Source organism: Phodopus roborovskii, unplaced genomic scaffold (assembly GCF_943737965.1).
Source record: "Phodopus roborovskii unplaced genomic scaffold, PHOROB, whole genome shotgun sequence".
Lineage (NCBI taxonomy): Eukaryota > Metazoa > Chordata > Mammalia > Rodentia > Cricetidae > Phodopus > Phodopus roborovskii.
Window position 1 is genome coordinate 3,183,844 of NW_026125562.1, and position 129,990 is coordinate 3,313,833.

The window sequence follows — 129,990 nt, forward strand, 5'->3', positions numbered from 1 at the left end:
ATGCTAGTTTTTAATTTGCTAATTTTTTTCCTGTACTGAGGATTGAACATGCATTGTACATGCTACACAATTATTCTATCAATGAGCTATATCCCAAGCCCTTTTTTATTTATCTTGAGACAAGATCTCAGTACATTCCCCAGGCTAGTCTGAAGTCATTCTATAACCTAGGAAAGCCTTGAAACTATAATTCTTCTGCCTCGGCCACCTGGGATTACAGGCTTGCACTTTGATATTTATCCTGAAACTATATTGAGCTTACTAGGTCTAATAGATTTTTGTGAAAATTTTAGGTCTTTCTTCCTGTAAGATCTTGCCATCTACACACAATGGCCATTGGATTTCCACCCAACCCCCTCTGTAGTGGGATATTCACTTTGTCTCTTTCTGTGGCACTGACCACGCCCATTGTGGGGTTGAGCCAGGGGCAGAAGTGTCCTGTGGAAGGTGGTCTGAGGAGGAGCCAGGTCGCTGGCAGGACTCGGAGAGGAACTTACTGGTGTTCACCTGTCTAGGTTGTAAGTTATTTCTCCCTGAATAAACATCTATTCGGCCTATTTGTTTATCCTGATCCTTATTAAACCGCAATACCCCTCCGGTTTGGATCTTCTTCATTCTGCCTGGCTTTCTCTGGCTTACAGCAGATCCACAAGTTAGAGGCAGAGAGGGAGAGAGATGAGACTGGTCCTGAGGGTGAGCTTTTGAAACTGCAAAGTCCACCCGCCAGGGGCACATCTCCTTCAACAAGGCCAAAACTCCTAGTCCTTTCACAGCAATCCATCAACTGGGAAACAAACATTCAAATATATGAGCCTAGCCGGGAGAGGTGGTGCACACCTTTAATCAGCCCATTCTTATTCAAACCACCGTAAAATTCACTACAAATAGAAACCTTTAATTCTTCCTTTTTAAAAATGTCTGTAAATGAGTGTGTGTGTGTGTGTGTGTGTGTGTGTGTGTGTGTGTGTGATATTGTTGAAATGTGTGTGTGTGTTTGAGTGTGTTTGTGTGAATATATTAAGTGTCTGGTTTTAGTGTCAGGCTAATGCTGACCTGAAAAATAAAATTGTAAGAATTTCTTTTTTTTTTTTTTTTCAAATTATCAGAATGTGAAGATTTTATTTTACTTTATTTGAGACAGCATGTAATATTGGAGATATCTCAGGCTGGCCTTGAACTCACTATATAGCCAAGGCTGACCATGAATATTGCCATATGGTAGCAGAGACTATCTGAGGAGACTGGAAGGGAATATGGCAATTCCTGGAAGAACTCCCCTTTGTATTTGAGTTATAAATGAAGCAATATTGTCATACTTAATTAGAAATGGAACATAGTACACTATTGTTCTGTATCTTTAAAACATTTTTGATACAGTGTCTATATAGCCCAGTTTGGACTAGCAATTCCTCTGCCTCCACCTGCTGAGTGCTGGGGTTATAGGTGCAAACCATTGCACATACCGTATAGTGCAATATTCAAAAGGTCATCAGGCCATTCTGAAGTGTGATCCTAATTGATCTTATCAATAAAAACCTGGCGTCAGATATTGGGGTAAAAGCTGAAAGACCAGAGAAGGAGCAGCTGCAGTCACTTCTTACCTCTCCAAAACCTCAGACTGAAAGGGCTGAGACCCTGTCTACACCCCTTCTTATCATTTCCTGTCTTTAGCCCATGTTGTCACTTCCTGTCTCCTCTCTGAACAGACCTTCAGACCTCCATGGTTAACTAGTGGCTAGCTCTATCCTCTGATCTCCAGACAAGCTTTATTTGTCAGAACATAAACAAAATATCATAACCATTTTACCCCATTCTTTCTGTGATAACAAGTTCTTTATGATGATGATGATGTGTGTGTAGATTCACATCCCTCTGTGTGCATCCGTGAGAGCAGAGGTTGAAGTTGGGTGTCTTCCTTTCTCTCTCTCCCTCTCTGCCTTACTGTTTGTTTATTTGAGACAGGGTCTCTGATATAAGCTGGTCGGACTGGCTGACCAGCAGCAAGCCCTTAGGATCTGCCTCCCCCTACCCCATAGCTCCTATAGCACCGCAGTTACAGATGTGTGCTGGGGATCCAAACCTCAGGTCCTCATACTTTCACATAAAACACTTCATCCACTGAGCCACTGCCCCGCCCCATGACTTGTAAGATTAGAAACCATGGTAATGCATCAACATTTTAGGGACCTTGAAGTTTTTGAACAATTCTTAGGAGATTTGGTGCTACATGCCACAGGCAAAATTAACATAGAAAGGAGAGTTGACTTCCAGGCAGAAGAGAGTCAGAGACTGGGGGATGGCAAAAAGTGGAACCAGAGAAAAGCAAATGAGTAAACCTAAGAATCTGAAGTCTGTTAGTGGGACTTTAGCAGTTAGCTACATGGTGCGTTTAGTATCATAGTGATACCTTGCCCATTAAGACAATTGTTCCTGTGCCCCTGAATGTGGCTCTGTGTAGCTGTGACTTTACCATCTTGTAAATACCTGTGTCCCTTCCAAACCAGTGTTGGTCTGTCCTAAATCCTCCTGGCAAAATGACTTTCCAAGTTCCAACAGGGTTTTAGTATTGGGGTGTTTTCTTCATTTTAAGAGTGATCAAACGTGCCATGGGCGGCAGACACTTTAGGCTTCGTCTTGAACAAACCTATTTAATGAAGAAGGACGGCTGGATGTTCTACCATAGTGAAATTAGCCTAGTTGTCACCACTAGGTGGAGAAGAAGCCACCATCATTTTTTCGGGAGTAACCTCCATTGGTGGCTGCAGTGTGAGGAGACACTGTGGAGAAAAGAGAACGGGGTGAGCAGGGATTCCAGACCCTATGCACCCATCCCTTCTTTTAATCCTTCAATCAAAGAATGCATTGGTACCATGAGAAGAGTCTTGTAAATATGCGAAATTGGCATATGATGGACTAATGGACGTTAACTAAGGTCTTCATTCCCAAACTCATGTTCTGTGCCTGCCCTGCTCGAATTGTCACCTAGACCTCATCTAAAAAACTGAATTCTCTAGTTCTATTGTCATCATGACCCTTAGTATTAGTTTAGTAGGTGGCAACTTAATCACTAATTCCCATCCTCTGTAGTCTCCCAGCTTCCTGCCAGCCAGTAACTCTGAGCCCCCGAGAATGCAATGCTACCCTGCTACCGCCACGCCCCGCCCGCTGCCACCCCGCCCCGCCCCGCTGCCACCCCGCCCCGCCCCGCCCCGCTGCCGCCCCGCCCCGCCCCGCCCCGCCCCGCTGCCACCCCATCTTCTGACCCTCACCTATGGATCCCTGGATGCTGTGGATGGATTCTTTCTTAGGGTTGATCCAGTGTCTGATGTTAGCCCGGGAAGTGATGGGGGCCGGAGGAGAGTGTAAAAATTCTCCAGGAAACTGGATCTTGCTTCTAGAAAATGGTGGGAAGAGAAGAGAGGCGAGTGGTGTCAACCAGAAAGAAAACTATGAGAGGGAAAAACAGTTTTGTAAGATTTCAAGTCCAAGGCCTTATTTACCTTCTAGAATTATCAAAGCATTTGCTTATATATCCTGATGAACTTAACGGGATAGATGAACTATCTAGATGAGGGTTTCTGCTCATTTTAGAAAATGAAATACAGAAATGAGGCCTAAGGATGTAGCTTGGTGATACAGCACTTGCCTAGCAGGCATGATACCCTAGGTTTGATTCCCAGCACATTTAAGACAAAACAAAATATTCTACAGATTTAAAAAAACAAAACAAAACAAAACAACAACAACAAAAAACTATGCCAGGTAGTAGCGATGGTACATGCCTTTATTCTCAGCACTTGAGAGGCAGAAGCAGGCAGATCTCTGAGTTCAAGACCAGCCTGGTCTTCAAAGTTCCAAGACAGCCAAGACTACAGAGAGAAACCCTGTCTCAAAAAAACCAAAACAAACACATAAACCAACTATGTATTTGTTCCTATTGCCACATGTCAATTTTACCCTGTGTAATTGATGGTAGCATCCTTAGAGCGGAGAGGATCTACTTCTGTCACTTACCCACAGATATCCTGAATGGTTTCCTGATGTAGCAGAATCTCAGTCTTGTTCTTGAACGCCCCTGTGTGGTGGTCGTACAAGGCTGTTAAGCGGAAATCCAGATCATCCTTTGGTATCTACAGAGGAATCAGTCCTCTCACAGTTAACTTGGCTGTTGTGTGCCTTGATCCTAGTCAGATTGCATCTAGCTATTGTATTCAGATTGCATCCAGAAGAGCAGAGACCCACCAGCACCTAACACTACATTGTGCATGATAGTGACTTTGCAACTCTTGTCCATAGGAATGATCTCCTATGGCAGGCTAAGAGTGCTAAGTTCACAGGTGACATGGAAATAATGGTCTTTGGGTATGACAAACCTTATCTCATTTATTGTTAAATTCAGCCTTTGTTTGTTTTTGTTTTCACTTTTCAAAACAGGGTTTCTCTATGTAGCCCTGGCTGTCCTGGACCTCGCTCTGTAGACCAGGCTTACCTCTAACTTAGAGAGATCTTCCTGCCTCTGCCTCCCAAGTGCTGGGATTAAAGGCATTTGTGTGCGCCACTATTGCCTGGGTCAGTCTTTGATTTACTACAGCATGTGACAGAAATTTGATAAAAATGATTTGGAGTAAGCCTTGTGACTTAATAGGTTGGCTTTGGATTTGGTAAGATCTTGAATTGGGAGCAAAAGGAAAGATGCTGAGGTACTTCAGACTACCTAAGAAAACAATGTGAATGCCTGGTGTGCTGGCATATGCTCATGATGTCCGTATTCAGGAGGCTGAGGCAGGAGGATTGAGAGTTCTAGGCCAGTCTAGGCTGAATACTAAGTTTGAGGTCAACTTTAACTATGTAGCAGATCCTATCTAAAACAAATTAAGTAAAATAAAATAGAAGATGTTCATTGAGCCCTATGTGGAAAAAAGAAGTAGTATTTCAATGCTAAGTACATTGGGATCAAAAAAGTAGGCATCTCTCCTCATGGAGGTAATTGTGGGAGTTGAGCTGAGCCGATTCCAGGGTTCCTGCTGCTGAGCAAGGTGAGTTGGGTTCTTACATTGCAATTTCTGAAAAAGAGAAAGAACATGCAGGACTTGGTTACAGGAGGCCCTACTGATACAGCATGGGTCACATTCATCACTGTGTCCCATCCCATTTTACTTGAATCTCATAAGGACAGCTACAAAGAGATGAGTGATCACAGGGGCAGGACTCCCTAAGCCTTCCAAGTGAGAAATGATTGAAATGGGCCAGGAAAACAGAAGAAGCTGATAGATCAAGATGCTGGGAGTGGAGGAGGCTTGGTGAACAGATCAGAAAGATGGTATGTTTAGAAGTCTGAGTCTGGAGAAAAGATGAAACTAAGAGTAAACTGGAAGTGTATGGCTTGCTGGAGAGCTGAAATCAAAGAAGATAGATCAAGTTGTCCAAATAGATGCTAGTAGTTGAATTCTGTAGGAAAAGCCTGATCAAAAGGGTCAACTAGGACAGTGTTTTTACCGGGGCAAGGAAGGTCCCATAAGAGATCAGAAAGTTTATCCAAGAAAGGATAACTTGTCCAGTAGTGGTTGATGGTGCATGCCTTTAATCCCAGCACTCAGGAGGAAGAGGCAAGTGGATCTCTGAGAATTCCAGGCCAGCCTGGTCTACAAAGCTAGTTCTAGGACAGGCTCCAAAGCTACAGAGAAGCCCTGTCTTGAAAAACAAAACAAAACAAAACAAAAAAACAAACAAACAAAAAAACCAACCCCCCCAAAAAAAACAGGAAAAGAAAAGAAAAAGAAAGGATCAGTGATGGAAAGGAATGTCAGAAAAAGCTCAATGGACACTGTGTTCTATAAAGTGCAGACATGAGAGAAAAACACAAAGTTGGTTTGGCTTGTATATGACATTGGCCATTTTCACGACTGCATCCTCAGTACCAAGCATGCTGACCTAACACATAAAAACTATGCTCTGATCAAACCAAACCAATGACCAGTGACTGACTCTAGTAAATACTTCCATCTAGCTCCCTCTTCCTCCATGTAGCAAAGTACTGTGTGACTCAACTCAGTTAAACTTAGTTGGACAGTAGGATCAGGCAAATATGTAAACACAGGCTTAGCTACCCCCTCCATGGCCCTCAGCTGCTCTGCCGCTTTCTTCAAGGGTCATATAAGCTTGCCCTCTCCTCTATTGGCACCACCCAATTGCCTTTCACTAAGGTTGGATGGCAGAGGCAGGTAGATCTTTGTGAGTTCAAGGCCAACCTGGCCTACAGTATGAGTTCCAGGACAGCCAGGCCTACACAGAGAAACCTTGTCTTGAGAAAACCAACAACAGAAAATAAATAAATAAATAAATAAACAAATAAATAAATAAATAAAACCAACTGTCAATCAGCAGAGCCAGCCTGCAGACCTCCTTCCTTTGGTCACAGGGAGAAGTCCTGCCCTCAGAAGGAAGTTTCTTTGACCCAGCCCTTCCCTGTTCTTTGAACCTGTACTTTTTCCCACATCCTCATCTGGCCCCAACATCTCAACTATCCTTTCATCAAGATACATCTGCCACAGTGTCTCCTTCTCCACAGACCCACGCTTCTTCAAGGGCCAACAATTACTGTCTTCCCTTATTCACTCTTCATGTCTCCAACCCTTTGTAGTCTGGCCCTCTTCCAGTGCCCACTGAACCTTTCCTGGCTGTGGAGCTGTGATCTCTGTGTATACTAGAAGGATCTTTCCCAATCCTGTCCTTTGATTCCTGAGATTTCTGGCACTGTAACTCTGAATCTCCACAAATACTTCTTCATCTTACAAGGCCAACTCCTGGTGTAACTTTGGTCTCTGGCTTTTACACCTTCTTCTGAGATTAGCCTTCTGCTTCTGGGAGTGTTCCTTCTGGCTTTATTCTTATATTTCCAGGACACACTGCTTTTCAACACAATTTCAAACAGCATGCCAGCCCCAGACATACATCTTCAACCCAGACCTCTCAAGCCTCCCTACCCACAAAATCATTTAAAAATGTCACAGGCACCACAGAAACATCCGCATGATTGGTGTCAACACCTTTCTGCCCACACCTGCTTCCTTGGGATGCTCCATCTCAGTGATGGTATCAATTAAGCTCTCAGAACCCAGGAGTCTACTTTATATTTATCTATTTTCTTTGGTCCATATCAAGTTATCAAATCCCACTGCCCGGCCCTTTTCATCCCTCTCAAACATGTATCTTATGGCCATGTCACTGCTGTTGGTTCCCCTTCTTCAGGATTGCTAAACCTGTTTCCAAGCTGAGGTACCTGTGTCCACTTGGTGTGTGACTCCTTCCGTCCTTCCTTCCTTCCTTCCTTCCTTTCTCCCGTCCTTCCTTCCTTCCTTCCTTCTTTATTCCTCTCTGTCCCTCCCTCTTTCTCTCCTTCCTTCCTGTCTGTCATTCTTTTTTTTTGTTGTTGTTTTTTTAAGGGCAAGAAGAGATTGCATTCATTGACCACTAATTAATTCTGTGATAGGCATACATAAAAGCAGTCTCTGTACATTAGCCAATTTAATCTATTATCAGCACAAACTAACCATATAAAACAGGCTTCATTATGATATCTTTATACCTGCATAAAAATCTGACCATATTTATCCCCCATTATCCCCTTTTGTTTCTTTTACAAACAGTCCTCTCGCACTTGGGAAGCAGAGGCAGGTGGATCTCTGAGTCTGAGGCCAGCCTGGTCCACAGAGCGATTTCCAGGACAGGCTCCAAAGCAATACAGAGAAACCCTGTCTTGAAAAACAAACAAACAAACAGTCCCCTCTCTATTTTCATGTTCCCTTTCCCCCTTGTTGTGTTGGGATCAAGCTCATGCTGGGCAAGTGTTCTACCATGCAGCTGCTCCAATCTTACATCTTTAATTTAAAACTAGAACACACATCTGCCACATCTGCCTTTCTGAATCTGCCTCGTCTCCCTTATTCTTTATGAGTGGATAATGCTTGGTGGTGTATGTCTAGCACAGTTTGCCCATTCATGTGGCCGGGTATCTAGGCTGGTTCTTAACTTGGGTATTGTGACTCAGTGCCATAGTAAATGTTCATAGGCAACTTCCTGCTGACTCCAATCCTTTGGGTATCTGGGAGTACCACAGCAAGCTGTCTTGAGATTCTAATTTCACTTTCACTATGGCCACACTCTATTCACATAATAGTCAAGGATATAACCAAAGTACATTTTTATCAACAGTTCTAATTTACAACTAACTTATGGAGCTGAGTACATGATACTCTTAAGACCAGTCCCATAAATGTTAATGGCATCCCCCATCAATCAAGTTTATCCACATAAGCCACCAGTTTTTTTTTTTGTTTTTTTTTACCAGTTTTGTTTTTTAGGACAGTGACTCATATAACCTAGGCTGGTCTTGAACTTGCTATGTAGCTGAGGTTGTAGGCCCTCCATTTTGCTTATACTCATTTAACACACATTTACTGAAAGACATGCACATAGCTGTGTGTGATTTCTAACACACTCTAATCATAACACTCCAGTGCTTGAAATCTCATGACTCCCAACATGAGGCTTATTCCAGGCTTATTCCTAGCCCACCTAGCAATGCTCACAACACTCTGCCACCAAGGTCTGGTCCTTAGCATCCGTGGTCCCAACATTTAGCATCAACTTTAGCTCTTCTGGATTTGCAGTTCCCCAGGCCACTTTGTTTCTCCTTCCCATGTACCTACAGCTTCCTTTCCCATAAGTATCTGCTTTTTTCTTTCCTTACACACACACACACACACACACACACACACACACACCCCTCCCTTTCATCTCCACTGGCTAGCTCATCTAGATGTCACTCATCTTCTCTGAGAAACCCTCCTTCAAGTTTCTATTCCCAGGGCATTCTATCTTTGACTCCTTCACAATATATGTTTCACACATTTTTGTGTTATGTGTGTGGGCTTGTTTGTTTGTAAACAGGTTTTTATAGCTTGGGCAGGCTTAGAATTCCTGGTTCTCCTGCCTTCCAAATGCTAGGATTACAGGCATATGCTTAGCTTATCTAAGCTGGACAGTAACTATATCTAATTTTAGACTATATGCCCTCAGTGTTTAGCAGAGTGTCTGGCATATAAACAACTAATATTGACTAGAAGGACACTCTTTTGTGTTGTTATTGAGATCAAATTACCACTTAATTCACTTCATTGTATACCTCATCAAATATCGCAAATACTTATACTAGGAAAAACATGGTTTGTATTTCCAGAACACAATTAAATTAAATACACACATCTACAGATGTGTTCTTGCATTAGCCAGAAGACAGAGGTATTGCGAAGATTTGCTTGAAGTATGACCTGGTGTCTTTCAGAGGAGTATTTTCTAGTCCACATTTCATCTGTCTTTGGAGTACAGATTTTAATACAAGAAGAAGAAATGGTAGCTTGGTGGAACCCAGTTTCCCCCATCACTCATAACAGTTATTCCTTTGATGAGCCTTATTCTACAATAGAGTTCGCTTCCCTCTCTGCTCAAAACCACTTCTGAAACGTTAGCAGACCCGAATAACAGGCCAAGGAGACAGACAGTAAACAGATTTCTCTGGTACCCGGTGGTCTCACCAGAGTTAAGTTACTAGGAGTCTGCTGGAGACCCCACTGGGAATTTGCTGAGGAAACCTCAGTACCTTAGAAGCCCGCAAGTGTGTGTCTTCATCACTTAACGCAGGGTGCGGGTAAGATTCCTGAGAGTGAGGCATGCTTAAAGGCCCAAAGGCGCAGGTTTATCCCCAGAAGATTAGCGCAGCCGTAGCACGACCTGGCTCCTAGAGGATCCCGGGTCCCAATTGTTTGGAACGCCCCGTTTTTTGGTTGCCAGGCAACTACCCCTGCATTTATGACAGAGATGAATTCCCTTCGAGAGATGCGCCACCTGGCGGTTCAACTCAGAAGGCTCCTTGTGAGGAGGCTGTTGTGAATACCGAATACCGAGGAAAGGAGACCTGGATATGCACTCTGGAGCCTCAGCTGGAAAACGCTGGCCTCCCACAGCAAGGGAGTTCTGCAAAAGCTGACGAAAGAAGTCCTTTAGGATGACCTACAGGTTTCCTTCTCCCCCTCACCTAAAAGAAAGCTTCCCCATTTTCAAAGCAATTAGAGTACAAGAATGTCAAAAACCCGAAGATCTCACGTGTCCTGATTGGAAAATTGTTGGTTAGGTCACTTTCCTAGCTGTTTAACTATGCAGACGTCAGGGTTACTCATCAACCCGGCTGTAAAAACATGGATGGATTTGGCGGGGTGGAAGGATGGAAGTAGCTTTTGCAGTTAGTGCTGGGGCCACTCTAGGAGATGACCCCTTTAAGGTAGAGATGACGTCTGTCTTCCCTTTGTCATTTCACGTTTACAAAATAAGAGGTGCTTAGAAATAACCCCTGGCGGGGAAGAGCAATAGGGGTGAAGTGTACTGCTGCAGATGGTTTGAAGGGTTCTTCTACCTTGTGCTTTACGTAAACCTGTTGGGTTTGTTGCAAACCCTGGCGCGCGCACTCCCACGCCTCGCGCCAGCGGTGGCGGCTGCCATGGAGACCGGCAGGTGAGCGGCAGAGGCGCGCGTGGTCCCTGCCCCACCCGCGCTGAGCGAAGAGGATGCGGTTGTCAAGGCGACGTGGATAGGAGGAGAGGATCGAGGGAGGAGGAAGGATGGGCGGCCTTGGCGTAGCCGCAGGGAGGTGACTGAAGCGAGTCCAGCCCCTTGCATCCTCCCCCTGTGTACCTCCCTCCTCTTTTTTCCTCCTTCTGCCAGCATAAGCTGCCTCCGCAGCACCTGAGCCGCTACTGCCGCTGGCTCAGGACAGCGCTATGGCTGAGTCTGGTCTCAACCCTCACCCCTCCGCCAGAGGCGGAGGAAGAACTGAAAGGCTCACATCACCGCTTATGTGGCTGTTGCTTTGGGCTGGTACCACCTTCCAGGTGACCCTGGGAACCGGACCCGAGCTTCACGCCTGCAAAGAGGTACTGTTCACTCCACCCCCTTGACCTGATCTCACTTTGGTTAAAAAAAAGGGGGGGTCAGATGGAGACCTGGGGGACCCAGGCATAGTTTCAGGGGCCACAGAGTTCAAATTTTTCTAGGGATGAGTAGTAGAGGTTGGCCGGGGGGTGGGGGTTAGGGGCGAGAGCAGGCTGGCGTTGTCATGGGGGAGGCCAACCCATTGGGGGACTCCTAAAATAGATAACCCCCACAAGCTCTCAGCTCTGGCCCAGCGAGTAAGGTCCGAAGGAGTGAGTATCCCTAGAAAGAAAGAGAAAGAAGACAGGAGTTGCTTTCCATATGGGGTGAAATTTCCTAAAAAGTGATCGAAAACACTGAGGCCAAACAGGTAAGAGTTAAGTAGGGGAAAAGTAGGAGACTGGAGTCAGGATCCTTGGGGTTCGAGGGTGGGAAGTCCGCTCAGTAGCATGCCCTGCGTGTTAACACCCAGTTGCCCTGGGGATGCTAACAGTGGTTCTTGCAGGAGTGAAGCCTGTTCCCGTGCACATTTTGTTGAGTGTTTAGCATGTCCCACCTTTTCTCGATTTTGAGTTCTTTAACGTGTTTTCTGCCACCCTCTTTTCTGAACTTCTGCTGACATATGCCATAAGTCTTTCTCAAGGTGTCTTTAAAACGTTAGCAACATAATTCAGACATTAGGTAGTGAATGTCTTCTAAGTAAAAAAAATTTTTTTTTGAAAAACTTTTTGGGGGCATATGGCATTAAGAGTAGCAATATTAGATAGCTTCTGTATTAGTGAAATAATAGTTGCTTTGTGCTTAAGTGACTTTAAAACCATATGGTAGAGGCAACAAAATGTTTACAAGAACTATACTGGGGAAGGCAGAGTAAAATTTATCTATGCAAAATGCGAGAGATATGAAAACAGGCCAAAAAAACTAGCACTATAGGAGGAATGCTAAATGTCAAACCCAGCTAAAGTTTTGAGGGGTTAAAACAGTCCTTTTAAGTCACCGATGTTAGTTAACAGTGCTGGTTCAGTCCCATGAGAAGTATTAATATGTAGAGGTCCTAAGCACTAGCCTGTCTACAACATAACAAATCATGAAAGAAGCAAGGGGGAATTCTACACAAATGAAATTTGACTTAAAGGGTTCATTAATATTTAAAGTGACCCACTGGGGATGGAGAGATGGCTCAGTGGTTAAGAGAACTTGCTGCTTTTGTAGAGGATCTGGGTTCAGTTCCCAGTACCCATATGACCATCTGTAATTCCAGTTCCAGGAGATCTGACACCCTCCCTTGGCCTTTGAGGGCACTGCACGTGTGTGGCATACATACACACATGCTGGCAAGCACTCATACGCATAAAATATATTTTTTTTTTATGAAGTGACCCGTAGCTGGGATGTAGCTACAAGGATTATTTTAACCTTAGCTCAGTTTGACATTTAGCATTCCTTCTACAGTGCTAGACTTTTGGCATGTTTTCAAATCTCTCACATTTTGCATAGTTTATAGAATGCTTGCCTAGCATGCATGAAGCCCTAGGTTTGATTCCCCAAGACTGAATAAACAAGGCATGGAAGCATATGTCTGTTTCCTCAGCACATGAGAGGTAGGGGCAGTAGGATCAGAAATTCAAGTTCATCCTCAGCTCCATAGTGAGAGACAGGCTCCTCAGCTCCACAGAGTCATCCTTTGACCTTGATTTGGAATGTGGGTACGCATATTAACATACATACCATAGAGGGAGGGAGAGGGAACTGGGATCGATATGTAAAATAAGAAAAATAAATAAAAAAATAGACATACCATAAATATACATACTGGGAAAAAATCATCAAAAATTGGAAATGACCCCAGCCAATGGGCTTTTTAGAACTTTTACTAGTCCCAATTATACCCTGGCTCTGGCCATCACATTTATAACAAGCCACTTCATGATCTGTTTTAAAGATGACCAGAGAACATTGGTTCCCTGGCCTTGGTGGCCTGTGGTCAAATTCCCTTGCCTAAGAATTAAACATCTTCATTTCCTTTATGGATGATAAGAAGTCCACCATTCAACTGCTGGTTGCCAGATCTTGAACACTTACTCCTTCTTGGTTGAGAGGGAGGGAAGAATATTAACTTATGATCTCTACTTTGTATGCGATTTTTATCTTTAGACCTAGTTAAACAACCATTATTTGCTTAAGGTTGAGTGAGCTGAGGGCGGTGGTGCACAACTCCACAGCTTTGGGAGTCATGGAATGGACATCCTGAAAATGTCAACCTCAGAGAAGACTGTCTTGAAGACTGAAAGAAAACAATGCACCTCTAGTACAAAATGGAATCACTGCACCCTTCTTCTTGGCTCAGACTCTTTAATTAGATCCACACCTCTTGCCAGGTTGAAATGGCTTTGCAGGCATGCTCATTGGCCATGGGCATCAGCAAGCCCTCAGTGCCCATATTCTCCTTGAGCAAACAGCCTCTAAACACTCTTGACTCCAAAATAAGGAGGGAAAGAATGAGTCCATTATTGTGGAGTTCTTCATATTAGGCAATATGAACTGATCCAACTAGTGTGGGGGTTTGCAACCCTGAAAGGTGAGAATCTAGTTCAAGGGAGACTCCATCTTCTCAGGTCTTGATTCTCATATGAATTTCTTGAATCTATGTAGGGTATTAATGCCAGGGGCTCTTATCAAGCCAAGCCTGATCCTAGTGACAGTAATGTTGTCACAGGTTATCTACAAAAGCTGAGGCCTCCCTCCGGATTGAAGCAGGAAGAGGGGAGACTTGGCTCGAGGTTTTATTGAGGTGGCAGAGCACTGGGAGTGGAAACTGCTGGACACGTGCCAGGGTCTGGCACTCCTGTCACAGTTTTACAACAATCAGGGTCACCAGTGGAACTAAACATCCTGGATGATGTTTGTCCACATGAATCACTGTGTTGGCCCAGGCTAAGTGCTGACTGGGAGCCACACATGTTTTTTTTCATAGTGCAACAAATCCAAATCGAAGGAGAGGAGCAAAAAACTGCCTTTGACATGGTCTGCCCAGTCCTGAGGCTGCTGTGCTAATTGCCCCCCGAGGGACTTCCCCATCCATGCTGAAAGGCCCAGGGGGGTCCTAGGAATCTGGCAGACATGGATTGGAATAAAATTTGTTGAGTGAGTGACGACGTGCTACTTAGTAAGGAATCAAGATCATTAACTTCCAACAGCCTCAGCTTCCTGTCCTATTAAATGGAGGGGGTCATATTCATCTCACAGGGCTGTAGTGAGGACTGCATTGAATTAGACAGCACATGTCAAATACCTAGTACGCACTCCCAGGATACCATAGGCCCTTAAGAAACACTGGGAAGCAAGCAAGTCATGCACACAAATAGTAACATAGAAACATTGGCCTAAGGTTAATGTGTGAGCAGCAGGAGCGGTGAGGCAGAGGCAAGCAGGAAAAAAAAAAAAAAAAAAAAAAAAAAGAAAAACAAAAAAACCTCACCAGAACCATTGGTATCTGGCCTGAAGCCTGAAGTGATGTGGGGATGGATGGTAGGAGATTTGGTCAGAATGTTAGAAACCAAGTGGAGACTCCATGAAGGATTTCTGGCCAGGATAAGTGCCTGCTTAGTGTATAAACATGGATCTGGTCGAAGGTTAGGGCTTTCAGTTGCTAGAGTGTTTGCTTGGCTTTCAAAAAGCCCTGGGTTCAAACCCCAACATTATATAAACCAGGCACATGGCTCGTACACTGCCGTAATTCATTTTTTTTTTTTTAAAGATGTGTGTTCTCGTGTGTCTGTGCGTGGGTGTGTGCATGTAAGTGCAGGCTTCCATAGAGGCCAGGTGTGTCAGATCCCCCTGGAGCTGGAGTTACAGGGCACTCTCATGAGCTGAATTTGGGTCCTCTGCAGGAGCAGTGTGTGACCTTAACTGGTGAGCCATCTCTCCAGTGCCGCCTGCTCCTGCCAGTCCTAACGCTTTGGAGACTGAGAAGGGAGGAATTCAGGGTCATTCTGGGCTCCCCCAAAAAATTCAACACCTGGGCTACATGAGAAATGTAGGCTTAGAAAATGAAAGGGAGGAGAGAGGGGGGAGGAGAAAGAAGGAAAAGAAAGAGAAGGAGGAGGAGAAGAGGAGCAAGAAAAGATGAAGAAGTGAAAGAATGTGGTTGAGTTGGACCAAGGCTCAGTGTAGGAGGCAAAGCGAGGAAGCCAGTTCAGGTTTTACCTGTGTTATGGGAGGGACTGTGCTGGGTTAGAGTCAGTGTGATAAATGAAAAGGAAGGTGTAAAGAAGACAAACAGGCTGAAGGGAGAAACTGGAGGCTATAAATGATCACAGGTGTAGGCTACTGTTGAGGGGCAAGTTCAATTGTTTTTTTGGCCAAGATTTAAGAGTAAGGGAATGATAGTGGTTGCTAGCCTAAACATAGAAAGAAGGCACAGCTTTGGTGAACAGCATGATTGGTCCCTTTTCTCAGTGCCAGTTTCCTTATCGGAGTTCTTACCACACTACTTCGATCAAAGCTTCTGGGCTTTTATCTTTTCTCCGAGAGGCTAGAGCTCGGCCACATTGGGAGTTTCAGGGCACCTTGACTATAGAGTTAAATCCTATCTGAAAAGTAAAAAGCCTGTGGGAGGCTCACATTTCTATGGGACTTTGCTGGCCCGGAGATGGCAGGTCTTGTGTGCAGATTCAGGCCCCATTCTCCCACTGCAGGCACATAACCTCCGGCAAGACAGTCACCTCTCGCCTTCCTTCACCTTTTTTGTCCAGAAGGTGAGAGTACCTTGGTTCTTTCTTGCCTTTTCACAATTGCTGGGAGGATTAAGCAAGATAATTTGCAAAAATTATTTAGCAAAAGGTATTGCATGTCAGTAAATGTACTTGTTAGTCGTTAATGAGCTACTTTTAACGGACTTTACAGGATCATTAGATTGTCCTATGTGACATCACTGGAGGAACTTGCCTGGCCAGTCTCTCTCTGATGCCAAATCCTCACTGTGTCTGTCCCCTTTGCCTTTAGTCAGCTGTTCCCCCCCCCTACTCTGGAGTCATCCGTTTCTCTCCTTCACAGAATCTTTTATTTATTTATTTTTAGACAGTGTTGCTATGTGGCCTAGGCTATTTTCAGAACTCAAGATGCTCACGTTAGCTTCTCTAGTGCCGGAGCTAGGGCATGTATTACCACATCCAACCCAAATAGTTTTCACCAGCTTCCAAATGTACTATTCTATTATTTCTTTTATTTTAAAACAAAACAAAACAACACAAAAAACCCAAAAAACTATATGGTGAATGTACACTAATAGACATTTAGTCATGGGGACACAGAGATGGCTCAGAGGTTAAGAGCACTACTGACTGCTCTTCCAGAGGACCTGGGTTCAATTCCCATCATCCACATGGCAGCTCACAGCCTCCTGCAACTCCTGGAGGATCTGATACCCTCTTCTAACCTTCATGGGCACTGCATGCATGTGGTATAAAGACCTACACATAAAAATAAGTAATAGAAAATTAAAGGCCTGGCACAAACCTTTAATCCCAGCATTCTGGAGGCAGAGGCAGGAGGATCTCTGAGTTTGGGGCCAGCCTGATCTACCAAGTGAGTTCCAAAACAGGTAGAGCTACACAGAGAAACGCTGTCTAAAAAACCAAAACAAAAATTTAAAATAAAGACAGGCATGGTAGCTTAAGTCTGCAATCCCAGTACTGGGAAGGCTGAGGCAAGATGGTTGTCTTTCCACAAGTTTGAGGCCAGCCTGACTACACAGCTAGACCTTGTTAAAGAAAGAGAAGACTAAAGAAGGAAAAAGGAACTAGAAAGAGATAAGATAGAGAAGAAAGGAAAAAGATAGAGTGAGGGATGTAATTCATTGGTAGAGCACTGACCTAGACTAATTTTGATTCCCAGGAAAAACAGACTTCTCTTACTGCCGGTCTCCTTTCAGGCACCTCTCTAAGGAACTGCTTGTTTATGTAGCTGTTCCCCTTGGTAATTGCCCCTTTGATAATCCTGTTTAAAATCAGTGTCTCTAGACCCGTCTCCTTTATTGAACACATTCCACATTGATTTTTCACCCCCAGCGCTTTCGAGAAAACCACACTTGTTCAGTGTTTGGTAATCCCTCTGGTCGTCATCTACCAGCATTTGACAGAGCTCTGGTCACTTCATGGGTATTCCCATGGTTTCAGGACACCAGCCCTGCTGGAGGTTTTACTTTGTTTCTGCCTCCCTGGTGGCTCCTTCCCTTGTCTCTTTGATTTTAGCCCCCCTGTCTCCTTGAGCTGTAAATCTGTGAGTCCCCAGAAGTCAGCCATCAAACCTCTCTCTATCCCCCATCTCTCTCTACCCAACGTTTTCGACTTTTAACTCCCCAGGTGATCTCAAGCAGCATGGTGGCATAAAAGGCTGTATATGTATTGATGGTCCTTGAATTCATACTTGTAGTCTAGACCTTACCTCTGAACTATAGACTTTTTAAAAATAATTATTTAACTTTATTTTTTGTGTGCATTGATGTGAAGGTGTCAGATCCTCTGGAACTGGAGTTACAGGTAGTTGTGAGCTGTCATGTGGGTGCTGGGAATTGAACCTGTGTCCTTTGGAAGAATAGCTGGTGTTTTCAAGCTCTGAGCCATCTCCCCAGCCCCCTGAACTCTAGACTTGTAGAGCCAGCTGCATCTGTGATCTAAGTACTCATTTGATTGGCAGCTCATGTTCATCATGTCCAGCCCTCTGGTCCTCAGCATCATTAAAATACCTGTTCCTCAGAGAAGCCCTCTCACCTTAGCTCCCAGCAACCACTTCCTTCTAGCTGTTCAGGCTGCAAGTCTTGTACAAATAGTTCACAGTTTTAAAAGTTCATTTTCCTGTTGAGAGACATTTGGATCGCCAGCATTTTGCTATTTGAAATGATGCTGAGATGGCAGTCCTGCATCCAGCTCCTGATAGGAAAGGGCACATTTCTCAAAGCTGTAAGCCTACAGAAGTCAGGTGCTGGGTCATGGGCTATTTGCAGAGTCACCTTTGGAAGACATTAAAATATTTTCCCAAGGGAATGAACTGATCATGATTTCTTTTTCAATTATTCCAGAGATTAAGATTAGTAAATTGATTCCTAATACCCAAGACAAGAGTATAATCCCTACACTTAGGATGCAGAGGCAGGAAGATCACTAACAGTTTAAGGTCAAGCTTGGGCTACAATATTAAGTTCAAAGCCAGACTGAGATATATAGCAATATTGTGTCTTAACTAAATAAGGGCTGGGGTGTGGCTCAGTTGGTAGAGCACTTGCTTAGCATACACAAGACCCTGGGTTCAATTCCTAGTAGTGAAGGGGGAAAAATGGGTATGGGACTTAGTACTGTCTTAATACATTGGAGGGACTCCTGGAGAAAAAGTATTAACAAGCACTCTGTCTCTGTAGTCCTAAGGAATAGGGATAATGTTTACAAATATGGATCAATAAGGGACCCCCTCCTCCCATCCCCACCCCCCGTTATTTCCCTGTACTGTGGATGGAATGTAAGGCCTCAAGCACGCTATGCCTAAAAGTGTATCTCTAGCTGGAGCCTTACATTTTCAATTCAAATGTAGCTTTTGCTTTGATAACTTTTCAATAATAGAAGAGGAGGAGGAAAAAGATGTATGCCAGTTAGCTTTTGCCATGCCACAAGCTTCCCTAAGAGTTAGTGATTTAAAGGAGTAACCACTGCTTGGCTCAGACCTCTGAAGTTTCTCTGGGTGGATTGTGAGGACTGTGCAGGATGGCTGATTGCTGCAGGGCTCCCGTACATGACTGTGGTGAGCTGCGGTTGTAAACTTACTAATCTAGGCTACCTTGTCCAGATGTCAGACAGTTGGCAGGATGTTAGTGGTCCCTGTGTGCCTTTCCTTGGTTCTCATTTTTCTGCAGGTTAGCTCAGACCTGCTTATACTGTGAAAAAGTGTGCATGTGGCTTATATCCAAACACACACACATAAATAAAACAAATTTGAAAGTAATTTTTTAAATGACTAAAAGAAACTTAGGAGAAAAGGATTTATTTTAGCTTATAGGTTATAGCTCACCATCAAGGGAAACTGAGGCAGGAACTCAAGGCAGGAGGAACTCAAAAGAGCAGAAACCATGGTGTAACGTTCAGTTTTCCCTGGTCCCACAGCTGTGTCAGCACCAAATAACACACAGAGATGCTGTATTAGATATAAAGCTGTTGGCCTGCTACTAGCGTTTCTTACTCACTAGCTCTGTCTTAAATATTAACCCATTTCTATTAATCTAAGTGCTTCTGTGTGGCCTTGGCTTACCGGAGAGAGGGTCCAGCCATTCTTCTCTCAAGTCCCTACATCTTGTCTCTCCCCACTACATCTCCCAGAATCCTCCTTGTCTCCTGGTCCTGCCTATCTTAATTTCCTATTGGCCAACATGGCTTTAGTCATTAATCAATAAGAGAAACATATTTACAGAATGACATCTCCTATCACCATGGAGAAGGCTCCTTCCTCTCTATGGCTCATTCAATGATGGGAGATGTCATTCTGTAAATATGTTTCTCATACTGGTTAATGAATAAAGAACTGTTGGCCAATAGGAAAGGAAGATAGGGACTAGGAGACAAGGAGGAAAGAGGAAGTAGTAAGGAGGAGTCATGATGGAGAGACAGGAGAGAACAGAACTGCCAGCCCCCACCCTCCGGTAAGATAAGACCACGTGGAAATATATAGAAATGGGTTAATACTTAAGATAGAGCTAGCCAATAAGAAACTAGTACCTGGCCAACAGCATTATATCAAATACAGAGTCTCAGTGTGTTAATTGGGGCTGGCGCGGCGGCAGGACAAGACCAGCGGCGGGAGGAAAAAAACCTTACTCCTTACAATTCAACTTGCTTTCTTTTACAAACCAAGACCACCTGCCCAGAGCTAGCACCATCCACAGTGGGTTGAGCATTCCCACATCAATCATTAATGAAGAAAATGCTCTACAGACACCCCACAGGTCAATTTTATGGAGGCAGTTTCTCAGTGGGGGTTCCTAAGTGACTCTAGTTTGTGGCAAGTTGACAAAAACCAACCAACACTGTAGCCTGGGTTGACTCTGAACTCACCCATCTTTCACCCATCAAGTTGCGGTACTGAAATGAACACTGTACACACATATTTTAGATGCTGCTCCATCGCCATTCAGTTAACTTATCCCCTCCCCCATCCCCTCCGGTCCTCTACTCTCTTGTCTTCCTTACTTTTGTGAGGCCAGGGCTTACTAGGTAACCCAGTCTAGCCTCGAACTGCTCATCTTGTGCTGCAACCTCCAAGTGCTGGGATTACAGGTGTGTAATCCCAGTGTGTCATTTATTCAGCTCTTAAATTAAGTTCCTAGAAATGGGGATTCCCTAGTCAAAGGGTGGGTTATATAGTTTATATTGTTCGATAGCCCTCAATTTCTCTTTTGGAGAAATTACATAAATTTGATTTCCTGTTAACCTCGGAGAGCCTCATGGTTCCTCAAGTTGGCATTTATTAATGAAAAATGTGAGACTTTAATTTAAGGCGGGGTTATTGTCACTTCCTTCACTTTAAAAATAATCTACACCCAGAAGGTAGCATGGGATCCCCTGGAACTGGAGTTACAGATGGTTGTGAGCCACTGTGTGGGTGGCGGAGCTAAACCCAGCCCGGTCCTCTGTATATTTCTTTAAAATATTTTTATGTGCATGTAGGCATGCATATGTGTGTGTGCCCACGTGAATGTATGTGTACATGACATGGAACACTGTGGCAGTCAGAAGAGAGCTTGTGGAAGTCAGCCCTTTTCTTCCACCATGTGAGTGCCAGGAATTGAACTCATGTTGTCAGGTGTGGTGGCAAGTGCCTTTACTTGCTGAGCCATCTCAGGCTCAAGTTTAATTATCCTTCTCTTCTGACTATCTATGCAAACTATCAATGGGCTAATATCTTTGTATGCTTTAATCATTCTATACTTCCGATGCTTATCACATCTTTCCCCGAATTAACCCCCATTTTCCAGATGATGAAATTAAGGTACAAAGAGAGTAAGGGCGGGATCTCAGGCAGCTGGGTGCTTAGCCTTCATGCTATCTGCCTGTCCTCGTCCCCAATCCAGGCCATCTGCCTGACCTTGCAAAGAGCAAGTTTCCATTTTCCCCTTGGGTCTACAAGTTCCCAAAGACAAACCTCTGTCAACACTTCCACATGACATTCTTTTTGAAACACTTTGCTCCCAAAGAAAAACATGTGTCCTTAAAACAACAACAACAACAACAACAACAACAAAAACCCTTTTTATAAAAATTGTATCAGAACATCTGTCCTATTTATATTTTATTGTTTTCATTATGGTAGATCTTACTGTATATATATGATGCACGTGTGGCCTTCAGAGGATAACTTTGTGGAGTTGGTTCTTGCCTTCCACCTTTACAGAAGCTCTGGTTTGATCTCAGGTCATTAGGTTTGCATGGCAAGTGGTTTGACAGCTGAGCCATCTCACCAGGCCTGTACTTGTATGTATGTATGTATCATAGTATATTGAAGCTAGCTTCTCATGGCCCATTCCAGTCATGGATGGAGACTTGCCTATCTCTGGGACAAATTCTAAAAAATAAGACTACCATGTCAAGGAGTGCGCTTCACATTTCTATAGGAGTCTAGTGTCTAGTCAGCAGTTCTGACTTTCAAAGACGTTATTAGCCATCTCCGTGACAGGCTCAGGGGAGATGCTGGCTGTGAGAACAGCCTGGAGAACAGAGCTCACTGGCCCCAGGGAATTACTGACACATGAAGGGCAAGGCTGGAGGGCCAGTGGCTTTATCAGGCTACCAGATGCCTAAATCAAGGAAGTTAGGCAGTGACTAAATTTTCTTAACTAAAAAGAAAGAAGAGAGAGAGAGAGAGAGAGAGAGAGAGAGAGAGAGAGAGAGAGAGAAGAGTATGTCAAGCTCCCAGATTTTGCTTAGTCTGTATTTCTGTCTTAAGTGCTTCCTGTGTGTTGTACCAGATTAAAGAATGGAACAGATCATTATAGTCAGGACTTGACAGCTGCTGGAGACAAGTACATCTTCCTACTTCACTCTTTAAACTCCTTTAAGTCTGAGAAGTGAGAAGCCTGACGTACAGTTATAGTCTGTTCTTTACCTTCCACTTGGATCATTAAGTGCATTTTTTAAGACCTAGATAATTATGTATCATGAAAAGGAAATAGATTGAGACTCACAGCTTTCTACTTTGTGTGTGTGTGTGTGTGTGTGTGTGTGTGTGTGTGTGTGTGTACATGTGTATGTGTGCTTCTGCAAGTATGCATCCCATGCTATGGTACATATGTAGAGATCAAATGCTAACTTGTGAAAGTTGGCTCTTACAGCTGACCTGAGCTAGTGGGTGCTCGTGGACTCTGGACTGACAACTGGGGAGCCTGCAAGTGACCCAAATAGGCCCTTTGAATGTAGGGACAGTTGTGTGGCTTGGACTTTCTGTGGGGACCCTGGCAGTGGACTGGTGTTTTGGAGCCCATTCCTTATGGTGGGAAGCCTTGCTCAGCCTTGATGCAAGGGGGAGGGGCTTGGTCCCACCTCAGCTTGATATGCCAGGCTTTGTTGACTCCCCATGGGAGGCCTTACCTTCTCTGAGGAGTGGACTGGGGGATGATGTGGCGGGGATGGGAGGAGGGTGGAGATGAGGTAGAGGAAATGAATAAAACATTAAAAAATAAAAAGAAAGTTGGTTCATCCTACCATGCAGGTCTCAGGGATCAAACTCGGGTCTTCAGACTTGGCAGCAAGCTCCTTTACACGCTGAGCGTCCTATGTCAGCTCAGGTTAATGGTTTTCTAGTCCTGAATCTTAATAGTGATAGAAATAAAAGGTTAAAAACTAGACAATTGCTTAATGCTTTCTTGCTAACAAGGTGATGAGCGACTGAAGGATGTGGACACAAGTGTGAGAGGCAAAGGTAGAACCAGCTGGAATGTAAGTAAGAGCTCCCAGGAGTTTCTCTGTAAAGGGAGGCGTTCCTTCCCCTTAAGATAACCCCAAAATGTAGGACTTTTAAAAAGCCATCGATATACTCCAACTCACTATTACTATTTTGTGTGTGCACTTGCGTGTGTACATATACCACAGTGCACATGTGGAGGTCAGAGTCAGTTCTTTCCTTCCACCATGTAAGCCCTGGGGACTAAACTCAGATCCTCAGGCGTGACAGCAGATGTCTTTGTTGGTTGAGCCATCTCTCCACCCGAATTGCACATCTTAAGTTTTTACCTGCAAAACCTAAGGCCAAAGGAGATCACCAGGTCTGCTTGTTGTAGGGAGCATCATCTACCGGGTGCCTTCAGGATGCTGAGGATGTTGAGGATGCATGTTGTGGCGGGATCCTCTCTGTTCTCCTCTTAAAAAATAAGTTCAGCCAAGAGCTATAGACAGTTTGTGCAATGGAAGCAAAGTGGGCACTCTAAAGTGACTGGAGTAGGTGCCCCAAGATGGGGAGCAGCTTGGTAGGTTGTGTGTTGTGGATTTTAAATAAGACATAATGAATATTTATAGCACAATCATGATGTAAGGTGAGCCCTTTTCTGTCTCAAAACATGGTGGACTAGATCTTCCTTTTAAGTATTTCCTCTCACAATTGCTACAAAAGGGAGGGTGTCACGGCCACAGTACAAGTGCCATTCTAGTAAGTCAGGTCCGTTAAGGAGCTAGATTCTTCATTAGTGTGTACGTGTAGGCAGATGCCCTGGTGTGTTAATTTCTTTCTTTTTTATTAATTTCTTTTTTATATTCCAATCCCAGTTCCCCCTCCCTCCTCTCCTTCCGATTCCCCCACTTCCCCTCCACCTCCCTTCTGTTCCTCAGAGAGGGTAGGGCCTCCCCTAGGAAGTCTATTAAGTCTGTCCCATCATCTCTTTGAGGCAGGACCAAGGCAGCTCTCCACACCCCCTCACCCCTGTGTCTAGGCTGACCATAGAATGGGCTCCAATGAGTCAGTTTGTGCATTAGTGTTAGATCTTGGAGCCACTGCCAGCAGCATCATATATTGTCCTAGTCACAGCCTTGTCAGCTATAATAAGGGAGTCTAGCTTAGTCTTATGTAGTTTCCCTATTTGTCAGACCTGAGCCGGTGATCTGTCACTAGCTTGGGTCCGCTGATTCTGTGGGTTTTCCCCATCACGGTCTTGACTCCTTTTTTCATATTATTGCTCCTCCCTCACTTCTATAGTTGTTTTTGGTGACCTCATATCTAAATCCCAGCCTATGGCATGGTCTAGGGTAGTCTCTTTTTTTTTCTGGAACAGGTGGAGGCCCTCTTAGAAATTATCCTTACAATTTAATCTGGGCCAGGCATGGTGACTCATGCTTTTAATGCCGGTGTTCAGGAGGCAGAGGCAAGAAGATCTTTGTATTTGAGGCTTACTTAGAGAGTTCCAGGGCAGCCAAGGCTGCATAGTGAGGCCATGTCTCAAACCATCCAACCAACCAGCAAAGAAACAAACAACAAAACCAACTTAGCCTGTTGCAATTAGACGTAAGAATATGTGGAAGGATCTTGGTACCTGTGTGTGCTCCTAGGACAGCCTTCGTGGGAACCAGCTGCAACCTTCCAAGACTGCTTTGCTGCTTTCCCTGGAGCCCAGCTCTTCCTCTTACCTCATCCACTCAGATTATCTTATACTCATCTGCGAGCTCTTTCTCTAGCATCCTGATCATGTCGTTGTGTTTTTAGTTTTATTTCTAATTATGTGTATCTGTGTGGGCATGTATATGAGTGTGACAGCCTATGGAAGCTGGAAGCATCGGATCCCTCTGGAGCCGGAATTATGGGCAGTTGTCAGTCCTGGGAACCAGACTCAGGTCCTGTGGAAGAGCAGCAAGTGCCCTTAACCACTGAGCCATCTCTTTAGCACTGCACCCCATCATATTAACTTGACATTCATTTTGACTCATATCTGTTCTCATTGTAACACTGAAAGTCTGGATTTACGGTGGCTCTTAGTGGAGATCCAGTCACAAGTCATCCCTAACCTCAGGTGGTCCTGAGCCTTTTCTGCAATGAGGTACTTGATACCATCCTATTCTTTCCTGGGTGTGTGTGTGTGTGTGTGTGTGTGTGTGTGTGTGTGTGTGTGTGTAGTGTATAGTGTGTGGTGTGTATGGCTGGCCTAGGACTCACCATGTGGACCAGGCTGGCTTTGCCCCCACAGAGATCTACCTGCCTTTGCCTCTGAGCACTAGGATTAAAGCTGTGCCCCACTACACCAGCCCCTAAGTTACTTATCAAGCATGATCAATAGCAACAACAAAAGACACAAAGATCGATACACTATGCAGATGTACAGCTGCTAAAGGAACAGGCAGATGCAGAAAGTTATAGTGAAATGAAGTGTATGACAGAATGGGGTCAGACAGCAGCTAGCAGCAGCAAAGCAGCCACTGGGGACCAGCATCAGATCCCAGCCCAGCAGGCTTCCAGACTCAGACAAGCTACAGCATCTCAGCATCTCGGGGCTTTGTTTATCCAAGAAGCTGATCAGCATCCTTTCAGAGGTGTTTGCAAAAATGAGAGAGAGAGAGAGAGAGAGAGAGAGAGAGAGAGAGAGAGAGAGAGAGAGCATCATGTGATTGGCTTTGGTAGTCCCTGAGGTCACTGTGACAAAGTACTATAAATCGAGTGGTTTAAAATAACCAGGTGCATGCCATTGATCCCAGAACTCCCATAGGAAGAGGCAGGCAGGTCCGTGAGTTTGAGGCTAGCATTATCTATGTAGTGAGAACTTGCCTCAAAAACAAAGTTAGAATTTCTAGGCATGGTAGTACAGGGCTTTCATCCCAGCACTGGGGAGGTAGAGTTCCAGGCCAACCAGGGCCACATAGTGAGACTATGTCTGAAAACAAAACAAAACAAAAACAACAACAACAAAAACAAAAACAAAAAACAAAAAACTGGAATACTCCGAATTCTGGAAGCCAGAAACACAAGTCCAAGTCCACATGGTAGCAGGAGCCCTCCAGCCATGAGTGCCACAGGGAAGACTTCTTCCCTGCCTGGTCCCTGACTCAGATCCTGGTGTCCCTTGGTTTGCAGCCTCTATGAAGCCATGGTATTTTGCTTGTTTGTGTTGCTGTCTTCTCAAGAACTAGTGATTCCAGGCACTGAATTTAGGGCGCATCCTAATTTCCTTTCCCTTCCTTCCTTCCTTCCTTCCTTCCTTCCTTCCTTCCTTCCTTCCTTTCCTCCCTCTGTCCCTCCCACCCTCCCTCCCTCCCTCCTCCTCCTTCAAGACAGGTTTTTTCTGTGTAGCCCTAGCTGTACTGGAACTCAACTCTGTAGACTAAACTGGCCTCAAACTCAGAGATCCTCCTGCCTCTGCTGAGTACTAAGACTAAATTCATGGGCCACTAAAGATTTGGGCTCATCCTAATTTAAGATAATTTCAATTTAATTATATCTACATACTTTTTTGACTAAGATTACATTTTAAGTCCCAAGTGACTAAGAATTTAAGTGGAAATGCTGGTATACCAGTGGAAGGACTATCCAAGGGCAGAATGCAAATGAGAGCTGGGGATGCTTACCCATCAGTCACTAAACCCTGAGTTCAGCCCAGCACCAAGTAAATTGGGAGTTCAAAGGTCATTCTATAGTACATAGCAGGCTCCAGGACATACAAGACTCAAAATTAGAAAGCGAGACTAAGAAAAAAGCCTGAGCCAAGTCAATGTAGATTTCTTACTTAAAAAGTAATATTTGTTAGCCTGGTGTTGTTGGTGGCGCACGCCTAGGGAGACAGAGGCAGGCGGATCTTTGTGAGTTCGAGGCCAGCCTGGTCTATAGAGCGAGTTCCAGGACAGACTCCAAAGTAAAACAGAGAAACCCTGTCTAAAAACAAAACAAAACAAAACAAAACAAAAAAACAAAACAAAACAAAAAAACAACCAAACCAAAAAAACCCCCAACCCCCCCATATTTGTTTGTTTGTGTGTGTGTGTGTGTGTGTGTGAAGTGTTTGCATGTGCTTCCCATGTTATGTGTACCACATATGTGCAGGAGTCCTTGGAGGCTGAAGAGGGCTTCCAGTCCCCTGGAACTGGAGTTGCTGGAGGTTGTGAGCTGCATGTGAATGCTGGGAACCAAACTCTGAAAGAACAGAACCACCTCTTTACAGCCAGGCCACCTCTCCAGTCTCCATCAGTGTTGGTTTCTTAAGGGAAAGTGAACCCTGAGAATGAGGGTGGAGTATCTAAGGTATACCCCAAGGAACAAGAAACTAACAAACTAACAGGAGAGTCATTTCTGTAGGCTAGAGTGTTGAAGAAGGATGTCACAGAACATTCTCGTTAATGTAGGGGGATGGCTCAGCAGTTAAAAACACTTGCTGCTTTTGGAAAGAAGTCCCACGTTTGGTTCCTAGCACCCACCTGGTGGCTCCCAACCATCCATCCTCCAGATTTTGAGTTCCAGGGGAATCTGATACCCTATTCTGACCACTATAGGCACCAGACATACATAGGGTATAGCCGTGGCTGTCCCAGAACTTGGTTTGTAGACCAGGGTGGCATATCAGAGTTTTAACAATGAAATCACTGATTTCATTATGAGTTACGAGTGAGGCAGAGACTTATTTGTTCCAAACAGAATCCAAGAGTACAATACTCCTCTTAATGGAACTCTGGAAGTGGTAGAAATGGAGCATGGTTTTTAAACCATTATAATTTCTTTCGTCTCAAATTTAAATCGAAGGGACTATGGTGCTTAATTGCTATTAACTACTCTGAAAGCTGCCACTGGTCAGAGCGGCAGGGACGCCTAGGTGGGTGCCTTGTTTATGGGTGACTATAAACTAAAGGAGTAACAGTCTCTGTCCGTTTCCTCTGGGGACTGCTGAGCAGAGCAATCCTCTGAAGTCTTCCTGGAAATGAGGGGTGTTTGGCATCCTGCCTTACTTTTTCCCCACCAAACCTAAGCCAGTCCTGCTCCGGCACAGTCTGAGGTGCTAGTGTGCACTCAGTCCTGGGTGAGGAGCTGCTCTGGAGGGGTTAGGGTGGGAATGGGGTACTGCCTGCTCAGTCCTGGGTGAGGAGCTGCTCTGGAGGGGTTAGGGTGGGAATGGGGTACTGCCTGCTCAGTCCTGGGTGAGGAGCTGCTCTCAAGGGGTTAGGGTGGGAATGGGGTACTGCCTGCTCAGTCCTGGGTGAGGAGCTGCTCTCGAGGGGTTAGGGTGGGAATGGGGTACTGCCTGCTCAGTCCTGGGTGAGGAGCTGCTCTCGAGGGGTTAGGGTGGGAATGGGGTACTGCCTGCTCAGTCCTGGGTGAGGAGCTGCTCTCGAGGGGTTAGGGTGGGAATGGGGTACTGCCTGGCAGTGGGAAGGGAACATGGGAGCAGCAGGGGTGTGTGCTCACTGCCAAAGGGACGCGCCACCTGATAGCAGAAGCCACAAAGACCCTGAACTCTGGAGAAGGGTGTGGGTTGAGGATCTAATGTCTAGTGTCCTGTTTGAGTGAGGGTGGTGGTCCCCACTTGTAATTCCAGCAAGCAAGAGGGAGAGGCAGGAAGATAGCTGCAAGTTCAAGACCCGCTTGGTCTACACAGCGAGTTCCAGGCTATACCCTACCAGCCAGGGTAATACAGAAGCTGTTCTGTTCCTGTCTAAAAATCAAAACAACAAAACAAAAAGCAAACAAAAAAACAACTCCAGGGAAAAGTTGTGTAGAAGGCACCTGACATTCACCTATGACTTCCATACTCTTGCACGCGTGAACACACACACACACACACACACACACACACACACGTTCCGTTTCCACCGGAGGTACCACCCCTTTGCACAGTGGATAATATTCCAGTTTTCAAGGAAGACTGAGGGTGAAGAGGGTGAAGCAGTGGCAGGCTCCTGCCCACCCGGCCCACCCCACCCCCCTCCACAGGGTTTCTCTGTGTAACAGCCCTTGCTGTCTGTCTTGGAACTAACTCTGTAGACCAGGCTGAGCTCGAACTCGCAGAGAGCCACCTGCCTTGCCTCCCAAGTGCTGGGACTAAAGGAGTGCACCACCACCACTGCGGGGCTCCTCCTGTTACTTTAGCCTCAGGGCTGCCTTGCAAACCTCCTGCCCTTTTCCGTAGGAGCTCAGTGCAGAGGCCTGGCTCTAGGCCTTCAACCAGCCCTTCCAGACTTAAGGCCTCCTGCCTGGATGCTTCTGTCTTCCACCATCAAAACTCCCCCCCAAAAGAAAAGTGGCTTCTTTCAAAACTCAGGTTGTAGGTCAGGAATGGTGTGCATACGTATAATCTCAGCTCTCATGAGACTGGGGAAGGTCAGGAGTTGGCTGCATTGCTAGTACAAGGCCAGCCTGGGCTACAAGAGAGCCTGTCTTTTTTTTTTTTTTTTTTTTTTTTTAATATTTATTTACTTACTATATATACAGTGTTCCACCTACGTGCATCCCTGTAGGTCGGAAGAGTGCATCAGATCTCATTACAGATGGTTGTGAGCCACCATGTGGTTGCTGGGAATTGAACTTAGGACCTCTGGATGAGCAGCCAGTGCTCCTAACCACTGAGCCATCTCTCCAGCCCCAAGAGAGCCTGTCTTTAAAAAAAAAAAGAAAGAAAGAAAGGGGGGGGGGGAACCCAGGTGGGGTTACAGCTCAGTGATAGAGGTCTTTCCTGGTATATGACACGTTCCTGAGATCCTAAAATAAATGAAAAAGTTACCAGGTGGTTGTGGAGCACACCTTTAATTCCAGCACTCGGGAGGCAGAGGCAAGCAGATTTCTGTGAGTTCAAGACCAGCCTGGTCTATAGAGCGAGTTCCAGGTGAGCCTCCAAAGTCTTGAAAAACAAAACAGAAAGGAAGAAAGAAAGAAACAAAGGGAGGAAGGAAGGAAGGAAGGAAGAACAGAAGAAAGGAAGGAAGGAAGGAAGGACAGAAGAAAGGAAGGAAGAAAGTGAAAAAGCTTTTGGCAAGGCTCCCACAGCCCTCTGTATATCACAAAGCAAGCATCTGCCTAGTGAACAGATGGCAGGTATGGCTCGTCCTGTTGGCTCACAGATAAGAGAGGTGACTACCGGGCCTGCTCTGCATCTGCTGCTCTCATCATGTAGCTGATTGCTGTAGAGTCCATCCAGCCCTTCCGCCATCATCACAGGCTGAAGGTCTATGGCAGCTTTAAAAGGGCCCTCACCTACTTTTTATAAATATGCTCTTATGTGTATGGGTGTTTTGTCTGCTTGTATGTCCCTGAGGACTCCAGAAGAGGGGTTCAGACCCCCTGAAACTGGAGTTACAGATGGTTGTGAGCCACCGTATAGGGTACTGGGTATTGAACCTGGGTCCTCCCATCTCTCCAGCCCCATACCCTGGCAGTCTTATCCTAAAAGGGCAGGCCAGCCAGTTTTCTTCTCCCGGTTTAAAAGCAAAAGATGCAGCTGAATGGGGCATTCTTTTCAGGGCTGCCTCCCAGGAGGTCTCATCATTTGCAGCAGAAGAAATCTTCGGGAAATGCTGGTTTAAGGAACTGTCTCTGGGCACTCTTGTCTCCTTCCCTCTGGTTCAGAAAATGTGCATCTGAGTGTGTAGCTCAGAGGCAGAACTGCAGAGTTTACAAAGTGCTAATTGGGGGTGGGGGTGGAGTGGTGGGTAAGCCCAGCACAATGGCACCCGGTAAACCTAGCACTCGAAGGAGGAGCGGAGGAGCGAGAGAATCAGGAATTCGGGACAGCCTAAGCTATCAAATCTGAGACCTGCTGGGCTTTCGTGAGACTTTGAACATCTGAACATAGAGGAGTAATCTATTTCCTGCAAGAAAATGGCCGGGGGCGGTGGAGGGGGGGTGGGGGATGGAGGTAGAGGGAGGGGTGTTGGGCTCATGTTGTCGGTGGTAAAGTGCTTGCCCAGTGTACACAGAGCTCTGGGTTAGATCCCAGTATTGTATAAACTGTGTGTGTCTTGGCTCACACCTGTGAGATGGAGGGAAGATTAGAAATTCAAGGTCATGCCTAGCTGTGTGGAATGCCCACAACCCTATCTGTCTCAGAACATATATAATTGATATTTTAAAAAATATATACACAATGGGTGGGGGACGGAGGAAAGTTTCTGGAAATCTTGCAATTGCATACAATACTCAAGAGGGAAACAGGACCATGCCAGTCCTCCACGCCCACCGTCAATTCCAAGCAGGCGGCATTCCAGGTCCTCTTGCCTCTGTCTCTGGATGCTTGCATTACAAGCATTGTGGGACACTATGCTTGGCTCTGCTCTGATCTCTTCCTTCTTTTACTTTTTTTTCCATTTAAGAAGCCACATTATATTTCCCAGCACAGGACCAAGAACCATGCTTTTCTTTGTCTAGACAGAAAACGATGTGTGGACATTGTATTGAGGCCAACCATGACCCCAAATATTTCTATGTAAGGTAGAGAATCCATAGTGTACCCTGGTGTGACCTGATGTGGAGACAGGGGCCATTGCAGCTGAAATCCAGATAGGTCATTAATCTTACTTCTGTTCTTAGGAAGGGTTGGGGAAATTTGGACTTAGGGATACACACACACACACACACACACACACACACACACACACACACACACTCACACACACACAGTGAAAATACCATCTGAAGGTAAGGCAGTACCTGTCTGTAATCCAGCATTCAGGAAGCTGAGACAGAGGGGTCATCAATTCTAGGCCAGCCTGATTTCATAGCTAGACACTGATTCAAAAAAAAAAAAAAAAAATCAAAGCAAGCCGGGTGGTGGTGGCACACACTTTTAGACCCAGCACATGGGAGGCACAGGCAGGAGGATCTCCATGAGTTCTAGGCCAGCCTGGTCTACAGAGTGAGTTCCAGGAGAGCCAGGGCTGTTACACAGAGAAACCCTGTCTGGAAAAACCAAAACCAAAAAAACCAAAGTAGTACACTGTAACAAACCAGGTAACACCCCAGATTGCTGGTGGTCCCCACAAGCTAGGACAGGAGTATAGAACATATTCTTCCTGTCGGCAAGGGCTAGCTTCTGCTGAGTCCTTGATTTCAGATTTTTACCATCCTGCACTGTGAAACAGCAAAAACTTTCAGTTTAAGGCCAGCCAGATGGGGATGAGGTTACAGCCACTTCGGCTGACCATCATAGGCATGGGGGGCTGTAACAGTACACCATCAGTAGGGTGCACCTAGAAGAGATGACAAGGATGTGTGTGTGTGTGTGTTGTTGTTGTTGTTGTTGTTGTTGTCATTTTTAGTTTATTTGTTGCTGTTGTTTTTGAGACAGTATTGTTCCCTGGCCAGGAACTTGCCAAGCCGATTATGTCGTCTGGCCTTCAGCACTAGGATCCACCAGACTTTGTCTCCCCAGGGCTGGGATAATAGCATGGCTGCCACGCTCAGCTTTTCTGAGGTGAATCTAACTCCCGTCTTCGTGCTTGCAAGGCAAACCCTTTGCCTGCCAAGCCCTCCACACATCTTCTTATTGTTTGGCGTGGATTGATCAATTAGTTCTTGTGGTACTGAGGATCTAACTCAAGGCCTTCCAGAGACTAAGCAAGTGTTCTGTTTCTGATCCACACCCCCAGCCAGTCCTCTAAATATTATTACTCTCTTAGAACAGCTGGTTCCCAACCTTCCCAATGTTGGGATCCTTTAATACAGTTCCTCATGTTGTGGTAACCCCCCCATCCATAAAATTATTTCGTTACTACTTCATAACTATAATTTTGCTTGCGTTATGAATCATAAAGTAAATATCTGGTATATTGGCATAGAAGCATCAGTGTTAACCATCCGCTGGTGTAGCAGGGGCATCTGCATTGGGTCAGAGTGAATTAAAGACCCCAGCCAGCTCCAAAACCATAAGAAATGTTTAAAAATATCCATGGAGTGTCTGCTGCCGGCCAAGCACAGGGTTCAGAGGATGTCAGTCAGAAAATAGGAGTCATGTGTAGGGCTCAGTAGCAGCAACCCAATGTGGCAACTATTTATTGCTGTAGGAGTGTGTGGAGGAGAGAGCTCTCAACTTCTTGCAGTATCTGGGCCAGCATCAGGAAGGACTGGGAAAGGGGGCCAAGGTGGGCTGGCAGAATGTGAGGAGTGAATGATTAAGTGAGGTGTGCTGCAGGGTGGGGGTGGCATACACTGTTCCTTTGGATACTTTCCCCAAGACCACTTAGGCACCCAAGTCTCTGGGGGAGGGGGCGGATTGTAAGTGTTTGATTTTTATTTTTTTTAAAGCAGGGGATATTTCCATACAGCAATAGAGTCAAAGTACAAAGGCGACATGAGAAATACATCCATTCTTTTCTCCTTCACCAGTGTGTGGACTTGAATAGTTTCTTAGATGTTTCTAGAATTAAGATTACAGTGGCTGGAACACAGGAAGGCTAGATTCTCTGGTCTGGCCAGACACTGATGGATCTGTGGGTGCAGAAACTTTGGCAAACTGCAGGACTCACCTCTGACCCAGATGACCCACCCTTCTTTCTTACTGGATCTTGGCCCCTAGCAGTAGAGGCACCTGCTTAAGCAAAGGTAGGTAGGGCATCTGTCTACCTTCAGATCAGGTTGGCCAGAGAAAGTGTTCTACTTTCTTTTCTGTGGCTGTGATAAGACACCCTGACAAAAAGCAACTCAAGGGAGAAAGGGTTTATTTTGACTGACAGTTCCAGGTTCTAGTTCATCATTTCCTGGAAAGTCAAGCAGCAGGATCACACCCACAGTTGAGCAGGAAGCAGTGAACTTGCACATACTGACCACCCCACTGACTATCCCTACTCTTCTTCAGTCTAGGATCTAGATTCAGGTACCACCCATAGTAGACTAGTCTTCCACGGAGATCCCTCTAGGCCAACAGGATCTAGACAGTCATTTGCTGAGACCTCTTCTCAGGTGGTCCCAGATTGTGTCAAGCTGACAAAGCTATCACAGGAAGTCTCTCATCTCTGGAGGGTCAGCCACCTCGCTCTCTCGGTGACCCACAGGAGGCTGGGCCAGATCTCAGTTGACAACACTTGGCAATGACCAAGGATGAGATTGCTCACAGAACAGCCTCGGGTTTTTATCCTGAACTTTCACAAGCACAGTGGAGACCCACCATTCACCTGTGCAGTTTCCATCAAGTAGGACCCAGAGGTGCAGACGTCTCCTCAGCTCCTCTGCTTCGTAGTCTCATTTTTCACAGGTGTGAGATGCTCAGGTAAAAACCTCACACGTTAGATCGAGACCCTGTTTCTGTCACGCACACCCTGCAATCAGCTGGCTAGGACTTCTCCAGCTTTCATGTTCCCTCCAGAGTAATCTGAGAAAACAGGGCAGGCAGGGTGAGCTGCTGGCCCGACTAGTAAAAATACTGCTTCAGTAAAATGTTAGTCTTCCCATTTTCCCAGCTCTGAAAATCCTGCTAAAGAATCTTCTCTCTCCGGGAGACATTATGTGTTTTTAAACCTTGTATAAATGAATTTCTTCAGCATCTATATGAAGAAAAGTAATGTGGAGATAGGGTTGCATGTAGCCCAGACTGGCCTCAAACTCACTACGTAGTGGAACATGACTTTGACCTTGTGATTCCCCGGCCTCCACCTCCCAAGTGTTGAGATAGGTGTGTGCCACCAGTCTGGTTTATGTGGTGCTAGGGATCAAACCCCAATTAGTTCCTCAGAGTAACATCAAATGACAACAGAATATCATGTTATCTCAGGGTGACCTATCCAGCTGTAGAAAGATGGAGGGAACATGAGTGCACGTGGCGGAGTGGGGGAGCTGCTCTGAAAAGGCTACAGGGCGCCATCTCTGTGACCAGAAGAGGCAAAGCTATGAAGGCTGGGATGGACTGGTGGTTGTCAGGAAATGGGAGGAAGGGACAGGCGGAGTTAGCACAGTGACACGCTGTAAAATGCAGCATCGTATATATGATACTATACAATGGACAGGTACAAAGTCACAGAACGTATAAAGCCAACTGTGGACCTGAGTGGTAAGGGTACATCCATTGTGTCGTCTGCTTTGGTTGGGGCTGATGGTGGAGTTCTCGGAGCACCCAGAACGTCCATCTCCTTCTCTGTTTTGAGAACTTATAATTGTTGTTTGCTTAGTTTTGGTTGTTTTTATTGTTGTTTTATCTGGAGCTTTGTTTTGTTTGTTTATGAGACAAGGTTTCACTACTTAGCTTTGGCTGGTTTGGAAGTCACAGAGCTCCGCCTGCCTCAGCTTCTCTGAGTGCTGGGATTGAAGGTGTGCACCAGCACACACAGACAGGGTCTTCTGTAACCCAGGCTGGACTGCCAGCATGATACAGGGTGACCTTGAACTTCTGATCTTTCTGTCTTCCATTGCTGGGATTATAGGCACATGCCATCACACTGGTGATTGAACCTAGGTCCTTCTTCATTCCAGGCAAACAATCTGCCAAGCTACATCCTCAGCCCTGAGAGTCTATAATTGATTTAAATGATTTAAAAAAAATTTTTTTGAGGACTTAGGACTCTTGAAAGCAGGTATGGATGCCCTTAGGGATCTGGGAGACTGTGGGGTAGTAGCGGCTGGGAGGTGTTTGCTATATCTGTAGTGGAGTTAAAGCCCGGTCTGTTGACTCAGATCTGGAGATGTGTGTCCTCCATGTTGAGGTTTTCTATCTCAAATAGCAGACATGCAAACAGGCCATGTCCTCAGACAGGTTTGCACAGGCTAGGCCCTCACTGGCCTGTTTTTCTCATGTTCCGTTAAGAGCTCAGGTAAAAACAATATCATTAAAAAGCAAGAGGAACACATCTTTGAAATCCAGTCTCACAGAACCCTGCCAGATGTTCGCTGTCCTCCCACCTATCAGAAAACGATGGGCTTTTCTAAAGGGGCATTTTGTTTCTTGGTGACAAAGCCTTTTCAATCCCAGGGATATTTACAGCCAACCCCGAAAAGCCCTCTGCACCTGACACCTGGCCATAGTTACAGAGTGTCAGACCCGTCAGCAGCTAGCCTTTGTTTTCCAGAGATTGGCTTTGAGGAGCTGCTGGGGAGAAAATGCCTTGAAAAGGACAGATGTTATTCCATATGTATGAGTAGACTGAGATTAGAGAAGAGGGTGAGTTGGGCCAGGGAGATGGAGCTAGGCAGGTCATCGCTGACAGGCAGCAAAATCAAGGGCTCCTCATCTTGCCCCTGCTCTCTGGGGAATCCAGAAAGCTCGCTAGGGACCCCCGCAGGCAGGTCCTAGCAATAGGCAGCTTTTTGTTGTTTGTACTGGAAGGATGAACCTAAACCTTGTACCTCCTGGGTAGGCAAGGGCTCTGTGACTCTCTAGAACTTTTCTCCCTTTCACCTACTTTTAAAAAACTCAGCTTCCAAGAACTTTCCTTAACAGATTCTCACAATCACCCTGAGAAATGGGTGTTGCCGCCCAGATTGGGGGATGTGGGGCCCAATGTATAGACCAGGGAGATCTGATGACCACAACCCTGCAGGGTGGGTTGATAGCAGGGTCCAGACCTCTGGGTTCTAATCCCATCATCCTGCATAGCTCCAGAGATGTTTAGTCACTCAGCCATTCAACAAATCCTATGACCAGCTGCTATGTCTGGCACTATTTGGGACATCCGTGCTTTAACTGTGACTAAAACAAACGGCCATGTCCAATGGAGCTCACAGCTGATCTGGCTTGGAGATGAGGCAATGAACAACTAGGTTATACATAAAATGTGTTTGGAGGTAGTGAGTTCTATGGGGGAAAATATCACCGGATTTGAGGGAGCTGTAGTTCATGAGACCCAGGTGAAGGGACTATCACTGTCAACGGGGAAAGTCGGACAGCAGGAATAAAGTTAGTAAGACTTCAGGAGGGCCGTGGGGGCTAGAGATGCACAGGGTGCCAGTTCAGACAAGTGCCCGGTACATATACCCATCCATCAGTGCCTTATTATCATTCCAGTTCATTCTTCCTTACGAGACTGCTCAGTGTCCCCCAGGAGCCAAGGCTGTGCTCAAAACAGACAGATTGGATAGTGAGGCAGTGTCCAAGGCAGGGTGGAGCCTAATGCTTTGTGTGGTGTGTCCCCGGATGAGTGAGAATGGTCTCTTTTGGGTTTAGGTCAAAGGAAAAGCAGAAAGTAGAGGAGAAAAGAGCAATGCTAAGAAGTAGCAATCTAAGGTCTCTAACCCAGGATCCCCAGTACTCCTGGCACCATGTTGCTAGGCAACCTCACATGGTAGGGGACAGCTGGCTGGGACCAGGCAGCTTGAGGCCTGTTGCTTGCTGGCTGCTGGGCCTGGTGCCTGCTCTGAGGGGAGGAGGAAACACCTGGCCACTCGGGACACTCAGAGGGAAGCTCTAGGGTGTCCTTAACCCTACAACTCTCCTTTGGTGCCCAACATTCAAGTAAAGACTCTGGTATTCTGGGCTCAGTTGGTAGCATGCTTGCCTAGCATGCTTGAAACTAGCTTTGATCCAGCACCATATAAAACCAGGCGTGGGGCTGGTGACATGGCTTAGAGAATAAAGGTGCTTGCTTCCGATCTTGACAACCTGAATTTGATCCCTGAGACCTACAGTGTGGAAAGGAGAGAAGTGACTTCCTCAAGCTGTCTTCTGACCTCTGTACATGTCATGGCAGGTGTGCACCCCCCCACACACATATACATGCACACATATCCACAAACCAAAGTGTAAAATACAGGTATGTGCCTTTAACCCCAACACTTGGGAGGTGGAGTCTGGAGGGTCAGAACCGAGTCCATGGCCAGCCCAGGTAGTCACCTCATAGGTTCTGAAGTGTGACACTTTCAGTGTAAACGAAATTTCACCTAAGAAGTATAGAAACGTGTAACTCCAGTCAGAGGACAGCTTTCTTTCTCCCTTTGATGGGGCAGTCTTTCCAAACCTTTGGGCTCTGGAGTATAATATGAAAATCCCTTAGTTGAAGTATGATAGCCTTAGTTCAGTAAAATATTAAACGACCTCAAACTACTAACCCATCGTGACAGGTTTTCATATTTTTCTGGGTAAAGAGGAAGTGGTAATAAAGTTAATGAAAAGTATGGCCCAGAATTCTGCATTCTGTCCCACACAGATAAGCAAATGAGAAATTTGCTTATCAAATGGGATGAATAATTATTTTTCATTCGTTTATTTTATGTATACAAATAATTTGCCTGCATGTATTTCTGTGTACAATATTTGTAACTGTTACCCTCTGAGGCCAGACAGGCATCAGATTCCCTGGAACTGGAGTTATGGATGGTTTTAGCCACCATGTGGGTGCTGGGAATCAAACCCTCTGGAAGAGCAGCCAGTGCTCTTAACCTCTCTGAGCCACCTTCCCGGCTCCAATACTTCAGTTAACACTTAGAATGCTGAGCCCTGAAAGAGGGAAGGTGGTGTAGAGATCCAAACACACTGTCTATGATGATTTCGGTGGACAGAGTACCAGAAGGCTAGTACTGATGTGTCAGTGGTCCTAAAAGGGTGGGGATGGGGAGGCAGGTGGCAAAATAGAAGTGGCTGCCCTCCCCCATTTCCCGTTGGACAAGCTGGAGTGCAACAGGAAAGATTCTCCCATCACTGCCTTCGTAATGGACAAGGTTGTCACGCTCTGGAGTCTCAACCCATCCATGCACCACAACTCAAGCTGAGAAATCCCAGAACAAAAAGAATGGTTATTCACAAAAATGTCCAGCTGGGGCTGTGCCTGGACTGATGTTTCAAATTGTGACATTTCTCCGATTTCCCAAGTTTCTGAGCAGAGTGGAGCTTATTCCTACTTCTCAGTAGAAGGCAAGCCCTGCTGACTGGGGTGGGGATGAGGACTCAGAGGGAGCAGGCTTCCACCACCTGGCCTTAATCCATGGGCTCTGCTCCAGTCTCCAATGGCGGTGCTGAGCCAAGAAGCAACTACTACCCGTTGCCCTGTGTCCCCAGCTCAGTGGCACTTGACACTTGAAACAGCTTAATCTCCAAAGGAGAAATTATCTCCAGAGGAACTGTTTTTCAGGGACTCTGAGAGGAGAGCGGAGCAGGTGAGCCTGTGGGTGGGGGCAGGGTGGGAAGTGTCCTTCCCCAGAACCCAAGGACTTAGTCACAGTTGGGTGTAGCGAAAAGGCAGGTTTGCTTAAGAACCTGTTCTTGAGACTCCCAGCTGAGGCAAACCCTGGCACTGCTGGCCTGCTCCCTGGGGTGACTGGGGCTGCACAGCCATGGCTTTGGGATTCAGTGGCTCAGAAGGGGAATCCTGCCTGGTGAGGGGTTCTCCCTGGGGGCACGGGAGACAGGAGTTAGCCCTCATTCACCACCAACCTCTCGGTGGCTGTTAATAGCTCATTCAATAACATCCATTCACTGAAGTGATGTGGTTGAGATCTGTGCATCGCAACCCTATGTACATTTTACTGCAAATGAATGATAGGCTCTGTGTAAAGTAGGCTCCAAGGGGAGAGTGAATAGAAGTTAACAGGAAGTGGATGAAGCAAGAATGGCAGGAAGTGGGAGTATTAAAGCAGGGTAGTGGGCACACAGGGTACACCGTACTATTTTGATATTTGGAAACCTATATTTAAAAGCTCGGCGTGGTGGTATATACATCCATGCTTCTATCACTAGGAAGTAAACAGCAAGAGAGACACAGGAAACATCACTGGAGTTCAATATAAATCAAAGAAAACTTGGATGAAACTTGGCGTCCAACAGTAGAAGAACAGTTAAAGAAGCCGTGGCACAATCGTTAAGGACGTGAGAAAGCATTCTCAGGGACCTGAAAGCAAACCCAAGAGTCACAGCTCAGACTAGCATGGAACGAGACGTTTCCTTTGTACTTGTTTACGAATCTAGGGACAAACCCAGTGCTCTGAGCAGACTCAGCAATCTCCTCCACCATGGAGCCATGGCCCCAGCCCTGAAACTTCACACAGAAGACCGGAAATGCAGCTCAAGAGCAGAGCACATGAGAGACCCCTGAGTTCAAACCCCCACCCCCACCTCACCCCACACAGCATGTACATATACAGAAAAATAATCTGGGCAGAGATATAGCAAAGCACGGAAACGAATTCTCAGGCCATCTTTCACTCAGCAGGCAGTGCACAGTTGTGGGGAACTTGATACACTGATAGATGACCTACCCCTGAGTCTCCTTCAGGGTCAGCTCTCTTGCCGTGACCAACAAAGTCAGCCTTGGCATAAAGGTCTATAAACATAAAGGTCTATAAACAAAGGAGTGAAGTAAAATGGCATGGGCAGAATTATTTTTTCTTGGTGGGATTATAGCAGATTTCCCCCCTTTTTAAAAATTATTGCATTCTCTCTATCTACCTCGTGTGCACATGTGTGTACAGGTGCATATACACGTGTCTATGCATGCACAAGGCCTAAGACTGACACTGGCGTGTCTCCCTTGACTCGTCACCCCTTCATTTGTTTGACAGACGGGCCTCTCACTGAACCTGGAGCTAGCTCACTGACTCATCTCCATGAGGTAGTCGGGAAGCCCAGCGATACTTGTGCTCCATCTTCCCAGTTCCGGCACGATAGGCATACGCCAGCATGCCTGTCTTTTTAAAACAACATATACTACTTTTACTGATTCTTTGAGACTTTTGCAAGCACAAAATGCATTTGCCTGGACTTTATGTGAGTTCTTGGGAGCTAAACTCGGGGCCTCATGCTTGAGCTGCACACACTTCGCTGATTAAGTCATCTCACCAGACCCCCTGCCTGCCTTTGGACTCCGGTGCCAAACCAGGCCATCTGTAAACAGCACCCTTGGCAGTTTGACTGGAGGAAGGTCCTGGCCAGAAGAAAGCTGGGATAGGATGCCGCTCTGCCACTGGGTCACCTAGTCTTGTCCCTTCAGTGTTTCCGCCGGCCATCTGTCCTCTCTAGTCTGCTATTGCAGGGGATATTTCTAGCAGCAAAACCAAGTGTTTCTGGAGGCCTGCTTGCCCCAGCTTTCAAACCTCCCTCAGTCAGAAAAGAGCCAGTGTTGTTCAGTGGTTAGCGTCAACTTAGAACTGCGTCCCTGTCGTTGCCGGGGGTTCTTCCCTGTCGTGCCGGGGGATCTTCGGTGTTAAGAGCCTTTTGCTGGGGAAATGGGAGCAAACAGGAGTGTGCAGTCTCATTGCTTTACCCTCTGTATGTATTTTATGATCCGTCTCCGCCTCACCTCGTTCTCATCGGTACACATACAGTTTTCACATCTCTGTGCAAACGGGAACTCTCTCAGATCCGGGGCTCCAAGATGCCCAATGCTGAGAGTGTCTCCCTAGAATGAGAGAAGACTCGCTGTGTTCCATATCAGCAATGTTGCCGGAGTTTAAATATTTTAAAGAAACAGAACGCCTGAAAACAAAACATTTTTTTTTTTAGCACTTTGTTTGTTTGTTTTTCGAGACAGGGTTTCTCTGTATTGTTTTGGAGCCTGCCCTGGATGGAACTAGCTCTGTAGACCAGGTTAGCCTCGAACTCACAGAGATCTGCCTGCCTCTGCCTCCTGAGTGCTGGGATTAAAGGTGAGCGTCACCATCGCCCAGCAGCACTTAGTATTTTTGTTTTTTGTTTTTGTACAGTTGCAACAAAAACGCTTTAAGAATTTGCTAGCAGCAGCTATCGGGTAAGCCTCAGGGAATTGCTGCTAAATGCTAAAGGGGCTCAGCCAGTCAGACAATACGCAGTGTGCCTGATGTTGTCTTCCCCTTATCATTCTTGTCCTCTTTTAGGTCAGTCAACTGAATGAGAACTGAAAATACATTTAAAAAAAAAAACAAAAAACAATGGGAGCTATTTATGAATTGAGACTTGCAGGTAATCAGGGTTCCATGGGAAGGCCTATTTAATAGAATAACTCTGAGGCTGGGCATGTATGTTCTCCAGGATTGACAGCATAACCCTTTTGAAATTTAGTTCCTAAAACGTATAGCTTAGACTGTTCTTGAATTTGCAATCCTTCTGCCTCAGCTTCCTGAGGGTTGGGATTACAGATTTGTGCTACCACATCTAGTTAAAACATTTTTTCCCCTGCAATTATAGCACAGGACTCGTGAGTTGGCTCAGCTACCTTTAGCCAAACCTGAGGTCCTGAGTTTAATCCCTGGGACCCACATGGTGGTAGGAAAGAACTGACTTCTGAAAGTTGCCCTCTGACCTCTAACATGCATGCACACTGGGTTACACAAACAAATTAATTACGTAATGTAATTTTAAAAACTGTAATAATTTAGCTTTACTCATAACAAAACTTACCATCTTAGCCATTTGAATTTATTTATTTATGTGTATGGATGTTTACCTGCATGTATATCTGAGCACCACTACTATGTCCGATGCCTAGACAGACCAGAGCAAGGGATCTGATCCTCCATTACAGATGGTTGTAAGCAGCATGTGGGTACTGGGGATGAACCCCAGATCCTGTGGAAGAGCAGCCAATGATCTTAACCTCCCAGACATTTCTCCAGCCCCTATCTTAGCCATTTTTAAGTGGTCAGTTCACCAGTTTTAAGAACACCCAGACTGTCAACTGTAATTCCGCTGTCTCTCTGATTCCGGCTACTTGGGTTCGGAATACATGTGAACTCACATTCTTCGCTGTCTGACTGATTGTTTTACGTCTGTGCGTGGCCAGGCAGAACGGGGACAGAGGGCTTCCGACAGCAACGCCACTTCTCTCCATCCCCCCACTCAGCTCCAAGCCATTTCAGGGTTCTACTCAACGACCAAATGTTCCCATTCCCTTCATCACATCTCTCACTTGTCCTAAGAGAGTACCTGATGGCCTAGCTTGGGCCATGTGCTGTCCCATGGCAGGTGAGCCATCTCATTCAACAGTCCCACTCATGTGGCCCACCTAGTGCCACGTGCTCCTAAGTTTCCAGAGGAGGCGTTTTGCCTGCATGTATGAATAAGTACCACATGTGTGTGGTGCCCACCAAAGTCAAAAGAGGGCTTTCAGTCTGGACCTGAAGTTTACAGATGGTGGGGAGCTGCCATGTGGGTGCTGAGAATCAAATCCAGGTCCTGTGGAAGAGCAGCAAGTGTTCTTAACCACTGAGCCATCTCTCCAGCCCCGAATCAGATTGTTTGTTTAAGATTAAAAACGCTTGATTACCAGGCAGTGGTGGCACTAACCTTTAATCCAAGCACTGGGGAGACAGTTAGGCAGATCTCTGAATTGAGACTAGCCTGATTACCAAGGGCTTAGTCTACATCATCTTGACTAAATTCACCTAGTGCACATGAGAAAAAAAAAAAACCACTCTCTTAGTGGTTAGACGCCACACTAAGGCACACCACAACCTCAGCAACTGAGGCTTAGAGAAGCTGAGCATCCCAAAACCACAATGGGGTAGTAGGATTGCCTTTTAAGGCACCCCAAAGAGGCCAGACCTCTTACCAGACTCCCCCTACCTGCACTGTGGACTGTATCTTTCTGTCACCAGCTCTTCCGAGTATACCTTCCCTATCTCCCAACGTGTATGCCAACCAAATACCCCACAAAGATGCAATCTGTAGGTCACCAAAAATATCTGATCCCTCATGTGCTAACTTGATACTCAATCATTTTAAAGGGAGAGAGGAAAGAGTAAGACACATTATTTGAAAGCAAAAGAGGAAGGTGGAAGGGACAGGTTTCTGGTTATTTGTACCAGAGGCTCCTATAGCTCAGGCTGGCCTCAAACTCCCTGTGTACTGAACTGGAGCTTAGGATCCTTCTGCTTCTGCATCCCAAGTGCTGGACCAGGCTTGTACCACCCCACCCGTGTATGCGGTCCTGGGGATGGATCCCAGAGCAAAAACTGTTGGTAACTGAGTGACATCTCTATCTCAGGAAGGACAGGTTCCCATTCAAATACATCCTGACCTGCAGATATTTTCTTCCATCAGTGCATTTGATACCTGGACATCAAGGACTACAAATATTATGGGAGTGAATTCTAAACATGAAGATCAGTGCTACCAACAGATAGTTCAATATTAGGCAACATCAACTCCAGCTTGAAGACTCTCCTCTCTTCTTTCTTGAAGGCCCAGGAGAGGCACTTGGCTGGGTGGTAGGGGATGGGGCATGGATTAATTAAAGGTCCCCACCCTCATTATAAATCCTTTCATTATTTCTCCAGGAACAGGGAATAATCAATTCCTGTTGTACCTGAAACTGAAGTTTAGATTTGTGTCATCCCTGTGTGTGGTGGGAAGAAAAAATTGTGTGCTGGGCTGGTCATTGATTGTGAGAATGTATGTATGTATATCTTTTTTTTTTTTTCTTTTTTTTTTGGTTTTTTGAGACAGGGTTTCTCCGTGTTGCTGTGGAGGCTGTCCTGGAACTCGCTCTTATAGACCAGGCTGGTCTTGAACTCACAGAGATCCACCTGCCTCTGCCTCCAAAGTGCTGGGATTAAAGGGGTGCACCACCACCGCCCAACTGTGTGTGTGTGTCCTTTGTTAAGTGTAGTATGCAGATTGCATACTTCCAAAAGCAGATGGTTGGGTAACTGAGATATTGTTGGTTCATGTAGTGGATTATGTCAAATTGATGGGGTTGGAAGGATGGTTCATCGGGTAAGAGCTCTTGTTGCTCTTCCAGGGGGCCTGGGTTCGATTCCCGGCACCCACATGGACTGCAGTTCCAGGGGAACAGAAGCCCTTGCCTCACTTCTTCGGGCACAGGCATGCATGTGGTGCACATACGTACGAGAAGGCAAAGCATTTATACACATTAAAAACCATCTAAAAAGAAATGCCTAGGGCATTAGTGAGGCACAGTGCTGAGTGGTGCGTCTGTGAAGAAACATCCAGGAAGGGAATGCCCACACTGAATGTGGCTGGCATCAGTACATGGGCTGGGGTCCTTGAGTAAGCAGGGGAAAGGAGAAACCCAGATGAGGGATATGATAGTCCCTTTTCTCTGCTTTCTGGTCCACTGGAATATGAGCAAGCAGTCTCACATTCCCCCTGCCACGTCTTCCCCACCTGAGCAGACTACATAGTCAGAACACAAACCAAAGTCAACCAGGTACCCGCCAGGTACTCCCTGCTCTAACTGTCTAAGCCTGCCTTTCATGATGTGATCTTAAAGCACAGTCCCGTCTGCAAACAGCTGCAGCAGAGCTGGCAACGCTGCATGCTGTGATGCTCTCCAAGCATCAGGAAGAAATTAACACATATTAAAAGGGAAATCTTTGAAGGCTCGGAGCCGCCATTCTCCCAGAAAATCTTAGCCTCATAGCACTTGGAGACAACAAATAAAAACCAGTGCAAAGGAATGGATTGGGCCCATGTGCCTTCAGGAGGCCAAGTGCAATCAGAGCGAATTAAAACCATCTGCTTGAGTAGATTAGCTGTTTTAACACCCATTCTTGGGCCTTAGAAGCAAAGCCAGCCTCACGCTGGCAGATAACTGATAGCATCATATGTAACTTTTAGACTTGGCTGTGAAATTTGGCCCAGTGTTTGTGTTTTGTCAGACCTATAAAGGTGGGAGAGGATTCCTGATGGGATGGTCTGAGATCTAGCTCAGTGACTTACAGGTTGTGTGACCTTGGACAAGCTAGCCATTGTGTCCCGTGGACAGTCAACTTTACAATGAAGAAAACCCTGTTTGTCTGCTCCGTTTGCCCCCTAGGGAGCCGTGAAGCTCCAATGAGATGGGAGCTGGAAACTGTGAAAGTTATACTAATGGCCAGAGCAAGTGGGTTCACCGATAGAATCCCTTCTGCCTCATTATCAAATCTCTACTGAATATGCATACTGTGGATTTCACTTAACCCTTATTCTTGCAACCAGACCCTTTGAAAGTATGGTTTTTAGAACTGAAATTACAATATGTTTAGTTGGCCTACTCATCCCCCTATGACAGGATATTTATTTCTGAGGTAAGGAAACAAATAAAATAATAAAGAAAAGGACACACACACACACACACACAATTCCAAACCCAACCTGGGCTGTGTGAGCCCTGTCACAAACAAATAAACAAAAACAAACATCAAACATTAAGGCCACAATTTTTCTATCTTCTGTTCTATCTTCTTCTGGAAAGTGAAAGTGTCAAGTTCAAGTTGCTGCCCAAGTCACACTGGTCCAACTTGGGCTTGTATGTGCTGGGCTGACAAAATGTATTTAGCAAATATTTACAAGGGGTGAAAAGGAAGACATCGTCTAAATAGTTCTTTTTTCCTACTAAGTTTCTGGAGTCCCAGAATTGGAAACACTGTGTTCCCCACATTTCAGCCAACCCGAGATACTGCTGCTTCTGAGACAGTTAAAATATCACACAGTGCTGCTTTTGTAGATGTTATGTAGGAAAGTAGGATAGGAGACACAGTGGGCGTTTTACAAAAGTAAAGCTTTGATTGGCTAGATCAGCAGCCCTCCAACCTGTCTCGTGGTCAGCCACAGCTCCTTACAGTCATGCATGTTATAGGACCATGTTTCTGTGTGGCCCGAAGGGGGGACATTCATTCTGCTTTGCTTGCAGATACAGTGACATAAATTATAAGTGTGGACCACAAAATACTGGGCAAAACAAAAGCTGTCAGCTCCATGGTTTAATGGGAGGCCTGGAGGACTAGAAATACTGACAGTGCCTGCCACATCCTCTGCGTCTCCTTGCCTCTTGTTGTTATTACACTACATGCTTGATTTGCAGTCTGTGCTATTGTTATCGGGTTGTTCTACTTCAGGTAAAGCAGTTGGACAGCAAGTGCCCTCGTTGGGGGAAATGTGGACAGGTGTGTGTGATGACAACACATTAACTCCTGGGCTAGAGATGATGTTTATATGATGAAATGGGAATTTTCAGACTCCTTTTGAGCAGAAGGAGAGCTAGAAATAAAGCTATGTGTGGCAATCGATTTTTTTAGTGAAGGGGGGAGGCAGCCTTTCCATTTAGAATGTTCTTGTTCTTTCATTCTACTGTTTGGGCAAGAAAAACTCTTATTTTTAGTTGTTTGTTATTGTTGTCATTTGTTTTTGGTTTTTGGACAGTCTTACGTAGCCAAGGCTGACCTTGAACTTCTAATCCTCAAACTGAGAGCACTGAGGATGTTGTACAAGCACTCTGAATTACTCGGCCAGCCTTAGCTTGTTCTTTCCCCTGATAGAACGTTATGTATACACAACAGCAAAGAGAATCACATACATACACAAATGTACTTCTAAAGGACTAGCCCACAGCCATATAGGGGCCAAAAATGATCCAAGTTATTGTAATTCTCCTAGGTGCCTTGTAATCTTTGGGTACCATGATGCCTTGCTCCTTGCCTGGGTCCTTAGGCCATTACTATAATAATCGGTGTCAGTAGCCCTCATACTGGGCAGGAAACTCTCGATGTTTAACCACGGATGATGGACCTTCTGACTACCACTGTTTCCCTTGCAGTCAGAGTACCACTATGAGTACACAGCGTGTGACAGCACAGGTTCCAGGTGGAGGGTCGCCGTGCCGCACACCCCGGGCCTATGCACCAGCCTCCCTGATCCTGTCAAGGGCACCGAGTGCTGTAAGCAACCTTCCAGTCCCAGGGTCTCCCAGGGTCTCCCTGACACTTAGGCCTGACCTCTAACTCAAGCCCCTAGCTATCCAAGCCAGGCTCTTCCTAATGGGACAGATGCCAGATCTTTCCCCCAGTTAGTTCCACCTTCTGGAATGTGGTGCTGAAATCTCATTTAGCCAGGTGTGGTAGGTAGCAAAGCCCACACTTAGGAGGTAGAGGCAGGTGGATCTCTGTGAGATAGAGGTCAGCCTGCCTACATACTGAGCTCAAGGACAGCCAGGGCTACACAGACAGAAACCCTGTCTAGAAAAAACAAAAACAAAAACAAAAACAAAAAAAAATCAAAACAAAAACAAAAAAAAATTTTTTTTTAATTACACACACACACCCTTCATTTTTCTTCTCTGCCTGTCTGTGCATTTCTCTCTGATCTGCACCTATGAGCCTCAGCAGCCTTCAGGCAATATTGCAATTTGTTTTTGATTTTGAAAAGGAAGCTGAAGAAAATGAACTTGAGCAAATCCAGGCTGTTTAAATGCACTGGACATCACTTCCGGGAGCAAGAACCTTGCAGTGTGACCCGGCTGTGGCTTGCAGCTCCCATCCCACCTCTATGACTCCTTACAGCTTTCTCTCCCCTGTGCCCTGTTCTTTTAGGGATGCAGAGGGAATAACAATAAATGCCAGGGGCTAGAGACCAGGGCCCATTGAAAGAGTTGCAAAGGAGATTAAGGACATTCAAATTCCAACCTCAGCTTAGCACAGTATCTGTTTTTCTTTTCTTCTCTTTTCGTCCTTTCTTCTCTCCCTTCCTCCCTTTCTCCATCCCTCCCCTCTCTTTCTTTCTTTCTTCCTTTCTTCCTTCCTTCTTTCCTTCCTCTCTCTCTCTCTCTCTCTCTCTCTCTCTCTCTCTCTCTCTCTCTCTATCTCTCTCTCTTTCTCTTTCCACAGGTCTATAAATTATGAGGCTGGCCTTGAACTCCTATCTTTCCTTTACAAGTGGTAGGATTACTGGCTAGTGCCTCCTTGCCTGTCTTTCAAATATTTTTTTTTCTTTGTAAAAAATGTTGGCTTATTGAGACACAACTAGGTTGTTTCATTTTTATTAATTGAGAAAGGATCTCTGTATAGCCTGGGCTGGCCTAGAACTTGCCCTATGGAAAAGGCTGATCTTGAACTTAGAACAATTCTTCTGCCTCCAAAGATACCACTTCTTACAGATCATAAGTCCCATCCCTTATTAGGCAAATTTCAGGGCTGCTCAAATCTTTGCGACACTCTTTTTTTTTTTTTTTTTTTTTAAAGACATGATTTCTTTGGCTATCCTAGAACTCAGAGATCCACCTACCTCTGCCCCACGAGTGCTGGGATTAAAGATGTACACCCCAACCCCTGGTTCCTGGCAACTCTTAACTACTCACATTTTGGGGCATTTAGATTCTGAAAAAAAAGTTCTTAGTGACAGTCTCTCCACAGTCTCCATGGCAACCACAAATCTGCCTTATGTCTCTATGACTTTACTCTTGTGGTCATTCCATGTAAATATCACCATACAAGATGTTCCTTAGCCCTAAGTTATAGTGGTCCAGACCCCTAGATTCTGACCCTGAAGTCCCCAATTTAGTTGCCCCCAGCCCCATCATTCCTCCAGAGACCACGGTGACCTCAGCACCCTTCCCTCGTTCTTGCCTGCTTTCCAGCTTTCTCTTGCAATGCCGGAGAGTTTTTGGATATGAAGGACCAGTCCTGTAAGCCCTGCGCCGAGGGCCGATACTCGCTTGGCACTGGCATCCGGTTTGATGAGTGGGATGAGCTGCCTCATGGCTTTGCCAGCCTCTCAGCCAACTTGGAAGTCGATGACAGCATCTCTGAGTCCACGGAGAACTGCACTTCGTGAGTCTGGGAGCTGGCACACAAGCCACAAGTGATGTGGGTGGGGTAGGGGACTCCTGAAATGTGACTGCTCCCTTGACCCATGTTGTTTTGGGTTTGGAGGGGTCATGAATGAGATCTTTTAACCCCATGTCTTAGTTACTTTTCTATTGGTGTAAAGAGACACGATGGCCAAAGCAACTTATAAGAGCAAGCATTTAATTGGGAGCTTGGTTACAGTTTCAGAGGGAGAGTGTATGCAGCAGGCAAGGCAAGCTTAGCCCTGGAGCTGGAGCTGAGATCTTACATCTAGTCCACTAGCAGGTGACTGGGCCTTGTGTGGGCTTTTGAAACCTCTTCCAACAGGGCCACACCTCCTAGTCGTTCTCAAACAGTTCCACCAAGTAGGGACCAAGGACTCAGTCATATGAGTCTATGAGGGCCAGTCTCATTTGAACTATCACATCCCGGTAACTAAGAATTTCCAGCTCAGAAGAAGACCTTTGCCAGCCATTGAAAAGCTCAGTGTCCCTCCCCACTCAATATTTATTCCAGATGTGCATTTTAGGGACCCGGCCCTGTGCTGGATGTTCTACACAGAAGGCTTTTCTTAAACCCACACAGAAGCCCAGTGAAACTGGCATTGTGATTTCCATTGCAGAGTGGAAAACTGGAGGCCCAGTGAGCATTCCATTTCAGTTTTCTAGCTCAAAACTGGTGAGACTGGTACTCAGACATAGTCCCAAGCTTTCTACTGCTGCCCACTGCCACCTTCAAGTCACATTATTATGTGACTCCAGGGAGGAAAACATCAGGATAAAAAATTCTGAAAAGCAATTCTGACAATAAATTTAAGAGGAAAGCAAATGTTCTTTTACATCAATGCAAGCAAATGGACTAAAAGGACTAAAGAATTGTATTACACTTGGATTTCTCATTTCAAAGTTTGTTTTCATGGTGCTGGGGCTTGAACCTAGGGCCTCACCCATGCTTGCTCACATTCCTATGCTCGAGTCTCTCAGAAGGACCAGTGTTTGAACCACACAGCAGACATTCAATCATCCAATTATAGTTTGTTTGTTTGCTTTTGAGAAAGTGTTTCGCTAAAACCCTGGCTGACTCATTATGTAGACCAGGCTGGTCTGGAAATTTGCAGTGATCCACCTGCCTCTGCCTCCCTCCCAAGTGCTGGGATTAAAGGCGTGTGTCACCATGCCCAGCCAATCATCCAATTTTAATATTACTTTAGAGTGCAGGTTTACATATCATAGTCATTATCACAAAAACTTGGGTCAGGGACAGATATAGAGCTAGATTGGGTCAGGGACAGATATAGAGCTAGAGAAGATGCAAGTGCAACCAAGCTCCCATCCTGTGGGAACCCTAATATCAAATGTCATTTGACCTGGGACAAGATGCAGATCATCAATTTATCCACTCCATCACTTCCCAACCCAGGAAGAGGAAGAGTCCCACCTTTCTCTGGGGACTACAATGAGAGGGTTAGAAATCATTATCTCTCATTGAGAGATATGTGCGTAGATTAATAACAGTTTGTGCTTTCAAGACACAGATCATCATGGAACCTGGATCTTAAGGCACCCAGAAATGTCCCTAGGAGGGAGAGAGGGTTTCTCCTAGGTAGAAGTGGCCACCTGGAGAGGTTTTGAAAGTCAGCAATTGAGCTGATACTGTGAACCCAACTCTTTGGCTTTCCTGTATGTAGTCCCATTACCTCTCCTTTAGCTGGACCAGCATCCCTCTGTCCGATCCACCTTGCAACATCCCAGCTGCTCTTCTGCTTCTCCTCCCTGCCTCCTACAGACCATGCATGTGACTCCATCCAGCAGCTAGAATGATGACACACATCTAAACCAGTAGTTTCCTGCTCAGAACTCTGGGTTGAAGCAACCCACTGCTCTTGGGATAAGATCCAATACCTTCCCACAGCCCAAGGGTCTGCTGTTCTGCTTTGCTTTCTGCAGAGTAGAACATTTTGCCTGTATTTCTCATATTTGTTGGTGCCATGCTGCAGCCACACCAGCTGCCATGATGCTTTCCTCCTGGAACCTTTGAGTAGTTCTTCTGTGGGCCTGTCCCCAGTTGTCTTACTTGGCTCTTATGTCTCACTTCCTCAAAGAAACAATCCCTGAACTGGGAGACTCTGGTGTCACCTTGTCATTCTTGTTATCATGCTTAGCACAGCTAGTCCTATGTTATTAATTGTATTAGTTAAATTTCTGTTCCCTCAAGTAGGAACAAAACACAGTCCCTAAGCAGGAGAAGACAGAGTGTGTCTTGGTCTTTGCTGGGTCTCCAGCATCTAACATATCATTTGCCACAAAACTGACAAAGAACTAATCATGGGGAAGAGGACAGACAAACTGAACAGTCTCCATGTCTGTCAGGATGCCCAAGGTTTTAAGAGAAATAGTCTGTCCTCAGAGACCAAGGTCTTAAGAGGAACCAGAGTTAAGAGAATGTGTTTAATCTAGTTCAGTTTCTGTTTCTGTGATAAAATGTCTGGACAAAAAGAAACCTGTGGGAGGGTGTGGAGATGAGAGAGACACATGTTTGTTTGTACTCACAACTTCAGGTTACTGTCTATCACTGAGAAGCAAGGTGATAGAACTTGAAACATTCACAGTCAAGAGGAGAGAAAAACAAACACATACATGCTTGCTTGTTTATGCTTATGCTTAGCTAGCTTTCTTCACTCCTACACAGTGCAGGGCCCACAGCCTAGGGAACAGTGCTGTTCACAATGATCCGGTCCTTCTCCATCAATAAACAATCATTCCCTATAGACACGCCTGAGGATCAACCTGATCTAGACACACTTCCTCATTAGGACTCACTACCTGGGAGCTGGAGAGATAATCAGTGGTTAAGAGCTCTGGCTGTTCTTTCAGAAGACTGTGTTAAACTCTCAGTGCTCACGTGTGGCTCACAACCATCTGTAATGTTTGTTCTAGGGAATCTAGTGCCCTCCCTGATTTCTGCAGGCACCAGGCATGCATGTGCTACATAGACATACATGCAGGCAAAACACCCATACACATAAAATAAAAATAAATACATCTAAAAGACTTTTAAGAAGAAAACAAAGGCTTAGAATGTGTGGTTTAGTGGTTGTACACACGCCTGCACATTCAAGGCCTTGGATCCAATTCCAGATCCCTAGCACTGATCAAGGGGTCTAGGAGAAGAATCTAGAATGATGTCTCTGGCACTAGAAATCAAACAAACATGTTATTACTGAATATAAAGTGCCTTCACCAGGGACAACACTATCAACAGCGGAACTGTGATGCACTTTGCAAATATAACCCACTTATAGCCTTCTTTTAATTATTCATCAAACTTCAAGAGTTATTTATAGCTGACACCATGGAATACATCAGCATTAACTGTCTCTCTCAACAAGGGAATCGACACTGTTAACTGGGTCATTTTTGAAGAATTTGGTTTCTTTCCATTTTGATAATAATACTGACTGTTGCTGGGTAGTGGTGGTGCACACTTTAATCCCAGCACTCAGGAGGCAGAGGCAGGAGAATTTCTGTGAGTTCAAGGCCAGCCTGGTCTACAGAGTGGGTTCCAGGATAGTTAGGGATACACAGAGAAATCCTGTCTCAAAAAAACAAAACAAAACAAGATGACTGTTGAGCTTGTAAGGCTGTGTGGTTTGGGCAGACATGGGGGGGAGCTGTGTACAACTTAAGATTCTTTCAAAGGCCATTGTTAAGCAGCTGGGAGTCTTGGACTAGTCTCAGGCAAAGCAGAAACAGCAGAATTGTCTCAATTCACCCTTTTCTCACATTGTTTGATCCCCTGTGGTCCCTGAGTGTCAGGCCCAGAGCTGGAGACTGAGGAATGGATTATTATGCAAGACAAGATTGGCCTCTGTCCCTCAGAATCCACAGTGTAGCCAGGAAGACAAATAAATGAAGAATTAAAGTATGGCCAGAAGAAGACACCAGATTGTAAGAAAGCTTCAGAAAACACCAGTAATCAAGGAATTAAGATTTAGAGCCCAACTCGACGCTAAATTTCCCGCTACATCAGATGGCGGCGACACTCCCCACCACCTTGTTCGGCAATACTCTCCCACCACATCATCTGGCAGACATAAAGTCTTCAGTTCCAGATTTGTAGAGGATGTGGAGCAACAGCGACACTTACACCTCCAGCTGGTGTAACTGACACACGTTTTGGGGAACAGGGTGGCAGTAAAGCTGGGAGTTTGCATACCAAATGAACCAGCAACTGCCCCAAGTACCCCATCAGACGTGCCCGAGGACACCGAGACAAGAGTGTTCACAGCAGACTGTGAACACCAGTGAAACCTGGCAGCACTCTAAGTGTCCAGCAGTCTGAATAGATGTGGTAAACCAAGCTATAACCACATAAAGAGTATTAGACAGCAGTAAAGATCAAAGGAAGGGCTGGAGTGTGGCTCAATGAAAGAGCACATACATAGGGTAGATTAGACCCTGGGTTCTATCTCCACTACACACACACACACACACACACACACACACACACACACACACAGAGAGAGAGAGAGAGAGAGAGAGAGAGAGAGAGAGAGAGAGAGAGAGCTATATTTGTGAGTTTGGATGAATCCCACAGCATTATATACAAGCCTCCCTCCCAACTAAGTTTTAGAAAATTAAGTATGATACCATTTTCATGGCATTTAAAAACATGCCAAATGCATGTAGTAGTGTGTTGCCTAGAGATACATACAAAGAACTTGGTGAGGACATTAAGTACCGGTTTCAAGTACACCACCCCTCTTGGTAGTTGGAGAGAGAAATGCTGTAAGAAAGGGGAGGCGCTGGTGAAGGCACATGGTGCTTCTGCGGTGCTTGACTGCTTTGCTTTGCTTTTAATAATCTGTACTTAGTCTTGGACAATTTTATATATATATATAACGTATTTTGAACACATCCATCACCCGTGCCCTCTCCTTAAGCCCTTCCCACTCCCTTTGGAACATCTCTTATTCCCAACATGCTGTGAGATAAATATTTATCTACCTCTATCTCTATAAGACTCAGTTGTTTTTTGTTTGTTTGTTTGTTTGTTTTTGAGACATGGTTTCTCTGTGTTGCTTTGGAGCCTGTTCTGAAACTCACCCTGTAGACCAAGCTGGCTTCGAACTCACAGAGATACGCTGCCTGCCTCTGTCTCCCAACTGCTGGGATTGAAGATGTGTGCCTGACCTCTATGGCTGGTTAATGTGGCTAGCTTTGCACTCTGATCTTCAGGTAAACTTTATTTGTTATATCATAAACAAAATATTACCATAGGAGTATGCCTCTATTACCCAGCTTTTTTTTTTTTTTTTTTTTTTTTTTCCTTTTTTTGGACTTCTTAACATTAAGTAGCATTTATTTAATTATTTAACATGTAAATTTATTTATTTGTTTGTTTTTTTATTATAAGGCTGGAGGAAGAATTAACCAAAAAGGAGCAGGAAAAAAACTTGTTCAAGGAAGAAGGCAAGCCCAGGGGTAGAGAAAGTTTGGCCTGGGAATTGAGAGAAATTCCATAGGTTTGCAATATAAAGCGTGGGCCAGGATTGTGACCCCAATCCCAAGAGCAACAGGGAATCCTCACCGGGTTTGGAGCACTGAAGTGATTTGGTCATGTTTTCCTTCTAGACGTTTCCAACCATGGTGTGGAGAGGGATTAGAGGATGCAGGGCCAGACGTGAAGTAAAGGCTATTCAAGAGATAATGCTGTAGGGAGTGAGGAGGAGCCACTGAACTAGTAGATAGTGGGCTGGAAGAGATGCCACAAGACTGAGCATCTCTGGTTCTCCTGCCATCCCCTTCTGAGAAAAGTAGTATACATGTAGCATTGTAAAGTGGCTGCTTCTGGAAAAACAAGTGGGATTTTGTTTTTCCAGATGGATGTGGATGGACTTCTAGGTTCTCCAGGATATGTTTGTTTATGGATTTTGACAGCTTTGGGATTAAGCAGGTTTCAATTTGACTTGTCACTTGAAGACTTTGTGGTATTGGCCATGGTACTCTCCAAGTCTCAATCTTCTCATCTATTACATGGAAAAAAAATAGTTCTTCCTATTACCGATGAATATAAATTGTGAATATGAAGTATGCAGCTCATAGCTGGTTGATGTAAAGCTTCCCATGCCCAACTATACCTGCCATCCACCTCCAGCCCAGCTTTATGGAGCATGGAGGCACACCCAGCTAGCTTCACTGTCTTCCTCTTGTTGGCTGTGCCTTAGGCACCTTCGTCTACTTAGAGCATCTGTTGTTGCTACTCTTACCTGAGCATGTTCATGTCTTTATTAGTTACTGTTCTATCCTGTGAAGAGACACTATTGATGTTTAATAAGGACCAGGAGAAACAAATAGGCCGAATAGATGTTTATTCAGGGAGAAATAATTTACAACATAGACAGATGAACACCAGCAGGTTCCTGGTCCCAAGGATGCCTCAGGATGTACTCCTGTCCCCATGCTGCACGCAAGAGAGCTCTCCGAGACCCTTCCTCAGACTTAGTTCCCCCAGGTCACATCCAGCCCTGGCTCCACCCTTAATGGGCTTGGTCTATGCTACAGGTGCAGACAAGGTGAATATCTCATTACAATTCCCCTTTTAATCTAAAGAAAAGATTTGGCCTAGAAACAAAAACTATACAAAACAGTGAATAACAAGTGTGCTCTAAGAAAAGGAAAATCGAGAACATACAAACTTAAGACCTAACTATCTAGTCCTAGAGTGAAGTCGAAACGGGGTTTACAATAGAGTTGTCCTAAGCTGGAAAGCTTAAGTCTAGTACCTAATATATATAACTAGGAAGAGAAAATAATAGTTGTGATAATTTAATCTTCAACCTCATCAAACACCTGAAAAGGAAAATAACAATACTAGGGTAGGCAGGAAGTGTGGATGGGCAACTTCCAAAAGGTGCAGCAAGGACAGAAACAGCAGGCTACCTGGACAGTCACCCAAGGTCTCACAGCAACACTGGTACAACCAGTTTTGGCTAAGGCCTAGAGTACCTGACAGACAACAACAAAAGCAGGGAGGTAAAAAGGCTGTCTTACCTTGACTTGGCAGGGTTCAGATGTCTTCTATGTTGGTCTCCTGCAAGCACATAGGACCGCACGTCCAAATCAGTGGTTGAGGTGGGGGCAGTTCTTTGCCCAAGAGGCCGTAGCTGAAGCAAGGATGGACTCCGGAAGGAGCGACAACAGTGTCCAACACTTTTCAGGAAGGTGCATGGTGCTGTCAGGAGCAATAGTGTCTCATGTCAACAGAGTACTAGTATTAAAACATTTAAATGCCATGTTCTGCAGGTCTATGAAGTCTTTGAAGATTAAGTATCTATTTCTGACTAATCTCATAGGTATAGGAAACATGAGTGAAGGTAATCTGTAATACTCAGGAACCTAGCTATAACACTAATTGAAACTTCCCTGAGTAAAGCAGGGATAAATACCTAAGCAATATAACGATGTGCGTATATATACATGTAAATCCCTAAAGCAGAGGTGGAGTAGAAATGTCTACACCAGAGATAGAACTATAAAGTGCAGCATGATAAAAATATCCTAAATTGTATCAATATACAAAATTGTCTTGAACATAAGTAAAAGTATACATACATAGAATATGGTAAGGCTGTTGTGCAAAAACATCATAATTGGAAAGATTTTCACAATATGACAAAATATACAGTTTATATACTTAATTTTACATAGGTTACCACATATAAGAATCTATAACCATGTAAGCTGTATGATACTAATATCTCACTATTACTAAAATAATTCACAAGAAGATAGGCTAATCTACCCATATCCCATCTAAACCATATCTTTCCCAATCATACCCTATCCTTGTCTAAAAGAGATACCCGAGTCTAAGCATCACCTTCCATACCCAACCATAAGAAGATGAATATTATCCCTAAATGCCTAGAGTAGGGAAAGGGGGCATCATTATCTTACGATTACTTCCTGCTGAAATGGGATGATGATTGCTCCATGGGATCTTATAGGAAGAAAATTTTTAGCAACAAAATTTTGACAGGACTGACTGTAACATATGTAGCTAGTCACTGTGTGGCAGGAAATGCTTGACTGGAGTTCTATCTGAAATTCTGGCCAGGGTGTAATAAGTAAGTGCACCATTACAGCTAGCTAGTCAGGAGTTGTCTCAAGCAAAACAGTCTCAAACCAGTTTTAGGGTGATGTTTGTAGTCTAGATGCATCAGGTTGAGTCAAATGGAAACAATGACGTGGGGCCCCATCTTCTTTCCAGAGAGTTCAAAGATTGCGGTTAGGAATTGTTATTATTCCTCATGGAAAACTTAAACATCAATATCAAAGTAAAAATTTCAAGTTTTAAGGTATGCATATAGGTAAAGGCAACAATAGGCATTAAAATGTATCTGAGAAAATTAGGATTTCAGAGAGAAAATTGCATAATCAAATGAGTCCCCAGATTTTGTTTTCTTCTGCCTTACACCAATTGGCTTCTTGATATAAGGCAGAAACTGTGAATTTAATCTTAACAACATGCTTGGATTTAGAGAAGGAAAGCCAAATCCAACTTCAAAGCCAGCATTGGTTTACATGAATTGGGACTAGAAGAATACTAGATAGTAAACTTCTGACACCAAGATAAAAGAGAAAGATTTCTGTATAGAAATAGTTTATTAGAATTAAATATTTTTTTTTTTTTACCATAAATCAGATTCCTCTTCATTAAGTGATTCTTTCTGGAGAGCTATCTTCTGTTCTGTAGGTAGTACATGTTTAGTGTCTCTTGGCTGTTTGAAGATGGGCATTTTCTGTTTTTCTGTAAGGACAAGAAAAGAACACTTCCCATACCTTTGAGAGGTCGCCACACATTTCATGGGACCCAATTTGTTGGATGATTTGTCATTTCTCTTCATTAAGATTTTCCTCTTCTTCAACTCTGATCTTGATCAACTTAGATAATATGCATAGCTTTTCTTCCCCTGTAGATACAAATGCGAAATCCCTACCCCAACGTAACACATATCCTGGTTTCCATTCTGAGGTCAATACATCCTTGAAGTATACCGGCTGATTTAGTTTAGAAGCTTTTTCTATTGTCCAATGTCTTTCTGCAGCTGTTTTTCCTTTCTCATTAGCATTAAGAAAGTTTAATGTTAATAAAGTATTATGTAATCTGTGTTTGGGTGTCTTGGTTTCTCTTGCCTATTTATGGAGCATTTCCTTTAAAGTATGATTGGATCTTTCAACTACTGCTTGTCCTGTAGGATTGTGTGGTATACCAGTTATCTGTTTTATGTTATAATACTTAAAAAACTGTTTCAATTTGCTGAAACATGTGCCGGAGCATTGTCAGTTTTTATTTGTGCATGTATGCCCATAATGACCAATAACTCTAATAGGTGTGTGATTAACAGAATCAGCCTTTTCAGAGATCAGAGCAGTAGCCCATTGAAACCTTGAAAATGCATCTATAGTGTGGTGCACGTATTTTAATTTTCCAAATTTTGCAAATTGAAACACATCCATTTGCCATATTTCATTTCTATTTATACCTTTAGGGTTACTGCCTTTTGGTAAAGGAGTTTGGTTATAGAATGAGCAAGTAGGACATTTCCTTACTATTTCCTTAGCTTGTTGCCAAATGATAGAAAAACCCTTTTGTTTAAACATTTGCTGTTCATGTGGTGTTTCTTATGAAACTCTGAGGCTTCTAGAACACTTCCTATTAATAACCAATCAATTTCATCATTGCCTTGTACTAGGGGACCTGGCAGACCCATATGGGATCTGATGTGTGTTATGTATATAGGATGAGTCCTATTTCTGATAGTATCTTGTAACTGTATAAACAATGAAGTTAATTCTGTATCATTGGGAATAAATTCTGCAGTCTCAATGTGTAAGACTACTCTCTCTGCATATTGAGAGTCAGTAACTATATTGAAGGATTCTGTAAAATCCATACGTATCTTGAGAATGGCATACAATTCTGCCTTTTGTACAGAATTGTAAGGGCTTTGAACTACTTTACTTATTTTTCCTGATTTATATCTTGCCTTACCAGATTTGTTTGCATCAGTGTAGAATGTAGGAACTCCAGAGATAGGTTGGTGTCTTACAATGGTGGGAGGATCCAAATTTGATTCTTTCACTTTTGGGATAATTGTTGCTAATCATTCCCAAAGAATTACGGCATGCTCTCTGCCAATATGCATTTTCTTTCCATAAAGAGGAAATTTTCTCATTAGTTAAAGGTACTATAATTTCTGCTGGGTCCCTTCCTGTCAGTTGATGAAGTCTTAATTTACCTTTTATAATCAAGTCAGAGATCTTTTCTATATATATGTTTTCAGTTTTTTATTCTGTTTATGTGGTAGGAATATCCATTCTAATATGATATCTTCCCTGTACATCAAAATCCTTGAAGGATATTCTCTAGATGGTAATATAACCAGAATAGAGTCTAGTTTTGGATCCACATGGTCCACATGTGCTTCTGCTATCCTCTTCTCTACCCATTCTAATTCCTTTTCAGCTTCAGCTGATAGTATTCATGGACTATTCAAGTCCTTTTCCCCTTTCAGGGTCATTTTCAAGTTTTTCAAATCATGCCCTTCTACTCCAATAATGGTTTGTAGTTGAGAAATCTCTCCTAGTCATTTTTGAAGATCATTAAGAGTCTGGTAGTGATCTTTCCTGATCTGTACTTTTTGTGGTCTAATTTTCTGTAGACCTATTTTATATCCTAAGTAGTTGATAGACTCTCCTTTTTGTATTTTTTTTTTCAGGTGCAATTTGTAATCCCCAACGAGGTAAAACTTCCTTTATTTTCTCAAACATGTTTTCTAATATTTCTACTTTAGAACCAGCTAACACTCTATCACCCATGTAATGGTAGATTATGAATTGTGGAAACTGTTTATGAATTATTTCCAATGGTTTTTGTACAAAATATTGGCACAGGGTGGGGCTATTTAGCATTCCCTGTGGCAAAACCTTCCATTGATATCTCTTCACCGGTTGAGAATTATTGTAATTAGGTACCGTGAAGGTAATTTTCTCTTTATCTTGTTCTTATAAAGGTATAGTGAAGAAGCAGTCCTTTAAATCAATAACTATAATAGGCCATTCTTTAGGTATCAAAGAAAGTAAGGACATTCCAGGCTGTATAGAACCCATTGGCTGAATAACTTTATTGATGGCTCTCAGGTCTGTAAGCATTCTCCATTTACCAGATTTCTTTTTGATAACAAATACAGGAGAGTTCCAAGGGCTGGTAGATTCCTCGATATGTCCAGCATTTAGCTGTTCCTGAACCAGGTTTTCTAAAGCCTCTAACTTCTCAGAGGTCATTGGCCATTGTCCTACCCAGACAGGTTCATCTGTTAGCCATTTTAAGAGTAGGGCTTTTGGTTCCTCTGTTGGTTGGGCACTTGTATTATGTTTTTGTACAGCCTGGACATTTAGTGTCTATCTTGTATAGTATTTTATAATACTTTTTCCACAATCATAAGGTCATTTATGGTTCATATCTACTACTGGAGGAATGTTAATCTGTGCCTTCCATTGCTGTAATAGATCATGACCCCATATTGCTATATCAGCCACATATGGGCTCAACCTTCCTCTCTGTCCTTCTGGTCCTATACATTCAATCCATCTCATGCTCTGTTTTACCTGAGACAGGGTTCCAATCCCTAAGAATTGAACATTTACCTCTTACAGGGGCCATCTTGGAGGCCAAGATTTATGATGGTTACGTCAGCCCCTGTGTCAAGTATCCCCCCAAACAGTCTGTTATTCATCTTAACTATCAATCTAGGCCTATGACTGTTTATAGAGGTTTGCCAAAATATACTTTTTTTTTTGTTTCCTTCTTTCACATTTGATTCAACTTCCATCACTAGTGTGTCATCCAGAGCAGTATGAGTTTTTACAATAGACACTGGATTTTCTAATCGTCCTGTGGGAAATTGTCCTCCACTGTGACTGGGAATGTCCGGACCACCTTTGACATGGGAGCCTTTAAGAGGCCCCCCAAGGGGTTTCCCAATTGTAAAGGGTTTCCTTACTGGTCTCTGGTTGATCTACATTCATTGGTCCAGTGTCAGCCTACATAACCCAGAAGGCTGAGGGTTTCTGTTCGATTCATTCCTGGGAGTGTTATTTCTAGAAATGATTTGCCTACAGTTTCTTTTTAGATGATCTATCCTACCATAGTTAAAACATCTGACATTTTGATATCTTTTCAAACCTTCTGACACCAGATATTGATGTTTAATAAGGATCAGGAGAAACAAATAGGCCGAATAGATGTTTATTCAGGGAGAAATAACTTACAACATAGACAGATGAACATCAGCAGGTTCCTGGTCCCAAGGATGCCTCAGGATGTACTCCTGTCCCCGTGCTGCACGCAAAAGAGCTCTCTGAGCCCCCTCCTCAGACTTAGTTCCCCCCTGGTCACGTCCAGCCCTGTCTCCACCCCCCAATGGGTGTGGTCTATGCTATAGGTGTGGACAAGGTGAATATCTCACTACAAGACACCACGACCAAGGCAAATCTTAAAAGAAGACATTTAACTGGGGGCTTGTTTAGTCCATGGCCATCATAGTGGGAAGCAGACATGGCCTGGAGCTATTGCTGAGAGCTTTACATCCTGATCCATAGGCAGAGAGAGGGAGAGGGAGGGGGAAGAGGAGAGGGAGAAGAAGAGGAAAGGGAGAGGGAGAGGGGGAGAGGGGAAAAGAGAGAGGAGAAGAGAGACTGGCTTAGCATAGGAACCCACCCCATGACATACCTCCTCCAACAAAGCCACACCTCCTAATCCTTCCCAAACAGTTCCACTGAGGGCCACGCATTCAAACATATGAGCCTCTGGGGACCATGCTCATTCAAACCACTATAAGACACAAGTTTCCTAAGTCTGGAATTCCTCTGAACTCCTAACAGGAGAACACGGAACCTAACACATGGCACATAGCATGTGGGCTGTGCTGCTGCCATAACTCTTGGTCCCTGTTCTTTCACAGGTCCACGTGGGTTCCTCGGGGAGACTACATCGCTTCCAACACGGATGAATGCACAGCCACTCTGATGTACGCCGTCAACCTAAAGCAGTCTGGCACAGTTAACTTTGAGTACTACTACCCAGACTCCAGCATCATCTTTGAGTTTTTTGTAAGCTCCTAGCTGGGGGCATAGGGAGGAGAGGGTTTAGAAAGAGGTCAGGACTCCCTTGAGGCTCAGATTCATTTATAGGACTGAATCACAAGTGTGGCCGTGTTTGCTGTGAGCAAAATGAGCTGAGGCCTGGGGAGCTGAGGAGAAAAGGCACAAGGCAGAGGACACTGGAGGCCAGGACAGAGCCCGTGAATTTCCTAGGTGTTGCATCCTGATGAGATGTGTTATGACATGCAAGTCAAACTGCAAATTCTTTCTCTGGGGTCCATGTTCAGACATTGTTGAGTATAGCTTATGTGTTCTCAGTGTGGTCCTGGAGGGAACTGGCAGCTCCTATTGCATGAGGACAGTGTTGTAGAACATCATGAAGCATAGAGTGAGGTCCTCCTCTCCCCAGGAAGCTGAGCCTCTCATTCCAAACTCCTTCCACCTCAGGTCCAGAACGACCAGTGCCAGCCCAATGCCGATGACTCCAGGTGGATGAAAACTACGGAGAAAGGATGGGAATTCCACAGTGTGAGTATCACGCCAGTCATCCCCAAGATCCCATGGAGGGAGGAATCTAAGATGTGGAGGATTCAGGGATTCCTCTCCTCCTGGTTGATGGATTAGGCTGTGTGGTGACAAGTTTGCTCCTATGACTTCATCCCAGGAGCCAGAGCTTTCCAGCTTTGGGGGTGGGCTTTCTGTAAAACCAGAGAATGCTGGAATGCCAGTCTCCCTTACTGCCAGTCCCTCTGGTCCTGTTATGATTGCTATAAGAGATGCTTGTAGGTTATATGATGCAAGGATGATGTGTGGAGGACCAGAGAAGCGTGGGAGAGAGTGAGAAAGACAAAGCTTCAAGAGGCCAAGCTGAGGGAGAGGAAGGAAAGGCTCAGAACAAACTCTGCTTATTTGGCAAGGGACCCACGAGGCAAATCAGCAACGCCCATTTTGTGATGAATTAACACCCACCTTGTGTCTTTTTTAAGGTTGAGCTAAATAGAGGCAATAATGTCCTCTATTGGAGAACCACAGCTTTCTCAGTGTGGTCCAAAGTGTCCAAACCTGTGCTTGTGAGAAACATTGCCATAACAGGTACAGAGATCAGGCGTGGCTCTGGGGTCTGCTGCTGGCTTCCTGGACTCTTGGCTTCTAGGGGAGGGGGGAATTGGCCCCCAGGGCTTTGGTGTCTCGGCTCAATCTTTATTTTCTATGCCACTTTTTCTCCACAGGGGTGGCTTACACTTCAGAATGTTTCCCCTGCAAGCCTGGCACATACGCCGCCAAGCAGGGCTCTTCTTTCTGCAAGCTTTGTCCCGTCAACTCTTACTCAAATAAAGGAGAAACTTTTTGCCATCCATGTGATTCTGACAAATACTCAGGTGATGTCTGGGGGAGCAGAATGTGCAGGAGGAGTGGGGTACCCGTAAACACACAAAAGAAAGCAGGAGGCCCATCCTGTTGGCCTATTACTGGAGACTTGGGTTTTTATTGTTGTTTGCTTGCTTGCTTGCTTACTTTGGTAGAGGAAGGGATATTAAGATAGGACATCGGAGGCTGGCTTTGAATTCCCTCCTTTCTTTTTTATTTTATTTATTTATTTGCTTATTTATTTATTTATTGAGACAAGGTCATACTGTGTAGACCAGGCTGGCCTCAAACACACAGAGATCCACTTGCATCTGCTTCCTGAGTGAAGGGATTAAAGGTGTGTCTCCAGGCCCAGATTGGTATTGAATTTCTGCTCCCTCTGTTTTTAACTCTCAAGTACTAAGATTATAGGCAAATGTCACCATGCCTAATAGTTTAAAAAAGAAAAAAAGAGTCAACCTTTATTTTTGATGACAAGTAGCAATTATATATGTATTGATGAACCAGCCTGTCTCCATCTTGGGCTTGAAAGCCATGTTATAATAATGAACTAGGTTCATTCCTATTTGTGATTAAAGCTCTGTTTTTCAAAGATTGGGCTATGCCCCACCTGTAACCTTAACTACAAATGGTTCTGTACTACCCATTCCAGGAAATGGCAACCATGTCTTTATTTCAAAATGTTGTTAGGGCCACCTTGCAAGCCTGCCTTTGATTCAAAGGGCTGTTACGACCATCTTGCTATGTTCTGCCTCTGTAACCTTGCCTATTAGCCTGCCAAATCCCCCATCTGAAAACCCAACCCCTGAAAATGATTATCTTATCCATGTTCAATGCTGACTTCTTGAATCCCACCTTAGGGAGAGATAGACCATGTACACCTAAATTTTAATTAATTTGGTTATGACGGTTGAATCTTTGGGATTGATACTATGTGTAATGTGAGGTACAGTGTGCTACTTCAATACATAACTACCTTGTAGGGTGATCAAATCAGGCTTCCATCATAGCCATTTTGACAAGGAAGGCTGAAGAAGGAAGTTAGGATCTTTGACAAGTCTAAGCGGTATTCACTGGACTAAGGCAGGCTTTTTCACCTGATCCTTTTGTTTCATTGAGACAAGTCTCAGTGCTCTGCAGCACAGTGGGGAGACGCCTTGAAAAACATCCTGGTTTGAAAAACAGGACCTGGGGCCGGAGAGACAGCTCAGGGGTTCAAAGTGTGTCCTGCTCTTGCATATGACCTGAGTTAGGTTTCCCAGAGCCCATGGCACCTGTGTGGGACAGCTCATAAGTGCCTGTAATTCCAGCTCCAGGGAATCTGATACACTACTCTACTGGCTTTCCTGGGCAATGCAATCACATGCAGAATCCCAACCCATAAACACACACATAAAAAAAAAAAAAGTAATCTTATTTTTTAAGAGAAGAAAAAAAAAAAAAAAAAAAAAAACAAGACCTGGTCATTTAAGGATAGGTCAGAACACGGATAGGTCAGAACACGGGTGTAAGATAGGTAATGTCAACAAAGAGCACTCTGTTCACACACCCAATGATGGCTACCAGGAAGAGGGAGGGATCTGGTCTGTTCTTTCCCCTAGGAACCCTTATCACAACTCTTTCTTCCCCTTCACACACAGAAACACATACAAACCCAGAACAAGGCCCATTGGTGTAGACCCACACCCCTCCATAGACATTCCCATGTGTCACACAGGTGTTAAGATGTGTGGTTGTTAACCCAGGACCAGCCGTTGACCTGTGACTTGCTTGCAAATACATTCCTGATACAAAAGCCTGATTTTTCTGCACAGATCATGCCAAATGTGTGTAGTTTTCCAGCCAGACAAGAAAGTTTAGATCTGGGAGGACGTTTCCTGCCAAACGTCTAAATTCCTGTTTTTCCACTCTGATTCTTACTCCTCTTCCCTGCTTCACCTCTATCAATGGTGGCCTTTGTTGGTCTATCTTTGGCTCAGTTTCTAACTTAGCAAGTGTGCAACGGTTTGAATGACAAGGTAGTCTTAATAAAACTAAGTCAATGCTGTATAAACTGATTTCTATCCAAGAGCTGTCATAAAATTGCTAATCAAGGAGCTGAATTCTTAAAGCTAGTCTTCTATCACCACTTTCTCAATCTGCCCCTTTGTCTGCCTCACCAGCTTGAAGTACAAAGAAAGTCATGTTTATTGGGAAAGATGCAGAGAGAGTCTAATAAGAGCCCAGCAAGGAATGTGCATGAGGTTGTGAGAAATGTGAATGGTTGAAGACCAGGTCACACACATATTCCTTGAGTGCCCACAAGGACTGGCCTTGGTGTTGCAGCCAGAGCCGGTGCCTGTCCTCCAAGTTGAATCAAAAAACAAAAATCTGTCAATATGGACTCCCACATGTGGGCCCTCTCCATGGTGTAAAAGAGACCAATGAAGCATGCCATGGAGGCAGAAAGGAGAAGTGGTGGGAGGAGAGTCTCCGCTAGCTGACATCTTGCAAGATGAATCTGCAATTTCATGGGGACAAGATATTTGAAATGGAAACAGTATAAGCCGAACTAGAAGGTTCCTGGAGCAATTTAGCATGATAGCTTAGGTCACCTCCTTTGTGCCATGTTAAATACTAGCAGTCCATTTCCTAAAAGAAGTACATGAGGTTTAAGATCAGGGACTCCAGAACACACTCAGCAGGTTCAAATCTGAGCTTACCCACTTACTAGTTGTGACACCTAAGTGTAGTAGTACTTTCTGGTTAGGACTGCCAGCCCACAAATAAGGACCCAGAGACTTATTATTAATTATGGAAGTTTGGCCTTAGCTTAGGTTTGTTCCTAACTAGTTCTTATAACTTAAATTAACAGGTATTTTTTAGTCTACATTCTGCCACGTGCCTGTTACCTCATCTCCATACTGCACATCCTGCTCTCCCTGGGCCTTGCTGGCGAGTTCTGTGCATCCAGATTCCTCCTCCTCTTTCCCTCTCTCTCCAGAAATCCTGCTTATACTCTCCTGCCTAGCTCTTGGCCATTCATCTCTTTATTAAACCAATTAGAGCAATACATCTTCGTACAGTGCACAAGCACCCCACAGTGTACAAGCACCTCACAACACCTAGACACGACACTTGTGCATGCTGCAATTCCTACCCAGGACCTTAGTGGAAGAACGAGGAGCAAGTGTGCCTCCATTCCTTTATCTCAAACAGAAGTGACAATGATCCTGTCTCCTTCACAGTGTTAGTGTGGGGACTGGCTCATACAAGAATGGATCTAGAAATGGGCCCAGTATTTTGTAATTGCTATTTTCTTTTTGGCTTTTTGAGAAAGGGTCTCCCTGTATAGCCTTAGTTGTTATGGAATTCATTCTGCAGACCAGGCTGGCCTCAAACTCACAATGATCCACCGGCCCCTGCCTCCTGCCTGCTGTGTAATAGTTATTTTCAAACTTTTTTCTTATGATGTTGGGGATAAATCCCAGAACCTTGTACATGCTAGGCAAGCCTTCCTCTACAGGGCCCTAACCCTAAGCACTAATTTTTATTACATTTACTTATCTTGGGGGTGGTCATGTGCATGCCACTCACACATGTGAGGGTCAGAGAACAACTCTCAGGAAGGAGTCAGCCCTCTCCTACTACATGGATCCCATGGATCAGACTCAGGTTGTCAGTCTTGGTGGCAAGGACCTTCACCCACTGTGGTCTTCCGCTTGCCTTGGCCCCTGAGCATTAATGTTATTCATGAGGCTTTTTCCACGAAGGCCTGTCCAGATATCCCTCGTATAATATGAAAATGTTCTCAGTGTAGTTTACAATAATAGTTCACTTGTGAAGAAGTTTACACTCAATACAACAGTATGTCATTCATTGCCCAGAGCATGATGTGGGAGTGAGCTCCCCATTACAAATGAAAGGTGAGTTCAGAGAGGTTGAAGGGCTTGCCAAGAGTCTAAGCTGGCACAAGCTGTGCCTTTATGTACATCAGGTCCTATGTATGCTGAAGAAATGTGTTCCTTTGATAAAATGGATTCCAGAGAGAACACTGCTAGAAGTGGAGAGAAAGTATTGGCAGGAGAAGGGAGGTATAGAAAGAGGGTGAGACCCTGAGATAAATGGCTTCTTGCATTTTCCCCAGGAACAATTCCCCTCAAGCCTTGCTCACTCCCTCACCCTACCAAATGCCTAGGTGACTTTTTCACAGTGTAAAGCCCTTGTTTTAAACCTAAGCTAGGAAAGTGAGGTCTGTCTCAACATTCGGGTTAAACATTTATTAATTAACCATTTTCTCAGTGGTCTGTGTGTAAACACCTGGACCATTTCTGCTAAAACTTAGATCTGGGGTGTCAGGTTAAGCAAATGTTTAACCAGCAGAACAAAGGTCTTTGTGCCAAATACATTTTCTAAGTTGTGCTCTGCCAGGCCTGATACACAGGGCCCTGGGAACTGGCGTGTGTTCAGCACCTCCCCCCCAAATCTCTCCTGGCCAAGACAGTCAAAAGCAGGGGTGCCTGGATCCCTCTCTGTTTAACTGGGCCTCCTGCCTGTTTACCAAATAAATGAGCTGAGAGGATTCCAGCTGTTTCCCAGCCATTCCTTCCTTCTCACTCAGCCTAATAAGACAGGGACAGAAGAGATGGAGAGATTTTTCAGTCTTGGAAACTCCCAATGCAGACCAACAAGGCACCCTTAGCAGAGTCTCTGATGCAGGAAGTCATCTGGGAGAAGGAAGGGACCAGCTGAGAAGTAAGGGCTTCACTAGAAGGTGGGAAAGAGGCTCCTGATCTTTATTAAATCTGCTGGTGTAGTTGGAATTTTCTTTGGGCCGCCAAACAGCTCCCAAATAAAGACACAGAGACTTATTATTAATTATAAATGTTCCGCCTTGATTTAGGCTTGTCCCACTAGCTCTTTTAACTTAATTTAACCTGTTTCTGTTTATCTTCATTTTGCCTTGGGGCTTTTTAACCTTTCATTCTGTATGTCCGACTTTCCCACTTCCTCCATGTCTGTCTGGCTGGCCCCTGGCTTCTCTCTGCTATCTCTTTTTCTTTCTTCCCCCTTTTGAGCCTAAATCCCTCCTCTTACTTATTCCCCTTTCCTGGAAGTACTGCCTTTACCTTCTCCCTTGCTATTGGCTGTTCAGGCTTTTATTGGACCAACCAGGTGCCTTAGGCAGGCAAGGTAAAACAACAACACATCTTTATATAATTAAACAAAAGCAACACATCTTTACATAGTTAAACAAATGCAATACATCCTTGCATAGTTGAGCAAATATTCCGCAACACTTCTCCCTTTTTGTCTAAATAAAAACAAAGGCTTTAGCTTTAATATAGTAAGACTATACTGAATAAGAATACTTGCTGTGGTGTTGCACACCTTTAATCCAAGCACTCAGGAGGCAGAGATAAGCAGATCTCTGAGTTCGAGGCCAGCCTGGTCTACAAAGCAAGTTCCAGGACAGGCTCCAAAGCTACACAGAGAAACTGTCTCAGGAAAAAAAAAAAAAAGAATAATAATCAAGTAAAAATTACATTTACAATGTCCAGTTCATTTGCATTTGGCAAATTCAGAGAAAGTACTCCATTATCTATCCTATGGAGTCCAAAGTTGTATACCTAATTTACTTCCCATCCTAACTTGTATTACCAACCCCAAATTATCTTTTCAGACCTCAGAACATTTTCTTAAATAATTTAAGCCTTTGTGATTCTCAACCTTAGAAGCTTTATAACTCTTATTTTTTTTCTGAATTTGATAACAAGGAAAACTATAACTTAAACATCTCATATTCAACTCCATCTTAGAAGGATGCATTACCTGAGTAAACAGGAAGTGCAGAACAAGCAACTTCAAAAACTATAGAAATGACAGAGACATCTGATTGCCTGGACAGTCACCCAAGATTCCTCTGCAACATTGGAGTATCCATTTTCAGCCTATAGGCTTGGAATATCAGACATATTTTTCTGTGAAGCAGGAATTTTGAAGGACTGTCCCACCTTGTCTTTGCAAAGTGAGTCTTCAGCAGTCTTTTTCCTTTGTGTTCTGCTTGTCCAGTTTGGACAGGACTGTCAGTAGTCAAAGCAAGGGCAGTTTCTTGCCCAAATGGCTAGCTTTGCCGCAATGAAAGCAAACTCCATATGGAGGTTCTTTGATGCCTACCATTCTTTTATGAAGTGATTTGGTGCTACCAGGAGCAGAAGTGTCTCACTGTCATGAAAAAGCCTTAAGTTATTAGACATTTTAAGTGCAATATTCTGTAGGTCTCTGAAGCATTTGAAGATTACCTATCTATCTAAATTATATCTGTTTAACCTTGAAAACATACCTAACATGACTACAAGTTGGATTGTTATAGATGATTAACTATTAACCTGCATTTCCTAATTATCAGTTTATAATAATAGCTTTCAAGGACTAGAGCTTTATATTTTTAAATGAGCTACATAGGTACAATACCTTAAACAAGAGTAGAAACATATATATGGTGTAACAAAAATAGCCTTAAACTTGTATCAATTTACAAAATACCATACCAGTATAAAATATTTGAGATAAAGTGTTGCCTTTTTAATCCTATATTCTGATATCCCCACTAAAAGATGACAAATATCAATAACTCATTGAATGACAAAAAACCTCCCATCCCACCTCTTGAGAATGTGGGCATAGTGTTCTCTAGGCTGCTTCCTGTTTTCTGGGGGGCAATAGCATCCCTAGGGTGCCCTGATAAAATGGAGATAATGGTCAAGTCCTAAGAAAACTAGCTGTAATCTTTGTTGTCTAGTCTCTGTGTCATGGGAAAGTGCAATGCTTTCTGAAGTCCTGGGTAGAATAGTCTCAGCTAGCAGTCTTGAAGATGTTCTGAACTCAGACTTGGAGGAAACTGCAGCAGAGGCACTCTGAGAGGCCTGATCACCTGGGCCACCCATTTTCATTGGTGTCTGATTCTCTTGCTCTGAAAACACACACATTTTCAAAGGTAACACACATATCCACATTAGCTCAAGTATGGACTGTGTTGTCCTGAAGCCAGCCAAAGACGAATTTTTGTTTTTGTGTTTGAGCAGGTAAATTTCTATCAAAGTTATAAATTTGTTTGGACTGTATAACCAACCTCATTCCTATATCAAAGGATGGCATGTAATAATAGGTCATGAGAAGTCTGTAACCAATAAGATTTATCATTTCTCATCCAGTCTCAGAGCTGTTCTCATGTCAAGATCAGCATATACATCACTATCTTATAGTTTTCCTATGTTCATTTATGTCTGTAGCCAAGATTTTTCAGGAGGTCTTTCCCAAACAAATCTGCTCTGTATTAATTTTGAAGGAAACCACAGCCTTTCATTTCCTGTGGAAACAAAAGCATAACCTCTTCCCCAGTGCAATACATTTTCTGAGTGCCATTTTAAAGTTAAGACACCCCTAAAGTATCTAGGCTGGTTTAATTCAGCAATTCCTTTTACAATTTCATGTCTCTCAGTAGCTTCCATTCCCTCATCAGCATTCAAAAAATTGCAACTCAACCAAGCACCATGCAGGATCCAGATTCCCTGTGTTTTCCCCATCTTTACATGGCTTATTCTTTTTATATTTCTTTAGTCATTTTAAAAACCCTTTGCTTAATTATTTTAAAACTATTTATTTTTCCCTATGACTGTCTATACCTATTTTCCTTTCTTTCTCAAGCACCTATGCACACTGTAACCTGTTGAAAGATTTTTAAGCCTAGACTTGTTTTACTGTGCACCTGCAGTAGTCTCTGATGGTGTGAGCCAAACCTTAAACTGCTAAGAGGCAGTTAGGCTCTGTCACATGGCTCTGGCGATTGGCTCCGCCCCCTCCTCAGGTCCATTAGAGACAAGCCTTAAACCCTTGGACCTGTCCAAGAGTTGCATTTAACTGGGAGCTGCATTTAACCCAGCTCTAGGAAGTTGGCGTCCACACTGTGGCAGACATTTTTTTTTTTTTTTTACTTAGCTTGCTGTTTCTACTTAGTGTGTCAGCTGCCCAAGTGCTCTGCTGCACAGAGCCTCTTAAAGGGCCTGTATCTGCTTCCGTTTTCTCTCCTTCTCTCTGTTTTCTTTTTTTTTAGCTTTCTCAGGTCCTATGTGGCAATTAGAGCCCCATGCAGGGCACCATTCTGAGACAGTCCTTAAATAAAAATGTGCACGCTTGCAGGCCATAATAGTGACTGCCATTTCTTTTCTCTTTCATAAAAATACTTTTTTTATATGCAAGTATGTGTATCTTTGTGGATGTATGGACACCTACATGTAGGTTCCCAGGGGAAAAAGCAGCAGATCCCCTGTGGCTGGAGTTGAGGGCAGTCACACACTGCCTAAAGTGGGTAGAACTGAACTCTAGTCTCTGAAAGAATATCAGGCGCTCTAACTGCTGAGCCCTCTCTTCAGCCCCCCATAACCGCCATCCTGAGAGTAGCTGCACACGGATGGCCAGGCATGCGCTGGCTCTAGCAATGTAAACACTATTACTCCTGCTGCTCTTCCAGAGGAGCCAGGTTTGATTCCCAGTACCCACAAGGTGGCTCACTACCATCTGCAGCTCCAGTTCTAGGGGATCCATACAGACATACATGCATGCAGGCCAAACACCCTTACACAGATACATGAAAACAATTTTAAGGAAAAACTCTTGAGATGAAAGTATAAAAGGCCTAGCTGGACATGATGGCTCACACCTGTAATCCTAACCCTCCAAGATGCTGAAACAGTACTGCTTCAAGTCTGAGGCCAGCCTAGATTTCATGGTGAGTTTCAGGTCAGCCTGTCCAAAACAAACAAACAAACAAACAAACAAACCAAAAAACAACCAACCCAAACAAAAACAAAACAAACAAACAAACAAAAAACCAAAAAGGCAAACAAAAACAGAAAGCAAATACTTTCTGGAAGTTTGTGTGGTGGCACACCCATGGTTACTAGTCACTAACCAGTGGCTATGTGCCCTGCTCTCTTATATGACTAGAGACTTTTTTTTTTTTTTTTGAGACAGACTTTCACTGTGTATCTCTGGCTGTCCTGGAACTCACTCTGTAGACCAGGCTGGGCTCGAACTCGAAGAGGTCCACCTCCATCTGCCTCCCCAGTGCTGGGATTAAAGGTGTGTGCCACCACCGCCCAGTTACTTGGAACGTTTCTTTAACTTGACATACTTTTTCCTCTCTTTGGTCATTTAGAAAAAGGATCTTCCACCTGCAAAGTGCGCCCGGCCTGCACAGACAAGGATTATTTCTATACCCACACAGCCTGCGATGCCAATGGAGAGGTGGGTCGTACACTTGGAGCTCCTGTTCCCTGTTCCTTAGCCGTGACCACTGCCCAAGCTCCAGTGGCCAGTGAAACTGACACCGGAGAACCCCCCACAAACCTGCATGGTGAACCCAAGCTAGTGAGGGAACAAAGGACATGGCTTCGTTCACGGTCAGGCCAGCCACTCTTTTTGCCTGTGTGTGTCGCTCAGAATTGACGCATGCTCTTTTCCAAACGCACTCCATTTTCTTTTGCTTGGTCTCTACCATTTGCTCACACCTGGGCCCCGCCTGCCCATCCACAGAGACACTCAGTCTCGAGGGTCAGCTGCTTCAGGTGAGGGCAGAGGCCATCTCTTCCCACTTGCAGCCCCCTTGAGAATGGCCTAACTGGTTTAGTGCCCACTGTTCCTCCCCAGCCTCCACCCGCCCTAGACCTCCCGCCTCAGGAAAAGCCTTTCCCTTGTCGTCTGGGATGACAAGCAATGCTTGTGTGAACTGATGTGTCAAGCTGGGGATCAAGATGACTGAGAGGCAAACCCACTCTGACTGAGCTCACAAAGGCAGCCGGGAGGCAGCTGGTGACACACACCTTTAATCCCAGCACCAGGCAGAGGCCTGGTCTCCAGAGTGAGTTCCAGGGTAGCCTGGGCTACACAGAGAAACCCTGTCTTGGGAAACAAAACAAAAAGCAAACAAAAGGAGGAGAAAGTGTGACCCACCATCAGACAATGGAGGTGATGTGTAGGGCCTGGGAGAACTCTAAAGAATAGAACAGGCCCGAGGAGCCAGAGAAAGCCTTTCTGAAAATGCTATTCAATGGTCAACAAATATTCAGAGGGGTGAGTGGAAGTTTTTGCTTTGATTTTTTTTTTTTTTTTTTTTTTTTTTTTTTGAAGCATAGTCTCATTATGTAGACAATCCGCCTGCCTCTGCCTCCTGAGCACTGGGATTAAAGGGGTACATGACCATGCTCCACTACAGTTCTTTTTCTGAAGACTACTAGTCACCATCTCTATCACAAAACCCTCATTGGACACACCCTTCCCCCTGTGGCCAACATTATTTGGCAGTCACTGTGTACAGACGTGTGACCAGAACAGAATTCTTCCATTTCTGGAGTTCCGGAGTTCATCCCTGGCCCAAATCTCTGGTATCCTCCAATGCTCTTTTTTATGGTCTAAAAAGCAGGTTAAATCCCAGACATGCTGAATCTTGCTTAATCTATTTTTGCAGACGCAGCTCATGTACAAATGGGCCATGCCAAAAATCTGTGGTGAGGACCTCGAGGGGGCAGTGAAGCTGCCCGCCTCGGGCGTGAAGACCCGGTGCCCACCCTGCAACCCAGGCTTCTTCAAAACCAGCAACAGCACCTGCGAGCCCTGCCCCTATGGCTCATACTCCAATGGCTCCGGTAACAGCCGTAACAGCCCCGGTTCTCCGTTTCCCACATCCTCCCCACCCTACTACTGGCTGTTTGGCGGGCAGCCTGAATGCCCAGGGGAGCTAGTGAATAGGCTCTGCCCATCCTCTGAAGGCGGTGAGGGGTAGGCCAGTTCTGAGGACCAGGCTCAGGCGTCTGTAGGTCAGGGTCAGATTTAACAAATGCCCTGCCTTCTGCCTCACTGCATCTGCAAACGAGATGACCAGTGTGTGGCAAAGATTCTTACTGGAAAGTCCATGGAGCTAGAAGAACCAGCAGGACAGAATGGCAACCTATAAGCTGTGTGGTGCAAAGGAGTTTGGGGCGGGGTGTTATGTGCCTGCTGGGACAAATACACATGAGTAAGATTAAAAGGTGCATCCGAATGAATGTTTGATAAATAAGGGCAGGTGGAGTACTGGTCGGTGTGTCGGATTTGCACGTGTGGTTTTGAGTCCCTGTGACCTATCTCTGTGACATCCACTGTTTGGCTGCCACTTGAGTTTCAGGCACTGGGTGATGTATCTCGTGCTTCTCCTAGATTGCACCCACTGCCCAGCAGGGACTGAGCCTGCAGTGGGATTTGAATACAAATGGTGGAACACACTGCCTTCCAACATGGAGACTACAGTTCTCAGCGGGATCAACTTCGAGTACAAAGGCCTGACAGGTGACTGCCTGTCCCCACTTACCCGGTGCTGTCACTCTTTGCACTCCCCACGGGGAGTCATCCGTTCCCTGAACGTTCCAGTCCCTTCCAGCTGATACGCTACCATTGCTTAGCTGCAGAGACAGAACGGAGCTAGGGAAAGCGTGGGCAAGCCAGTCTTGGTGGTTCACGCCTGTAATCTCAGCACGTAGGAACAGTACTGCAAATATGAGGCAACAGCGAGTTCCAGGCTGGTCTCAATGTGAAATCCTTCTCGAAACAACAAAAATACTAAAAATAAAACAAAAGATGTTGAGGCAGAAATGTTGCCACACGTCCTCGACAGCCTGGGCTACAGAGTGAGCTCTTGTCTAAAGAGAAGAAAGAGGGGGTGGGAGAGAAAGAGGGAGGGAGGAAGGAGATGAGAAAGGAAGACAGTTAGTTGCTGGATAAGCACCAGGTCTGGGTACACTTATCTCTGGAGTGTCAGCCAGTCCACATTTGCCCCCTACCTGAGGGCATTGACCCTTCCCTCTCCTTTTCCAGGCTGGGAGGTGGCTGGTGACCACATTTATACAGCTGTTGGAGCCTCAGACAACGACTTCATGATTCTCACTCTAGTTGTGCCAGGATTTAGGTGAGGAGGAATACTAAGCCAGCGGAAGACCAAGCCCATATGGTCTCATCTACACCCCACGTCCTTGAGGGGGTTCCAGACTGAGTTTTGTTTCACTTAGGTATCAGCCCAGAGCAGAGGAGAACACACCATGGCCCTGTTAACTGCACACTAGCGCATGTTCTTAGTTCATTTTTTATTTTGTTTGTTTATGAGTGTTTGCCTACAAGTACACACACACACACACACACACACACACACACACACACACACACTTGCCCATGAGAGGCCAGAAGAGGACACTAGCTTCTCTAGAGCTAAAGTTACAGGCAAATGCAAGCCACCATGTAGGTACTCAGAATCAAACCCCAGTCCTCTGCAAGAGCATCCAGGGCCCCAAATCACTCAACAGTCTCTGCAGAGGCTCCCCCCTCCCCATACCCCATGCCCTTGATGGTTAACTTTGAATGTCAACCTGAGATTTGGAATCACCTAGGAGACATGTCTCCAAGTGTGTGAAGAAGGCCATTTCCAGAGAGGTCCGACTAAGGAGGAAGATCCGTCTGTGAGGGTCGGGGTCCTAGACTGAAGGAAAATGAGAAAGAGAGTGGAGTGTCTCGCTGCTTCCTGACTGTGGATGCACCTGGACTCCTCATGCTCCAGCTTCCATGTGTCCCCAGAATAAGCCCCTCCTCCCTTAAGCTGCTTCTTGTTGAGTGCCTTACCACAGCAGTGAGGAAAACTGCTATACTGCTCAGAATGTATTATTGACCTACCTAGCTTCCCTCACTCACCGCCCGCCATAATCCTTCCTTCTCACAGCAGCAGAGAGAATTTTAGAGACTTAACAATAACATCATAAGGGAGCTGGAGAGATGGCTCAGAGATTAAGAGCACTGAGATCTTGGGTTCAATTCACAGCAACCATCTGTAGTGAGACCTGAAATCCTCTTCTGGTGTGCAAGCATACACACAGAACACTTATATACACAGAACAAATACATCTTTTAAAAAATGCAGTGCATTTTAAGGCAATATTTATCAAATTTATTTTATATGCTTTGTGTGTATGCATGTGTGTGTGACAATTGATCCCCTGGAACTGGGGCTATGGACAGTTGTGAGGCACCATATGGGTTCTGGGGATTGAACCTGGGTCCTCTGCAAGAGCAGCATATGCTCTAAAGCACTGAGCCATCTGTCTAGTCCATATACAGTTCAGATTTACTTGAGGCAAGAAGATTGAGTAGGATTGTTCTTACCTCATTTTATAAAGTACATTCACACCCTGTATACTGTTGGATATATTATAATGAGAGATAAAGAATATAATTATTACTTCCATTTATTAGCTCTGCGTTGGCCAGGTCAAGGACATATAGCTTGGATGGCATAATTGGACTTATGTCATCCCAATCTTTCCAGCAAACTCCTAACCCAGGGCCCCTAAACCTTCAATGGTTCCTTTCTGCTGTCTAGACTCTTTGAATAGTACTGCTTGGCCTCTGGGATGACTTTTAGTTTATGTCCCACAGACCTCCACAGTCAGTGATGGCAGACACAGAGAACAAAGAGGTGGCCAGGATCACATTTGTCTTTGAGACCATCTGTTCAGTGAACTGTGAGCTCTACTTCATGGTGGTATGTTTCTTCTCTTAGCCAGCTGCGGTCTTCCACTGGAGGGTTGGCCCAGCTTGCCCTAGCAGTAATGCAATGTAATGGACAATTGTTATGGTAATTCCACAGAGCAAGAGCCCAGGGAGCCCAGGTGACTACCAGGGACCCCACAGTGATGGGAGATGTTATGCTGTATGTGTCTCTCTTATTGATTGATGAATAAAACATTGATTGGCCAGGCAGGAAGATACACAGGGGCTAGGAGAGGAGAAGGATTCTGGGAAAGGTAGGCAGAGTGAGCCCGCCAGACAGAGTCATGATGCTGCCGGAGGAGTAAGACCATGCTGGGCATTACCGGGTAAGCCACAGACTCGTAGCAGTACATGGATTGACAGAAATAGGTTAATAATTAAGACAGCTAGCCAATAAGAAGCCCTAGTCATCGGCCAACAGTTTCATAATTAATATGGCGTCTGTGTGTTCATTTTGGCTCGAGGGTGGGACCTGTCAGGCCCGAAAACTTATGCTTACACCATAGCACTTAGATCAGGTCAGACCAGTGTGACAGCCCACAGGACGGTGCTTGCTTCATGTGGCCATCATGCCTTCCTCACTTGTCTATCCTGGCTCAGGGCATGAACTCTAGGACCAATACACCAGTGGAGACGTGGAAAGGCACCAAAGGCAAACAGTCCTATACCTACACCATCGAGGAGAATGCTACTGTGAGCTTCACATGGGCCTTCCAGAGGACAACTCTTCATGAAACTGTGAGTCTCTCTCCATCACAGGCACAGACTGTGAGCACAGGAGGAATCCTGGCGAGAGCTCATGCATGCTTCTGAGTTCATGATGTTCAGGACCCAAGCAGAATGTTTAGTGTAGCCCTCTGAGGGCATCTAGCCTTTTCTAAATGGTTTCCAGGGAAGACGGCATTGCATGCATATCTTCAACCATCCATCTGCCTCTCCTTGTCTCCACCATGGGTGAAGCCAGATCCGTGGCTATTTTTAAGAATCATCACTCTGTCTTCTTTCATTTTTGAGACAGGGTCTTGGTATGTAACTCAGGCTGACCTAGAACTTGTTGATCCTCCAGCCTTAGCCTTCCCAGAGTTAGATTACAAACCTAACTTCATTTTCTTAACTCAAAACAATACAGATTTATTGCAGAAAACCCAGTGGACCTGTGCTACAAACTGGTCCTTGTTGAAAATAAACAAACAAACAAAATCACCTATTTATTACCCTCTTATCCAGAGATAGCCCAGTTACTATCTTGGAGTGTTCTTTCTCCATCTGTCTCTATCTCTCTTTCCCTCATGCATAAGTGTGCTCTTGCTCTCAATCCATGCCCCTTACTCTCTGCTGTTTATAGAGCCAGGGTCTTACAGTGTACATATGCCGGTTGTCTTCCACCTTGAGATCCTCCTGAGCATTGGGATTATAAGGTTGTGCCACCACACCCAGCCCCAGTGTTTCTTTCTCTTTAAGTACATGGATTTCTTTTTCCTTCTATGAAGAAAATCCCACCTCTGCCCCCACCTCATACATTACAATCCCCTGTAAATTTCCATGGTGTGCAGTGTGGTGGTGGCACATGCCTTTAATCCCAGCACTGGGGAGGCAGAGGCAGGTGGATCTCTGTGAGTTCCAGGCCAGCCTGGTCTATAGAGCAAGTTCCAGAACAGCTAGAGCTACAGAGAAATCCTGTCTCAAAAAAACAAAAACACATCTCCCATGCTAAATGGCATTCTTACATGGAAGTTGAGTGGTTTTCTTCTGTTAATTACACATTTAAAAAACCATTGTCTTTTTCAGGTTTAACCCACGATTTACTTTTAATATGATTAATTTTAATTAGCATACAAAGGATCACCACTAAGTAGAGTGAGAAGGATGCGTCTTTAGGCATCCTTCGGTCCTCTTTAGGCATCATAGGATAAGCTACATAAGGGGCTGTGTGTTTTATCTCTAGCGCCCATGTAAACACCAGGACATGGGACGGTTCAGTGAGAGACCCTGTCTCAAAAAGGAAGGTGGGGAGTGATAAAAGAATGTCTGATGTCAACCAAGCGTTGGTGGAGCACGCCTTTAATTCCAGCACTCGGGAGGCAGAGGCAGGTAAATCTCTGTGAGTTCGAGCCCAGCCTGAAGCCACAGAGAAACCCTGTCTCGAAAAACCAAAAAAAAAAAAAAAGAATGTCAAGAGTGTCTGGTGTCTACTTCTGGCTTCCACATTCACCCTCACGTATGTGCATGCGCGTTCACATTATATACACACATACACACGTACACAAGTAGATAAAGTAAAAATAAGAATGAATTTCTGCTATTTCTATTGTTGCTGCTGTCTCAGGCCTCTCCTTTCTCTGCTTTTCTTTCCTGGTCTCCAGGGCAGAAAGTACACTAATGATGTTGCCAAGATCTACTCCATCAATGTCACCAACGTCATGGGTGGCGTCGCCTCCTACTGCCGTCCCTGTGCCCTAGAAGCCTCTGACTTGGGCTCCTCTTGCACCTCTTGTCCTGCTGGCCATTACATTGATCGCGATTCTGGAACCTGCCACCTCTGTCCCCCTAACACCATCCTGAAAGCTCACCAGCCTTATGGCGCACAGGCCTGTGTGCCCTGTGGCCCAGGGACCAAGAACAACAAGGTGCCAGCAGTCTGCCACACATGGTGACCTCTGCTGTCTGCGTGGATAGGTGCTGGGTTCTGGAAGGGACTCTAGAAAGGCTGATACCCATACGCTGCCCCTAGCAACACCCACCCCATCCCACGCTCAGGTTGTTGTGAAAGACACCAACCCGGTGTGACTGTGGGTGGTGAGTTCTTAGCAGGAGGTCGTATGTGTCTTCCTTCTGTAGCACACAAGTCTCATCTTCCACTGGTGGAGATTGGTGGCCTTGGGGTCCAGAGGGTTATTTGGCATCAGTGCAGAGGCCTGAAGGGAAGAAATAGTGGGAGCTGTGGCTCAAATTCTGCCTAGTCCAATCCAGCCTTGGATCACAGGAATCTGCCCCCTCTCTTTTGTGAAGGGGAGTCCTCCTTTGCTGGGGTATATGTATTGGCATCGCTGGCCAGGGACCTCTCAGCTCCATGGACATAAAGATCTAGTGTGGTAAAACAGTGCCACCTCCCCATGAAGTTTCACATCCAAGAACATACACATACGAGCCAGACACGGTGGCACATCCCTGTAATCCCAGCACTTGGTGGGTAGAGGGGGAAACAGTCAGGAGCTCAAGGTTGCTCTTATCCACACAGCAAGTTTGAGGCCAGCATAGCGCTCATGAGACCCTGTCTCAAAAACCCCAAACCTAAAACAAGACAAAACCCCAAACAAGGCACAGAAGACTAAAGGATCTTAGATAGTCATTAACAGTAATAATCCATTTGTATTATACTGAGAGACTGTATTCATTTATTTAAATTTATTTACGTACTTGTAAGACCAGGTCCCATGTAGTCCAGATTGACTTCAAACACTGTATTCCTGAGGGCAACCTCAGATTCCAGAGCCTCCCACTCCGTTTATCTACAAATCGCTGCACAGACCCCAAACAATCTTTTGGGGTACCTGGGACATTCTCCATAGCCTTCTTCCCCTGGAGCTCCCTCTGCTGCTGTGGGGGGGGGGAATGACAATGTGCCAGGCTGCCTCTAACAGGGATCCCTAACACACAGCAAGAAACAGGAAGCAAAGCCCCTTTCACAACTCAGTTTCCTACAGAGAGCCCCAGGAAGAGGAGGCAGTGTGTTTTAAATGGCCTTGTGTGTGCAGCACATGAGGGCGAGTAGAAGTCTTTTTGTTGCCACTCTGGAACCTTTATTTCAGTTAGGGCCCTACAGTTTTCTGCTTTTCTTTCTTTCCTTCCTTTTTTTCTTTTTCTTTCTTTCTTTTCTTTTTTTTTTTTTTTTTTTCTTTCTTTTTTTTTTTTTTTTTTTTTTTGAGACAGTGTTTCTCTGTTGAACACCTCTGGTTGTCCTAGACTTTCTTCATAGACCAGGCTGGCCTCAAACTCACAGAGATCCACCTGCCTCTGCCTCCGTAGTTCTGGGATGAAAAGTGTTTGCCACCACCACCCAGCTCCTGTCTTCTGCTTAAAAGAAAGACTTGGTCAAAGAGCACTTGCCCAGCCTGCACAAGGCTCTAGGTTCAGTTCCTAGCACGATTGAAAACAAAACCAGACAGAGTTTCTCCAGTGAATGCTGGCATCTGGGAACCTCAGAGTTCTGTGCTAGAATATATGTGCCACAATAAACAGGTTTATTCAAAGCCTTTGAGACAGGGAGACATTTAATGGACATGAACGAACACTGCGTCAGACATATTGGAGCAGGATCCTTGGCCACAGTAGTGCAAGAGAGGAATAGTCCAAGGTTCATGCCTGCCTCAGTCCTTCTTTCCTCCTCTTTCACTCCACTTGGTCTGCAGAGAAGCCTGTCACACTCCACTGCAGCCCCGAAGGCCTCAGACTGCCTGCTAACCTGACGCTCACTTCTCCCCTCAGATCCACTCTCTCTGCTACAATGACTGCACCTTCTCCCTCTCCCAAAACACGCCCTCCAGGATTTTCAACTACAACTTCTCAGCTTTGGCGGGCACCGTCTCTCTGGCAGGAGCGCCGAGCTTCACTTCAAAAGGGCTGAAGTATTTCCATCACTTCACCCTGAATCTCTGTGGAAACCAGGTAAGCTGTGTGAGCCAGCAGTGTGAGGACTGAACGTGGGACTGGAGGCCAGAGATGGGCACGGGAGAAAAAACACAGCATCCTGAGGCAGCAGGGGAATGAGAGTTAAAGAGGTTTAAATAACTGCAACTCTTCCGGAGGATTATTTTTTCCTCCTAAGATTAAATGTACAATAAATACTTAGGGAATTTTCCCTAAATTTGCAGTTTTGGAATTTTAGATTAGGAATGCTTGACTAGTGAATATGAAAATACCACACAATCTGAAAATCTTTAAAACAGAAATACTTTCAGTCTCAACTATTTCTGATAACCGATTCTCATCCTCTTTACACAAGAATAAGTGGAGGTCTGGGGCTCAGTTGGTAAAGTACCTGCCATGCAAACGCAGGAACCCCAGTTCGGATTCCCAGCACAGATGTCAAAGCCAGGCAAGGCAGCTTGTGCCCTCAATCCCAGCACTTGGGAGGTGGAGACAGGCAACACATGGAGCTTTCTAGGCAGCTGATTGGTAGACTCCAGGTTCAGTGAGGCACTCAGAAAATAAGATAGGGACTGAAGAAGACACCTGACTTTAACCTCATATGCATGCCAATCTACACCAACATGTACTCACGGATACACAGCCATCTATCAACACCACCCCACATAGAAACAGGCAGAGCCAAGCAAAGGGGTATACATTTGTGGTCCCAGCTATTCAAGAGGCTGAGGCATTTGAGTTCAGGAAGTGAAAGTCAGCCTGGATAACACCAGGCTTGGTGTTATCTTGATGTCCCCTTCACCCATATAGTGGAAGGAGAGAACCTGTGAATTATCTGACCACCCATGCATGCACACATATTCACACTTGTATTTTCGTGCATGTGCACACACACAAATGAATGAGTGAATGCAATAATAATAAAAATAAATAAATAAAGAAGGCAGAAGGGAACAGGGCAGTGGTAGCGCACACCTTTAGTCCCAGCACTCGGGATGCAGAGGCAGGCGGATCTCTATGAGTTTGAGGCTGTCCTGGTCTAGAGTGAGTTTCAGGACAGCCAATGTTGTTACAGAGAGAAACCCTGCCTCAAAAAAAAAAAAAAAAAAAAAAAAAAAAACACGAGGAGGAGGAGGAAGTCTGAAGGGGTTAAAGTGAAGCTTCCAGAGTAACACGTGTGATAACTTGGGAAATGAAGGTACAAAAGCAAGCTGTACCATTCTCGCGCAGGGAGTTAGGGGAGGTGATATGGGAAATTATGGATGTTGTATCCTTTTATTCCTGCTTCAGCCTCCCAAGGGCAAGGTATACATCTCCATGACTGGAGAGCCCAGGTATGGTGGCACATTAATAGTTCCGGCCCTCAGGAAGATGGAGGAGAAGGATCTGGATCTGAAATTCAAGCTCAGACTACGTACTGCACTATCTCAAAACAAAAACAAAACAAACAAACAAGCCTGGAGGAGAAACAAACTTCCATCTCTCAATACATGTTTCCTCTTTTTGCTTTATCTTGCTCTTTCACAAAACAGAAGGGAGAGGTTGAGGGTACGGCTGAGTAGCTGAACAGCTTAGCAAGCATAAGGCACTGGGCTCATTCTCCCAGAAAAACACGCCCCCCAAACATTTATCAGTTAAGACACACTGTTTTGAGGCCTTTGGTGGCTAGCAATCCCACCTTTTGGGGAGACTGAGACAGACTGATCATTAGTTCTAGGTCTGACTGGGCTATTTAGCAAAAGCTCATTTTAAAAAAAGGTGGAGGATTCGATGTCCTGCCTCGGGGGTCTCTTGAACCCCTGGGGTCTCTGTCTAGACTGTGCTTCACAGACAGCTGAACCACAGCACCAAGGGAGTCAAGAAGGGAACAATAGCCATCCCAGATGTCCCAGTAAATGTCACTGGCTGCAGGGATCAGCTAGCTGCATATCTCAGCTTCCTCGTAGAGGATGGACCCAGATACAGAAGGACACAGTTGGTCAGCACTCCAAAGCAGGAGCCACCACCACAGTCTAGGTGACCTTCAGTCTTCTAGTTAGAGTCAGTCTACTGCAATATGATAGGTGTTTAAAAAAAAAAAAAAAAAAAAGTCGACGGGTGGTGGTGCATGCCTTTAATCCCAGCACTCAGGAAGCAGAGGCAGCCAGATCTCTGAGTTCCAGGACAGCCTGGTCTACAGGGTAAGTTCAAGAACAGCCTCCAAAGCTACAGAGAAACCCTATCTCGAAAAACCAAAAATAAAAAGTCCCTTTCAGGACTTGTCTGTCTGTGACCATTTGCTTTTCCCCACATTTCCCTACTAGGGGAAAAAAATGTCTGTGTGCACAGACAACGTCACTGACCTCCGGATCCCTGAAGGTGAGGCCGGTTTCTCCAAGTCCATCACAGCCTACGTCTGCCAGGTGGTCATCATCCCCTCAGAGGTGACAGGCTACAAGGCTGGGGTGTCCTCACAGCCAGTCAGTCTTGCTGACCGACTTATTGGTGAGTAATCCCCAGGCTTGCTTGACTGTGTGTGCATGTGTGTCTGTATGTGTATGTGTGTTAGTGTGTGTGTGTGTATATATGTATATATATCTGAGTCTGTGTTTGTGTGTCTGTCTCTCTCTTATGTGTAAATGTCTAAGACTGTGTTTCTGTGTGTGTCTATATTTGTCCCTCTCTGTTTGTCTGTGTCCATGTGTCTTTCTCTGTGTGTGTCTTTCTATGTATGTGTGTCTCTCTATGTGTGTCTATATATATATGTCTGTGTGTATGTGTCTCTGTGTGTCTGTTTGTGTCTGTTTGTGTCTGTTTATATATGTGTGTCTCTTTCTTATCTCTCTGTTTATGTGTGTCTCTGTGTGTGTCTTTGTTTGGGTGTCTCTATGGGTATGTGTGTTTGTGTGTCTGTGTATGTATTTGTGTGTGTGTGTGTGTGTGTGTGTTAGAGAATGTGAGGCTGACAGGCTGGAAGGTACATGGTCCTTAGTTTTAATTCCATTCCACATGCCCCTGGCATCTCTGATCAACCTTGGGCTCACTCTGTATTAGTCACTCAGTGATATGATGAAATGAGGTTGGTGGTTGACAGGTCTTGAAATCAGTAAAGTAGTTGCCAGCTAATGCTATAAGCGGGAGCTAATTGGGAGCTCTGATTTGACAGGGGTGTCGACAGACATGACTCTGGAAGGAATCATCTCCCCGGCTGAACTTTTCCACCCAGAGACCTCAGGGATCCCGGATGTTGTCTTCTTTTTTAGGTGAGGAGGGGAGACCAGGCTAAAGCAAATGAATCCACAGATTCTTCTACAAATTTGCACCCCTCTGTCTCTATCCACCTCCTACTTGTCAAGTCTGTGCGTGTCTGAGCTCTAGGGCTACCCAGTCATCAGAGTAAAAGCTGGCTATAACTTGACTCAGGCCTTTTGCATATTATTAGGGTCCTTATGCCCTGGGGCAGGGAGAAATACAGATGTGCCACAGACTTCCCTTCCCCAAAGGAAGTCCCAGGATGTGCTAGCCTGTTCCTGCTTAGACCATTGCGCTGCCTGCTTGACTAGATCTCCCTGGTCCCCATTCTCTCCACATAAAGACCAAAGTTTGGCCTTCCCTGTGGTCAAGCTAGAACCTGAGCGCCCACTTGGCCAGTGATGGACTCACCCCATGTTGACTCCATATAACAGCTCCCCAGTAACAATGGAGCCCCTCCTTCCCTCATGGTGTTGACTTCACTGTAGATCCAATGATGTGACCCAGTCTTGCAGCTCTGGAAGATCAACCACCATCCGCCTCAGATGCAACCCAATGAAAGCTGCTCCTGGCACTCTGCAGCTACCCAGGTAATCTCTGTGGAGAGAGGCGACAGGAGCCACAGCCTCAGACTCATTCTATGCCAAGACCAGAGATTATATAAAAAGAAAAAAAATCATTTTATAGGCATGCATGGACTCTTGGGAACACTGTCATAGCCTCTAGATCGTAACTCAAACAATGAGTCATGCCTTTAATCCCAGCGCTTGGGAGGCAGAGGCAGATGAATCTGTGTTGGGACCAGCTTGGTTTACATATCAAGTTTCAGGCCACTACGATGACACAGTGAGACCTTGTCTCAAAACGGGGAGGAGAACGGGATACTTTGATCTATTGGTGATATGGATATAGAAAAAAGCTTCCTTCCTTGGACAGTACCATATAAATATCACACTCAGCAAAGTTCAGAAATTAAGACCTTGGAGGCCTAGAATCTCAGTAATTGGAGGTAGAGACAGAGGGAGCAAGACAATTTCTGGGGCCATTACGCACTGGGGCAAGGAGAAATAAGGAGGATCTGCCGCAGACTTCCGTTTGCTGAAGGAGGTCCCAGTGTGTGCAGTCTTTTGAGGGAGGGAGGCCAGTGCATTGCCTCCTTGAATAGATCTCCCTCATCCTCATTCTCTCCACATGAAGACCAAAGTTTGTGCCCCAACTGAGATTGCTCTCGGCTACATAGTGAGTTCAATGTCAACCTGGATTACATGAGATGCTACTTAAAAAAAAAAACAAAGCAAAACAAAACAAAACAGATCCCTCCCCGCTCCTCAACAGACATACATATAGAAAATTTGGGGCTGAGGAAATAGTTCATTAGGGAAAGAGCTCAGTGCATAAGCATGAAGACCTAAGTTTGCTACTAAAAGACCTAAAATGTTAGGTAAAATACTAAGTATGGTGTCTTCATTTGCAATCGCAATGTTGGGGAGCTGGAGACAAGTGGGTCTCTAGACATCACTGGCTAGCCAACCTCTCCTAATAAACACGCCCCCAAGTCCCAGTGAAAGACCTTATCCCCCAAAACAAAGAGGACATCTCCTGAGGAACAGCACCCAAGGTTGACCTCTGACCTTCACAAGCACATACAGCACACATCTATGCCTGCGCTCCATCTCAACTATAATCCCCACCAGGTTCAGAAGTGGCCATTGTAAAATGTGACATGTCCATGGGGATGACGGGAGTCTTTTAGGGGTTGGGAGTGTAGCTATTCTAGAAGTCAGACATCTTAAATTGAGCTTGTTACAGTATGGTGCAAAGGTGGGACCTGTAGGGGGTCCCACAGTGGATGGGGGACAAATGGTGGGTGGGAGACAGAGGCCTGTAGACTCATGTGGGGGGTTTATTGGAGGAAGGTAAGTAAGTAAGGAGAGAGAGAGACAGAGAGACAGAGACGGAGAGAGCGAGAAAGCTGCCTCCTCTCTTAAAGAAACCTTTGCACCTGCGTGCTGACTATATATTGATGTAGCGGCCACAGGACCCTGGGCTGGCCAGGGTACTGCCTGAGTGCATCCTGCCAGGTGACGGGGGCAGGCCAGTATAATGCCTGAATCCTAAGAGAGCTCTCATTTGACATCAGCAGAAACAGGTGGGGAAATGGGAGACCAAACTCTTAAGCTGGCCATGGTGGCCCATCCATACATTTCCAGCACTCAGGAGGCCAAGGCATGGCATTGCTGTGTGTTAAGGGCTGTCTGAGTTACAGAGTAAGACCCTGTCTCAGAAAGAAGGGAAGGAAGGAGGAAGGGAGGGAGGGAGGGAGGGAGGAAAAGAGAGAGAAAGAAGGGAACACCTGAGTTAAGGGAAGGTTGAGGGAAGTATTTTTGGGAGAGGAGATGAATTAGACAAGAAGTGACACAGGCATCCAAGCAGGTCTTCCCACCAAGCCATCGAGTGACAACTCCATCTCCTTTCTACTTTGCTAGCATGTGCTCTGACGGGACCTGTGATGGCTGTAACTTCCACTTCCTGTGGGAGAGTGTGGCTGCTTGTCCACTCTGCTCAGCCTCGGACTATCACACTTTTGTCAGCAGTTGTGTGGCTGGGATCCAGGTAGGTTACCCTCTGCTTGGGCACGTTCCAGAGAGGAGAGATTATGAGTTCTGAGGCCCTTGCTTCTCTTCCCCAACAGAAGACTACTTACATGTGGCGAGAACCAAAGATGTGCGCCGGGGGCATCTCCCTGCCTGAGCAGAAAGTCACCATCTGCAAGACAATAGATTTCTGGTTAAAAGTGGGCATCTCCGCTGGCACCTGCACTGCTATCCTGCTCACCGTCCTGACCTGCTACTTTTGGAAGAAGAACCAAAAGTACATGGTGGGGGCTGCGGGAGGCCAGGGTTCAGTCCTAAAGCAGGAAGACCATCTGAGGCTGTTACTGAGAGTTTTCCATGGAGTTGGCTATTGACCCTGCCACTGGCCAGAGACTTCTAAAGACACTCATCCACTGTAGGCCTTCATTCATCTAAAGATGGCTGTAAGAGGCAGGCAGTAGTGGTGCAGGCCTTTAGTCCCAGCACTTGGGAGGCAGAGGCAGGCGGATCTCTGTAGGCCAGTCTGATCTACAAAGCTACACAGAGAAACCCTGTCTCGGGAGAAAAAAAAAAAAAAAAAAAAAAAAGCTGTAAGATTCTCTAAAGAAAAACCAAGCCAGGTATGGTGATGCAGGTCTTTAGTACTTAGAGACAGGTAGACCTCTTTAGTTCAAGGCCAGCAAGGTACATAATGGGACCTTGTCTCCAAAAAAAGAAAAAAAAGAAGAAGAAAGAAGGAGTATCCTTGGGCCGAGATTTAATATCAGTGGTAGAGTGCTTGCCTGGCATGCAAGAGAACTGAATTCATAAATCCAGAAAAAAAACAATGTTTTTAATTTGTCATTTTTATTAACAAAGCAAAGGCAAGGTATAGTGGTCCATGCCTGTAATCTCAACACTTGAGGGGTAGAAACAAGAGCACAGAGTTCAGGTTCATCCTCCAGCTACATATCAGTTCTGGGCCTGCCTGGGCTATATGAAACCCTGTCTCATAAAAACCAAAACCAAACAAACAAGGTATGACTTTCTAATTCTGAGAAACAACCAGCCTTGAGGAAAAAAAGGTCATTAAACTGGGAGCCGAGATTCCTTCTGCTCACCTAGCCCTCACACCCTTTCGCTTACCTATGGCATCCTCATGTCTTGCCTCTTCCCTCGCTTCACAGACTAGAATACAAATACTCCAAATTGGTAATGAATGCTACCCTCAAAGACTGTGACCTGCCAGCAGCGGACAGTTGTGCCATCATGGAAGGAGAGGATGTGGAAGATGACCTCATCTTTACCAGCAAGAAATCACTCTTCGGGAAGATCAAATCCTTTACCTCTAAGGTAGAGAGGGACTGGAGGTGAACTGGGAATCAGCTTAGAGGGGTGGAGAGGACACCAGGATGCTGAGTGGCCCCCTCCACTTAAGAGCGGCACTCTGATCCTAATTCTAGCTTCTCCTAGAAACACCACCTTCTTCCCTCTGAATTTCCCGTCAATACTCTCTTCACACAGCTCCTTCCTCCCAGTGTGTATTCTAGTGTATAGGTTGTTAGGGCCTTTTAACTTCCAGCAGAAGTACTGAACCACTCATGTGTGATAGTTACACAGGGGGGGGGGGGAAGAGAGGGAGGGGAGAGAGAGGTTTTGCTTTGTTTTTGTCTGTTTTGTGAAGGGGAGGCCATCTCTAGGTTCAGTTTCTCATTGACCAGTGGAGGGTGCCATCCCCACAGTGTGTGGGCCCTATCCTGAGGGGTTGAGTCATAGCCGAGTGTAAACCGTGCCTGTATGTAATTCTGAACAGGGCTGACTGGCTCTATGTGGGCGGGTTGGTGGTGAAGCTCATAAATGCATATAGACACCACTGTCTCTGGGCATCGGGCCAGCAGAGGGCACCCAAACAGTTCCTCCTGAGCTGAACACACACCTGACTGCTGCACAAGGGAGTCTTTCAAACAGGTGTAAGTGGGGTGGGTGGGAGAGGGTAGGAGGTGGCAGGAAGCATGTTGAAGAAGGTGTTCAAGGCCTGGACCTGGACCTCTGTGCTGACTTGGCAGGGTGACTCCCCTGGCCAACTTTGGCCTTGGCTTTTGTTTTGTTTTCCCTCTTCCCATCAGTGAGAGAGTAGCTCCTGGGGTGGGGAGGGGGGAACAGGGGGAAGGGGGAGGGCTTAGGTCTGTCTGGGCCTCTAGAACTAAGCAAGGGTGCAAACCAGGAGTCACAATTTCCTTCCTCTCAGAGTCTGTAAACAACAGGAAAAACAGAGGACAACTCGTCCCTATGTTCCCAGAAAGCCACAGAAAGCAGGAAGTCCGGACGGTTCCTTCTGTCACCTATTTTCCATTTCTCTTCTTTGTCCCCTTAATTTGCCCCTGTGCAGCAGCCAGCTCCTGTCACCATCTCTCTTTCAGAGGACTCCTGATGGATTTGACTCGGTTCCGCTGAAGACATCTTCAGGAGGCCCAGACATGGACCTGTGAGAGGCACAGGCCCTGCCCTGCCTGCCCCTCGCCTGGGCAGGTCACCCTGTGGCAACGTAGCCTCCAGCATCCTGCACCCTCCACTGCTGGGAATCTCTTCATCGTGGCCTTATCAGAAGTTTGGATTTCAGACCCTTGTTTTTATAGAGTACCCAACCTCTCTTTCTGCTTGCCTCAAACCTACCAAATATACCCACACTTTGTGTATTGTTTCCTTGCTTGCATTTTGTTTCCTAAAATAACCCACCTGTGGGAGCCATACCCTCATCTGCCTGTAATTCTTATAGATCTGGAGTGAAAATAATTCTTTTTTAAGTATAGAGTTGACCTCTGGCCTCCTGTTTTGAGGACAGGAGCAGCCGGGAGTTTTCTTGGTCTGATAAAGGCCTTCGACTCATGATCTCTTCAGGAGAGGCTGTAGTGAGGGAAGGCTGGAGACTGAGGGGCAAGTTGTCACAGTAGCCCAGATTCATTTCTTCTGGGTAATGACTTGAGCAGGGAGCAGTGGACAGTCTGAGGGCAAGGTGAGTTCAGGAGACCAGAAAAAATACACGAGGAAAGGCAAGAAAGACAGGGTTTTGTTTGTTCTATTTTATAACCTGAAATCTCATTTTCTTTTCTTAAGTGATAAGTATTTTCACTGAAGGCAAAGGAGGTTATTTACCAATAGTGTGACCAAAGCCCTAGTAGACCTATTCCCCACAGCTGATTTCTCTGAATGTCCCTTCCATCTCCCTGGGGCACTAGGAAGAACCAGGTAAGTCTGGCTTTCTCTTCTTCACTGGGAGATAGTACATGCTTGCCAGTGAGGAAACGCCCATCTGTGATCACCTCAGCCCTCCAGGTCTAGGGCACCATGGGGTGGAGCATCTCATTTGGAAAGAACATGGGATGCTGGGTTTGAATGGGGTAGTACTAGGGACTCCAGTCCACAACGGCATGGTTCAGCTATGGCTGTGATATCTGTGAGGTCACAGAGTTACTGACTTCTAGACTGACCAGAAAGGGGCTGCATGGGAGGCAGATACTAACCAGGCTTCAGGGAGGAACACCAGGGAGGACTTGTCACCCCAGCTTCTGTCCTATTCTCATTTTACTTGTGCACTAAAAATCTAAAAGACCCCTGGCCTCCATTTCTGGCGACACCCCTTTGAAAGGTGAGTACACTAGGTACCCTTTCACGAGTAGAGTAGGCTTCCTCTCCTCATCTTCTCCTTTTTACTCCAGCTATAATTGATGAAGTATCTAGAATAGAAAAAGCAGAAAATTTCCCAGTTAACTTTTTCTTCCTACTGCTGGGAACTCTGACTCTTCCATCCCGTGTCAGAATGGCGGTCTCTTGGTTAAGCTCCAGTCCCCCATGGTTTACACCTGTGTCCTTTCCCCGTGACAGGTATTTGGTATAGAACATAGAAGCATTTCTGAGAGGTTTGTCAGCCACAAAGTAGCTTGCTCGTCTGATTATCCATGGTTGCCCTGGTGATGGTTTTTAAGAGTCAGAAAGAAATGAAGCTATGCCATGACTTCTAACCATCAATGGCATCCATAGTGAAACTTTTCTTTGGGCATCCAAACTGTCCCTCTTTGTGTGATCTCAGGACCTTGACCACGCCAGAATGTTCTTGAGTGGATATGTACACATAGGCCATGAGCTCACGGCCAGTCTCCTGCAGTCTTTTGGGCTTCTGCTTCCTGTAAAATGACTGCTTCCTGTGATGAAAACCACAGGAGATACTTAGATTGTTCTGCAAGAAGTAGGAAAAGGTTTCATCTCTTTGGACGTCTTTATTCAGATTTCCTGGAATTGAGTAACACTCCCCCCCCCCCAGCAAGCAGGCATCCTCAGACTGCACTGATTGGATGATAGTATTTTTAGGGTCTCTTCCATACTCCTTACTGTAATGGCTCATGAAGGAAGAGGGTCACCTGTTGCAGTTCTATCTGCAGTTCAGCAACTGCAGATAGTAGGTCTACTAATACATAACCTGCATACTGCATAAGTCACCCTTCCAAAACATATCATTCAATGACTTTGGATATATCAATTTTAGTTTTCTGTGCTGAAGATGAGACCCAGGGCTTCTCACATGCCAGGAAAAGTGTTCTACCACTGAGCTACATCATTGACCACGAACATATAGTTTAGAATAGACACAAATCCTTGAGCCAGGGCTATGGTTGTTTGCACAAGCTTTAGGGGCAGAGCGTTGGCTCAGGAGCTAGTGTTTAAACTCCATATGGATATCTAGAGTTCTATAATACATAATTTCACCCTATAGTCATTCCTGTATTTGGCTGGGAATACAAGTGAAGATTGTGGTACATCCAAGGACCAGGGGATTTCTTATGCTATCAAAACTTTTTTTTTGATCTGACTATATTAAAGCTAAGATTGACTATATTTATACAACAGGAGCTTTGTAAAAGATTTTTTCAGCTTTGTGAAATCATATTGATGTCTTATCAGGGAGGGTTGGATTTACTTTTTATTGTGTATCCCAAGTATTTATAGTTTATAGGGATGGGTGTTGCATGTCATTTTTTTTTCCAAAATAAAAGCATACCTTTTGAACTGTCTTTCTTGAATTATAGGGGTGGGTCTCTGGATAGGGGAGTGGGAAATGTTACGAGCAGGTTTTCCCTGCCAGTCTGGTCCCACCACCACACCAGCCCCAAATAACACACAGAGACGCTGTATTAGATATAAAGATCTTGGCCTGTTACTACAGTTTCTCATTGGCTAGCTCTGTCTTAAATATTAACCCATTTCTATTAATCTAAGTATTTCCACGTGGTCTCATCTTACTGGAGAGAGGGCCTGGACCTCTGTTCTCTCAAGTCTCTACATGGTGACTCCTCCCTACTACTTCCTTGAATCCTCCTTGACTCCTAGTCCCACCTATCTTGCTTTCTTATTGGCCAACAATGCTTTATTCATTAATCAATAAGAGAAACATATTTACAGAATGACATCTCCCATCAGGGAAATAGTGTCTTTGAAGTGTAATCAGAAAAGATGAACAGAGCAAGGAGTATGGGCTTCAGAACAATTTGCAGGATATAGGCTAGAAAGTTCTTGGCACCTATTGAGGGATTAATGCTGAATACCTCAGTTTCTATAACAATAAAATGTATTAAGTGATACCAAGATTGGGTGAGGGACAAAAAAAAAAATCTCACAAGTTAGCTTGTTAGGCCCCTTCCCCCAGCCAGGCTTCTCTCAAGAGGGATTACCCATCCACACAACGTTTCCATAAACACAAATGAATTTAGCTTCTTCTGGCAGGAAGTGGGTTATTACAGACTAGAAGTGGAGAAAGTTCTAGAAATATTACAGACCTACCATTTCTCAGTGTTTTGTTGGAACCTCCACCAGAGTCCCTGGCTTCCAAATACCCAAAGAGTCCGGGATGTTCTGGTGGAAGTTCTACCTCAACCCTGCCTCATCTCACACCGCTTCTCCCACAGAGATGCTTGCAACCACTCCCACAGGGTATTTAAACTGCCCCCCAGAAAAGTCTTTCTTCCCCATCCCCTTTCTGGGGGGCTGGAAAATTGTCCAGGAGTATTTTACCCATTAAACCTGGGCTTTTTCTAATTCAGTTTGATTTGGTCTGATGTTGATTGCTTTGTCAGCGGGAGAGGCGTATCGGGATGCAGAAACTTTTAACCTGGAGTGGCTGGGCTTTTTTGACTCGGTACTTTCTTTCCCTCCAGTTGTGTATACTTAGTACCCCAGGAGAACTGCACCTGCCACATGAGTTTAGGCTGCCACAGGTTTTTGAACCTGAATATTACAAGGCACAAATATTCTATATCCATCTTTGAGGAGACTCTTGGACATCCAACAAGTTTTTCCTCCTCCAGCTCCTCCCACTCCTCTGTCATTAGAGCCTTCTCCCCCCCCCTCCGGCTTTTCAAGAGAGGGTCTCTCTATGTAGCCCAGGCTGTCCTGGAACTCAGTCTGTAGACTAGTCTGGACTCAAGAACCGCCTGCCTCTGCTTTCCCAGGTCTGAGACAAAAAAGCATGTGCCACCACGGATTATCATTAGAGTCTTTCGTATCATCTTCCTCCTCCACCATCCTATATGTTTTCGCTTTGCTACGTTTGGTTTGCTTTTGCTACGTGATGAAGATATTGCATGCCTGACTGTGTGTTTTGGTTTTGTGTGTATGTATAGATCCGTCATGTTGTTGGTGTGTGTGTATTTTTAAATTTTTGTTCACTTAATTTTTATGTGTATGGGTGTTTAGTTTACATGCATTTTTGTGTATCACATGTATGCCTAAAACCTGAGGTGAGCAGAAAGGTGTCAGATCCCCTGGGACTGGAGTTACAGATCATTGCTAGCCAATTCCCAGGGTGCCTGCTGGGAATTGAACCCAAGTCCTCTGGAAGAGCAGCCAGGGCTCTTAACTACAGTCATCTCTCCAGCCCCACTGATGTTGTGGATTTTTTGTTTTATTTTGTTACAAAATAAAAAGTACATTTATTCAACAACAATGATACATTTTAGAAATATACATGGGGAAAAAAGCAAGTGTCTCAGCATTGTCAAATTCCTTTCAGGTTACTCTTTGAGATTCAGGAATTCTCAGCAATTTCAAATTTATGATTACTTTAAACATACTTCTGACACTACATTAATTCTTCACACTCTATTATTTAGGTAACTAAAACTCGTGTTTAAAGAAAGGAATACTCTCGGCAGTGTTATGAAGGAGGACAGCTTTGCTGCTGTTGTGAGATAGGATCTTATATGTTCTGGGCTGCTCCAAGAATGACTTCAACTCCTGAACCTTCTGCTTTCCTTCTCTAGAAGAGTGAGTTGGGTAGGTTTCCTAACAAGCAGACAGGGGGTGGGGCCATGACAAGATAGTAAAGGATGAACTTCCAAGATGACGGGCTTCTTCATCCTCCTTACCTGAGGCCAAAGCCTGGTAGCTTAAAAACAGAGGCCTGAGGGACCCTTTCTCCAGCCTTGATGGCCTCCTTCCTGCCTGTGGACCGGTCAGACAAGTTCTAGGCCAGACCAGGATGTGTTTGTGGACCTGTTTCCCTGTCTTTGTTCAAACTGACCAACGACAAACTTGAGGGAAAGATTTTCAAAGAATCTTAACCTCCCCCACTCCACACCCCAGCCCCCACTCTCCTCCAGCCTCTCACCTCCCTCGAGGACAGACCAAGTTTGGCTTCCCCTGCTTTGCAGGTCTTCTGTGTGCCTTGCTGGGTAGTAAAAGCACCCAGCAAGGGTTGAGTTTTGTTTGTTAGTTTGCTTTTCAAGACGTGTTAGTCCTGGCTGTCTGAAACTGGCTCTGTAGGCCAGGCTGGCCTCAAACTCAGAGATCCTCCTGCCTCTGTCTCCTGAGTGCTGGGATTTAAAGTGTGCACCACCATGCCTAGCAAAAGTCTTTACCATGTGATTGTGCTTGCCAAGATTTCTCTGCCTCTGCCTGTTGTGTTTGAGATTTTTCCTGCTTTCTGACGTTTGTTTGTTTTCCATAGGGTTTCTCAGTGTAGCTTTAGAGCCTGTCCTGGAACTTGCTTGATAGACCAGGCTGGCCTCAGACTCACAGAGATCCACCTGCCTCTGCCTCCCGAGTGCTGGGATTAAAGGTGTGTGTGTGTGTTACTACCACCCCCTTTACAACTTTGTCTAAACCTTTGAGAAGACATTTAAGGGCTGAGGATGCAGCTCAGTCTATTAGAGTGCCCCTGGTTCAGTTCCCAGTACCATAAAACTAGGTGTAGCCACCCTTGGATGTATAATGAGATGGACCCCACCCCAAACAACAATGAAACCCAGCTCTTGAGTGGCTGAGGTAGGAGGATTAACATGAGTTAGAAGCCAAACTGGGTTACATAGTGAGATTGTCTCAATACCACAATTAAAACTCAAACTAAAACAACAAAAAACCCAGCTAGTGGAATGTGGTGACTCATGACTGTAATCTCAGCATTCAGAAGGCTGAGAGTAGAGATTGCCATTCAAAGACAGCATAGCATGTTGCAGGCCAGTGTGAGCTGTGGAGTGAGACACTGCTCAGTTAATGTATTTTTAATTAAAAAGCACATGCCTTTAATACCAGCACTCGGGAAGCAGAGGCTGATGGATCTATGTGAGTTTGAGGCCAACCTGGTCTACATAGAGAGCACCAGGGTAGCCAGGAATACAGACAGAGACCTTGTCTTGAAATCAGACAAACAAACTAGCATGTGGGCTGGAGAGATGGTCTTGATGGCTAAGGGCGCTTAATGCTCTATCAAGATCATAATTTGGATCCTAGCACCTCCATCAAGAGCCTCATGAGCATGTGAAACTCCAGCTCCTAGCCATAGTGGAGCACACACACACACACACACACACACACACACACACACACACACACCACTAAAAAAGTAAAACCCAAATGTCTTGGGAAACCAGAAGACTAACCAATCTGGAAGACAGCCAGTAGAGGGGGTACTGGAGAGGGCTTCCCAGGAGAAGGAAAAACTAGTTGGAACAAAGAAGGGGAAGAAAATCTCAACTAAAAGGAGCTTGTGTGAAGAAGGCTCCAAGGCAAGGAAGGAGAGCATGCTGTGTGGAAAGGAGAGGGGAAAGGCATTTCCAGGACTAAACACATCCAGAAGCTGGTAGGCAGCAGGCATAGTGAGGGCCATGTGTGGACAGTTTCCCAAGGGTAGCAGGTGTTCTAGCAGGAGGGTGACAGGATTGGGGCTGTCTGTCAAACATGGAAACATTTCACTCTGAACGCAGGAAATAAAAAGGAACACAAAGAAAAGAGAAGCTGAGAGAGGCCTCAGAGTAGCCTAGCTGCGGGTTCTTAAACCCTTGAGTCCCAGCAACACCCAGAAGTTAGCTATTTGTAATAGCACATGCTAATAGAAATAACTATAGGAGTTATGGCCTCACACTATAACTCAGTAACTAAGTCTTACTTTTATTTTATTATTTTTGAGACAGAATCTTGTTACATAGCCTAGATTAGACGCTCACTGTGTGTAAGGATTCAGGCATTATGCTGGCCTGCCCCTGTCACCTGGCAGAGTGCACTCAGGCAGTACTCTGGTCAGCTCAGGGTTCCATGAGTTCTAGTCTGCGTGCAGGTGCAAAGGACCCTTTAAAAGACAGACCCCGCCCACTTGTGCTGTCTTTGCTTTCTTTGCTGTTTTGGTCCTCTCTCTCTCTCTCTCTCTCTCTCTCTCTCTCTCTCTCTCTCTCTCTCTCTCTCTCTCTCTCTCTCTCTCTCTCTCTCTCCTCTCTCCTCTCTCTCCCTCTCTCCTCTCTCTCTCCTCTCCCCTCTCTCCTCTCTTTCTCTCTTTCTGTTCCCAATGTCTCTATGTCTCTTCCCTTGCCCCTCACTCCCCTTTGTAAATAAACTTCTCACTTCCGGCTCTGTCTGCCTGGTTTGTTATTTTCCTCTGCCTCGGTCACCCTCCCCTTCTATGGAACCCGCTATGCTCTCCCACGTGGTCCCTTACATTGGAACCCCCACGCGGGACACCCCCCCCCCAACTTCTCCAGCTTTATCCTATAACAGTAACGAAAGAACAACACTGTGTAGACCAGGGTAGCTCTAATTTACAATCCTCTTTCTTAGGTCTCTCAAATACTAGGATTATGGGAAGCTGTGCTACCACATTTGTTTCTAGTCAGAATTACACTGGCCATTTCCTGCTGACTAGAATTCTTTTGGCAGCCATCCACATCTGGCTAACTAACTAAAGGACAATAAACTATTATTTCTTTTTAAATCACATTAGCTTGGTGCAGTGATGTGCAATTGTAGTCCCATCTCCTTGGGAAGCAGAACTTGACTTCCTTTAGCCCTTAATGTGGGCAGGGTGGACGGGGACAAACTCCCACAGGAGTGCTCCCTCACGTTTCTCCCTTCAGCAATTTTTTGAGGGAGGAATGGCGTTTTGAGACAAGGTTTCTCTGTGTCGCTTAGGAACCTGTCCTGGAACTCACTTTGTAGACCAGGCTGGCCTCAAACTCACAGAGATCCACTTGTCTCTGTCTCTCACCACCACCACCACTCAGCCTTCCTTCAGTTTTGGAAACATTGAGCACTCCCAGAAAGCAGTCCATTTTAGGTTATTTTTTTCCATTTGTACTTATTTCTGCTATTGGAACTCGTTCGATGGCCTTCAGCTAAGAATGCCCGGTAATATGTACGTCAATTTTCCTTCTTGCACTCTCTGACCTCATAGCAAGCATGCGCAGGAATACATCCCTTACAACAATGGTTCTCAATCTTCTTGATGCTGTGACCCTTTAGTACAGTTAGTTCTTCATGATGTGGTGACTCCAACCATAACATCATTTTCTTGCTACGTCATAACTTATTTTGCTACTGTTATTAGTCATTATGTAAATATCTGACTGCGACTCTGCAGGTTGAGAATACTGCTTTAAACCGAGTGATGGAGAAGTGGATGTGGTGAGGCATATTTATAACGTCCACACTTGGGAGATGGAGGCCAGAGGTTTTGGTCACTGTCAGCTGCACAATGAGTTTGACAGGGAGCACCAGTCAGGGAGGACCGGTCACTGGCCTAATTCCATACAATTGTCTCAGGTTCTATTTCTGTAACTTTAACCTTCCCCCCCCCCCACATACACACACTCCCCGAGTTTCTTCTGAAATTACCTTGGGTTCCAGGAATTATAGAAATGATTGACTAACATCTTTATGACAAATGGCCACAACTACTTCCAAGCAGCATTGGAAAGTTACAGAACAGACCCCCACCCCCACTCCACCTCAGTGCTCAGCTGCTTTGTATAGGATTCATTATGTCATCAGAACAGCCACAGCAACCTCTCCAGAGCACCTAGTGGAATCAGAATCGAGATAATGTCCAGTCAAGCTATGGGCTTGACCAGGACAATCTGTTCTGTCTCTGTCAGCCGTACAAACCCAAACCCCTCCTTTATCTCCTTTTTCTAGAAAAATCTCAAATGTCTCCCTGCCTCAATCTCTCTTCCTGTGCTGGGGTCTGAACCATGCCTTGAATATGTGAGGCAAGAATTCTTCTACAGATGAGCTATGTCCCTCTTCCTGTTAGTCCTGGGGGTCACTGAACCTCTTTCTCTTTTCTTCCTAAAGTGATCATGTTGGTTAAAAACCTCCATTTTCTGTCCTTTGTGACATCTGTCTCTTTGGTATATGGGGATGGGTGGCTAGTCTCTTGGGACTCCTGAAGCCTTCCTTGGCTTAGTAACACGAGCATGCTGGGAACATACCTGCTCCTAAAGTAACTTCCTATCTGAGTATGCACATGCTTCCCACACAAACCTGCAGGCTGCCCTAGGACACAAAGGCATTGCTTTTGGAAGTAACTGCCAGTCCTCCTCTTAGTCACTACTTATATGGTTTTTGGGTCTGCACTTGCCAAGTTGTGAACCCATTGCATTTGGTCACAGGGTCACAGTCTTACATAGCTGCAGAATATAGTGAAACTTGAGAAAGGCAGGAAGGGAGGGAGGGAGAGAGGAAAAGAGAGAGGGAGGCAGGGAAAGAGGGAGGGGGAACAGAAGGAAGGGATGAAGGTAGAGAGAAGACAAAGTAAAAGACAATGAAGAGATAGCTAGTTTCCCTTCAGCACTAACAACTCTAAACTGATAAACAACTGTGCTACTAGGTTACTTCTTATACTTACCAGGTAGAATAAGTATTTTAATCCCATTGTGTTTTTATTTATGTTATTACAGCTTGTTGGGAGGGTGCAACATGGGAGTCAGTTCTTTCCTTCCAACTTGTAGGTCCCAGGAATTGAACTCAAGACTTTAGACTTTGAAGCAAGCACCTTTACCTGAGGAGCTGTCTCACCAGCCAGTCCCAGCACAGACATTTTTAAAGAGATCTTCCCTTCTTCCCTCCCTTCCTCCCTCCTTTCTTTCTTTTTCTTAAAAGACTAGCTAGAATTACCTAAGGTGCCTTCTTATTTTTTAAATTAACATATTTTTATTTCATATACATTGGCATTTTTGCCTCCATGAATGTCTATGTGAAGGTGTTGGATGCCCTGGGAATAGAGTTACAGACAGTTGTGTGCTGTCATGTGGGTGCTGGGATTGAACCTGGGACTTCTGGAAGAGAAGCCAGCGCTCTTAATCACTAAGCTATCTCTCCATCCCAAAGAGAGGTATCTGTAATTTAGTAATATGACTAATAGAAAAAAAAAGTGCCTAGAGGTTTTTGTTTCATTTTGTTTTTTTTTGAGACAGGGTTTCTCTGTGTAGCCCTGGATGTCTTGGAACTCACTCTGTAGACCAGACTGGTTTCGAACTCACTGAGATCCACCTGCTTCTGTCTCCCAAGTTCTGGGATTAACTCCTTGGTGTGTGTGTGTGTGTGTGTGTGTGTGTGTGTGTGTGTGTGTGTGTGTGTGTTGAGACGGTTCTTACTATATAGTTCTGGCTGGCCTGGAACTCAGTATATAGACCAGGTTGGCCTTGACTTTATAGTCAAGAGACCTGCCTGCCTCTGTCTCTGATGTGATGAAAGGCATATATTATACTAAACCTAACTGGATTTTGATTTTTTTTTTTTTTGACACATGCTGGCCCTGAACTCACGATCCTGCTGCTCTGCCTCTCAAAGGATGGAATCATGGACATGCACCACCACACCTAACCAAGGGACATAATTTCAAAGGAGGTCTTCTCACTTTCAGAGTAGTAATGAGTATGCAGGCTGGGAATGGTGGTGATACCAACACTCCCCCAGCCAGAGGCAGGAGATCTCTGTTCGAATCCAGCCTAGTCTATGTAGAGAGATCCTTACTGAACAAAACAAGAGAGTAATATAAATGTGTTTATAGAACAGCTTGGCAATGCTCAAATTAAGTAAACATAGCCAGTTTCAGTCCTAAATATATGCCACAGCTTCTTACAAAGGTCTGTTGGATGAGAGGGCACTTGAGGGAAGTGCACTTGTCATGTGGATCCAGACACACAGCCCTTCTCCTGGTTTTAAACCTAAAATTGTAGCCCAAACTGCAGGATACCAAGAAGGGACACACCAAAATTACCCTGCCTCCTCTGTCTTCTTCCCGGTCTCAAGTCCATCACTGTCCCTAACCTTTTCCTATATATCAGTGGGCTTGGCAAAGGCTTGCTGGAGAGTGGGGTAGTTTTAAAAAGAAAAATGGAGACCGGTGAAGTGGCACCCTTTAATCCCAACCCTCTGTTGGAGGTTATTCTGGTTTACATAGTTATAGGTGAGACCTGATATCAAAACGAAACGCCCCAGAACTCAAGAATCATGAGATTGGGTAACTGGGAGAACAAAATAGGTAGCTGTCCTCTGGTATCAAGACAGAGGAAAACTGACACGAGCAAGGCGCCCTGGCTTCCAGGTCAGGGGCAGGCTTTTGCCTGCACCGAGACACGCCCTTCAACAAGAGGAAACAGGCATTCACAATTTCATAGGGCGACGAGAGGGCTCTCCAGACTGCTCCAGAAGAAACATTAGGCAGAAGGCCACGCCCTTTCTTTTTAAGACCGCTCCCTTCCGACTCCGCCTAACACTGCGGCTTCCGGCTCGGGAAGCGCGTCCGCGTGCCGCCCCGCGCCTGCGCAATGAAACCAGGTCGGCACGCAGGCGCAGTGCGTCGTTCACCCGCGGCTTGCTGCGGTACAATCCTCCCTTCATTGAGTGTTGTTAATTCGTGAGGCAGAAGGATGGTGCTGGACCTGGATTTGTTTCGTGTGGATAAAGGAGGGGACCCAGCCCTCATTCGGGAGACGCAGGAGAAGCGCTTCAAGGACCCGGGGCTGGTGGACCAGCTGGTGAAGGCAGATACTGAGTGGCGGCGATGTAAGTGCCTGGATGCTCGCGGGGTCTCTTGAACTCACTTATCGCTTCCGAGGCGACAGCTTACAGCTTTTGTCAGATGCTCTCTGGACAGGCTGGCTCCAGCGCCGCCTGTCCCTAGAGCAGGCTGGTACCCCGGCTCTTCCCACTGTCCCGGCAGCTCCGGCGGCCCGCGATCCCTCCCGCGCGTGCTCCATGCTGACTGCCTCCTGGGCCTCTGGAAGGAGCAGCGCGCACGCGCAGGGAGAGCTGTCAGGCCCTTGGGTAGCTAGAAGCAAGCCAGAGCTGGAGTTTTAGTTGAGGCCGCGTGGGAATTTCTTTTCCTAACATTTTGGTCGTTCTCGGTGCTTTCTCATCCTCCGAAAAGCCACCGAGGTCTTCCCGGTTCTGAAAAAAAAATCAAAGGATGCTATCCAAACTGAGTGACATCTGCCGCATCATAGGTTTACTCCACCCCATTCGAACCATTTGGGGACTTTGGAGGCTGCTCTTGGCTAAAAGCAGTGATTCCGAAGCTTTGGGGATGGCCAATCCTCTAACCCTGTGGGCATTCCTTTAAGAATTAGGCTTTTCTGTGTTAGATCAGATAGGAGGGAGAGGTGCTGTAAGGCAAGAAACAGCTTGTAATTACTGAGGATGGTTGTGACTTGTGGAGGCTTTCTGGAAAAGACGTTGGTAGTGTAGAAGCGACCCAGCATCATTCATGAAATTAAATAAAACCCTGGGACCCTCTGCCTCCAAGTATGCCTCTGGAATGATCACCTGGCAAACCGGATGTTGTCAGTGGCATGTGACTCGTTTTGTCTGATGCAATAGGTCTGCAACCAGCTGAGAGCTTAGTTCATAGCAGAACACTGCAAAGGCAGTCGCGATCCAAGAGTGTTATATTTGTTTTGTTTATTTATATTTTTAGTTTCAGAGACAGATTTCTCTGTGTAGCCCTGGCTGTCCTGGAATTTGCTCTCTAGATCAGACTGGCCTCGATTCACCTGCCTCTGCCTCAGGAGTGCTTGGATCAAAGGTGTGCCCCACCATGCCCTGCTGAGTGTTAATGGCTTTATCTATCTTGATTATACTGTTAAAAAGCGTATATCAAAAGTATGAGTCTGCTTTTCAATTTGAAGTTTTGAATTGCTCCAAGCTGAAAATGTCTCCTGTTTGATTCTTGTTTGTTTGTTTAGGATATTCTAAGCCAAGGGTGGGGGACCTGCCTTTAATTCTAGCACTCTAAGGAGGCAGAAGCAGGTGGACCTCTTGAGTTTGAGACTAGCCTGGTCTGCATAGTGAGTTCCAGGCCAGCCAGAGCTACATAATGAGATCCTGCCTTGAAAAGAAGAAAGAAAAAGAAAACATTGGAGCTGGTGGCATTCGCCTATAACCCTAACACAAGGCAGACTGAGGCAGGAGGATCTGCATTTATTTCCAGGCCAGCATACCCTTCCTGAAAGACAGGAAGGTGGTATTTAATATGCACTGGAGGAATTTGACCCTTACCTGAAGAGACACTCTGTGGGTTTCTTAGGTATTCACAGGATAGATAGATGCTAAAGGACAACTTAAAAGTGAGCATTTGTTTGAGAGATGAGGGCTGGCAGTTGTCTCCTCTCATGAGTCCAAGCCATCCTCTTGTCTCAGTTGGGAGTAAAGATACATGCTCCTACACCTGGCTTTAAGAGTGGTGAGCACTAATTAGATTAGGAACTGTGATTTACAAAAAAGGACCTGGAGTTGGGAAAGACACAGGTTGGTGGGCACTGAAGGGACCTGGAGAAAGGTAGATGGCTGAAAACATTTTTATTAATATTTTCCCCAGCCTGGTTTACAAAGCTGAAAAAAAAATTTTTTTAAAGAAATGCATTTAGAAGGGGAAAGATTTTACTTTTTTCAGACAGTTTCATGTAATCCCTTTTATAGTTGAGATTGGCCTTGATTCTGCTTCTTATCTCCCTTATTCTGGGATTACAAGTGTGTACCACCATACCAGGCTTAAAGGTGTGAGCTGAGCTGTGTGCTCTACCACTGAGCTATATGCCCAACTTCCTTCAAAGATATTTATTTATCAGTTTATTTTGAACTGGGCTCTTGCCATGTTCCTATTCTATCCTCAAACTGGCAATCATCTTGCCTTAGGCTGGAAATACACTCATACTTAGCCATGCCTTTTTATTTCTAGTTTTATTTTTAATTTTGGTTTTTCAAGACAGGGTTTCGCAGTAGCTATGGAGTCAGTCTTGGAACTCACTTTAACTTTAGTTGACAGTCTCAAATCTCATGGTTCCAGCCTTGTTGGCCTCAAGCTCACAAGATCTGCCTTCCTCTGTGTCTGAAGTGCTGGGATTAAAGTACCACACCCGGTTGTCAATTCTAGAAGCAGCAGCACTTTCTTCTATACAGCAATTAAGTGTTTCAATGAGCTGAGCAGACCGGGTTAGCCTTGTAGAGCCTGGTGGAAGAAAGTGGAAACAAAGGCAAAAAAAAGAAGCAGACCAGTCATTTCAAACTTAACTTCCCTGTAAGATGGGAAGACAGAAACAGGCAATAATTTCAGTTTGGTGAAACGGACCTTTAACATGGGCTGTCTCCATTTTGATTTTTAGTATGGTTTGTTGGAGCTATGAAACAGTGGCCTCCTGTAAGAAATTTTTTAAAAACACACCTATACATATACACATATGCAAATATACACAGTGTTCCAGTATTCAGCAGTACCTGTCTCATCCTTGGTAAGGATGTGTTAAAGGTTTGATGAAGATCCTCTGTGCCTAGGGTACTTTAAATTCTGTGTGGAAGGTTTTGTTTTAGTGTTGTGTTATTATTTTAGATGAGAGTTCCTCACAGTGTAACCCAGTGTGGCCTCAAATTGACAGTCTCCTGCTTCTGTACAACCATGCCTGGCTGTTAACACTTCTAAAAATTATCATCAGTGTTATTGCTGGTCTTTTTTTTTTTTTTTTTTTTTTAATTTACAAGTCAAACCCAGCCCCCCCCCCCAATCCCCCATCCCATACCCTTTCTGCTGTTGCTGGTCTAAGTATTAAATTCAGGGTCTCCAACGGGCTAGGCCAGTACTGTGCCACTGACGTATGTTCCCATATAAGTGTTTTTCAGTTTGTTTTTTGGTTGGATATGAGAGTCATTAGTGGAGTGGGACAGCACCAAGGAAGCTGTCATTTGTGTAAGGGATCAGTCACTGGGGCTGCTTCTCAGCTACCAGGTCTCCAGATTAGTCTGCATGGGCCCTGCTCCAAATGAAGTGACAGACTTTGAAGATCCTCCATGGAAGGCCTCACTCTCCCTGGGGAGCAGAAAGGGGATGAGATAGGGGGTTGGTGGAGGGCAGGGTGGGAGGAGAGGGAGAAGGAACTGGGATTGGCATGTAAAATAAGATTGTTTCTAACTTAAATAAGAAAATCATTAAAAATAAAAAAAGAACTTGTGTGTGGGTGCTGTCAGTTCTTCTTAGATTGGAGTTACAGGTGGTTGTGACTACCTGGTGTGTGCTGGGACGCAAACCTGGGTCGTGTAAGAGCAGTGAGCACTCTTAAATGTTGAGCCATCTCTCCAGCACTGTAGACTTTTTAACAAGGCCTCTCTAAGGAACCCGAGTAGCCTTGATCTCACTCTGCAGCCCAGGCAGGCCTTAAACTTGTGATCTAAGGGCCTCTGCTTTCCAAGTAGCCAGGACAACAGGAGTCCCTGGCTGGTTATATTGGGCACTGACAAATACTGTGTTAAGGCTCTTTCCCATCTTGAACTTCAGATTAGAGGATGGGATTTCTTCCATCACTGGCAACGAGAACTTAATAAGCACTGTCAATGAAGAGCTCAGACTATGCTTCCTGACAGAGCCATGAGCCTCCATGAAAGCTCTGTATTAGCACCTGTCCCCATGTGTTGTTGCAGAGACTTGAAGTGCCTGTAGGACGCATGCAGAACACAGCAGTTTCTTCTTAATGCACAATAGTGAAAGAAGGCCACATTTGGGGGCATTTGTCCTGGCTGGTCCCCAGACTGCTGGATTTCAGGGTATCTGAAATATGCAGTCAGCCACGAGAACTCTGTCTTCTAGAATGTACTGTCCATCCCCATCAGAGAATGAGATTTCTGTTATTACCAATGAAGACAGGCCCTGTCCCTGACCTCTTTGTTTTCCCCACAACTAGAAGAGTTTTGAGACAGCTTTCCTTTTTATCCTAGTCCTACTTCCAGGCAGATTTCCGCAATGCAGATCTCACCATTGGGTTTGCAGTCCTAAGTCTTACACTTACTTGCCTCACAGAGAAACTGAAGGTTGTGAGTCATGGATGTAACACTAACCTAACAAAACATAAAGGGGACCAGAGCTAAAGAGGTCCCAGCTAGGTCTGTTACTTTAGGCTTGTGCACAGGCAGTATGGAGCTGCCTGGAGTTTGTCTGCACAATCAGAAACATGCCGTCTTTGCCAAGACGCTGGACATGACACTTTTTTTGCTTGTCATTTTTTATCACTATGAGGCAGTCAACTATCCCAAGAAGCAAGAATGAAAGTGATACTTTTCATCATCCCAGGGTTCCAGGTTGTAATAAAAATGGAAGGTATGAGGGGCCACTTAACCCATCCTGTATCCCAGTGTGCAGAGCAATTACACTTAGATTTTTCTAAACAACTTGGTTTCCTCAAAGTTGTCTTTTAGCCTGTTAAATATGAAAATTGTGGTTTTAGGGTATTTATCCATATTAAAATCCACATTAATTCATATTGAAATTTATTTAAGTAGTTTACTTTTTTCCAAATCTAATGTGTGTGTTACACAGTCTCATTTAGGGCTCATCACATTTCCGATGCTCAATGGGGCTCAAGGTTACTCATAGTTAGGGGTTATACAGTAAACCATGCAGCTTTAAAGCATAAACCACGGAGTCCTCAACCACGGGTAACCTCCACTCTGCTGTTACACTGCTCATATCTTCTACCTCTGTGACTTATTCCAGATCTACCTTCTTTGCTACCCAGTCTGATTCCATGACAGTGCCTCCTTTGTTGGGTGTTCTCTATACTCTTGCTCTTTCCTCCCCTCTCTCTTTGAGATAGGGTCTCACTAAGTAGTTCTGACTGGCCTAGAACAGGATTTGTACTCAGCCAGACAGGCTTCAAACTCACAGATATCTACTGCCTGTGTCTGCCCCCAGAGTGCTGGAATTAAAGATGTTTATGTGTGTGTGTGCGCGCGCGCACGCACTTGTATATTCACAAGCATGTGAAGGTCAGTGGGTGTCTCAGTCACTCACCACTTATTTTGGGGGTTGTGTTATTTTGGGTGTTTGTTTGTTTTGAGACAGGGTCTCTCTGTCCTGGCTGTCCTGGAACTCCCCTGTAGACCAGGCTGGCCTTAAGCTCACAGAGATCCACATGCCTCTGCCTCCCGAGTGCTGGGAATAAAAAAGGTGTGCACCACTGCTGCCTGTCTATTTGCATTGTTTTTAATTTTGTGTATGTGTGCACATGCTCACATGTCTGTGGGATGATATGTGAATGTGAATGCAGGAGCCTACCGAGGCCAGAGGCATTGGATCCCCTGGAGCTGGAGTTACATGCAGTTGTGAACTCTGGTATAGGTACTGGGAACTGAACTTGGGTCTTCTAAGGAAGCTGTCCATGTTCTTTATTTCTGAGCCCTCTCTCTAGGTCCAGATTCTGATACTTCAGCTTCCAACCCCAGACTGGCCTATCCTTGTCACCAGATCCTGGGAATACCCTACTGTAGTCAGTCTCTCGTCCACTAACTTTAGAGGGCTAAAGCAGACACCAGCATTGGGTTGGTGTCTTTTTGTTACTGTTAATTGAAATGACTCAAAGAGAGAGAGATAGGAGAGCTGGGTGAAGCGGTGCATGCCGTTAATCCCAGCACCCTAGAGGCAGATGCAGGCAGCTCTGAGTTCAAGGCCAGCCTGGTCTACATAATGGGCGAGTTCCAGGCCAATGAGGACTATGTAGAGAGATAATGTCTTTAAAAAAAAAAAAAAAAAAGATGGAAGAAGTCAAATATGGAGGCACCTGCCACACTTGAGAAGCAGGGGCAGGAAGATTGTCGAATCTAGGCTAGCCAAAGCTATGTAACCAGACCTTGTCTTAGAAAAAGAAAGTCACCCACTTTGTGGCAGTTGGGAAGTAAAGAGAGTCAAGATATGTATAGCCCCTGCCCTTGGTGCATGATGCTAAATCTGTGACCTCCCTTTAGTTTCTACTTCTTAAACTGAAGACCAAGTGTTTTTATTTGTTTGTTTTGTTTTGTTTTGATGTTCGAGACACGGTTTTCTCTGAATGTAGTTTTGGAGCCTGTTCTGGTCTCTGTAGACCAGGCTGGCCTCAAACTCACAGAAATCCCTTTGCCTCTGCCTCCCCAGTGCTGGGATCACAGGTGTGCACCACCGCCACCCAGCTTGACCAAGCCTTTAACAGGGACTGTGGTCAGGGAGTATCTTAATGACGAGCCTCTCTGACATGGTTTCTTGGATCTTAGGCAGGTTCCGGGCAGACAACTTGAACAAGCTGAAGAACTTATGCAGCAAGACTATTGGTGAGAAAATGAAGGTATGAGGACGAACAGGCTTGGGGGCTCCTAGAGCTGCTTGATCTGCACTTATTTATTATGTGTCTGAGTGATGGCATATGTATGTAGGTGTCCATGGAGACCAGAGGAGAATGTCGTATCATTCATACTTATACATGTGTGTGAACCAGAACCAGTGGAGAGTGCAGCACAAAGTCAAACTTGGACTTGTGGCATTTTATACTTTCTGAGAGTTTGCATCCTTAGACAGTATTTTGTTATGCTTTTGGCTGTGAAAATGGGTATCAGTAAGTTTTATTCCCATGGTACTTGTGATGATTAATCACTTACAGGCAGAGATCCCATAGTCATTAGTACTTTTATATTCATGTGCACCCCTACCTAAGTATCCTTCAGATCCTCTCTATAGACAGTTCCAGCCAAGCGTTTGACTGTGTGTTAGGACCAGGAATGATGGTCTGCAGATTGACAAGTAATGAGTGCAGAAATCGGGGCTAGGGGAGCCCCCTTGCATTTTGTCATGTTGCCTTCCTTGTTCCTCCCCTTACCTCAGATCCATTTTAAACCTGTAGCCTGTTGCTGGGGTTTTCCTAGAGTATTAACAAGATCCATCCTCAGGGCCTGCCTTTGACTACCATGTTGGTTTTTGTTTTGCTTTGCTTTGCTTTTGGGGCATGCTATTTAGCCCTGGTTGGCCTGGAACTGCTATATAGCCCAGGCTAGTCTTGATCTCACAGCAATCCTCCTGCCTCTGTCTCCCTGGTCTTGTAGTTCACGAACATTTCAAACATGTTCTTGGTTTCTTGACTGTTCTGTATTCGGGGAAGGCTATTCTCACTTCATTGATGTTAACTCTCTCACTTGCCAGGTGTATTGACCTGTCCAGGATCAGAAAGGATGCAGAGATAGTAAAGGACTTGAGAGCCGGAGAGATGGCTCAGCCGTTAAAGGCTAGGCTCACAACCAAAACTATAAGAAAAGCACTTGAAGCTGACTTCTGGCTTTCTTTCAGTTAACTAATTTCCCTATGTGTTTCAGCTCAGTTAATGTAATGCAGTTTGATTAGTTTATATGATGTGATAATTTGGTGTCCACTTCATAAAACAATGTCAGAGTTTTTATTTTAATTAAATAACTTTTTTTTTCTTTTTCCCTGCAGAAAAAAGAGCCAGTGGGAGATGATGAGTCCATCCCAGAGGACGTGTTGAATTTCGATGACCTCACTGCAGATACGTTAGCTGTAGGTTTCTGCCCCATTCCTGTCTTATCCCAGGAAGAGCTGGGACTGTGTACCTACCTGCTTTTGTTATCCTCTGTACCCGAGACTCATTAGTCCTAGGAGATAGATGGAGTGGGAAGGGGCAGGGAAAGAAGAGAAAGGCACTGAACCAGTTGGTTCGTGTTAACTCTGTTTTCTACTTTCTTTCACAATGGCAAGGAATTCCTCAGTTTGCCGCGGTTAATTTTCTGTGTCTGTCACCAAATTGCTCTTTCAAACCCTTAACACAGCAAGAGTATAAACCAGAGAAGCAAAGTTGCTGTGCTTGGAGGGCTGGGCGGGGTTCATTTCTGTCCATCTTGGTCTGATAACAGCTCCCTTGAGAAATCAGAGCACAGTCTGAAATATCTGCAATAAGTCGATGCAACAAATTCAAGACAATCTCTTGCTCCTGATTATTATCTTCCTGGAGAAATTTGGATGGGAATGCATAATAGAGTGCTAAACTGGTTTAGTCTGGAAAATTAGAAGTGCAAATTAAGGGGAAATTCTCTTAAAGCCCCAGGATTGAACTCCTGGGATGTATGTGAAGGAAAGAAAGTCTGCACATCTCTGCCCCCCCCCCCAGAGAAAGGAAAATGCTAAGCATTTAAGGCGAGACTGTCCACCCTGTGGAGTCAACTTGTGTTTTTAAATGCATTCATTTCCAGTACTTTTCTTACTGTTATTTTGGGACAGGGTCTCAGAGCCAAGGCTGCCTTCAAACTCATGTAATTCAGGGTCTCAGAGCCAAGGCTGCCTTCAAACTCATGTAATTCAGGGTTAATCTGATCCCTCCACCCACTGACTGCTAGGTTACAGGTTGGCCTGGGTTTTGCAGTCCTCCTTCCTTAGCCTCCTAGTTGCTAGGGTCAGTAGGTACAGGGTACCATTGCTTAGCCTTTTGTTTGCTTTTGGTTTTGTGAGACAGGGTTTTTCTGTATAGCCCTGGCTGGCCTGGAACTGTAGACCAAGCTGGCCTCAAACCCAGAGATCCACCTGCCTCTGCCTCTCAAGTGCTGGGATTAAAGGCCCAGCTTCCTTGTCCAGTTTTAAAATGCTTCCTTGAAGGTAGGGGAGGATGGCCAGTTGGTGGTGGCACATGCCTTTAATCTCAGCAGTTGGGAGCAGAGAGAGACAGGTAGATCTCTGAGTTTGAGGCCAGCCTGGTCTGTGGAGCAAGTTCCAGGAGAGCCAGTGTTACACAGAGAAACCCTGTCTCAAAAAACAAACAGACAAACAAAATGCTACAATGGATATAGTGCTTGCCTTGCATTTTCTAGGCCCCAACTATGATCCCTCATGTACTGCCCCTCCAATAAAAATAGAAAGTGCTACTACAAGAATTGTCGCTAGAGGACAACAGTTAAGTTGTTACTGCCCTGCCTCTGCTTTGTGTACTCCGTACTTGAGTCTGGCTTGTCCTTCTGCAGGCCCTGAAAGTCTCACAAATTAAAAAAGTCCGACTTCTCATCGATGAGGCCATCCAGAAGTGTGATGGGGAGCGGTTAAAGCTGGAAGCGGAGCGGTTTGAGAACCTCCGGGAGATTGGGAACCTTCTGCACCCCTCTGTGCCCATCAGTAACGATGAGGTAGGTGGGGCTGGGCCATGCAGGGGGGCTCCCCTCCCTTGCTGCCCAACACTGGCGCTCTGTCAGAAAAGCCTGCTTTTGTGTGTTCCCTCTGCCCACCAATTGAGCATTGCAGGAGTCAGATCCCTGCCTGATTGGGAAGTGGCAGAGACAGCAGGTAGGAGGAGACTCCTGGCACAGAAATCTCTTCTAAATGGGGCTGCTGTCCTCCACTGCCTGTTGCCCCTGGTAGCAGTAAGTCCTGTGGGAGGGACCTGCTAAATCAACCTAACCCCCTCACCCACACCCCGCTGGGAAGCTGCAGGTTGAAGGGAAATCTGCATGATAAAAGTTTCCTGCCGAGCGGGAGCTTCCCCAACACAAAGCTGCTCTGAGTCAGGCTTTGTTCCCAGACACCCTAGCTGTGGCAGGGCCCATCTGTGCCTCTCCCATTCATTCCCTTGTGAACACTGAACTCACTGCCGGCTGGGGTCTGTGCAGGCCTTGGAGCCTGAGCAGACCGAGGTCAGGGCCCGGAGCCCACCCTCATGTGGTTCAGAGACCAGAGAGGGCCTACAAAGAAAAAAGTCCTGCATTCTCCTCTGTACCCCAGGTGATGCCGATTGTCAGAGAGGGGTTCTTGGGCCAGTTTTCTGAGGACTCATTTAAAAGGGTGAAGAGAATGAATATACTCTAGGTTGCAGAACAAATCAAGATTCCCAGTTTGCCAACTAGGACTGCTTTTGTGACTTTGTAAATCATTTGTCTTTTGAGTAGCAAACCTCCTTCCTCACTGGCTGTGTAGGAGACCAGAAGCTGAACCATGGTTTAAGGTTTAAGCGGTGCGCTCAAGGGCTGTACTGCTCTTTGCTAGGGTCCCTTCTCGCTTTGTTTCCTCAGGATGCAGACAACAAGGTAGAGCGCATCTGGGGTGACTGTACAGTCAGGAAGAAGTATTCCCATGTGGACCTGGTGGTGATGGTAGACGGCTTTGAAGGCGAGAAGGGAGCCGTGGTGGCTGGTAGTCGAGGGTACTTCCTGAAGGTAAGAATTGAGAACCAGTAGGGAATAAAGAAGGCACATGCGTATGCGCGCGCGCACACACACACACACACACACACACCCACTGAAAATGTAATCGCACTTAAATGAAAGAGGCTCACAAATCCTCCACTTGTACTCAATGCCTGCTTGTGAACGTGTAGCAATTAGATGCAATTCTCTTTCTGAGGCAAGAGAGTGCTTACCCAGATTCCAAAGAACAAAAGCCACTCAGTGATCCTTCATAATGAATATGTTTTGCTGACTGAATCGGAACAGTCTCTGCCTTTGAGGAGCTCAGTGTAATTGGGCAGTCAGACAAGTAACAAAGAGTCAAACCCAGTGTGATAAGCCTGCGGTCTGAGTAGACCCCAGCATGCTCTGAGCCCTGATAGGTGGAGGCAGCTGGCACAGATTAACCGGGGCAGAGGGCATATTAATTCAGAGAATCCTTCCGTAGGAAATGGTGAAATACTTGTGTAAATGTTGTGCACTTAAGCCTTCTGCATGTACAAATGAGTGTGATGGTTTAAGAATGAACACCCAGACACACCCGTCCATGCATCCTGTCTGCATGAATCCTTTGCTTTGGTGTGTTTTCATGGGGATAGGGATAGAGATGGGAGGGCTTGGAGACTAGGTCTCACTAAACAGCCCAGGCTGTCTCCAGATTCACAGCAGTTCTCCCTCAGCCTGCCAGGGGCTAAGATTACTAGTGTGGACCACTGCTTGAATCTCTTAGAGAAGTCTCTAGACGGGGTGATGTGCTGCTGGCCTTTGGTGTCAGAACTCTCCTGTAAACTTCTGTTAGACTCTCCTGTTTACTTCTTTCTGTTCTGACTTCTTGCATGGTTGTCTGTGATTGTATGAATGGAATTGAGCTGGAGAGGTGTCCATCATGCTAATTCCAAATAATAGTACATACCATAGCAAAACAGGTAATGCATGGAACTTAGGAAAAGAACAAAGCCCATTAAACTGCTCTTCTGGGCAATGGCAGCAGTCAGTTTCCACTGTCTTAACAAGATGCCATCCGGACAGTGAGAGAAAGCCCTACTAGTGAAGTGAACAAAATGTTCTTTACTGAAGCCGAGGAACTCAACACCCAAAACTGAGTTGTGTATAAACATCCTAAAACCAGGCATTTACAGTTTAGGTCTGAATGATTTTGAACATAATTCTATTGATTATCCACTTAATACCTGGTATTGAGTTGTAAAAAACTGTGAAGAGTTGGTCTCTTAGGTTGAGTTCAATTATTCTTATAAATGTTTCCAAACATGAGTTTTAATGGGCCAACTAAATCACATTAAAGCAAGTATCTCCTGACTGTTGTTGCAGTCTATGGTCTTCATTTCCCTGCCTGTGCCACTGGGTAGTCCTGCTTGCCCATCTGTGCCTGAGTGTTGGTTCTGGTAATAGAGTCAACAGAGTGGACTGGTGACGAGACCCAATCCCAGGTGCTGTATCTGTTCCGTAGGGGGTCCTGGTGTTCCTAGAGCAGGCGCTCATCCAGTATGCACTCCGTACTTTGGGAAGTCGAGGCTACACTCCCATCTACACCCCCTTCTTCATGAGGAAAGAGGTCATGCAGGAGGTGGCCCAGCTCAGCCAGTTTGATGAAGAACTTTATAAGGTAAGTAACTTGGTAGATAGACTTTTAGATTGTGAGGCTCAGTGGTGACATAGCACAATCTCCAGCACAGCTTTCTGTAGAGCTCTTTCAATGTGCCAGCACAACCAAGGAAGCAAGCTTGCTAAACTCGTCTGTCTGTCTGTCAAGGTCTCTCTGAGTAGATAGGCTGACCATGAACTGTGTGTAGCCGAGACTGGCCTTGAATTCCTGGACCTCCTACCTTAGTCTACTTACTGAGTACTAGAATTACAGGTTTGTGCTACCATGCCTAACACAACAGAAATGTATTTTCTTGTATTTCTGGAGGCCAGTGTCCAAAGTGAAATGTTGATTTCCTCTAATGCTTGCAGATGGCCAGCCATGTGATCACTGTGTTCTCAAATGGTCTTCTCTGTATTTCTGATTACAGATGTTTGTTTGTCTGTCTGTCTGTCTGTTAATGTGGTACTGTTAGGCAGGGGACTGAATCCTGGGCTTCACAAAGGCTAAGCAAGTGACTACTACTGAATTATATAGTTCTATCCCTTTTTATTTTGAGACAACATCTCAGTAAGTTGCCCAAGGTAGCTTTGAATTTGTAACCTCAGGCATACCTTGAATTTTAAATTGTTCTGCCTAAGCCTCCTCTGAGTGGCAAGATTTACAGGTTTGCACCAAGAGGTATAGATTTTTTTAAAAAACAGAGTTCTGGGCTGGGCAGTAATAGCCTGTATATGCCTTTAATGAGAGAGAGAGAGGGAGAGAGAGAGAGAGAGAGAGAGAGAGAGAGGGAATGAATATGTGTACCGGAGTTACAAGAATGTGCCACTATGTGCTTGTTTGTGACAGTCTAGCTATGTAGTCCTGGCTGGCCTCTCTCATTTGTGACTTCCCTTTCTCTGCCTTCAAGGTACTAGGATTAGGATTTGTGACACCTCACCTAGCTGTTTGCAGAGTTATTGGGGAATCTTTTTGTTTTGATTTACAGTTTTTACATTTATTTGGGGTTGGGGAGGCTTATGCAGTTCCATGCCATGGAGGCCAGAGGAGCATGTGGACCCTGAGGATTGATCATGGGTTATCAGGCATGATGGCAGGCCTTTCCCCACTGAGCCATCTCACTAGCCCAGCAGGTTTTTAATGTCCGTTAATTTTAGTATTAAAAGCCATGTGTGGTTGGCACCTAGCATCTTAGTCAGTGTAGAACAGACCCCTCATCTTACCCCTAGAAGCCTGGGTACCATCTTTAAATTGAGTGCACTTTACCACTAGGAGCTTAGAAGAGAAGCCCTTTTAGTGGCTGCTTAGACAAAAGGGAATTAGAGATGTGGGCTGAACTCCCAGGCCTCTCTTCCCATGTCCTTTCACTCCTTACGCCAGGTAGAAACGGCCACGGGGCAAGATTATGCATCCTCGAACCTGGGACATCCACGGGATTCAAGTTGAATTTCAGGATGTCTTTCTGATCAGCAGACTCTGACATTAAATACAGCTTCAGTCTGCCTGGTACTCACAGTTGGTTTTTGTCTATTGGCAGAGGACTTAAACATTCGTTGAGTATATTAAGTAGATGTTACAATCTGCCAGCATTGACCATTTAATATCATTATATATTTTGCAGTTGTTAAATAAGTTTTTTAGGTTCCCTAGTTTGCAGCTCTTTGTTCTTTTAAGTGCTGGATTTTTTTGTTTTTGTTTTGTTTTGTTTTTTGTTTTGAGGGGGGCAATTCTCTAATATAGCCCTGGCTAGCCTCAAACTCAAGGTCCTTATGCTTCAGCTTCCTGAGTGCTAGGATTGTAGCTATGCATCATTCTTTTCTTTGATCCTTTTCAGATAGCCCCTTTGCCTCCCTGTTTCAGCATTCATCCCAGGCAGGAAAATCCTCAGTGTCTGTCAGGTCTCTTTCCTGTAGCATCTTACCCAGTCTTCATTAGCACCTGTTCCTCCTACAGGTGATTGGCAAAGGCAGTGAAAAGTCTGATGACAACTCCTATGATGAAAAATACTTGATTGCCACCTCAGAGCAGCCCATTGCAGCTCTGCACCGGGACGAGTGGCTCCGGCCGGAAGACCTGCCCATCAAGTATGCTGGCCTCTCCACCTGCTTTCGTCAGGAAGTAGGCTCACATGGCCGTGATACGCGGGGTATCTTCCGAGTCCATCAGTTTGAGAAGGTTGGTAGATGAGAGACAGAACCCCACTGGTACAGCTTTTCTACTCATTGCTATGAGGAAGAGCCTAGAGAATGCATAAAGTAGCTTTGAGCATAGACTAGAACAAAGCTCCCTAAGTCCCCTGTGCTGTGTGGACTCTCTAAGAAGAGGAAATGATGGTGGCATCCACCTCCCTAGGCTGACTGGACACCAAACTAGTGTGTGTTAGGCACTTAGCACCATAGCTAGCAGAAGACGGTGACTCTAGAGAATCCATTGTCCTGGTTGCTGCAGCCCGGTCTGTTGGAGCACTGATCTCCTTTGTTACCCAGCCTGGCCTGTCTCCCGGTGGTGTGGGACTAGCTCACTGCTAGAGCATCTCTATGTCAGTCCTTTAGTTTATCTCCCCTCACTGCTATCCTGTCTCCTTGGCTCCCTATCTGCAGATTGAACAGTTTGTGTACTCGTCACCTCATGACAATAAGTCATGGGAGATGTTTGAAGAGATGATCTCTACCGCAGAAGAATTCTACCAGTCTTTGGGGATCCCTTACCACATCGTGAATATTGTCTCAGGTAAGGAACCCCTCATCTCTTCACTCTTCCTTTTCTGCATCCCAGATCACTTTACCCAGCTGTGCCTCCACACAAAGAGATAGCCTCAGTTCAAGTCATTACCCACATTCATTAAAATATCACAGGCTTCTCCCTTGGGAGTGTTTGGTGATGAGATCTGAGTGTGATTTCCCTTCTGGGGATACACTGTGAAGTGAAGGGTTCTTCAGGCTCCCTGTAGAGGCATCCCCACCTGTCCATCTGTCCTGAACTTAGGGGTTTCTCTACAGGCTCTTTGAATCATGCTGCCAGTAAGAAGCTTGACCTGGAAGCCTGGTTCCCAGGCTCAGGTGCCTTCCGTGAGTTGGTCTCCTGTTCTAATTGCACGGATTACCAGGCTCGCCGGCTCCGAATCCGATATGGGCAGACCAAGAAGATGATGGATAAGGTAGTTATCCCCCAGGGAAGTGGGCAGCAGGGCCTTCTGCACAGAGCCATTTTTCTTCTTTCTCTTTCCTAAGAGGTATTAGTGTCCAGCATTGTGAGAAAATCAGCTCAGTCTAGACCCAAAAGAAACTAGAAATGACTTCTACTGAGTCAGGGCTGGGTACTTTGAACAGAAACCTGAGCCTAGTCCTATTCTACAAGGTAATTCAAGCTTTTCTCTCTTTGGCTTTGTTTCCCTTAACTCCAGAGAAAGAATAATCTCCGTTTCTCTACACAGAACAAGTTGGAGGCAGTGTCTTCCCTCTTTTCGCCCAAGAAGGTCAGGTTGTAAGCTCATCTCCTAAATAGTCTTCAGAGCCGGGCGTGGTGGCGCACGCCTTTAATCCCAGCACTTGGGAGGCAGAGGCAGGTGGATCTCTTTGAGGCTAGCTTGGTCTACAGATTGTGTTCCAGGACAGCCAAGGCTACACAGAGAAACCCTGTCTCAAAAAAATAAGCAAATAAATAAGCAAACCCAGTTTTCAGGCCCTGATCTTTCTGAGTAGGGTTTGGAATGGGTCAAAAGGAGGACCACACTGGTGGTTCCTTCCTTCCCACCAAACCTCTGAAATACTGGAACCTATTACTTGTCACGCATGCAAACGTGAGGAAACTTCCTAGGGTTACCTTACAGGTGGCACATACAAAAAATTTGAGTTTTACAAAGTTGGAAATGGGTTAAAGCCATCCATTGGATTGGGGAAGTTATGGCTGAGTGGATAGATTGTTCCTGGTCACCAGGAAGATCATGTGAGGGCTGAGTTTTAATGTTTCTGTGAACCTGCTCTTCCCAGGTGGAGTTTGTCCATATGCTTAATGCCACAATGTGTGCTACCACCCGAACCATCTGTGCAATCTTGGAGAACTACCAAACAGAGAAGGGCATCATTGTACCGGAGAAGTTGAGGGAGTTCATGCCGCCAGGTACAGGTCCTCCATCTTCATACCTTTCCAAATAGGCCCTTGCCAACTGTACCCCATTTTCCTATGAGACACAATCCCCACACTTCCTGTGGTGCTGGGAACATAGTGTGGGTGTCATAAGTAGAAAGGAGTAGAGAAGTCCGGCCATCTTCGGGGCACCCCTTCATTGGGAGGATTATTGTCCCCAGTCCTCACTGAGGTCACCTAGTGAGCTCTTCCCTCGCAGGACTCCAAGAACTGATCCCGTTTGTCAAGCCCGCACCCATTGACCAGGAGCCATCTAAAAAGCAGAAGAAGCAACATGAGGGCAGCAAAAAGAAAGCAAAAGAGGTCACCCTGGAGAACCAGCTGCAGAGCATGGAGGTCACCGAGGCCTGAGCCCTGCCTCCTCCCAGTGCGCCAGACTGACTTCCTGCCTGCTGGGCTCTCTGGCCTTTCTTGGAGCAGGGAGGCCGAGTACCACTCCTCACCCTGTCCCATCTGACTGCACAGCCGACGGGGAAGCATCTGCGGTGTACCCAGCAGGTGTTCCCATCTCCTCGCATGGGCCAAGGGTCTCCTCGTTGATGACTGCTGAGCCATGCAATAAAGTGTTTCTGGGGAAGGCAGTCTGCTCCTCAGGCTCGAACCCTGTCTCTGCTGGGTCTCCCAAGTAAGGCTCCTCTTGAGCAGGGTGGAGCCCTTCAGACAGCGAAGGCTTTTTAGAAAACCTGGAATTGTAACACGTTTTCAGGGCAAGGATCGTGACTGTCAGTAAATTCACTCCTGTCTAAAGGCTATGAAGCTTTAGAGACCAGTATGCTGGAAAAGCCTGCTAGCACTTATGTTCCCTGGGAAGGAGGGGGTGCTAGCACTTACATTCCATGGAAAGGGAGAAAGGCTGGTCATGGTAGCTGACATTCCATCCAAAAGAGCCCCTAGGTTTAAAGCATGAGCTATGGTTATGAACAGCAGCTTTGTGTTTGTTTACAGCTGTCCCCACTGGGGAGACTCGATGCATAGCAGTAACTTAGTGTGTCAGAGGCAGATAGGGGTGCAGGAAGGCTCTCTGTCCTCAGGAACCCCCAGGTCCTAATAGCCAGGCACCTGCACCCCGGGGAAGGTGGTGTTCAGGCTTTCTTTCCCCAGCTCCCTTTCATCTGTGATCTGTGTCCTGACTCTAATGACACCCTAAGTCAGTTTAGTGCTTGTCTCCTAGGAGGTTAAAGCGCCTCCTCCAGATGCTCCCTTTTATCTTTGTATGGTCCCAGAAGGTAGGGTGGGGATGTGATTATACCTGTCCCAGAGTGGGGGGGGTGCAGTTGTGTGGCTAGGTGGTAACCTGGGTTGGAGTGACTGGGTTTGTTTCCTAGGGAGTGTGACCTGGCTTCTGACAGGCCTTTAGCACAGTTCACCTCTGCTGCTTTGGCCCAGTACCAAGCAGGCAAGGAGGTCATGTGCTCAGCTACTGCTAGGAGGCTGGTCCCACTAACCTTGCTCTTGGCATGCCTATCAAAAGTGGGTGCTGCGAGGGTGATCGCCATGGCTCCTTTGCCTGCTGTGCCAGCCGGGGGAGGGGGGGGCAGGCAGGTCCCATGGCCCATTGGCCTCAGCCCTGGGAAAAGGACAAAAGAACAGGCTGCTCCCATTTGTAATTCAGGACCAGAAATTCGCATTCCCATAACCTTAACATTCAGTTTGAAGAAAAGCAGCTTGAACCAGGATTGGGAGGCTAGGCTGCCCCACTTAGAAGTCTGTTAGGAATGTCTAGATGGCCCCATGTCTGTCCTGGGCCTGGTCTAGGGCTCCACAGCTGCTTTCCCTGCCTCTATACCCTGTCTCCTAATGCCTGTAGCCTTCTGGCACAGGGTGCTTTCTGGTTGTGCTGGATCAGCTCTTGCTTCCCTTGCACTAACTGGCTTACTGTCTACCTTGCTAGTTTTCTGGAGCTGCTGTACTTAGACTCCAGACAAGCTGAATAGTTAGTCATTCTCCCCACAGTAGTCTCCTCTGTGTGAACCAGGTGGTCTGTTTCTTATTTTGTTTTTGTTTTCTTCTTAGAGACAGGGTCTTGCTGTGTAGCCCTGGCTGTCCTGGAACTCACTCTGTAGACCAGGCTGGCCTCAAATTCACTCATCTGCCTGCCTCTGCTTCCCTAGTGCTGGGATTAAAGGTTTGCACCACCATACCCAGGTGTCAGGTGGCCTGTTAACAAATGTGTTCCTCCTTCCTGAAAAAGGTAGCGGCAGAAGTCTTATACAGGTCATACACAAGAACATCTTGGCGTGTGGGCATGCTCTCCCACCCTGTTGCTAAGCTCCCTGGGAGCAGAGTTTACAGAGAGAATAGGGTGCAATCTCTGCTCTCAGAACTCACTCTACTGGGAAGGTGTGGCTTACTCTCCTCCAGAGCAAACCAGACTCTTCTTTGGAACAGTGTTTCTGGCTGATGTAAGCCTTGTTTAAGATGGGCTGACCCACCTGGAAGCTGAGCACTTGGGAATGAGCCCAGATAACCTTGACTCCACCCTGGCAGCTGCCTCCGCCCACAGGGATGCCCTCATCCCTGGCACCCTGACTGCCCCATCTCCAACCTCAGCTACCCAGGTTACCTCAGCAGACAGCCCCCAGAGGCCCTGTGGAGTGAGTCAGAGCCCTGGGTCCCTTAGTCACTTTTGGTTCCCACACCCAGGAATTCAGGTCCCAAAATGAAGGTCTAGGTTCATCAAGTAAGCTGCTGGGACCTGATATTTGTCCTAACCAACAGAGAGCCAACTAGAAAACAGGCTTCTGGAGGGCTCTCAGAGGTCAGGCAAGTGTTTCCTAGGGTCCATCCTGAGCTCAGCTGAGCAGGGTACTAGTCAAGCATATACTCTCCTAGGCTGACACCCCACTCCTGGGAATAGATTCCCTGCAGTCTGCCCTGCTTTACCTTTCCTGAAGCTTTTCCGGTTTCTGCTGGGTCCACAGATACCACCTCCAAGCTCCCATACTCCTGGGGGGGGGTGGGGGGGTACGGTGGCGCTAGAGCAGTCCTGGCTGGGCTCCCAGGGTAAGTTTGACAGGCAGAGCCAGGATGGGCCCCAGAGAAATGTTACATGTCAGAGCCTGTGCCAGGATGAGGGGCCTCACCCTCTCCCAATCACCTCCCAGCCTGGGGTTCCTCAACAGCCCCTCCCAGACAGGCACAAAAAAACGGGTGCATCCTCACACCCCCACCTACACCAGGGCCCCACTGAGCTTAAGGCTCCGCCTCTGACGTTACCCTTTTAAGAGCCCTCCCAATGGGGGCGGGGTACTGCAGGCAGAGTCTTGCAGAAACCCAGCTCTGCGCTTCTTCCCCACCGAGGTGCCTGGAAAGACCTACATCCCGGTTCTCCAGGCTCTGGTCAGAGGCAGAGGTTCCCGTGGTCTCTCAAGAGACCACTTGTTCTGGAGGGACAGAGCCTCTCCAGCTGCTCAAACTGGCTGGTTTGAAAACCCTGCTGTTTGGAGTCTCACATCCCTTAGTAAGACCCCCACCCTCTCCCCTGCAGAAGCCTGCTGTCAGAAATAGTCTGGGAAATTATGTTTGCTGAGGTGTAAATTACTGATAAAAAGGTATGACCCTTAAGGGACAATTGGATTTTAAATCCTGAAACTTAAGAATTAAGCTCCTAATTGAAAGTAGCATCCACCCCTTCCATCTTGTGTCAGAGAAAACAATTTCTTTTTATTCTTTCAAACCAGCCCTAGCTCCTTGTGCCCGGGGTTTCATACTCTTGTCTCCTGGGTCTTATTCTTAAGCTAGCTTTCCTTTTCACCCTCTCCCCTGCCCCTCCCACCTCACAATGTCAACCTGCCCCCCTCACTCCCATCTTCTGACTGCATCCTATCTGGCTCTTTCTCTCCAAGATTCACCATCAAGGGACTCCTGCAATTCTACTGCCTCATCAGTATCCCCAGCCCTCGGATGCCTGCCCACTTACAGGGAATGTGGCATGTCCTAGATAGAAGAAAGCTGGAATTGCAAAGGGAAGGTCTGAGTTGGGGCTGAGGAAAGAACGTGTCACCTGACTCCATAAGCATCTGGGCACTTGTATTTCCTTATTCCTGGTCTTCAGTAAGGCTTGGGAGTCTCAAGCATTCAGACTGAACCTCTCTGGGATTACAAGCCCCAATCGAGTTTTACCTGATTCCTTGCCCCACAATATGTCCACCCTGGAGTTCCCGAGCAGGGCAGTTTCCTGCTCTGTGTCTCAGGCCAATCTGCACTGAGTTTTCATCATGAGATCTGCTCATCTGCTGGTCCACAGACCACAGGTCCCCTGCAGGCACAGCCTCCTTCAGGTACCAGAACAGCTTGAGATGGGTCAGCCAAGATCCACTCTTACCAAGGGCTGGTGCCATGGCTCAGCTGGTGAAGGCGCTGACCACCAAGCCTGATGAACAGAGTTGGATCTGCAGGACTCGAATGTAGAGGGAGAGGACCAACTCCTGCAGGTTGTCATCTGACCATGAAAACACACGTGGGTACACAGTAAATAAGTGTGGGGTGGTCCATTTTCTATTCACATTCAAAAATATTAGTGAACAGCAGCTGTGTCAGTCCAAACCAGACTGGTTGCTCAGAACCAGAGCCTCATTCATCTTGGTATCTGCCTCTGCACTGCCTTCTTGTCTCCTTTGACAACCTTAACAACTAAGTTATTAACAGCTTTGTGGTTTTCTGTGTAAGCCTCAGCCCCAGGCTCCATCTTATCCCCACTGTACTCAGGAACCACATACAACCTCAGCTGCATTTGGATGGACCTTGCATCATTATAGAATTTTAGCTTTCTAAATTTTATTTTATATGCATTGGTGTTTTGCCAGCATATGTGTCTGTGTGAAGGTGTCAGAACTCCTGGAGCTGGGAGTGAACAGACTGATAAACTTCCATGTGAGTGCTGGGAATTAAACCTGGGCCCTCTGGAAGAGCAGCCTGTATTCTTAACCACTAAGCCATTTCTCCAGCCCCAGAGAACTAGCTTTTTAAGCCATCCCTAACAAATATGCCTGGCACTGTGGATGGGACCTGCCATGGTGAAGGCATCGTGCCATCTTTAATTGAGCTCAATTGAAAGTCTAGCAGTTGGGGCACCAGCTCCACTATGTCTAGGTACATCTAGGCACAGCTGGCAATGAGAATGCAGTTTTGAGGCTAAAGTGGCACCCAATTGCCTTCCAGATGGACGTTCCAAGCATGAAGAGACACCTGGCAGACATCTGTGCCATGTACCTATCAATTCATATACTTATTCATTTGATTAATATATACTGAGTGTCTACTACTATGTGCAGGTAACATGCTAGATGCTAGGTATTTGGGGCACATTCTCCCTGTGGACAACAGCTGTGAACCAAGTCCTCTGGTTAACAGCTATGAGCCAAGTAAATTGACAGGTTTATACCCTATGTAATTGTAAATTGCCATACATGAAGAAGGGGGCATTTAAGATTTCTCTGTTTAGCAACTGGGAGGAGGCCCAGGTATCTAGAACAGAGTGAGGAGTAGGGAGAGGCTAGGCCACTTCACATGGAGCTTTATGGGTTAAAGATTTTGGGTTTTATCCAGTGTGCAACAGGGCAGGGTTCTCAGAAGGAAAGTAATATACTCAGACTTAAGTGTACAGTGTTACTGTCTGAAGGACACCACGAAGTGTCTTTAAACCAGATAAATCCTTTGAAGGCACACCTTTAATCCCAGCACCCTGGAATGTAGAGGTAGGTGGATCTCTGTGAGTTCAAGTCCAGCCTGCTCTACAGAGTGTGTTCCAGAACAGCCAGGGCTATGTAGAGAAACCCTGTCTCGCAGACTTGGGAAAACAAAACCAAAACACAGATAAATCCAAAGTGTGGCACCTTAAGGAGAAAACAGGCCTGGACCCTTCAGACTATGTCATTAAAAAGTGTGTGTGTGGGAGGGGTGACTTAGGAAAGGGAAAGTGGGCGTGAGCTGGCAAGATGACTCAGAGGGTAAAGGCGTTTGTCAAGCAATGGCGAGCTGAGCTGAGCTCCAGATCCCATGGTAGAAAGAGAACTGGTTCCTGAAAGTTGACCTTTGACCTCCACAGGCACATCCTAGCAAGCATACACCCACATTCATATAATACATTATACATACAAAACATCCATAATAAATATTTTAAAAGCAGCACATAACTAGATGGTATGCACAAAAATCTGGTTTGAAAGCAGGAACTTCAAAAAGAAGGGGTTTGGCTTGGACTGGTTATGAGATTATTCTAGGAAATCTCGTTCGTGTTCCTGGTTGTGGCCATGGCAGAGCCCCTGTAGATGAGCAGGGGAAGGGAGAGGGCCCTGCATCTCTGGTACAGCATGCTGAGGGGCCTAGAGTAGAGGTACTCCAAAAGTTGTGAGAAATAAAGCAGTGTCAACAGTGACTGTACCTAGCATCCTTTTACTTTTGCCTGCCTGCCTGTCTTCCTCCCTCCCTCCCTTCTTTCCGTAGATAAATGCTCTGTCTGCCTAAACACAGAAGATGGCCTCAGATCCCATTACAGATGGTTGTTAGTCACCATGTGGTTGCGGGGAATTGAACTCAAGATCTCTCTCTGGAAGATCAACTAGGGCTCTTAATTGCTGAGCCATCATTCCAGCCCACATACACATCTTTGTAATTAAATTAGGTCTAATTTCATTTTCTGAATTGATTTAAGGTAACTTAGTAGATTTCCATAAGGGTTTTGATTAACTCATGTCCCACCGTCTCCTCTCATTTGTTTCCTCCTTCATCCTCACTTAAACCTTTAACCCCAGGACTCAGCCCCACCACGTTCATATCCCAGGTCATTCTCAAGAACTTACATGTACTGTGTGTGTGTGTGTGTGTGTGTGTGTGTGTGTGTGTGTGTGTGTGTCCAGATCATTCGTAAGAATTTACATTTAAATATTTTTATCATTAGTGGGATGGGACTTGCCATAGCACGTGTGAGGAGGCCCAGGAACAATTTTGTGGAATTGGTTGTCTCCTACCTTTATGTATGTTCCAGGCATCAAACTTGGGTCTACAGGGTTTCTCTGCAAGCAGAGTCATCAGATGAGCCACTTCATTCATTCTCTCTCTCTCTCTCTCTCTCTCTCTCTCTCTCTCTCTCTCTCTTTTAACCATTCCAGAGGGATAGAGTCTTTCACCATCACTGTGGCAGGAGCAGCAAGCTGAGAGCTCTCTTCTCCTCCTCCTCTTCTTCAAAACGAAAACATCGAGATACAGATCAGACTGGCCTCAAACTCAGAGATTCTCTTGCCTCTGCCTTCTGAGTGCTGGGATTAAAGTTGTGCACCATACCCAGGCCAGAGAGCTTACATCTTAAACCTTAAGCAGGAAGTTTAAGAGAAAGAAAGAGAACTCAAAATGGCTCCAAAGTCTCAAAGGCCACCTCCAGTAACAAACTTCCAACAAAGCTGAACCACCTAAACCTCCCAAACAGCACCATCAATGGGGACTAAGTGCTCAAATAGTGGCGAGGACACACTGTGTGTGTGTGTGTGTGTGTGTGTGCCCACGCTCATGAATACATGCACACAGAAGTCAGAAAACAAGCTCAGCTGTCTGTTCCACAGCACAGGTTCAAGCTTTTCAAGTTACTGATTAGATCTGCCAGTTTCCACCTTCCCAGTGCTGGGATTATAAAAGTAAACAGACCGACACTTAGTTGGTTTTTATGTGGGTCCTAGGGATGGAACTCAGGTCTTCATGCTTGCAAGGCAAGCATTTTACCTACTTAAGTCCCTGTCCTGGTTCCTTCAAAAACATCCTGCCTAAGCTACACTACAGTCATACCTTATTCAAGTGTGTAGTTGCCATAGGCCTAGAGATTAGTCTCCAATATAGTAATAAGTCCTCAGCACACCACACACACCCTTTTGAGTTAGGGTTTAGCTATATTGTATGGGCTGACCTGGTGATTCTGATTTCCTCTGCCTCAGCATCCTACCTGAGCCTCCAAAGTCGTTGAGATCACAAGCACACTGTATTCTCTTGTCTATAAGACTTCATTGGACCTGGATAGGAACAGTCAGAGGGAGACCCAAAGTTCCTCATAGCTGAAAAGTTCCATGAAGCAAGCAGCCCTTCTAGGGGATCAACACCAGTGTCACCCCTTTTCGAGTCTCCCAGTGATGCATTTAAGACTTGGAATATTCCCTCCTGTTCCAGGGAGGTGGAAAAAGGTGAGGGGAATGAGAGAGGAGGCAGCTGTGTCCCCCTGAGGGGTGGAAGCTAGGAGGAGATTAAGTACTATTTGCCAACTGTGTCTGGAGATAAAAGGAGGGGTCCTTACACACCCCCAGCCTGTCTACCTTGAGCAGAAAGGCCACTTGGAGGAAGATTTGGAGGTCTGAGCCTTCCCTGGCAGCCCCGGCCTCCTGGCTGGGTTTCAGAATCATGGCCACATTCCAGAGTCCAAGTTGCTTTATCCTCTACCCAGAAGGCTCATTTTAGTCTCACAGGGAGCCAGATGAACGAAGAGCTACAGTTTCTGCATGCGTTGGCTTGGGCCTTCATCAAAAAAAGTCTCATTACCCAACCCCAATTCAAAGGATAATTAACACACAGTATAATTTCCAAGCATTCTTTGCACCACATGGCTATTAAATGAAGAGCAAAATGCCCACACAATCCCTGGATCCTCCCAAACCATAGAGAAGGAGGAAGTCAGGAGAGGCAGAGCCCCGCAGAGAACACATATACCACCCCTCTATATGGAGTGACTTTGTCCAGAGGAAGGTTGCTCATCTTGGGTCACTCCAGCAACCAGGGGTCCTCCTCCAACGTTGCCTGCCCACCACCACCAGGAAAATAGTAACATAATCCTTTCACCCAGCCTTTCTTTCATTCCCCTGCAGAGAAAGAAAAGCTGGCTTGTCATTTTTGGCATGACTTTGAGGCCACATGGGGGTTCTCTGCTCTAGAGCAAAGGCGGGGAGTCCTTTACTATGACTGAAAGTGACTCTGCTCTGACCAGAGGGCAACACTGGAAGACAGTCTGGATTCAACCCTGAAGCCCTCCGTGGAAAAAAAGAAACAATTCTCAAGTCCTCAGGGGCAGAGAGATGCTGATCTCTGTGGGTTCAAGGCCAACTAAGGATATATAGTGAGACTCTGTTTAAAAAACAAACAAAATAAAAATAAAAAAAATCACACACATGTAATAAACAAGTTAGTAAGAAATTAAAAAACACTGAACATATGCAATAATCCAAGAATTTTAATTAATTATTTAATTTTGAGACAGGCCTTAAACTCACAGAAATCCACCTGCCTTTACCTCCCAAGTGATTGCTGGGATTAAAAGTGTGTGCTACCATGCCTGGCTAAAAATTTTATTTACATTTTTTATATGTAGGCATAGTTTGCCTGCATGTATGTCTGCACACCATGCCTATGTAGGCCAGGATCCCCCGGGACTAAAGTTATAGCTGGTAATGAGCTACCATGTGTGTGCTAGGGATTGAACTAGAGACCTCTGGAAAAGCAGCCAGTGCTTTTAACCACTGAGAGCTCTCTAGCTCTTAATTTTATATTTTTAAAAGAAACATCTTCCACAATAACCTATCCTGTCCACTTATCCCAGTCCTAGAGATTGAATCGAGAGCTTTGTATAGCAAGGCAAATATTGAGCTCTAGCCCCAGCCTACAAATACACTTTTGTTCTTGTTTTTGAGACAGGATCTCATACAAGCCTCAATAAGTAGTCAAGGATGACCTCAAAATCCTGATCCACCTGCCTCTGTTTCCCAAGTGCTGGGATTATAGGCTTGGGCCACCAGACCCAACTTAAACCTTTGTGTGTGTGTGTGTGTGTGTGTGTGTGTGTGTGTGTGTGTGTGTGTGTGCGTGCGTGCACTTGACTATGGAATATAGCAGTTGAGATTTGGTATTTTTGAGATAGAGTCCAATGAACCTTCTTGTCATCAGTTAAGACATATTGGCTGACCAGCAAGCCCTCGGTATCCCTGTCTCCTTCCCTGAGACTGAGGTGACAGATGTACAGTACAGTGCCCAGCCCTTCTCTCTCCTCCTTTCAAACCTCCCCATATACCTTTCCTTGCCCACTTTAACATTCATGGCCTCTTTTTTCATTAATTTTTGTTGTATGTGTATATGTATTTATATGTCCATATATATTCCTAAATACAACCTGCTCCACCCGCATAATGTTACTGGTATGTGTTTCCCAAGGCAAACCATTTGGTATTGGATAAATAATTGTTACTCTTCTTTGAGACTATTTCTCCCACTCAGAATTCCTTAGTTGCCTGTAGTTCTTTGTGTAGGTTGAGGCATCCTGGTCTTTCTCCTATTTTGGCATGTCTGTTGTTATTGTCCTTATTCTGCTCATGTTTAGGCAGTCATGTTGGTGAGACCTTGCCCACCTTTTTGTGTGGGTGTTGGGAACCCAAACTCAGGTGCTCACGCTTGCATGGCAATCTCTTTACTGGCTGAACCATCTCCTTCAATTCATATGGTCACCCTACGCTAATCAATGACTTCATTCAAGTCTCACATTCTGAGAAAGGGAAATTGACCAAGGTCAGATAGGTAGCATGTGAAGGTTGGGGGACAAGACCAGTAGAGCCTCAGTTTCCTTTCTCATACAATCCAGCATCCCTCTTTGTTCAGGGTGTGAGAGGAGGCTGAGGCCCTCTGGCTTGCTCAGCCTCACTTCCTGGCTCTTTGGGACCAGATTATTGGTGCAACCCTCTCGTTGGTTTTTCATACCCTTTCCAGAAGAAGGACCCGTTGTTCTTTTCCATGAAGGGCTCAGTAGTCCTCTGCAATGGACAGGGCCATTTGCTACTCACAAAGCTGTGGGTAGGAGGTCAGCAGTTGGACATTGATCCGGAGGGAGGAGGGGTTAAGAAAAAGGCTGATTCCCAGCCTGACTATAGATCAGGGGAGGCCGAGGCTGGGGTCCTCTGGAACCAACTTACCCTGGGCTTAGGAATCTGGTAGTGTTAGCATATTTGCTGTTCTGGACCTTCTAGTTCACCTCTCCTGAATTGCCCAAGTAGTACCCAAGATGTATCAAAAGTGAACCTGGGGATCGTTCTGTAGGAGGCATCCAAGTGAGATCACATCTTCTGGGGTCGGGGGGACACTTTGAAATATTGAACGAAGCCTTTTTAGTTCCGTCTGGCCTGGGACCTGTAGGATGAGGGCTCATGGATGGTAAGACTGGGAAGATGCCTTGTGTGTCTGTGTCCATGTCCACTCCCCTCACTACCCCAAGGCCTTCAGAATATTTTGAAAGCGCACTAGCTATATAGAGTGCTATATGGTTATTATCATTCCCTGTGTGGCTTCTGATTGTTTATTCCTCTTTAAGCTGTGGTAGGGAGCCAGCATTGGCTTCGAGCAGGTCTGATGGATTGGCAAGAAACGGATTACCAGCAGCGGGCGGGAATCTTAGAGTATCTGTGCAGAAGAGGGCGCTGGGTGGGACCCACCTCCTTCGGCGCGTTGGGCGTCGCCGCTTTAAGACGGCGGCGGCGCGAGCAGGTCTATGGTAATGAGCCGCCGCCGCCACCGCCGCTCTGCAGAGCTT

General features: G+C 45.6%; 3 protein-coding genes across 4 annotated transcripts; 2 read left to right on the forward strand and 1 right to left on the reverse strand.

Moving 5' to 3' along the window:
* Window positions 1-2,558: 2,558 nt before the first annotated feature.
* Window positions 2,559-10,127, reverse strand: Cfap276 (cilia and flagella associated protein 276). Its single transcript, XM_051177715.1, has 5 exons — window positions 9,659-10,127; window positions 4,947-5,063; window positions 4,015-4,130; window positions 3,270-3,394; window positions 2,559-2,777 (listed from the first exon to the last, which is right to left on the reverse strand). Exons 1-5 carry the CDS (start codon window positions 9,728-9,730, stop codon window positions 2,707-2,709), a joined length of 501 nt encoding a protein of 166 aa, XP_051033672.1. The 5' UTR covers window positions 9,731-10,127; the 3' UTR covers window positions 2,559-2,706.
* A 475-nt stretch (window positions 10,128-10,602) lies between these two features.
* Window positions 10,603-90,647, forward strand: Elapor1 (endosome-lysosome associated apoptosis and autophagy regulator 1). 2 transcript variants are annotated; one of them, XM_051177709.1, is made up of 22 exons: window positions 10,603-10,985; window positions 47,331-47,451; window positions 49,146-49,338; window positions 62,384-62,531; window positions 62,970-63,050; window positions 63,509-63,614; window positions 63,752-63,901; window positions 73,087-73,175; window positions 74,395-74,572; window positions 75,123-75,251; window positions 75,777-75,867; window positions 77,382-77,487; window positions 78,096-78,233; window positions 79,859-80,122; window positions 81,981-82,160; window positions 84,446-84,626; window positions 85,288-85,384; window positions 85,862-85,963; window positions 87,860-87,986; window positions 88,066-88,244; window positions 89,134-89,299; window positions 90,336-90,647. In XM_051177709.1, the coding sequence occupies exons 1-22, from the start codon at window positions 10,833-10,835 to the stop codon at window positions 90,375-90,377; spliced, it is 3,021 nt and encodes a 1,006-aa protein (XP_051033666.1). In that variant the 5' UTR covers window positions 10,603-10,832; the 3' UTR covers window positions 90,378-90,647. The 2 variants fall into 2 exon arrangements, with proteins under 2 accessions (XP_051033666.1, XP_051033665.1); XM_051177708.1 differs by having other exon boundaries at window positions 90,367-90,647.
* An 11,400-nt stretch (window positions 90,648-102,047) lies between these two features.
* Window positions 102,048-119,049, forward strand: Sars1 (seryl-tRNA synthetase 1). The gene is made up of 11 exons (XM_051177718.1): window positions 102,048-102,268; window positions 108,767-108,837; window positions 109,977-110,057; window positions 111,509-111,667; window positions 112,547-112,690; window positions 114,168-114,323; window positions 116,256-116,477; window positions 116,903-117,032; window positions 117,302-117,459; window positions 118,292-118,421; window positions 118,648-119,049. Exons 1-11 carry the CDS (start codon window positions 102,133-102,135, stop codon window positions 118,797-118,799), a joined length of 1,539 nt encoding a protein of 512 aa, XP_051033675.1. The 5' UTR covers window positions 102,048-102,132; the 3' UTR covers window positions 118,800-119,049.
* Window positions 119,050-129,990: the final 10,941 nt, after the last annotated feature.

Excerpts from the sequence above, each read along its gene's own strand:
- Cfap276 (XM_051177715.1), bottom strand. The coding sequence starts at position 9,730 with ATGCCTCACTCTCAGGAATCTTACCCGCACCCTGCGTTAAGTGATGAA. Across the intron at positions 5,064-9,658 it reads CACACTTGCGGGCTTCTAAG|AAATTGCAATGTAAGAACCC; the intron begins GTACTGAGGTTT and ends TCTCTTTTTCAG. Across the intron at positions 4,131-4,946 it reads CCTACTTTTTTGATCCCAAT|ATACCAAAGGATGATCTGGA; the intron begins GTACTTAGCATT and ends ATTCCTCTGTAG.
- Sars1 (XM_051177718.1), top strand. The coding sequence starts at position 102,133 with ATGGTGCTGGACCTGGATTTGTTTCGTGTGGATAAAGGAGGGGACCCA. Across the intron at positions 108,838-109,976 it reads CTATTGGTGAGAAAATGAAG|AAAAAAGAGCCAGTGGGAGA; the intron begins GTATGAGGACGA and ends TTTTCCCTGCAG. Across the intron at positions 117,033-117,301 it reads CATCGTGAATATTGTCTCAG|GCTCTTTGAATCATGCTGCC; the intron begins GTAAGGAACCCC and ends GTTTCTCTACAG.
- Elapor1 (XM_051177708.1), top strand. The coding sequence starts at position 10,833 with ATGGCTGAGTCTGGTCTCAACCCTCACCCCTCCGCCAGAGGCGGAGGA. Across the intron at positions 63,615-63,751 it reads GAGAAACATTGCCATAACAG|GGGTGGCTTACACTTCAGAA; the intron begins GTACAGAGATCA and ends TTTTCTCCACAG. Across the intron at positions 85,964-87,859 it reads GGCACTCTGCAGCTACCCAG|CATGTGCTCTGACGGGACCT; the intron begins GTAATCTCTGTG and ends CTACTTTGCTAG.